Source organism: Sturnira hondurensis, unplaced genomic scaffold (assembly GCF_014824575.4).
Source record: "Sturnira hondurensis isolate 20B ecotype Veracruz unplaced genomic scaffold, ASM1482457v3 Scaffold0018728, whole genome shotgun sequence".
In the NCBI taxonomy this organism is placed as follows: domain Eukaryota; kingdom Metazoa; phylum Chordata; class Mammalia; order Chiroptera; family Phyllostomidae; genus Sturnira; species Sturnira hondurensis.
In genome coordinates, this window is record NW_028091359.1 from 15,210,706 (window position 1) to 15,352,005 (window position 141,300).

General features: G+C 53.4%; 2 protein-coding genes and 1 long non-coding RNA gene across 8 annotated transcripts in view; all 3 read right to left on the reverse strand.

The window, feature by feature from the left end:
* Positions 1 to 4,499: 4,499 nt before the first annotated feature.
* LOC119003455 (uncharacterized) lies at positions 4,500 to 8,279 on the reverse strand. The gene is made up of 3 exons (XR_005069967.1): positions 5,826 to 8,279; positions 5,613 to 5,684; positions 4,500 to 4,980 (listed from the first exon to the last, which is right to left on the reverse strand). It is a non-coding gene; the product is annotated as an uncharacterized LOC119003455 (long non-coding RNA).
* Positions 8,280 to 8,401: 122 nt separating this feature from the next.
* RAB11FIP4 (RAB11 family interacting protein 4) lies at positions 8,402 to 111,792 on the reverse strand. Of its 3 annotated transcripts, XM_037069807.1 has the most exons (15): positions 111,634 to 111,792; positions 82,204 to 82,291; positions 80,713 to 80,801; positions 22,912 to 23,141; positions 20,598 to 20,792; positions 19,951 to 20,085; positions 19,637 to 19,672; positions 18,493 to 18,592; positions 18,174 to 18,277; positions 16,981 to 17,121; positions 14,899 to 14,980; positions 14,246 to 14,383; positions 14,014 to 14,172; positions 12,686 to 12,829; positions 8,402 to 11,562 (listed from the first exon to the last, which is right to left on the reverse strand). In XM_037069807.1, exons 1-15 carry the CDS (start codon positions 111,790 to 111,792, stop codon positions 11,446 to 11,448), a joined length of 1,917 nt encoding a protein of 638 aa, XP_036925702.1. In that variant the 3' UTR covers positions 8,402 to 11,445. The 3 variants fall into 3 exon arrangements, with proteins under 3 accessions (XP_036925702.1, XP_036925703.1, XP_036925704.1); XM_037069808.1 differs by lacking the exons at positions 80,713 to 80,801; positions 82,204 to 82,291; positions 111,634 to 111,792 and adding an exon at positions 45,604 to 45,916; XM_037069809.1 differs by lacking the exons at positions 22,912 to 23,141; positions 80,713 to 80,801; positions 82,204 to 82,291; positions 111,634 to 111,792 and adding an exon at positions 45,604 to 45,870.
* A 9,014-nt stretch (positions 111,793 to 120,806) lies between these two features.
* Positions 120,807 to 141,300, reverse strand: part of NF1 (neurofibromin 1) — a 233,814-nt gene continuing 213,320 nt past the window's right edge. For all 4 annotated transcript variants that reach the window (XM_037069749.1, XM_037069751.1, XM_037069750.1 and 1 more), the window contains 8 exons: positions 139,065 to 139,187; positions 138,545 to 138,675; positions 138,266 to 138,366; positions 137,066 to 137,208; positions 136,666 to 136,712; positions 135,213 to 135,429; positions 123,935 to 124,051; positions 120,807 to 121,771 (listed from right to left, as the gene is read on the reverse strand). In XM_037069749.1, the coding sequence (XP_036925644.1) occupies positions 121,734 to 121,771; positions 123,935 to 124,051; positions 135,213 to 135,429; positions 136,666 to 136,712; positions 137,066 to 137,208; positions 138,266 to 138,366; positions 138,545 to 138,675; positions 139,065 to 139,187 (917 nt within the window). In that variant the 3' untranslated portion in view covers positions 120,807 to 121,733. The remainder of the gene's footprint in view (positions 121,772 to 123,934; positions 124,052 to 135,212; positions 135,430 to 136,665; positions 136,713 to 137,065; positions 137,209 to 138,265; positions 138,367 to 138,544; positions 138,676 to 139,064; positions 139,188 to 141,300) is intronic.

A 141,300-nucleotide genomic window follows, 5' to 3' on the forward strand; every position in this document is an offset into this window, starting at 1 on the left:
TGTAACCAACCAACTATCTTAAAACCTAGAGGCTTAAAACAAGAACTTACAGTTTTTCACGGCTCTCTGGGTTAACCTGTCAGTTCTGCTCCATCTGCTGTTGGTCAGGGCACTGGGAAGCCCGACATGGGCTCACTCACACGGCTGACACTAGCTTCAAGCCTCGACGGGGCAGTTGGCTTGGGAAGTCAGTTCTCCACGTGGCTCCTGGGCCTTCCCTGAAGGTGCATTTCAAGAGAAAGGAAGCAGAGCTTCCTTTGGGTCACTTAAGGTCAGAGGTGAGAAATCCCAGAATGTCACTTCTGCCACAGCTGATGTGTTTGTATCTAGTGATTGAAATGGTCAGGGGGCCAGCCAAACTCGAGGGGAGGGGAGGGGAAGTAAACGCCCCCTCCCCATAGGCAGCGGCCTGAACGTAGGGGAGAGTGAGTCAGGGGTAGCCACCTGTGGACACGCCCTCCCACAGCTGTGGCTCATTGACTGTGACTTCGAGTGTGGGCACCGACTGATGCTCAGCCCTGGGGCTGGACCCTACAGAGGATGAGGTGGGTCTCCTTTGTCTTCACCTCCCCCACTCAGAAGAACGGCTCCTCTTGAGGGCTCTCTAGTGGGACAGGTCTCCTTCCAGCCCTGACAGCCCCTGGAGTCAACATTCACAACACCACCATTCCATACCTGCAGGCTGAACACACAGAGGGGCCTGCCCAGATGCTGCCAGAGGCCAGCAGAGCTCGACGCTCGGTCTGGGCCAGCCTGCCGGACTGGATAAACTGGCAAAGCCGAGTGGGAGCAGAGGGGGCCAGCTGGGCCAGAACGCAGGGGTGAGGGTCCCACAGGCCATCCATCAAACAGGCCATAGAAAGTAGTCTCAGACTTTTTTTTAGCACCTTTGCTTTCTGGGTTTGGTCCTTCCAGAAGCACCCACATTTTTTTTTTAAAACTCAGAGGCCACACCAATGTCCAGGAGCTCAAAGTGAAAGCCAAGGCCAAACCAGGGATAGCAGGAGATGGGGGTGGGAGGGGGAACTTCCTGCAGCCCCAACCCAGCTGCCCGGTTAGTTCTAGGCAGGACTGGCTTGAAGCTGGCTCCAGACTTCCTGGGCCCTAGTGCCCATAACCTTGCCCCTTAGCTTAGAGCACTATTGACCCTGTAGGCTGCCTTAGAATGCAGCCCAGCCCACTAGGCTGACCAGCCTCGGAACCACCATCCTTCCCGGGCCTCTGCTCCTCATCATGCAAACAGGTGTAGGGTATGCACTTCCACACCATTGCTCCCTCTGAGCCCCCCGCCAGGTCGCTCTCCAGCCCCTCTGCCCCCAGAGAGCCGACCCGGGCTCCAGGGCTCAGCACACAGCTGCCTTCTCCCCAAAGCCTTCCAGGCCCTAGGAACCTCTCCACACCCTGAGCAACCCACTGCTTGAGTGAGTCAGCTGGGCCCTGCCCTGATTCTTCCCCACACCAGATGCCTGCACGTGAATCCTGGCTGACCTGTGGCTGGGTGGGTCGCCCATGGTGGCTGAGTGTCCTCATCTGGGAAATGGGGATGCTCCCACTACCCACCTCACCGATGTCGTGAGAATTAAATGATACCACACGTGGGAAGTGTGTAGAGCACTGTTGGGCCCACAGCGAGCCCTGAGTCTGTACACTAATGCTAATGTGAACTACCTCGTTGTGGCCTCGTGTGGGCCGAGTGGGGAGAGGCACTCAGACGTGGAGGCCTGCTGCCAGTTCCCACTGGCCTGGGGCTCAAAAATCAGAGCACAGATGTCCAGACAGACGGACTAGAAGGGAACCTGCCCAGACCCTCACTGATCACCTTCTGTTAACCAGCGAAAATCCCCTACAGACCACACACAGGTCCTGGATCCGACAAGGGCCAGTGTTGCTGCTCCTGCTGCCCCCGAGGCCTGAAAGGAGGAGCTGTAGAAAGAGCTCTTTCCACTCCAGGCTGCAGCCTAGTCACTTTCTGGAGTCATTTCTACTCAGTTGAGACAGACCCCCCCTGGAGGCTGTGAGATGCCTGGCTCCCCAGCCCAAGTGACCACCAAAGCCGAGTGATTCCAGCTCCTCATCTCACTCAGCAAAGAACAGCAACATCAAAGCAGCCTCACCCGAGTCCAGGCTGCCTCCGTCTCTCCCCTGGTCTCTCTGCAACCTGCCCGGGCCTCTGCTGCTCTCGGCAACTCCGCTCCGGGCTGGCGGCTCCCTGGCAGCAGTAGCTGTGCCCCGCTGTCTGTAAGGCCTTGCACCTTCTGCGCTGCTCCCGTGTCCTCCCCAACCCCCCTCACCTGGCTGCCTCCCTCCCCTCCCGAAGTCCTTAGTGGAGTCTAATTCCCCCTGATTCCTCAAACGGTTTCGGGAGTGATTATGCACGAGTGCTTCTCACCCCTGGCTACATGCTGGAACCACCCGGGGGACCTTGGGAAACACAAACACACAAACACCCAGGGTCCAGCCCCACCCCACCATCCGAATTCAAATCCTGGGCGGGTCCCCAGACACACAGGCACACCTCGTCTTATTGTGCTTCACCCGCTGTGCTCCCCAGGTCTTGTGTTTTTACAAACTGAAGGCATGACCCTCCACCACCAAAAGATGCCAGGGCACTTGACTTTGACACTGGCTTAATTGCCACAGTCTGGAATCGAGCCTGCAGTGGCTCCAAGGTGGTTTAAAAGCCCCCACGTGATTCAGATGGGCAGCCAGGATGGAGAATCGCCCACCCAGCATTCTAGAAGCTCCCTGTGTCGTGACTGTGGGGAGTGGGTCTGCTTTGCTCACGGGCACAAGCCCAGCACTTAGCCCTACACTGGGTGTCTTAGGTGCTGGTGAAACATCTGCTTCGTGGATGAAGGAGGCCCACCCTTAGCCCACCAGGCTCCGTGTGGCCTCACCAGTCTCACCTCCCAGCCGTGGTACTGAAGGGGCTGTGCTCTCTACGAGCCTCCCCCATGTGCGTTCCTCAATCCCACAGTCCTTCGGGGCTCTGCTCAGCACCCTTCCTCAGGGAAGCCGTCCCTGACCCCCAGCTGGCCTCCGTCCCCTTGCCCCCAGCTCCCAGTGCCCTCTGGACTTTTCCCTCCGCTCAGCCTCTTCCCCCAGGACAGACACTCTGTTACCCTTTCTGTACCAGTCCCAGCGCTGGGCACAGCTGGGCACACACAGTGCTGCTCAGCAGATTAAGTTAGCTGGTTGAGTGATTTCGTGCCCTTACACAGGGTCTGGCACAAATACCAGACCTTTTTTTATTGTAAAATCTCATATTACAAAAATCAGATGTGTGTAATTCTGTAACATAACAATATCATGCTCAAGCACATCACGTGACATTCTGGGTGAAATGTTCAAATTAAAACTATAAATTATTGCAGTCATATTATTACCCTACCAACCACATACAAGCAGGCCTGACTTCTGCTGGAGCCTGTATTTTTGACCCATGCAGGAGACTCTGACCCAGTCGCCAATGACTCTGAGTGTCCCTAAATTTGTGGGCCTGGTGAACTGGTGGGATCTGACGATAAAACCCTTTGCAGGACTGTGACCTCTGGGGGCCGTGAGGGTGCCACCTGCTACAGTCAGGGCATTTCTCCAAGGCTGGTGAGCAAGAGAACCCCCATGTAGGGGACACAACCTGTAAACACACAGCCATGTGTGTGTCACCCCTCTCCAGAGCAGTGACCTTGGATTGAGCTGTGCCCTACCACAAGCGATGTTGAAGTCCTGAGCCGCGGTGCCTTGCAGGTAACCTTATATGAAAATATGGTGTTTGCAGCCCTGGCTGGTGTAGCTCAGTGGATTGAGCACGGGCCTGTGAACCAGACAATCGTGGTTCGATTCCCAGTCAGGGCACATTCCTGGGTTGCAGGCCGGACCAGCAGGGGCCAGTTCCTAGCAGGGAATGCATAAGAAGCAACCATACATTGATGTTTCTCTTCCTCTCTCCTTCCCTTCCCCTCTAAAGATAAATAAAATATTTAAAAAAGAAAATATGGTGTTTGCAGATGTAGTCAAGATGAGGTTGTACTGAGTTAGGGTGGGTCCTGACCCAATGTCTGGTGTCCTTGTCACTAGGCGGAGCTGGGACATGGAGATGCACAGTGGGAAGATGGCCCTGTGAGGATGTGGCCCCAAACTACGTGCGAAACAGCAGGACAGAGAAAGGCTAGGGACAGGGTTTCCCCTCCGAGCCTCCAGAGCGAGCCCACCCTGCCGACACCTGCATCTCAGACTCCTGGCCTCCAGAACGGTGAGGAAATAAACTTCTGTTGTTTTAAGCCACCCAGTTTGTGGTGTGTTTCTATGACTGCCCTCAACAACTTAAATACAACAGAGGAGACGCTTTGAGGATAGACTTTTTGGGAAGAGGAGTCTTACCTCCCCAAACCCATATTCTGATTCTGCAAGCACTTCCCAGCCCCCCGCCTGGGGCCTGGGCACATGCTGTCCATTACTCCTCGTCACAGGTTCACGAAAGGAACTGGGGTTTAAGCAAAACTCAGAGAGGTGAGTGCCCTGCCCAGTCACACAGGCGGAAGTCAGGGAGCAGGGCTCCAAACCCGGGCCTCTGATTGGACACCTTGGGATCATTCCATGAACACAGAGATGGAAAATGGTTAACGGCTTGCTTATTGTAAAAGGTCAGCAAATTAGAAGTTAATACTGGGGTACTTCTGCAATGCCTGTCCCCACCCTGGTTCCCAGGACACCGTGGTGCTCCACATCCTTGGCTGAAGTCTGAGTTTACCTCCACGTTCAGTCCTTTTCAGGGCTCCAGGTCTCTGCATGCACCCCCAGCAGGCCGCAAGGGGGTACAGCTTCTGGAAACGCCAGCAGCTGCTTCTTGGGTGGCTGGGGCAGGGAAGGCAGAACCCATCTCGAAGAAAATAGTGGCAAGAAAGTAGGGAGTGTTTCTGAAACTGGGGTGCAAGGCAAGCACTCAGGAGCTGGAGGCACCTGACTGGCAAGAGAGGGCCCCTGCAGAGGGGTGGAAATAGGGTCTCCAGATTGAAAAAAAAAAGTGCTCGGTTAAATGCGAATTTCCGATATCCATGAGTAATTTTTTAGTATTGCATGGGACATACTTCAACTAAAAAAATTCATTTCTGAAATTAAAATTTAAGGAGTCTCCTGTATTTTTATTTGCAGAATCTGGCAACCCTGGTTGGAAAAGAGAGGAGGCACATTAGGGGTGTGGAAGGACCAAGGCCCAGGGGAACACACAACCCCCCAGTATGGAAGACGACTTCCCCCAGAGCCCGAGGTGAGGCTGTGTAAACCCAGTGAGTAGGAGCCTCCTGTTGCCCTGGCAGACCCATGGCCAAGGGGGAAGGGGCAAACAAGCAGGGGGCAGACACCGGGGGTCTGAGCCCCCGACCTGGAGCCACCCTGGCACTCTAGGGCATGGCAGGACCAGCACTGGCAGGTCAGTGTGCCACCAGGCTCGAGTGGAGGGCCTGGCCTGTGACCCAGGGGAGTCACGGTGGCTGGTGTAGAGGAAGATGGTGCTGGGACTTCATCAGAGGGACCAGAGTGAGTGGAGACCCCTGGGCGGCCCCAGCTGGGAAAGGGAGCATGGCTGTGGTGAGGACCAACTTTTCAAACCTCACCGCCTGGTGGCTGGAATGATGGTCTTGCAGGAGCTTCTGGGATCCACACCCGTCTCCTGGGGAGGGCCAAACCTGCAGGTGCACCCCCGCCCCCCCCACTGCTGGAGGATAGCACCAGCCGCCCTGGCATGCTGGGCGGGGCTGCCACTCCCCAGGCATGCTGGAAGGGCGCCACACCCCTCCCACCCTCCCATCCCCACCACAGAAGCTCACCATCAAGTCAGGCAAGAAAAGCAAACGGTTTATTTACACCTGGGTCTGTACATTAGCTCCCGGAAAAGCCCGCCTCTGAGAGCCAGCTCCTTTTTGGCTAGAAGCAGGCTGGAGGCAGAGGCCTCACCTGTGCCCCAAAGCCAACCTGCTTCCAGATGGAGGGTTCTAGGGCAAAAGACTCAGGTGGAGCCCCACAGCTAAAGCCATCCAACCAACCCTCAGACATGACACCTGAGACCACACACGCAGTCTGTTCCATCCGGTCCCTAGGAGACCCAGCCGGGGAAACAGGACAACCCGGACGAAAGGCGCCAGCAGGCCGCAGTGAGTCGGCAGCAGCGCACGGTCTGACGGCGACCGACTGCTGTCGGGGTTAATGGCACCCAGGTCTGAGCACCTTCAGCGGACGAGGAAGAGCTTGGCAGTTGTTAAGGGCAGACAGGGACAACAGCAAGGAGCCTCCTCCTCCTGCCTGTTGTCCGAAGCTGTCCTAGGTCCTGGATGGCAGCCGCTGGAAGCCAGGCCCAGTGCCAGCAGCCACACAGCTGGAGCTTCCTCCAGGGCCCTCGGGGGCTGCGGCAGCCCCGAGTCCCTGTGGGCTGAGGCCCGGGTGAGTGAGGTGCACACCGCCATCTGCACATGCGGACGCCAACACAGGGAGAGGTTTGCGGGAGAAGCTGCTTTACACATTGCCACCCCTTCCTGGTGTGCAGGCTGCTGAACTCGCGGCAGGCTGGACGGGGGACTACGTGGGTCCCCAGGCTTATGACCAGAATGAAAAATCCTGTACAAAGTGACCGCGTATGCATGGCTGAGTGAGCGAAGGAGCAGAGGAGCCTGACCCTGCGGGCGAGCAGACCCTCCCTGGCGGAGGCACGTGGACACAGAGTGGAACACTATGTACACATTTACAGGGCTTGGGAAGGGCCAGGGCCAACCAGAGGATGTAGAAAAGGGGGCAGTGGTAACGCGGAAATCCTGCACAGCGGTGACAGGGAGCAAAAAGGCACAAGGACAATGACCCCAAACCATGCAGACGAAACACAGCCTGCGCAGCACAGCAGGACAGGGCGCCCGGCAGGAGGCGCAGGCTGCTGGAACAACAGCACGCAGACTCTGCGGGGGCGGTGGGGGGGGTGGCCAAGGCACCACCACCAGCCCCTCTGGTGGCTCGGGGCAGACACCCCTCTGTTACAGTCACAATGGAAACAGAAGCACGAGGTTGGAGCATCAGAATCATGTGGCGTCACGCTTCGCCAGGGTTCACGCTTTCAGGAGCAAACCTTTCCAGAAAGCTGTCCACTTTTCCAGGTGGGCAGCGGCGTGGCCGAAGAGCCTCTGAGTTGTCCTGCCGAGCAGGGTGGGCCGGCCTCTCCTGCCCCTTGCCCCTTCTCACACCCTCAGACAGAACAGGAGGGCAGGACCTGGAGGTCCGTAGGGTCAGTGAAGGGAAAGGACTTGCTCAAAGTGACTGGGGAGGGCGTGGCCCCCGAGCTTGAGGTCCTTCAGCAGGGAGCCTCAGTCTCCCCAGCCCAAACCAGAGTCCTATGGGGCTGTTCCCAGCCCACAGGAGGTAGGGCTGGGGGGGAAGCAGCACCGAGTGGCCCCTCTCCTCTATCTAAAACCAGTCCCCACCCTTTAAAAGAGACGCTGAAGATGTGCCAGGAGAGCAAAGTCATTTCCTCGGCATGGTGGCGTCCATAGCGTCCTCTGTTCCAATCACACCTAAGATTAGCTTTTAGGTTTACATTTGCTAGTATATCAAACACACATACCCACAGAGCACAAAAAGAGGGCTAATTTCTCCCTGATCCACAGGCCCACTCGCCCCTGCAGGGCCCTGTCCTTTACAAAGTCCCTTGTGGCAACAAAAGAGCCTGCACCACACCCTCCTGACTACCAGGCCCCCTTGGGCTGGGGATTGGACTCACCAGGGTAGCAGCCCCGGAGCCTCTGGGCTGTGGGGCCGGGTGCTGGTTTGGCTGGGAACAGGGAAGGAGCTGGGGCAGCCTTCACCTACCCTGGTGAAAACCGACTTGAGGCAGAGTCCGCAGTCAGTGGCCTCTGCAGCTCAGCTGGGGGAGGAGGTGACTGCTATTTCTGAGGCTGCTGGTCAGCTCCCTACCCTGCTCTGCTCCACTCCCACACCCCAGCATGTGCCACCCACTGACTGCGTGGGCACCAGGCAGACCTGCCCACTCGGAGCTGCTAACCCCTGGGCCGCTGCCAAGCGCTGGATCCACCAGCTCCTGAAGGCATCTGGCTTCCCATCCTGGGGGCAAGGGATGTGCTAACCTCTCACCATCTGACTTCCCAGCAGGAAAAGCCACTGATGCCCCAGCGGCTTTTGGCCAGCACCTGAGTTAACAAGCCCAGCAGCCACTCCTATCCATTTTCTCCACCTCTGGCCAGCACACAACCCTCTCTCTCTGCCAGGCCCCCAGCCCATGTTAGCATCACGAGGGGAACTCTTTAAACATGTGGATGCCTGGGCCACACCTACACCAATTAAATCCCAACCTGGCGGAGGTAGGCGGGGGGGGGGGGGGGGGGGGGGGGGGGGGAGGGGNGGGGGGGAGGGGTCAGGGGTCAGCCCAGTCAGCAGAATTTTTTTAAACCTCCCCAGGTGGCTCCAATGCATGAGCAGAGCTGAGAACCACTGTTTCAGGTCCAAGTGCTTTGGAAAGTTCTTGAGCTTTGTGTTTTTAATAGGTCAGAAATCAAGTCAAGCTAAAGGAATTTCCCTCTTACAACCTGCAAAGACTCTAACACATTTAAAGTATGATACCTTGTCTAACGTTGGCCAATTCAAAGTTTAAAAAACTTTTTTTTAATAGAACTGTGTATCTTACACTTTCCCACAGAACAGGGGCCACCTAATCCAGAAAAGTCTTCCTTTTCTATTAGATACTGTCCGTAGAACTAGCTTGCAGGTTCAGCGAATTGTGTTTGGTTTTGACTTGAACCCGAGGACGGCCCAGTGTCTGCACAGGGTGAGTCTGCCATGGGAGCCTCCCCCCGCAACACATCTATACTTCAGACAAGGTGGTGCCAGCCCGCCCTTACATAGATTTGACAAAAACAAAAATCAAAACCCGCACAGGACCCCCAGTTAAATTATAACAAATTACAGCCACCTGGGGAATCCTGGGACCATTCTGATGCCTGGGCTGCACCCACACCAATGGAATTAGAACCTCTGGGGGTTTGACCCAGGTACCAGGATTTCAAAATCCTCTCCACTTCAAATACGTGCCAAGTACCGCACAGAATATACTCCTACGAAAAATTAGTCGTCATTAACCTGAAATTCAAATTTACCTGGACATCCTGCATGCTAGCTGACAGCCCTGGTGCTGAGAGAGAGGAGCGGAACCCTCACCCTGAGACCCGGAGAGGGAGGAGGCAACACGGGAGGAGGGCGGGTCTGCCCCTGCCCCCAGAGGGAGTCCAGCTGCGACACCAGCCCAGGGGCGGGAGCCCAGGGAGCCTGGGGCCGTCTGCCCTCCTCAGCTAGCTCTCAAGCGCAGAAGAGCGTTTTTTAAAAGTGTGATTTTAAAAAGCCAATTGGACAGACTAAGTTTTATACGAGGTATTCTGGCCGAAGTCAGAAGAGTGGGTTTAACTTTGGGTGTGTGTTCCTGGAATTCAGTCCCCTGTAGAGACCCGAAGCCCCACACCAGGTCCCGAGGGGCCTTTCAGAGGAGGGCACTTCCTCGGAGCTTGCGTGGTGCTGCAGAACCCTGCTGCTGCCGCTGCCAGCTCCTTCTGCCCCTCCCCACGGCAGAAACCCTTCCCACGGTGTGACAGCCTTCCTGGGAATCCCACACCAAGGCAGCTAAAGAGCATGTGAAGTTTTACACATGAAATACTCGTCTCTGGGGCAAGCCCCTAGCAGACCTGCAGCCACCTGGCTGGCCTCTCTGCAGGACTCCTTCCCAAGTGAAACCCGTAGCAACGCCCTCAGGCCTTGGTTCTCCTCTTCTTCCCCTTAAATTGTGGCCGCGCTTTCCTATCAGCAAATTCTCAGGGGACCCATTCCTTAAGTCTTCCTTCCACTGTCACTTCTCAGACCCTCGGGGGAGCCCGAGGGGACCAGTGTCATTGGGGTTGAGAAGCCCACAGAGGACTGACCCCTGCCCTGGCCCCGAACCCCCGGGTCGAGCCAGTGTACCCCACTGCTTGCGGCATAAAAACAAATCCCGTGCACAAACCTGCAAGGAACCACAAAGTCCAAAAAAAGCACAAGTGGACTGGAGTGAAGGAAGGCTGGTCGTGGCCACAGTCCTGCCACTGTGAGCAGGGACACTCACGAGTCCCCAGGTGCCCTCTGCACCCGCCACTGCCCTGTCCTCTTCGCATAGTCCCCTCTGTCCCCTGCCCAGCACGCCCAGACTTTCCCCTCTGCACCAGAAGTGCTAACGAAAGCAACCTGCAGGGGAGGAAAATAAGGAGCATCCCTGTGCACGTCTATCTGGATTAAGGAAAGGAATCGGCCCTATACAACTGAGAAACACTGGGAGAACTCAAAGGAAAGTACCGTACCTACTCCCAGCTGCCTGGAATGAAAAACCGCACCAACAATCCAGAGTGTGAATTCTCACACGTGCCACGAGGATGAAAGACTAAGGTTTCCCTGAACCTCCCCAGCTGACCCCCAGGAGCCCAGCCCAGCCTGGAGCCCTGGCTCTGAGCACCCAGACCCGAGGCCCATGTCACCAGGCTGCGCAGAGAGCAGGGACTGGTGGGCCAGGCCCACCCCCAGCCTGGGGTCCACCCTGGCCTCTTTCAAAATGTAGCCAGGGGAAGGACACTGGTGGGCAGGTGAGCAACACCCCTGACCCTCAGCCTCCTTCCCCTTCCTTTTAATCCCTTCACCTTACAGTATTTCCTATTTTCTTATAAACAAAACAGAAACAGGAAGGGAGAGGTAGATAAGCAGGGATGGGCAAGAGTGCGGGTCCTCTAAAAATGCCCAGACCTCCCGGAGTGCAGGCCGCTCCTCCCAAGCCTGGATCCCCGGGACACAGCGTGCTCAGGCTCACAGGGGCTGCCTGCCCGGGACGGGCTGCTGAGGCCCCCCTTCCTGTTCCTCCTGCACCCCCCTTCCTCCTCCTGAGTTCAAGCACCTGGACTTCACAGGTGGCCAAAGAGGTTAGCGAGGACACAGCTGCTGGGCATTTGAACTGGAAAAGATGACAATTTTGCTCCTACTCCCGGGGGAATGAGGCGGCAGAGAAGAGCCCATCTGAATAGCATATTTCTGAATCCTCACCCCCAGAGGTAGAATCATGTTATCCAGTATCTGAAACACAAGCTTCCAGTTCTTGTTATTAGTGACCCCTGATTGCAGACCTTGTCCCCTGAACCTCCAGGACCTTCTGCCCCTGCAGAAGGACCAAAAAGTGCACAAACAGCTGACTGCACCGATGTCACCCCCAGCCATAGCCCCAGTGTGCACGGCCCCCCACATCCACACCAGGACACATTACATCGTGGCCAGACAGACATTTACAGTGGGTGCATGAGGCCCAGCTGGGGCCGCAGCCACAGGCGGGGTCTGCCCTTTGGTCCTGGGGTCCTGGGGTCCTGAGGCCGTTCTGTAGCCAGCGCCTCCATCTCAGTGTTTGATCTCGAGGATGGAGGGGTTGTGGTCCAGGATGGCCAGGATGATCTTGTCCATGTACTGTCGCAGCCGGAAGTTGATCTCCTCCTGCTCCTTGAGGGCTTCCATGAGCTGGTGGAGGCAGGACAGACAGTCAGAGGCCAGACTGGGCGGGGGCCCAGCTGCCTGGGCTCACAGTGAGCTGGTGCCAAAAGTCAGGGCTCAGGAGACCCCGTGCAAGGAAGCCCCAAGGCCAACCTCAGCACTCAGATGCCAGGCGGCCAGTCTAAAGCCTGGCTCAGCTCACACCTGAGGTGATGAACTACGCAGATGCCCAGCCCCACCCCCAGAGGTTCTGATTTAACTGACCTGTGGAGGGGCTGGAGGGGTAAGGTTTTGGTAAAAGCTGAGAATGGTGGCCAAAGGCATTTATAACCAAGACTGACACCCCAAGTCCCAGGGCCCTAAGACTGTAGGGCTGCTTCCTCGGCCTGGAGTGGCCCCCTGATCGCTGCTGGTCCTGCCGTCACCCCCCGCTCCAGGTCAACTCCTGACCAGTCCTTCAGAATGTCACTGAAATCCCGTATCTGTCCCTGGCTCACCTGGGAGCTTCTGGAGGCCAGGGGTCAGCTTAGTTAGCTCTGTGTCCCAGGCACAGGGTTAGAGGTTCAGTGACGACATTAGATTTGTGTTAAAATGTAACCAGAGTATTCTGGAGGCCTGAACGTTTACAGCCATACACACGTCGGGCAGAGAGAGGGAGCTTTGGTGCTGGAAGCCTGGGTCCCTCTGTCTGCACAGGCTCAGAGACCCTGTGCCCCAGTCTTCCAGTCTGTCTAGACAGCCTCCCAGCCGTGAGAAGATTAAGTGAAGACACACCACCAGCAGGTGCCCCCTCTGGTGGCTGGGAGGAGGGGAGTCCCAGACTCCCCTGGAAGCCATATAACGGAACCAGCCGGCCTCCTCAGCACAGGGTGGGCGGAGCCGGGAGGCAAACTCCACCCTGCTCCCAGGCCCGGGCTCCTCCCACCACGTGCGGGGGCGGGGGGGGGGGCCTGGAGAGTTGATTTAACTCCCCCCACAGCTCCGCCCTGTCACGCAGGGCAGTTGCAGGTGGGGACTCTGAGGGGCCAGGCCCCGGCCTGCTTTTCTTGCTCCGGCAGCCTGGGGCCCCACGTCGTGGCAGGTGGGGGTGGGGCAGAATCAGAGGAGGGCCAGGCCCCAAAGCGAGAGCAACAGTGCATGGCCACATTACCTCATCGCGCGAGGCTGTGTCTATTTCCGCAGCCAGAGACTGGGCTTTGGTCTGGGTGGCAAAGAGGTTCTTTGCTTCGTAGAGGCTGAGGCTCAAGATCTGCCCATTCAAGTCATCATTCTGATCCCGCAGCTTGTGGTTCTCCTGTGGGCAGGCCAAAGCACCATCAGCTACCAGAAGCACCCGGAACCCACTGGAACCCACTTGTCTGCATCCACTGTCCCCTGACTCCCACCAGGACCCTCCCCTCAGGTGTGTGTCACGTCAGGACGCCCACAGATGATGTGGATTCTGCCAGGCTTGGGGCAGGGAAGGGCTGGGTCCTGGGAGGTCACGGGGTTCTTGGAAGCCACAGCCCTGCTCAGAGGAGCCAAGTTTCCGGGCAGGAGTGTGGTTTCTGGCTACCTTCCTCCCCGAGGTGGGTGAGCCAGAGTGGATCCCCTGAGGCCCTGCATAAGGACACTGCCCACCCAGGGGCTCCTCCAACAACAGCCCTCAGTGAGAAAATGTGGTGCCCTGGGATCTCCAGGCTGGCAGGCCGGCTCATCTCCTTGGCTCCTCCTGCAGCAGGGCTCAGGGATCCTGCTGTGGCAGCTCTTTCCAGGTGCATGCGCACTCCCAGCAGGCGGCCCTTGGTGCCCTGCCCAGACCCCCCCCCCCCCCTTTACCAGCCCCATGCTCCAGCCTTTGCCTAAAGGCTCCTAACAGCTCACACCTGGGCCCTCGGGCGCCCCCTTGTGGATGAGGAGAAGAGCAGTGTTTCAGGATGGCTGTGGGAGGGTGAACACCAGCATCTCTGCCTTGGAGGAGCCAGTTCAGGGGTATAATCCACACAGCAGTCTCCTGCCCCCAGGGCAAGGCTAAATGTGGGGCTTCAGCAACCATCACTCCTTCACTTGGTTACGGCCCCTCCTGACCCCACTTCCCCCATCCACCTGACTGGTCTCCAATGTCAGGACGTGCTCCCAGGAACCATTTGAAATGGAACCTTGGGCTCAGACTGTGGAGAGATCCCAACACAGGGAGGCACCGATTTTAGGCTTGGTGGAGTCTCCTTCTCCACCCCATGTGCCCAGGACAGAAGAGTGGGCTGCTTCTTTTCATGGATGCCGAGGAAAGACCTGGAAATTTCCATCAGCCACAGCCTAGAGGTAAGCCCCATGCCTGGGCTGGGAGAGGCAGGAAGCAGCCCTGACAACCATGCTGTCAGCTGGAGCAGACAGCAGTGTGTGGGGGGGACAGTGCTACAGCTCTCAGGCCCCTCACAGGAGACCCACCCATGGGGGCTTGGACACCTGATCAAGCCAGACAGAGGCTCCAGGGCGCACCTGCTTGAGTCGCTTGATCTCATGCTCCAGCTCCACCTCTCGGGCCCTGGCATTGAACTCGCCTAGGCCCGAGGATGAGCTGCGGCCCCTGCCTGGTCGCTCGCAGTCCAGCTTGTACATCTGCAGATGCTCCAGCTCCTTCCGCAAGTCCTCGATGAGCTGCAAGGGAGAGAGGCCGGTTGGCAGGAGCAGGGGCACAGGAGGGACCCTGTAGCCCTGGGCCTGGACCCACCTCCTGCGTCGCCTCCCGTTCCTTTTGGAACTCAATACGGTTCTGCCGCAGCTTATCCATCATGCGCTTGTACAGGTCCATCTCATCCTTGAGCCGCAGGCTCGTGTCCTCCAGCCGGTCAGACATGCGCTGCCGTTCCTGGAGCCCAGGGGGACTGAGTCAGCGGGGGTGGGGAGGCAGGGGAGGGCCACCAGAGGGGCTCCCTGTGCCCCAGGGCTTCCCTGAGGGTCTGTCAGCCGCTCAAAAAATGGGTAGCCAGACCAGCCCTCCAGACAGAGCCCTCCGAGTCACAGCTTAAAGAAACGTCCAGGTCCCCTAGGATTCTAGAAACACAGCTAGAACAATCTGAGGCCCCTGGAGTCCTTCAACAAAGCCAGATGAGACTTGGCTAGAAGGTGGCGGCCCAAACAGAAGCTAACCTTTTTTTCTTTGTTATTATTTCCCCCATTACATAAGGAAATATCTCACTGCAGAAAATTTGGAAAATCAGAAATCTAGAAAGACAAAGTATTATTTGTATTTTGTTGCCTTCTGTTCCTAGGGCAATTTTTTAGAATTTCAGAAACTAGAAACAGGCCTCTGACGGCTGATGCTGCCCACGTGTGGACCCGGGTCAAGGCCCGAGCCCGAGACTCGCCCGGCCTGGCGCGCACCTCGTCCAGCTTCTCCGTCTGTGACTTGAGCCGAGTCACTGTTGTTCCGAGGTCTGTATTTTCCTCTTCCAATTGCTGCACCCTGCGGAAAGCAGAAGGACAAAGAGTCAGAAATGGAGATGATCTTACAGTTGGACAACCTGTGGCGATGCCCTGCTCCCTGGAGGAGGCAAGATACCAGAAAGCAAGAGAGAAAATATGAATAATTCCAAATAATACAATATAGCCTTGAGCTTCCTGTCATCCAAGGCAAAATGGTAGAGACATTGAATTGCCATTCTTATTTTGCTTGATAAAAGGACACACTCGTGCGTGAACAAGAGCACAGATTCTCTTTGAGCGCATCCTTACGGCCTGAAACAAGAGACCGGGCATGTTTGCCTCCTACGAGGAGACAGTCTCCTCGTGGTTGTCTGTGACGGGCCGTCATGCTGCAGCCTGCGATCTGAAGGCAAGGTGTGTGTTTTCCTTTCTCCCCCAGCACCTCGCCCAGGGCTCCGCCCTCCGAGCCTCCCTACAGCTGCCTCTGACACCCAAGGGACTTGATTCCAATAGTCAAAATCCTGTACGTTACCATCCCCCAGGGACTGTCCTACTAGGAGCCCTTGAAAGGGCAGCCCAGGTGCCCAGGTAGGTTTTAAATGTCCTGAGGACAGGGGCAGGTGAGCTGTGGTGTCAGTGGCACCCGAACTGTGCAGGGTCATTTCGGACACTAATTCCCGCGGAGCATTCCTTCCTCTTCCCATCGCCGCCACAGCCCTCTGGGCTCCTGAGGAGAGGCCCCCAGAGAGGAATTCAGATGTGCACTCGGACGAGGCCACCTCACAGGGGGCGTGCGATGGAGGAGGGTGTGAGGAACAAAGCACATCGAGTGACTCCGGCGGGGGGAGCGGGTACTGTCTGCATATTTTATGTGAACAGTGCCCTCTGGAGTTGTGCAAAGGGCATGGGTTAGGAGACAGTTCCCACGAGGGCTCGCTTTCTGTTCTCTGGCCCACACTCCCTGTCTCCTCCACCACCTGTTCCCAGACACCTCTCTCAGGCCAGCCAACCGGGCCAGCTGTCAGAACAGAGAACAGTGACGCTTACTGAGGTTTCAGCCTTCAGAAACAGATGCAAACAGCAGTGTCTAGAACATGAGCGAAAGTTTACATGAGCCCCTGGTCGACAGTGGTGGGTTTCGGGCACAGAGGAGTTAGGAGGGCTCCTCACTGAGCACAGAGGGGCACCAAGTGCCCCGTTCCCTTTGGCTCTGGGTGACCTCTGCAGGCAGGGGAGGCCCTGCTCCAGCCATGGAGTGCAGGCTGGGAGCCCACCTCCCACCCTCCCTCCACCCTGGGGTGGACCCAGCTCAGATGCTGGGGCCTGATCAGGGCTGAGGAGTGTGGGGGTAGCTGTCTTCTCTGCCCGGGGCCCCAGTGGCCTCCCAGCCCGGCTCAGTGCTGAAGGCAGCCTTGGGATGTCACTGCAGCCCTTACCTGTTGGCGGCGCTCTGATGGGCATCAGCTCACCACCCTCACCGTCACTTCGGGGACACTGAGGCCAGCGAAGTGGCACAGTATGTTCACAATACTATGCTCACGAGGGAGGCCAACAGAGAACCCCAGGCCGACACCCCCTCCCTGCCTGCCTCAGTTCCAGCGTCTGTACCAAAGGCCCAGGAGCGCTGAATGCCCGCTTTCCCCCTCACCTCGGTCCTCAGGGCCCAGGGTCAGGAGAGAACCTGACAGCAGGGGGAGCTCCAAGCCTGGACACCGGGCCCAGCCCAGGAACCAGGGCAACACCACTGGTTTTGGGGGGTGTTTACCCATTCTATTGTTGACAGACAAGTACGTTGTTTCCGGTTTTATTTGAAATGAACAATGCTACTGCGGACATTCTTTTACACGCTTCCTGAAGAGCACGCCCACGTGTTCGGGTATCCAAAGTAGAACTGTTGGGGCACAAGGGCTTTGCCTCCGGCTCGGTTTCCCGCCCGTAAAACAGGGACGGCAGCAGCTGCCCAACAGGCTGTCCCAGGACCGTGCGGGTAAGCCAGAGACGAGGCCCGCAGAGAGGCCCCAGTCTGGGCGCCAGGCCCACCTGGTGTGCAGCAGCTCGATCTCGGTGCCCTTCTCCCTCTCCAGCTTGCTGTAGGCCTCACGGTGCCGGCGTGCCTCCTCCTCCAGGGCCTGCTCAGCCGTGGTCTCCTGGTCCTTCACCATCTCCTCCAGCTCGTGCACCCTGAGGAGACAGATGTGGACCCCAGTCCAGGGCAAGCTCTCGTGGCCTGAGTGCTCTCACCCCAACCCAGGCTGTGGCCGTGGGGAGCCCTGGTCACGAACTCCTGTACTGTGGGAGGTGGCCTGGGGGACAGCAGCTTTGCTGACAGATGAGTAAGGGACACCAAGGCACCCAAGGAGAGGTGTGTCAGCCATGTGTGGCACGGAGGGGCAGGCCTGGCAGCGGGTCCAGGGGGAGCAAGGCTGTGCCTGAGGAGACAGGACTCCCGGGGCCGGCACAGGGAGGGATGACAGGCGGAGCCACAGCTGAATGAAACGGCCCTCAGGTCTCACCTCCTCTTTCTGCTCTCTCCCTTCCTAGTCTGTACCTCCTTAGTGAACAATTCAACTTTGGGGCAGCTGACTCTGGCCAGTGGCCCTGAGCATGACCTGGGAGAGGACCCTCTGTGAATGTTATAACCCTGCTACTGGTGGCCCAGGCAGTACCTCGGTCTGGGGCGTGTTTCCCTGGCAACAGCCCCTCCCTGAGGCTGACCTTCCGCAGGGCGGCAAGTCTCAGGCTGTTGGCGAGTCTCAGGCTGTCGCAAGAGGACAACCACAATGCTACATGCACTAATGCGTTATAGGCGGCACTGGGGGGCCATGTTCGGTGGGTCTCCATTGGGAGGAGGGCGCAGCAATGCTGGGACTTTTTCCACCGGCAGCAGGTGGGGGACCCCACTGACACCCACCTCTCCCTCTGCAGAGCTTGTCCCCAGGAAGGAAGGTCAGGACAAGGAGACAGGAGAGTGGGTCCCAGCTCCTGCCTCAGGCATGCTCTGGGGCTGCAGACCTAGGGGGTCAGGTGCCCACCTGTCTCCCTGTCCTCACAGACCTGCCCTGGGCGCCCTGCGTGGGCAGCTCCAGGCAGCAAGGGGCTGATGCACCACAGATGCTCAGACCTGCACACGCAGGTTACCTCCCCTGGCTTCTCTTGGGGCCTTGGCAACGGGGATAACCCTCTGTCCCCACAGTCACAGCCAACACCCCAAAGCCAGGGCAATGGCCCCTGACCTGTGCACCAGCTGGGTGTTCTCCTGCTTCAGCTTGCTCTTCAGGTCCCCATTGGTCAGGCTGTCGTTCTCCAGTTCTGTCACCTTTTTCTCCAGGAAGCTCACCTACAATACGGGGGGGGAGAGGTGAGGTGGGTAAGACCTTTGAGTCTCCAGGACTGAGAACCTAGAAGCCGTGGGACCCATGGGCAGGCCCTCCCACTGGCTGTGGAGAGCAGTCATGTCTGGTGGGAATGAGGATGGGGGCAGGGATCTTGGAGTGCTCCCTGCCACCCCCAGGGGGCATGCACACGGCCGTGCCTCCTGCACGCAGGGCCCACCTTCTCAGTGATGTCATTGTCACAGGAGTCGATGCTGTCCCGGAACAGGTCCTCGGTGCTGCCATTGCTGCTGCTGAAGTTGCTGCTGTGCATAAGCTGCCTGCGGGGCGGAGGGCGGCTCGTCAGAGGCAGAGGCCCCGTGGGGACTGCGGTCTGGACTCCGGCCATGGCCTGGCGAGCGCCCAGAGCCCCCTATAGGGAGGTTGCCTCACCAGCGGGGAGAAGAGTTGCCTGACCTCTGAACTCGTAAGATCCTCCAGCTCAGAGGACAGCAGACAGGCTGCGACACCCCTCAGAGCCCCTGGCAGACGTGGCCAGTCCGTCGCAGCTCTTCCCTGCTGCTTCAGAACCCTCTGCACGCAGGTGTTCTAGCCAGTGGCTACCAAGCAACTGAGCTGGTGGACAAGCCCCCCACCCCTTCCAGCTGAAAGACTGCCCGGTGGAGACAGCCTGGCTCCACAGTCCCAGCCGGCGGTCTGGGCCCCTGGGGGCCACCCTGTAAGTAGGACTCAGTCCTCCTGCTATATCTCTGGGGACCCCGGGGTGGGCAAAGGGCGGCAGACCCACCCAGACTGAACTGGGCAGTGGGTTGGTGGGTGCTGGTGCTTGGTGGCAGTTCCCAGAGCCCCAAGAGCAGATCTCGGGCCTGCTTGTAGGAGAACCACAGCAGGATCTGGGCAGTGCCTGGGAGGCAGCTCCACAGGATTTAATGAGGAGCAAGGCCGCCAAGCCCCTACCCCTGTCAGCAGGAAGCCCAGGGTCTCTTCTGGTGCCACTGCCAGCTCCAGGACCCAGGCAGGGCACCGAGACTGGAGAGGTGGGCTCTGTCCCCAGGGCCCCCGGTATGCCTGCCTGGGCTGAGGCAGCTGAGGGTTTGGAGACACTGACTGCTGCCAGAAGTGACAAGGGGTGGGGACGGAGAGGAGGCTGGCCCTTCTTTCTCAGACGTGCGTCTCCTCTGGTGCTCTGCCTGCCCTGCCCCAGCACACCTCGCTCCCCTTGGCTCACTGAGCCGCCCACGGGGCACAGGGGCGCCACCTGGGTCTGAGCTGCTGGCATGGAGCTGGCCGCCTGGCAGCAGGAGCAGTTAAAGGGGACAGCAGTCAACCCGTCTTCCCTGGTGGAGGCGGGGGGTGCTGCTTACCGTCCGAAGGCCGTGCTGGAGATCTTTCGGTTGGGGCTAAAAGAAAGAGACAGATGGGAGAAATAGTCATTGAGCAGCGACACTCCAGGCTACTCCTTACTCTGCCCTGGCTGCAAGATGCCCAAGTGCAGTTCCCAGAGCCTCTTTCTGGCCCACCAAAGGGATGCTACCCTGACTGTCCTGTCACAGAAACACGCAGGCCCCGAGAGTCAACTCTATTCTGAGCATGCCCTCACCTGCCAAGACAGCCCAGGGCCCCCTGCCGGCTGCTTGGGGGCTGGCCGCCCGCCCCCATGCCGTGCTGCGGTCCTCACCTGTTGGCCTTCAGGTTTTTCAGTCGGGCTTCCAAGTCATTCAGCAGGTTGATTTTCTTGCAGCATTGAGAGCAGTAAACGTCCAGCAATTCGCTGTTGTACGTGTGCCGCATTTTCCTAGGTGTCTGCCCCGCACTGGTTCAGGACAGAAGACAGCCCTGCTTTACTGCCGTCCAGGCCAGGACCAACCCCACACCACCAAGCACACTTTACTGGATCCCCTGACACCTAAGGGACCTTGTGTGTGTGGTTGGGGGTGGGGCATGGAAGGACCGCACCAGACCTCCCCGCCTCCAAAACTCCCAAAGAGAAGAAGCCAACGAGTTATACCCATTTTGCAGACAAGGGAACTGAGAGCTAGTGTCAGAGTGAGTAATGACTCAGGTGTGCCCCACCTGGAAGAACCCTTCAACACCGAGTTTCTAGAAAGCAAGATGACAAAGACCCCCGCTACGGCCTGCAGCCTCCCAGGTTGGTTCATTCTCTTTCTTCCCCAAGATGGGAGGAGAGGGGAGGAATTCCAGACCCCCAGACCCCGGGAGCAGGGGTAGCTCAGGGCCCTGCCCACTAAACCTCCCAGAGATGAGGCTGGGTTGGTTCTGCCACTTTTCCTGGACCCCAAACGCCATCCCAGGCTAAACGGCCACCTGGAAGACACTGAAGACCCCAGGTCCGAGTAGACGTTGGTCCTGGTCTCGTCGTCGGGGCAGGGGCTGCTGGGGGCACAGTCCACGTCATCCCCCTCCCCGTAGTCTTCAAACTGCTCCTCGTTGCTGAGGAGTGAGGTGGTGGAGTGTGTGGACAGGTCTGACGTCGTCGTGGATGGAGTGTGGCCCAGGGACCTAGTGTTGGAGAAGGGTCCCCATTAGTGAGGCCGCTGCCCGGGGTGCGGGGCCTACCGGTCCTGCCAGGAGGTCCGCTGGCACCGCCGACGACACCTGGTGAGGTCTGTGCCAATGGCCCAGTAAGCACACTTTCGAGACCTTGTCCTATGGGACATGTCACCCCAGAAACTGTCTCTGCCCACGAGACCTTCAAGCCACTGCTGCCTTAGAGCAGGGAACATTATGTGTGACCTGGTGGCTCACCTGTAGCTCCCTTAAATGACGCTGGTTAAATCATTACATTATGAGCTATCAAATCACTATTGAAAAGTTTATAAAAATATTGGCAATAATGGGAAAAATTAATATTAGTATTAAAGCTGGACATAAAATTCTAGATAAAGGAAGACTGAGCAAGAAGATAAAAATCTACACAGGTAAGGGGAAAGTGGGAAATAAAAATGTTTGCATGTAGCAGAGCTTGGCTTCAATGGTGGTGCTATGAGCAAAGTTGGTCATTTATCTCCCCTCCGTTCTCACTTTCCCAACTTTTTCAAGTTCTGGTTCACTGACTTGTACTTCTTTAATGACGAAATGAAGTTTTAAAATAAATAACAAGGAGCTACTAGGTGAGATGCTTCTTCCAGTTTATAGAGGGGATTTCTAGTCCAAAAAAGCCTGACCCCATAAACACAGGTCGGAGACCCCATGCCTCTCACAGCTGAGCCAGGCGGGGCCCGTGCTGGGATCGGAGCTGGCTGAGCCCAGCCTGGAACCTGAGAACAGAGAGAGCACAACTCGTCACCTGGCAAGACATACCTTCCTGTTAGTCACCGTGCAGCAATTCCTGGCTATCGTTACCCGTACGTTAGGGTTTCTCCAGCCTCCTAGGCCTCCACACTCGGAGACTAGAAGCAAGTGTGTGATGTGTTAAGCCAGTGATTCTCAAACTGGGCCCCTGAGGAACCCCAGGTTCTACCTAAGAATCACAGGTTAATGTCATGGTGCTAAAAATCAAGTCTCCAAGTGCTTCCACCCAACTGCATTAACTTTCTACCTGCCCTCAGGTTCCTTAGCACCTCGGCTTACGAGCTCCTTTCCCCTATAAATTTCCCTGAAACACTCGGGACCTGCTGCCAGCTGCCTCCTGGTGGCTGATGGCCCCAGGAATCAATGGGAACAATCGAGTGGCAAACGATTAGCCAAAAGGCCAACAGGTCTGTAGTTGGCGACCACCCGTCCTTGGCTTGGCGGGCGGGCCTCTCCCGGGCAGCGTGTGGACAACCCACTCCCCAGGGCCCAGGGAGAGTCCCCAGAGCCCCCGAATTTGAGCGCTCCTGTGCTGAGAGAATGTATTAGGTTGAACCATACGAAATTGCCTTTTTGGAAAGGTTGAAAATGATTAACAACGGACAGTTTCATGAGGTTCAGTCAATATGGGAACCCCTCCCCTGCCTCTCCAAATCTCGGGGTCATGACCTTCTCCCGATCCGTGGGATGCCGGCTCCCAGCTATGGCGGCCGCCTCAGCCGCGACAGCGGCTGCCGGCTGCCTCCCACAATCACTGTCTCCTCCCTCCAGAGATGCAGTGAGGGCTGGCAGCGGGGGCTCCCTCCGCTGACACCGACTGAAAGACAACCCCGCCCCACTGGGAAGTCACCAGGTCCTAATATTGTTTTTAAATAACATCTCTGATTATGAGAACATATAAGCAATAAATAAAATAGAGAATATACGGCACAGTAGATGTGAGGTAATTAAAACGATCAATCCCACCACCCTGAAAAAACTGCTAATTTTCTGGAGTTATTTCCCTGCGCAGATATATATATTTATTTATTTTAAACAAAACTAAAGCCATATCTCATTATATTTGTAACCTGCCTTTTAAACACTAACTGAGATCATATGCCCTACATCACTAGGTAGTCACTAAAGCCTGACTTTGCACAGCTGCCTAAAATCCCAGAACCGGCCCTGTTGGTAAGCCTTCAGGTTGCTCAGAACCTCTGGCTGTCGTGAACACCCGTGAAACTAATGCCCGAGATGCAGACCCCGAGTGCATCTCCTGCCCACCCCCGGGCACCCCTGCCTCTGGGCCCGGGCCCCTGTGGAGGCCCCCATGGCTGCAACTCACTTGTCCTCTGGCAGGAAGAGGCCCCCGAGACCCCCGTCCTTCTCCTCAGCAGGACTCCCGACCGACCCCTCCAGGCTCTGGGTGCTCTCCATGGGGCTGTCCATGTCTAACTCCGGGGGTCCCTCGGGTGGGGCCAGTGTCATGGCCTCCTCCTCATCCTCAGGAAAGAAGCCGGGCTCCCTGGGGAGGATCTCACCGCCAGCAAAGGTGGGGCCTGGCACCTCGCTGCCCTGGAAAGACAGAGGGACACAGAGTGAGTGACGTTGCCTCCCTAGGGCTCAGCGTTCATTATCACATAGCAAGGACACTGACAGGGACATGTTACTAATGACGAAGCCAAGGCGCCCCACCTGGGGCAGGGACCCTGAGACCCCAGGTAGGAGGACGCCTGCCAGGTGACTCGTCTTGGGGCCTGTCACACTGCCCACCCCATGGGAGCCCAGTGAGGAGTCACAGCCCCCTGGGGACAGCCACCCACAGAGAAGGGCCACAATCGGGACACCCATATGGTTCAGGGCACCCGGGCAGCTCATCAGGGTCCCCATCAGAGTCCACAGAGGAGGCCAAATATCTTGGGAGAAGGCTTCCTGGTGATGGAGTTCAGGGTACAGCCACAACGAGTGGCCGCCGAGACAAGGCCCTGTCCTAGCAGGGCTGGAGGCACCATGGCACCGGGATGTGGGCGCAGTGTGACACAGACCCACCGTCCATGACGCAGGGCACGTCCAGTAGCTTCTCAGAACCTCGACTATACACTGGGAACGGCAGTGAAATCTTACAGGACCTCAATGACCGCATCCCAGCCACAGCCCCGCAGGGCTGCAAGAAGGCCAGGTCTCTCAGTTCTGAGCTTCGGGCCGGTCCCTAGGGCCTAGCACACTGCCCGGCACTGAACCTTGTGTTAAAATCACCTGAACCTGTTCCCAAGCTTCTTTAGTGGGCTCCTTGGCTGGGCCCCCCACTAAAGTGCTTCCTCCAGCCCCTCAACTGCAAGAAGGGTAATGAGGGCTGTGAATAGCCTCCAAGCGTCTCAGACAAGATCAGGGTCAGGGACCTGTGAGAAAGGAGGTCAGTGACAGGCCTGGCTGTGCCTGCCCAGATGTGAGCAGCTGTGGTGAGCAGGCAGCCCCCTCGGGCTCTGTCCCCACCAAGACAAGCTGGGCTAAGAGGAGATGGTAATTAATGAGCTTGGCTCCTGCTGGTGCTGTGGCTACAGCCGTGCACCAGATGGACCAATAAAGCCGGCATCAGGCAGTCAGGCCCCCCGACTGGAGGCAGAGGGGCTGTGTAATTAACATCGCCCCTAGTGTTCACAGGGCCCTTTCCACCTACGGGTCACTGATCCAGTCCCTCGCTGCTCCCAACTTTATTCCTCTTGTTCCCTGAGCCAACGCTTCAACTGCAAGTCCAAAGCCGCATCCCAGGAGAAACAAAGGGAAACTGACACTCACTGAGCAGCCACCTCGTTCTGGAGGCCATGCTGAGAGTGGACATTTTATCCCTTTGGGCTTTGTGACAACTCTTCAGGACAGCGATTCTGATCCGTTTTACTAATGGGGACATCAAGGCCCAGTCATCTGCCAAAAGTCCTCCAGCCTGCCTCAGGAGTCCCATCTGCCTCCAGCCACATGCTTGGTTCTGGTCATCACTGACGCAGCCCACCCTCACGAATTCTCCATGCTCCTGGTGACGATGAGGACAGCGTACGTCACAAGGACACACTACCAACTGTGAAGCCCAGGCACCCCCCCTCAATGCTGCCACTCCCATGTGCTGCCCGATTCCTATGCCCAGAGGAAACCCCCCGAGCTAGCACGTGGGCACCCAAAGAGAAAGCAGGCAGGAGGGAGACAGCCCCCAGAGGACAGCCAGGGTCCCTGGATGGGCAGCGTGTGCTCTGCTCCCAGACCCACCGCAGGGAGGCTGGCACCGCCAGGAAGCCCGGCTCTGCGGCTCACGGGACCACCAGCACTGTGCAAACAGGCGTGCTTTCCAGTTCTCGCAACCCTGGGCACTGGTCCCCTCTCCCCCCACAGAGTAGCAGAGGGGACCTGCCTGGGCCACATGGGGACTGGTGGCAGGGCTGGGACTGGACTATGAGTCACCGGCACCCACTCTCCACACAGCGGTGGCCTATCCTGCTCCATGAGGCAGGAAGGGCACCGAGAGAGACTGGCGCCCGTGAATGAGTGTCCCAGTTTCTGCCGGGCACTCTGCCTGGAGATACCCAGCTCAGAGCATGCAGGTGGGGACCAAAGGCCCCCTCCCACCTGACATCCCACAGCTATGAACCCAACCTGTGGCAACTTGCCCAAGGTCCCAACCAGGGTGGCTTGGAGTGGCTTGCCTCAGCCACAGGTGGGACAGTAGAAAGGATCGGACACCCCAAAGAAGTCCCTCTCTCCCAACAAGACGGCCACCTCCTGAGGGGCATTTTCACCCTCTAACTGAGCAGGGTCTACGTGTGCCTGGCCCTGCACACTTGACAAAGCATCCTGTCTGTCTGTCTGTCTGTCCCCCACAAACTCCCCCATTCACCTGTCACACCAGCCCAGGGAGAGCTCGGGGAGGTGCTTAGAGCAGAGATTAAGAGTTCACTGTCTGCATCTGACACGTGGGCAGATGAGGCTGGAGTGGCTGGGGGGGTGCTGCCCTGGAATGTCCCAGCCACAGAGACCAAAAGCCAGGCCCCACCCACCACAGCCCAGCCCCTCACCCACCCGTGTGTGTGTGTGTGTGTGTGTGTTTCTCTCTCATCAAGTCAGCCTTTTCTCTTAAAGTCAGCTGCTCCCTATATTGACACCTCTTTAGTCAACGCACATTTCTTGTAGCTTCCTCTGCAACTCAAATAATACAAAGACAGCTATGAGAAAACGAACTGCCCCTCAGTTAGTCCAGGACCGCAGCACTTTGGCATTTGTCCTAAACAGAAGCATCCCTGCGGCCCAGCCCCCCTGCCCTGGGGCCCTCTCGGGAAGGGCCTGGGTGCCGTGCTGGGCCTTCGAGGGGTGCTGCTGGGTTGGGGACAGCCTGCTCCAATGCCAGCACCTCAGGCAGGGGGAGGCAAAGCAGGGGCGGCTGCGGGAGGGGCTGGAAGGCAGCTTCTGAGGCTCACCCCAGGCCGCTACTCGCTGGCTGGGAGAACCCAAAGTCACACCAGAAACACTTCTAAGCCTGTTTCTTTCTTTTATGTTTTGTAGATAAAGTTACAGAAGGAAAGGAAGAACTCATCACAATAAAAATATTGTTCTCACAGTGTTTCTGGGAGGACTGGGGAGGTGCCCAGTCTCCTGAGAGCTGCGTTACCCTCCAGCCAGACCGCCAGGGCAGGTGGGGCCCAGCATGAAGCCTCCAGGTCACATGTGCTTCCAGGAACCAGGAGGTCTTGGGGGTGGGGCCGGAGAATGTGTAGGAACTAAAGATTAATCCAACTTGAGGTGGTGAGGCAAATTCTACTGAAGTTGCAAGATTCCAACAAGTTCCCGGACAAACCCAACGCTGATTCCAGGCAGAGGGAGCCTGGGCTGCGGCAGCCCCTGAGATGGGGAGGAGTCAACCCCATGAGAGTAGAGGCACGGGCACCTCGTGGTCGCCGGCCTTTCTTCGGTGAGAACCTTGAGGCCCAGAGAGCCATCCATGCCTCCAGGCCACCAGGCCTGCGTCAGACCTGCTCCACAGCGGTGTGCTCCCGGAGTGGGAGGGGACGTCCGGGGCGGGTCCCAGACCTGAGACTTGCTCTGGACAGGTGGTAGGACCAGGGAGTGCAGAGTGGGTTTTCACGGAAAGGGTGTGTCTCTTTTGGGAGGAGGGGTTTAGGGAAGAGACAGTGTCCTCAGCAGGCAGCACCGGGAGGCACCTGTGGGTGGCCCCTATTCCTAGCACTCTCCCTGGGACCACAGCCAGCCCTGGGCATTGAGCCCCCTGTTCCCGAGGGTATAGGACCAGCCACTGTGGGCCACAAAGGTGTGGATGACGTATGTCCAGACCAGTCCAGACCATTCCTCCCGCCCACTGAGGGACCCCAAAAGTAAAGGAGGTGAAGAAGACGCAGACCCCTGCAGGTCCCAGGACACCCTTGTGAATGCGGCTCAGTGAGGACAGGACTCTGGAGCCCAGCAGACTGGCATCCCGCCCTGGCTGGCCTAGCCACTCACAAACGGTGTGACCCTGGGCAAGAGACCCGTGAGCCCCTGACTCCTTACCTACAGAATGAGGACAGTCACCTGAACCTGAGGCTGCTGTCAGGGCCACAAACGATCCTCTTCACAAGCACCAGAGACTCAGCAGCTAGGGGGACGTTAAACCCTGCCTGACCTGAATGTGTTAGGGGCTGCGTGTTGTGTGGACCAAGCTGTCCCAGCCGGTCAGTCAGCAAGGTCTTAGTTAGATAGGAGGTCAGGAGGTATGCCCACCTCAAAAGGCCGGGCCTGGGAAATTATCCAAGACTCCGGGTTTCTGGAGAGTTCTGGGGCCCAAGGTTGGGGAAACAGGCAGCTCTGGCAGGGGAGGTCGTCACCACCAGCATCCCTCTGCGTCCCTACCCTGGGCTGATGGAGCTGGCACTGGCTGGAGATGGGCACCTAGAGGCACACAGCCTGCCTGTGGGTCCCCTCTCTAGTCTCAAGAGCAGTGTTCACCAGCCAGCAGGCCCCAAAGTCGTCCTTTCTTCCATAGGAAGTTGGCACGGGCTGAGTTCAATGGCTGGTGAAAGGCCAAGTACCAATTCCCAGGGGGACCATCCAAGCCTCGGCGTGGCCCACAATGCCCCACTGTCTGTGCTCTCAGCCGAGGGACCCAGGCTGGACGCTGTCCTTTGGTGCGCCCCTCGCCCACCTGGCCCCAGCAGAACCCCACCCCAGGTCGTGCACACCGTTACTCCGAGTTTTCCTGGAAGCTAACGGGGGGGCGGGGCGGGGGGGGGGCAGTGACTCCAGGGGCCCCATTTCCACATTCCCTGGGGGAGGGGAGACCCTACAGGGTAACCACAGGATTTCTACATCTTCCCCCCACCCCAGTCATCACTGCAGGGGGCACACAGCAGGTGCCCAGCCAGCGCTTGCGGAACGAAGCCGTGCTGCAGAAGGCTGAACTGGGAAGAGCCTGCCATGGCAGCCCTGGGACCGGGCTCCTGTCCTCGCCAGGTCGCTGGCTGGCTTGTGACCTTGGGCAAGCTGCTCACTTCTGAGCCTCATCTAAAAACAGCGATAGAGGTACCTACCGGGCAGACTTCCATCGAGAATCTAGAACAGTGCCTTACATCGTACAGATTCTAGAAACATGGTAAAAAGAGAGGGGCAGAACGGTGTTAGAAGCAAGCTCAGGAGGTGCACGGGCTGGGTTCAAATCCCGGTTCCACCACATACAAGCTCTGCAATCTTAGGTTTCCTGAACTTCCCAGTGCCTCAGTTTTCCCATCTACGAAATAGAGTTAACCATTATTAGGACTAAATGAGTTGGTCCATCTTCTTAGCACACTCAGAAAGTGCTCAATAAATCTGAGCTATTGCTGTCTTCCCCGTTTTGAGAGAAGACAACCAGGGGTGCCTCCTGGCCTAATGGCCACCCTACAGCCTCTGGGCCCATCCCCCCAACCAGGTGGCACACTGGCAGAGGTCCTGGAAGCCACACTCTCCCAAGCTGCAAGGCCTGCCCTCCAAACATGCTAGGTGCCCCTTTTCTCCCCACCAGGACCTTTTCCTGCCCACTCTTTTGGGAGGTCTCTGCACGTTAATTGCACCCTTTAATAAGTGTTAGGACGATACGATGCTTGGGCAAGGGAGCTGGAGGCTCTGAAGCTCATCCACCCCCAGCCCTGGCAACAGCTCCGCTCCCTGAGCGGTAACTCAGAGCCAAAGCACAGCTCTGTGGGGACACGGCTGGGTAAAAATAGCCCGGGCGGTACATCCCAGCTTCCCTCGCAGCCAGGCACCAGCAGGCACACGTGGAGTCCCACTGCAGGGAAGGTACGGGGGTGATAAACACAAAGTAAGCCTCGTGGGTGGCGAAGGGAACCAGCCTGCTGCCTGGGTGAGGCGGGGCAGGCCTGGGGGCTGGGCGGGGGACGACATCCCTCATCATACTCCCAGCCAGGGAAACAGCCCAGGAACAGTGACCAGCCTGGTCAGGGTCTCACTGGGTCTCTCCCAGGGGGAGCAGGAGAAGCAGTGTGAGGAACTACCCTGTGGGTGCCGACGTCCCCGGGGGCCCCAGGTAGGAGACGGGGTTACCTGGGCTGGAACCCTCCACACGCCACTGTGGCTCGGCCTCTCTGGTCATGCAAAGATAGTGGCCACAAAGGTCAGTCAGCCCACCAGGCTGTGCCCGACTCCTGTCTGCGGCTGCCACCCTGCCCTGAAGCCGGGCCATGCCCTGTGGGGGCGGGGGGATGGGGGTGAGCAGGTGCTCATCAGCGGCTGATAAGAGATCCTGATTCAACAGGGTCGTCTAGGCGCCAGCCAAGGGGCGAGGGTGGGGAAAAGGGGGTATTTAAGCATCCACACGGGCAGACTGGTGCCGCAGGTGTGCCTTCTGAGTCAGAGTAACCTTGGCTTGGACACAAGGGCAGGGGCAAACATGGGAGTGCCAGGTTAGCAAGCCTTCTGAGTTTATCACACGTCTCGGCCAGCCGTGGGAACTGGCCTTGTGCCGGGAGAGCAAAGCATGGTGGCCCAGGCTTCCTGCTCTGGTGGGGAGGCTGAGGTCAGGAAGGTGGGAGACTGTCATGTTCCCAGGCCCGGGGGCCAGATCAGAGAGTGGCCAACCTCCTGCCTAGCGGGGGTAGCAGCCCAGGCGATTCAGGCTCTCCCCTCTGGCCGAGGGCTCCCAGGTCCATCTCCCAAACCCTTCCCCCAGGGAAAGTACCACCAGCAGCCCACAGCCACCCCTCAACGGGGCTCGCCACCCTGCCCCAACATGCCCCAGGAGCAGATCTCTGTGTGGGTGTCCACTGCCACACTGTTCTTCTGTCACAACGCAGACCCGCAGACTGCAGGAGTGGGGACTACAGTGATAACTGGTGTTTCCTCAGAAGCTCCTCAGTCTCCAGAGGGGGAAATACTAAGAGTGTTTGATACAACATCACCCCATTTTTAAACAAGGGGGGCTGAGGCTCTCCAGCAGACCTGGTCAGCCCTGGACCTGGCCCCCACTGGCTGTGGAGCCTAGGCTGGCACTGAGCAGGAGAGAGAGGGAGCCCCCATTCCACTGGCACAGGGCAAGGGCGGAGGGGAGCTGCACACCCCACCACAACGGAAGGGGTGTGGAAGCCCACGCCGCCTTTCCCTCAGTGCTTTAATGGCAGCTCCCGACTGTCTCTCTCCCGATCTCACGCCCTCCCCGAACACACAAGCTATGGACAAGGAAGGCGCTGTCACAGGAGGGCAAGGAAAGGCGGGGGCACGGTGCAGCTCCCAGAAAACTCAGACCTGAGGGACATCAGAGGGCCCCCTGGCAGCTAAACTAAGAACAGAGAGGGTCAAAGACCCTGACAGGCGGCAGAGCAGAGGGACTGGAGGTGTTCAGGGATCTAATGTGTCCCCTCAGGGTGCTGGGAGCAGGGCCTGACGCAGGTGGGCAGAGGTGCTCTGTCTGGCTGCCCCGCTGCCCAGCCCACCCGTAGGCTGTGGGGCCCGGCTTACTGGCACCAGAGTGAGACACCACTCAGCGTCCACTCAGACCCTCTGACCAGCTGCCCGCACCCAAGTTCACCCACTGCCCTTCCAATCAGGGCGCACTTCCCAGGAGCCTGCTGACGACCGGCAGAGAAGGGCCGGCCGAGAAGGGCCAGCCAAGCCCGCTGCCAGAGCGCACTCCTCACCGTCAGTGCGTCAGCTGGCGTTTCGGCTCCACGTGTCCATCAGGGGACAACCTGTGCGCATGAGGGACAGAGTTCCAGGGGTGCGGGGAGAGAGGACAGGATCTGGTTTTCAAGCCCATTAGGCAACAGCCCTGATCCAGGACCCCTCTGGGGACACCCCCCACGGTGGGGTCGCCTGCATGGCCAGGAAACACACGACCCTCCACCCCCACCTGGCCACTTCCATTCCAGTGACGTGTCTGAGTAACATGTCAAAACTTAGTGGTTAAAAAATAAAAATGTATCACTGAAAACCTAGTGGAGAAAAAAGAGAATAAAAAGTGCTTAGGTCACCCAAAAGGATACAGGATGAAAGGAAGAGAACAGGAGCAGAGATGAGATTGGGACAGATAAAAGCGCCTGGCCATTCTGTACCTCGGCAAATGAAGACGGAGTAAACTGCCCCATTAAAAGACAGGCGTGGTCGGACGCGAGAACGAGAACCACCACACGCCTCTTACAAGAGCCACATTTTCAGCAAAGGGCACAGACAGGTGGAAATGAAAGAATGACAAAAGGTAAACCCAACCAAAAGCAGGAGGGACTCTTCCTAACAAAGTTCACTTTAAGATAAGAGACAGAGGACTGTCAAGAAAGGATAAAAATTAATTTAACAAGAAATGACACTTGTGAATGTTTAGATATCAAATAACATCATCTCAAAATATATGAAGCAAAAATTCAAGCTAACAGTTAAATTTTAATTCAACTTTTGAAGATTTTAATTCCCCTCTCTCAGTGACTGATGGAGCAAGCAAACAAGAGAATCGGGAGACAGGAGACCTGAACCACACACACTGGACCCGACGCAAAGGGAACCCTACACTCAGCAAACACTACATTCAACAGGCATTAGAGCAACGGTTGATGGGGAAGCGGACACTCACTCACACAGAACCAAAGGGCTGCCCTGCGGACTCGTGCGGAGCCCCAACCCACCACCCTGCCCCCAGCTCTGCCGCGGAGCCCATGGCTTTCATGCAGTTTCCAGACCTAACACCCCCGACTGGGAACCGCCAGACGTCAGCCTACTAACCCGATACAACATGGTGAACATAACATCATCACCTACTGTGTCGTCTTAACAATACTTAATTCTCACCCAGCCTTAGGCTCTCACTTCTACTGAACAGAAAACAGGAGTGAGAACAAGTCATACATCACCACGGGGGAAAAACTCAGACAAAGTTTGTGTGATTCTCTACAAGACACTTGTCTGGTCTTTCCAAAAAGAGAACGCCATAAAAAGGCGGCAGAACTTCAACAAGCACCAGAATCAGGTGGGGCGGGGGTTGTTAAAGCTCAGATCCAACCAGTTTCTGATCCAGTAGGTCTGGGGGGAGGTCTGAAAACCTCTTTGGTGCATTTCTTCAGGCTGAAATACACTTTTTTAAAGAGCATTTCTAACAAATTCTCAGGTGGCCCTGGTGCTGCCGGCCCCAGGACCGCATGTGAAACCGCTGTTCTAGATGGGTCATGAGAGTAAAAACTGCACGTCATCCTTGATGAGACCCCAGGTCAAACACACGGGCAAACCACCCCCTGGCTGCAAAAGACCTTCCAGACACAAGNCTACAAGACATTTGTCTGGTCTTTCCAAAAAGAGAACACCATAAAAAGGCGGCAGAACTTCAACAAGCACCAGAATCAGGTGGGGCGGGGGTTGTTAAAGCTCAGATCCAACCAGTTTCTGATCCAGTAGGTCTGGGGGAGGTCTGAAAACCTCTTTGGTGCATTTCTTCAGGCTGAAATACACTTTTTTAAAGAGCATTTCTAACAAATTCTCAGGTGGCCCTGGTGCTGCCGGCCCCAGGACCGCATGTGAAACCACTGTTCTAGATGGGTCATGAGAGTAAAAACTGCACGTCATCCTTGATGAGACCCCAGGTCAAACACACGGGCAAACCACCCCCTGGCTGCAAAAGACCTTCCAGACACAAGCAGGGAACCTGGAAGATGGATATGGTGACATTTGGGAATTACACTTGATTTTGTTACGCGTGTTAGTGGTACACAGTTATGAAGGAGAAAGGTCCTTCGTTTTGATAATGTCTTGCCTAATTCTCTTCCAAGTGGCTCAGAAACAAGAAGTTATACACAGAAATAAAGCAAATATGGCCACAGAGCTGGAGAGCACCGAAAACACGCCAACCTTTAACGGGGCGCTTCCCCCTCGACCAGCCCGAGTGGCCCGTCTTGGTGGCAGGGGCTGGTCTGGGTGAAACACTGGGGTTCTCCTGGGTGGCTGATGGAGTCGTGGCTATTGCAGGGGCCGCACGCTGGGCCCTGGGGCCGCGGACTCTGGGAGGGCTGCTGAGACCCACTGTGGAGCACTGCTTGGGGAAAGCCTTGGTGGGTTCCACAGGTTGGTGGCCCGGACCCACCCCCAGTGGCTTTTCATAATCGGGTCTTATGGGTCTTTTTTTTTTCAAGTATAAGTAAATCTGTTGGACCTAAAACATGACAGTTGCCCCAAACTTGCTAAATTGGTTAAGAAAAAGTATAAGATCCCCAACAAGTTTAACTCCACTTGAAAGCAACACGAAGAAGCAAGGCTGCCCTTATAGAACGTGGTGTGAGGGGAGAGTCCGCAGCAGCAGCAGCAGCGGCAGCAGCAGGACTGGGAGGCCAGCAAGGCCGCTGAGGGTGGGTGATGAACCTCGGAAGGGAGAGCTGCGTGACGAGTGGTCCAGGCCACAGATGCTCAGTGCTAGCCCATCCGGATGCGGGGACGCGTGGCTCAAGCTGTGAGCATGGTCATCTCTGGGAAGTGAACCTCAAGTCATAACATTACTGGAAACTTTTCCAAATACAGCATTTGGCTGGAGCCATCCCCAGTGGGCCCCTCACCAAGGGGGGGCCTTTGCCCAAAGGGGAGCTGCCTCCCCTCACTCGGGATGAGTGAGGGCTCTGCTCCCCGGGCTCTGCTCCCCCTCCTCGGCTGGCAGGTCCTGAGAAGCTCCAGGCTCCCACACATGCATTTGCTGAAGTCCCAATCTCCAGTGCCTGCGAATATGGTCATATTTGAAGACAGGGTCTTTAAAGAAGTAATTAAATTAAAATGAAATCATTGATTAGGGTGGCCCCTAATCCAAGTATGGCCAGCAAGAAGATTAGAGGACAAACACAGACACACACACACGGAAGACACCGTGAGGACACAGAGAGAGGACGGCCATTTGCACGCCAAGGACAGAAGCCGCAGAAGAAACCAAGCCTGCTGATGCCTTCATCTCAGATGTTAGGCCCCAGAACGGTGAACAAAATTAATTTCAGCAGTTTAAGGCGCCCGGCTGTGGCCTTTGCTGCGGCAGCCCTAGAGAGTAAATACACTGTCCTTCTCCTCTTCCGAGAAGCCTGCACGAAAACCCTCAACTCGGGCGGAATTTTTCACCCCCTTCCCACCCTGACAATACAGTCAATTCCTCAAGGCCAACCCAATTCAACCTCCAGAGAAACTACCGGGTCTCCAGAACCTCATCAAGAGACTTGAGGTTTCTGTTTGTTTTGGTCTCTCCTCAAAAGAAATCCTGACTTCTCTTTCAGGATCATTTTCAGCTACTGCTACTTCTAAAAACACTCTTATTTTGCTGGAACTGGAGCTTGATGAATCTATGATTTTTAGAATGATGTTCGTAAACACTACTTATATATGAATCTCAGTAAATTACTTCCACTTCTTGTGTTCCCTCAATAATGTAGGTGCATTTCACTTTTAAGGAAGTGTGGGTACAGTTCAGCTGGGGACATTTAAAATGGCAAAGGGAGTTCTAGTTCGCCCGGAACTTTATTTAGTGCAGCTGTAACACCAACGTAAAAGTTGTTTTACCGAAACGGCGCTCGGTTTACAAGAGAACAGACCAGAAGCTGGCCCTGGCACCACAGGCTCCACCACAGAGCCGGGCCCTGGTCAGGCCACCTCTGCGGCCGCAGCACTCGGTAATTGAGCAAGATATTACCGGTTTCTCTGTGCCAGGCAGTATTTCTGGCTACTTGAAATTCAGAGCAGATTTCTTCCCTCTGTTGTGGTCACTTTGGGAAGGAGGGCCTTCACCACTCCTGGGACACGTGGGCACCCCGCTCGGCCAGGATGCCAGCCTCCCTCTGACATGGCCAGAACTGAAGCCCCTCTCCCCTCCTGGAGGCTGTCCTTCCCGGGTCTGCGACAGTGAGTGAGGGGCCGGGCAGACACTGTATCTGAATTTGGCTAAGTGACCCAGCTCGAGGGAAAACCTCCAGGGGAGGTGGTCCCAGGGTCGGCTTCTGCCCCCCCAAAACCAAAGCCCTTGACGGGGGTGACCGCCCCAACAAAGCCCTGGGTCCTAGATCTGAGTGCCCCAGTGAACCGACCTCCTGAACAAAGGACTCCCAGAGGCCCCTGGAGCAGCCCACTCCCCTCCCCCAACCAGAGCCAACAGTCCTTCGTTTCAAACACGGACTTTGGAGACAAACTGGTGGGGATTATGAAAACAGAACTTAAATTGCTTCCACATCTGGAAACCAAACCCAGCAGCCAGCCCCAGGAATTCCAGGCATGTCAGCCAACCAATGCTGCAGGTCAGGGAGCGTTTCCTGTGCGCTGAGTTCCCTGTATCCACCTACCCAGACCCACACACAAGGCCTCTGTCTACATCAGCGGCGCGGTGGAGCCGCACCTGAGGGAAGGGAAAGCAGGGCACCACCCGGGGCACCGGCCACGTGGCCGACATCTGCTACGTGCTTCCCTGGGTGGTCTGGCTTTCCGCCCCTGAACCCTGGCAGGTAAGTGCTGTCTCCCCCTGACAGACAGGGATGTGGTGTCTGGCGTTTAACCCATTGTCCCCTTAAGTGATGCTGGCTTTTCTCTCTACACCCCTCTGTCTTCACACAAAAAGGCAGAGCCACGTGAACCTAAGTCATGAACCCCTGACTTCCATCACCCCACCTAAATTCTCCAAGAAAGATTCTCCAACTACCTGCTGGGCAGGGGCAGCTCCCACCACCAGGTGTGGGGCAACTCAAGTGTCAAAAGCCAGCTGACAGGCTGCGCGTGGAAGGGGGTGCGCAGCAGGGCTCTCCTGGCCCCTGCCATCTCCTGACAGCTCTCAGGGTTACAAATCACGGCGGCTAAAGACGCCGCTGTTGGTAGTGAGGGCTTCGGCACGCACTGGTCAGCGGCCTGCAGGGGTGCGTGGGGCTCTGAGGGTCACCACCACATGAGAGGGGCTCAGAGGGAAGGCTCAGGCCAGCTCACCTGAGTCTAGCTGTCCTCAGGGGGTTGGGTGGCATTCCTTCTTTGGGGCACTTCCCAGGGAGTGGCCGCTCTCTGCTTCAGGGCAGGCACACCTGAACAGAGCGACCCCGCCAGACGGCCTAAAGCCAGGGCAAGTCCCTACCCCACCCCTCCTTTGCCAAAGAAACCCTCAGGTCTTGGAAGACTGAGTGCAGTGTTCACCTGATGCTCACAGCTGAGGCTCCACGTGACCCCCACTGCTGGGGCAGACACTGGGGGGATCAAGAGGGCCAACGACAGAGCGGGGTGACCCTCCACCCCACCCCACCCCACCGCACAGAGCTCCCCTCCCTCAGCCCTGCATCTGTAATCTGCAAGCACCTCCCACCAGCTCCAAGCCCTAGCAGTGCTCCTAGCAGGTTCTGTTCGGGTGTCCCTTCTTGTCCTTCAGCCTTTGCCAGGCCCAGCTACCCAGGCTGTGTGTTCCAGGGGCCCCTGCCTTGCACCAGGGCTGGCCAGAGCCCAGCTGGCCAGAGCTCAGCTTCAGGGCCACAGACTGAAGGGCCGGCAGACTGAACCGGCTCAGGTCCTTCCCAGGCTCTCCCGCAGTGGGGACAGGTGAGGGAACGCCAGGTGTGACCACAGCCCTAGTCTGGGGCTCCGGCCAGAGGAGGCCCCCAGGAAGTCTAAGGATACTGAGGGTCCATGCAGACCCCCTCGGAGAGCCTGTGGGCTCCCCACTGGCCTCAGAACCGGGCCTGGCTCTTCAGATCAGCAACACAGCCCTGTCCGGTCAGACTCAGCCTCAGGACAAGATACCGCCACCCCCACGCCCCCCCCAAAGCCGCGGTCCAACTCTACTGCCACCCCCAAGCCTTGGTACATGCGCTCCTCATGCCTGAAACACAGCCCCCACTTTGCCACAAACACCTGGCCCTAAACAAGCCCCAGATGGATACCCCACACCCCACCACCACCCCTGCCCCCAGCCTAGAGCTCCCTGGGCCTGACCACTATCCCTGAGCACTCTCCCCCCAGTGGGCCTTTCTCTGCTCCTGTGACTCTCCCCGGATGGAAGGAGAGGAGGCGCACNCCCAGGAAGTCTAAGGATACTGAGGGTCCATGCAGACCCCCTCGGAGAGCCTGCGGGCTCCCCACTGGCCTCAGAACCAGGCCTGGCTCTTCAGATCAGCAACACAGCCCTGTCCGGTCAGACTCAGCCTCAGGACAAGATACCGCCCCCCCCACGCCCCCCCCAAAGCCGCGGTCCAACTCTACTGCCACCCCCAAGCCTTGGTACGTGCGCTCCTCATGCCTGAAACACAGCCCCCACTTTGCCACAAACACCTGGCCCTAAACAAGCCCCAGATGGATACCCCACACCCCACCACCACCCCTGCCCCCAGCCCAGAGCTCCCTGGGCCTGACCACTATCCCTGGGCACTCTCCCCCCAGTGGGCCTTTCTCTGCTCCTGTGACTCTCCCCGGACGGAAGGAGAGGAGGCGCACACCAGGCTGGGTGGGGCCTTACCCTCAGCCCCACCCGCTTATGTACCATTTTAAGGAGAAGAATTACCTGCCGGGGAAACCTTCCCTTCCAGCCTTGGTACAGCAGACCGGTGGTTATCTCTGTCCCCAGCCAGGAGCCGTGTGGTAGCCTTGCCTCCTGGGGGTCCCAGAGGAGCCACAGCGCCAGCCTACATGAGCTCCCCGTAAGCAAAGCCTGCCCCACCCACAGCCCTGTTTCTCAGTGCTGGCTTAACTCGCTGCACGCCCCGGTGCACGGCGAGGAGTGAGGTCCATCCTGTACCGGAGACCAAACACCGCCTCCTCAAGGAGGGGCTGCGGACCCTGGGCCCCGTGCACAAACCTCAGGAAGCTGGGCTACTGGCCTACATCAGGATCTGAAGAGGGAGAGGAGCAGAGAAGAGACCTCTGAGGAAAACACGGTTTAAGACCACAGGCAGCACCTTCAGCTAGACATCCCCCCGTGGCTGTCTCCAGGGCCTCACACCTGACCCGCCACTCCCCCAGCGCTGCTCTGACCTTAGGGAGCAGCCCACCTCGTCAGTCACCCTCACAGGTCCCCAGGTACTGACCACTGGGCCCCTCCCCACCCCTGCAGCCCAGCCATCCCGCTCACACAGGTCCCCGTGCCGTTCCCTGCTCAGAACTCCTCCATCTGTCTATTTGGAGCAACACTGTTGGCTGTGGCTCCCAGAGCCCTTGGCTCCTAGCTGAAGAAGTACAAGTTTAGGTAGTCTTAAATCATCTGAGAAAGACCAGGAAAAAAATACATTTATTAAGCAGCTATCATGAGCCAGAGATTTTGTTCATCAGTCACTCCTCAGAGGAGAAAACTGGGGTTCAGGGAGATTAGTAAGGTCACAGAGCTGGCAGGGCGGGGATCTGAGCAAGGTCTGGTTTTAAGGCAAGGAGGGCACCGGGAATACTAAAGACTCCTGGCGACGGCAGTGACTGGCACCCAGCCCTGGGGCAGTCTCTCGGGGGAACAGGATTTAGCAAGGCTGATGGCACCAGAACTTGGACTTGAGCTGAAGGCTGCAGGGACCACAGAACACCAGACCACTGACCACCATCAGCTGAGGCTTCTGGGGCCTGTGCCACCCTGGCCACGGGGCACAGCCCCCACCCCTTTCCCACCACAAGGAGCTTCAAAGGGGCTGCATGTGGGAAGATTTTACAGAAAGAGAGAGGAGAGAGGTTTGAAAGAAAATTGCTAAAAGGAAACACATGTGAAAATGAAAATTCAGGCACAATGGGAGTAGGAGAGAAGGAAGAAAAAGATGATGTTCAAGGATTATAAACTGAGTCAGAAAGCCCTGGCACACAGCATCAGTTTCTCTCCTCTATATTGGGAAGGCCAGCGGCCCACTCCCTGCCATCATTTCCCCTGAAACTCATAGAATGGGGCAGCGCGACCTTAGATGATACCAGGAAGAGAGAAACAGGGAAAGATGCCTTGTACATAATTATGATGACTATGGACATGGCCCATATTCGGTGGAAGAAGAAACGGAGGCTCAGAGAGGCTGCTTGGTGTTCCCAAGGTCACACAGCTGGGGAGCTGTAAAGCTGGACTCTGATCCCCGGTCTGCTCACTGTTCAGGCTCATTCCCTTGGACATTACAGTGCACTTTCATAAAGCCAACCACCACTACAAGGTGGCTCTGCTCCCTTCCTTGAAGAAACTGGGAAAATTATGAAAGTTCTCCAGAGGTTACCTGGATTTTGTGTTTCACTAAATCCAAGATGTCTTTGATGTTAAAATGCACTGTTATTTCGAGTACCCCAAGAAAGAAAAGGTGCCGTCAATTAAATTATAACACACCAACACATTCAAATTTGAGATGTTAAAATGTGAAGAAAAAGTGTCTTAGAATCTACAAAATACCTAGTGCGTGTAAGTGAGGGGTGGGGATCCAGTCCCTGCCCCTTAGACAGCGTGTGTGCACCGCAGGGTGGATGACAACTCCATGCATGTGTGTGCGCACACACACAGATGCCTTGCTGCTGGGAGACCTCCCTTTGCTAGCACCTGAAGCAACGCGGTCTCGCAGGTCATCACACAGCAACGTGCTGGCCAGACCTGCCTTGTCAACGAGAACCCTGCATTGCCAGGAGACCATCAATGCAAGGTTCCTTGGGCAGAGGCTGCCTGACCACCACCCTCCACCAAGATGAAGCTGGGTGAGCCGCACACCTCTGAGACACCCAGCTGGATACACAGCAGGATTGCTCCTTGGAAAACTACCCAGCGTGCCGGGCTAGCTGCACAGCTTGCACCTTTCTGTCTGGCTCCCCTCCATGTCTCCTGGGGCCCGCAGCCAGCCCGAGCCGCAGTGCTTTAATAAGGCAGATGCTGTGGGCTGGCAGGCAGGCAGCTCTGCCCCACGCTGGCTTTCCAGCTGGGCGCAGGTGGACGGACAGGCGGGCCCTAGCTGCAGGTGTAGGGCAGGTGGGCAGGGAGCAGCCCTCGTCTCCTTGGTAGACTGGCCACGGCCTGGCAGAGCAGGTAGCCTCTGGGAGGAAGGAGTAGGTGCAGCCCTAGCCCAAGCCCCAGGGAGATGGCTGTCACCCCGGAGCATGCTTTGCATCTCATTCAGACTGCCACGCGGGCACCAGTCAAATCACCCGACCCCCCAGTCTGTAGCTGTAGGGTTGGTTTATTTAAAAACACAAAGGCTGGGGAGGTGGAGCTTGCGCCTCCTATAACCGTCCCAGGTAGTGGGGGTTTTGCCCTGCCACCTTCCCGTTTCAGTGTTGACATACTCCCTGCGAGAAACTCTGTTCGGTGCTAAGGTTATTTGTCACAAGACTCAAACCAGCAGCAGCTTGTAGGAACTAAACTAACTGCTCACTCCTATGCCAGGCACTGTTCTGAGTGCTTTTCATACATTTATATATTTGATCCACAAAACAACCTTGTGAGGGAAATGCTAGTAGCACCCTGCTCATTTCACAGATAGGAAATCGAGGCACAGAGACGTTACATAATTTGCCTAAGCTTCCACAACCAGCAACTGGCTGAGCCAGGATTTGAACCCAGATGCGGGACCGCCAGAGTCCAGGCTCTTGGACACTACGCTATCCTGCCTCCAGCTACCTCACCACCCATCACCTGCCAACCGAGCAAGTGTCGAACCCGCTCTGGCAACTCAGATCATGTGGCTCATTTTCTCTCTACCATCGCCCTATGACGTGGGTCGTATTACCAACCCCATTCCATGGAAGGGCAAGCTGAGGCTCAGAAAGGTGAGGCAGCTGCCCAAAGGCGATGACTAGATCCGGATCCTAGATCCAGACCCGTGCATTTTCTGACTGTATTTTCTTCTACCATCACAGGCACTGAGCGTGAGATGAAGGCACCAGCGTGTTGAGGTAGGCGTTCCTCCCGGGAAAACCAGCAATCAGGAAGGACAAGCCTGCTCCTTCTCTCTCCTGTCCTGAGGGGGAGACGGAGTCTGGCGGTGAATAGCAGACCCCAGGCCCACCACAGACAGCACAGGCCGCTTGAAGCGTGGCTTCCCTTTCTACGTGTGACAGGCTTGCAGAGCGCACAGAGTGGGGTGACCAAAATGACTCAGGAATAAGAGTTCCCGCCCACGCTCCTACACTCGAGTTCTGTTTAGGTCTTCCTCTTTCTGATCCCTTAAAAAAGAAACGTTCCCATGAGCAGAGCCACAGATACTAACAGTAACAGCTACAGAGTTTTTGTTTTCATTTGAATCATGTTTACATTGTAAGGAAAGAACCCACTTTTCTGGGACAATGAAGCATGTTGAATCCATTAAAAAATATGCCCAACAGGCAGAAAACGTCCCATTTCTTGACGGACGTCAAGACGTGGGGTTCCTAGTACCAGCCTGCTAGACAGAGCTGGGGCTGGAGGTCACCTGGACTCCACAGCTCTGGACCACACACTGCCTCTGGGACCTCCGTGCGACACTGAGGAGGAACACAGTTCCTGTTGCCTACTTTCGCCTTCCTCTACACACCCACACCCTGGGGGCCTAGGCAGGACAGATGCTCCTAAGAGACCGGGGCCCCGAGGGAGTGAAAAGAGGGCCTGGGCACCCAGAGGCTCAGGAAGATCAGGAGCTCAAGGAGGCGATGAGGAAACAGAGCCCTAGGGGAGGCTGGCTGGAGCCTGACAAGCCCAGACTGCCGGCTACTCTGTGAGCCTCAGGTGCTGAAGGTGCCCAGCCCTGATGGCGCTGACTGGTGGGGACGGGAGACCGCCCCGACTCTGCCAGCTTAGTGTGCATCAGCTGGGTGGGGTTGCGGGTATTGATTTGTGTGGTAGAAATAACGGTCTGCGCAGTCTGGCAAGAACTATTTCCACACTCATGTGGGCAAGCTTATCTGATACGGCTCTGGGCTAAGGGCGGCAGCCATGACCACACACAGACACCTCTCTCAAGAAATGCCTTAATGCCCAAATGCCTCAGCAGCTATGGCTTGAACTGGACAGAGCAATGAAATGCATTGTGTGCCGATGGATTTCTAGAATCAACTGCACTGTCCCCCTGGGATGCTGGGCTGTGGCCTGGCTGCATTGGGCGGCCGCCTAATTTCTATCTGCTTCCCTCTGAAACCACAGCGGTGTCCCGGCAGTTCCATGGACACGTCTCACCGGCCGCAGTCCCACCTGAGGGACACTGCTACTGCTCTGCCTCTTCAGTCAAGACGTCACCTCCCCAAGGAGGACTTCCCTGCCCACTCCATTTAAAAACGACGCCCTGAACAGCGCTCCCCGGCTGCCCTGCCATCCCCCACACTGCAGGTTCTACCTGTGAGCCCGCCCCTCTCCTGGCCGTCGTGGGAGCTCCCTGGAGGCAGGGACTGCGGCCTGCTGTTCACTGAAGACCCTCCAGTGCCCAGCATGGAATCAAGCACAAATCAGAGGCTCAGATATTTGCTGAATAAAGAAATCGCTGTGCCGGGCATGTGATGGGCAAACAGAAATGGGGAAGGGTCTGTGCCCTGGACTGCTATCTGGTGCAGGACACCACCAGCCCAGCAGGCGTGTAACTCCTGAAGTGATCAAACAGGCGTGTGCCTAAAGAGACTTCAACGAGGGTGCCACCTCCAGCTGTTTATATATTCTACAGAGTTAAAATTTTCTTCGGCACAACCTGAGAGTGCTCTGTTTACTGAAGGCTCTACCATAGAGAATAGCATAGAAATGTACAAGTTACTGAAACTTTAAACTTAATTCGCAGGCACTACAAAAGAGAACACCTTAATTTTTCTATTCTTCAAGGTCAAAACCAAGTCTCATCTTTCTCTCTCTACGCCCCCCCCCCAAAAAATGGGGTGTTCTAAAAGACAGATGAAATGCCAATGCTTTTATAAAGACAAGTCAATCCTCTGCAAAGAAAGAGCTTAAGACGCCCATTGATCCTCAGCCTTTTAATAGTTTAAGCAGACCACAGCCCTCCCCTTCTGTTGGGTTGGCCAAGAAGTCTGTCACATTTTTTTCTGTACGATGGCTCTAGGAGCATTAGGTTGCCTGTAACGTCATTCGAAATGATTTTGTTAGACTGTATTGTGACAGCTGTCACGTCAGCGTGTGTTTTAAAAAACCTTATTCAAAATTGGTGAACTTTTGTGCAGCCATTTTAATATTGAAGATGGAAGAAAACACACAATGTTTCAGCATATTATGCATTATTATTTTGAGAAAGGTAAAAACACAACTGAAACACACAAAAAAATTTGTGCAGTGTTCGGAGAAGGTGCTGTGACTGATCAAACATGTCAAAAGTGGTTTGTGACCTTTCATGCCGGAGATTTCTCACTGGATGATGCTCCACGGTCAGGGAGACCGGTTGAAGTTGACAGGGATCAAACCGAGACATTAACTGAGAACAATTAATGTTATACCATGCAGGAGATAGCCAACATACTCAAAATATCCAGAGGAATAACGTTATTGGTAAAAATGAAAAACATGCCTTTTATTTTATGGTAAAAAACTAAATGACTTTTTGGCCGGCACAATATAAAGTGAAGTGAAATTGCGAAGCCCCTCAAAGCAGGACCAATTGTGCAGTGTCTCCTGGCAAAACAGCCACTTGGGTAGGAGGGGGGGCCAGTGCGCTTTAGGGAAGGGCACAGATGCACCGAAGAGAGGGCAAGTGGAAGGGAGAGCTGGGGAGGGGCAGTGGAATATCCACCAGTTCTCAAGCTGCAGCCCACGGCCTCCTCAGGGCAGGCTACTCCAGGTCCCCTATTTTCTTCTCCCTTTTCTTCCTTCAATCAACTAAAAGTCATTTCCATAAATAGACTCCAGGTAGTCTCTCCTACTGCTCTTCCTTGGGACAAAGGTCACACCTGCCAGCCTGCTCACCTGGCCTGGCTGGTTTAGTCTGTCCCCTAGACACACTCTTATCTTTCATGTTGGCCTTAGTCATCCACCCTACACCCCCACCGAAGCCCAGGGTCCCCAAAATTACAAAGCTTTCCCCCCAGTAGGCACTTGCCCAAGCTATGCTACCTACTACTCAAGTCTCAGGTTCTTCACTGGCTTCCCTCCTTCCCCCAGGCCATACTCAGGGGGCCTCCTGGGGATCTCAGGAGACAACTCAAAGTCACCTACCAGCTCAGAGAAGTCAGGCAGGGACCAATTTGACCCAAGTTTTCAGTCTCCCAACTGCCTGCAAACATCTCAAGGGCAGGGAAACAGCTGTGTGTAGCAGCCCCTGGACACATAACTAGCATTTCATGAGTGCCAGCTTAGTGGTTTAAGGTTTGGACCCAGTCTGTCTGGGTAAGCTGGTGCTGGGCAGGTGGCAAGACCCCAGTCAATGGCAGTGACTCACAGGACTCCTTCCTTCTAGACTGAGTTAGATGGTTACAGGGAGGAGAGAAGACAGAGACGCCTACTGCAGAGGTCTGAGAGGGTTACACAACTGGTAACCTTCCTCCCTTTGAGATTCCTTTTTCCATAACCTGGCATCACTATAACCACGTTTCACCAGGGGAAGGACCTGGGGATGCCCCAGAGGCTGTGCCAGCCCCACCCCCTTCCCAGGAGGCCAAGCGATGAGCAGCTGCCTCCAGGAAGGGTGGACAGAGATGTGGTGGATGACCAGAAACCAGAAACCAGCCCACTGGTTCGCTACGCCAGGACGTAGGCTGAGTTAAGGAAGGTGACCTAGAAATAAGTCAGTTACAGAACATTGACATGTCCCTCAGGGCCGAGTAATGTGTCACACATCTAGCCATCTGTGGAAGAGCAGGGCTGGGGAAATGGAGAAGGAGGTACACTGGTGGGTGTGCAGGGATGAAAAGGAAAAAAAGTCCAGGGCTGAATAGGGACCAGGTACCCACAGCACAGACACGGTTGTCCAGAGGCTGCTCTGCCAAGACCCTTGTCGCCCGCAGAGAAGCCGCTGTGACAGCTACAGCCGGGACAGACCCGCTGGTTCTTGGGGAGCGAGGGGGTAGGAGTCGCACACACCTCCGGTCTCCACAGCATCTCGGCTGGGAAGGGACAGGACCCTGTCCCCATACCCCTAACTGGGCTGGCCCTCACTCTTGCCCGGCAGAGCCCCTCGGAGAGGTGAGCTGGGCGCTGGGAAACAGGCTTGGTGCAGCTTCGAAGAACTGCAGAAAAACTTCACTCACGCATAGACCGCTTCGGGATTCGGCAGGGGCAAGCGCGGAGCTGCAGCAACACCCGGCTCGGAGGAGCAGGCGCGCTGGGAGCGGAGGGAAGACGAGTGGGTCCCAAAGTAGGTGTCCGGACAAACTAGCCCCCTTCGCAGGCAACTACATCCCCCTAGATCAACTTTTTGAAACTGCGCCTAAGAGAGAGGCGGTCACCTCTTTCCGTGCCCTGGAGCTAGTCCTGCCCACCCTCGAACCTGAGTGCAGGCAGAGGGCCCAGAGTGGGCAGCGGTTTCTCCTCCGCCGTGGCCTAGCGAGCCAGGGTGCAGGTAACCCGACCTCCCCGGCCAAGGCCGAGAGGGCGGACACTCCCGGGACAGGAACTGGAGCCCGTGCTCCGGGAACCTCCCTGGCCCAGGGGCTGCGGGCCGAGCCAGGTGCGAGTCCCCGGAGCCCCGCGAGCCCGAGCCCTTCGGCCGCCGCTTACCTGGCTCCCGGGGGCCGGCGGGGTGCGCATCCCCGGTCTGGCCGCGGGTCGGTTCGCTGCAGAGGGGCGAGAAGCGGGCGGACGCGGGTCAGCGGAGTGGGAAGGGACGAGGCGGGCAGCGCGGAGAGAGCAGGAACAGCTCGCACCGCGCCGCAACAGCTCGCACCGCGCCGCGGCAGTTCGCTCCCGTTCAGCCCCAGTTGAAGGCGCCGGCCCCGCCCCCACCCGCGCCGGTTGCCGGGAGACCCGCGTGGGCCGAAGGGTTCTTTGTATCAAAGCCGCCGCGACATCACAAGGCGCCCCGGAGCGGCAATCGAAGGGGCGGGGCTTGCGAGCAGGGGCGGGGCCTAAAGAGGAGGAAACAGCCCAGGAACATCAGGCACGGGGGCGGGCCCAGGTAGCCCCGCCCCCTAAGGTACAGGCAGGTGGCTGGGGCAGCACTGACCAATGGCGTCACGGCAGCCAGGCCAGGCTCAAGGGCCATCCCTCCCTGGAGGCGCTTCAGCCCGTGGAGCTCGCCCCGGCCCTCTGGAACCGGCGCTGTGAGGTTAAGGCTGCCCAGGTTTGGGCTGCCCCGGCCTTTGGTTTGAGGAAGAAGGCATTTGTAAACACGCGCCTGCCTGGCGGGCTCTGTGGCCGCTGTTGTTCATTCTAGTTTACTCTCATTGTGGTCACCGCACAGCGGTGATTTCCAAGCTCACGTTTGCGTGAACAAAGACCTAGCAACCTCTATCCCCGACTTCCACCACCACTACCACCAGCAGCCTGAGTTTGGTGGCTCCTAAATTGATTTTTATCCTAAATCCCACCCACAACCTTCCCAGTTGTTTTCTTAGCACGGTTGTCCCACCTGTAGCCCAGGATGGCTAAGAATGCGGCCCATTGCGAAATCGTAAATTTACTTAAAACTTTTCTTTTGCTCGTCAGTTTTCATTACTGTTTGTTCATTTGATGTGTGGCCCAAGACAACTCTTCTTTTTCCAGTGTGACCCAGAGACTCCAAAAAGTCAGACGCTCTTGGATAGAGTCAAAGTTGTCTTTATATCCAGCCCAGAAATACAAAGAACCAAGAGGCAACAAGAACTAAAACAAAAAGGGAAGGGCCCCTCCTGTTGAATTATATAGTAAATACATTACTTTATGTTGAAAAAGCGCCTCCCCTCATAACTCTTCACTATGCTCTGGATTAAAAGAAGGCAAAGATGCAAGCAGCAAATATTACAAACATGGTTTCCCTTTGACTTGTTGCATTGTGTAACTTGCAACGGGGGAGGAGCAGACTTATCTTCCTATTTTCTGGCCCAGACAGACATGAAGCCACCTTCCCCTTTGCTGAGTTCTCACTGACCAACCAGGTAGCACTTTGCTATGGTCAAGGCCTGTCGCCAGCTGGATGCTGTCAGCAGCACCGACACACACACACACACACACACACACACACACACACAGCTTTTCAACTTTTCTGGCCCCTTCTTTCTGGCTCTTTGCTGTCAAATTTATTCTCCCCAATATCTCTGCAAATACATTCCCAGTCACCCCTTTATTTATGGGGGCCTGCCTCTGAGGCAAAGCATCCCACTGGGGCTCTCTAAAAAGATCCACGTTAGCCAGAGACAGAGCTCCTGGCAAGGGCTCCAGTGAGGGGGGGCTGGAGTGGGTGGGGTTGAGGTGGAAATTCTGCCCCCACTGCTGTGCCCTGCAGTTCAGAGATCCCTGTATGGAGGCCACAGACTCCTTGTGTCCACCCACATAGTCCTAACATGCAGGAATGCCACAGTGTATCATAAAGAGCACTGGCTTTGGACTCAGACAGACCTGAATTTGAATTCTATTTGCCATCTGTGAGTCCTGGGACAAGTTATGTAACCTCTCTGAGACTCAGTGTCTTCATCTGCAAAATGGGAATGGCAGCGTCTGCCACGTCGGTTGCGCACCCTGGCACAGTGGGCGCACTTCATTTCAGGCACTCTTCAAAGGTGTGGGGTACAGGAATGGGCCCATGTACCCTGGGCCTGCTCTATATGCCTTCCTAGCTCCACCCTGAGACCTTAGCGCAGCCCCCTCTGTGAAGTTCAGGGGTGTGCCGGAGTCCAGAGGTTTTATCTGGGTTTCTCTGCTTCCCTTCTGAGTCTCATGTTGCCCCTAAGGACTACAGGGCTCCAGGAGGCAGGTCACGTGACAGAATCACCCAGAACTGGAGAAGAGTGGCAGAAACCCAAGGTCAGAATTGCTTCTCCTGGTACTGGTCCAACAAAAGTCAAGGGAGACAGCCAGCCTGGTCAGGTCCCCTCCCCGCCGCCACCGGGGATGGCCTGACTGACACTTAAGAGCTCTACAGAGCAGGGTGCGAGTGGTCCCTCTCTATTTTTCTCAAAAGTGGTGGGGCGGGGAGTGTCTCCCGGTGTTTGCTGTGAAAAGCAGCATGACAGAGAGGAAGGTCACAAGATGCCAGCACAAACGCTTCTGAGTCCAAAGCCTGCCCAGCTCTCCAATTCGTAGTGGAGAAGTCATCTACTGCTTCAGAGCCTCGGTCTCCACCCCGACAAAATGGAAATAACACCTTTCCTCTTGCAGTTGTGAGGTTTAAATGAAGTGAGAAAACACGTGTCTAGCACAATGCCTCCCATGCTGCAGGCACTCAATAACTAGAAGCTCCTAGCTGTTGTCAGCAGCATGAATGAGCCCTAGTCTGGCTCAGTGATTAGGTGCATGAGCTCCGGAGCCAAACCCAAGGGTGCTACCTCGGCTTCAGCCCCTGTAGCTGGATGACCCTAGGCAAGTTCAATTCCCAGTATCTCCATTTTCTCATCTGTAAACTGGAGATAATAGTAGTATGTATTTAAGGGTCATTGTGAGGATAGAAGTAATCAGGACTCATAATAAAACAGGACCTGGCACATAACAGGTGCTCAATAAACAGTAGCCATTATCAATTACAATATGGCAGGAACCTGGGAAGAGCTGAGGTGAGGATTAGCCCCTGAAGCAGCTTGTGGCAGAATTTAGGACTCTGGCTTTGAGGAGGAGCCCTGACATCTTTCACAGGATCCAGAGAAGCAGTGATCATTTCTTTTTGGGGGGCTAGGGGTCGGGGGAGGCTGTGTCTGAAAAGGAATGTGGGAACTGAGGGCTCCAGCCTAAGCCAGGGCTCCCAAAGGACTCAGTGTCCTCTATTCAAGTGGGGACGAGAAGAAAGAACTGTAGCCCTGCCTCCTGAGCACCGCCATGAGCCTGGGGGCAAATGGACCCCTGAGTTAGCTACCCTGATCCCTTGGGATGGATGTGTTTCGGATGTCATAGAATCCAGCCATTTTAACCTACAAAGAGTTTCTGGGTAAATAGCTAATGAACTCTTCCCCATTTTATAGGGGGAAAGACAGAGATCAGAGAGGGCTGGGAATTTGTCCAAAGCCACACAATGAGATATATCAGACAGGCTGGGATTGAAACTCAGGCTCCTGACTACAGTGCAGGCCCCGCCCCTTTCCACTCTGACTGGGATGCTTTACTGATGGGGTAAGACAGGCGGGGCTTGGGGAGTGGCGGGGCATGGACTCCTTCACAGTGCGCACCCAGTGCTGTGAGTCCCCGGGGGCGGGGGGTGGGGGGGTGGGGGGGGTCTGCCTTGCCTGTTCAGGAGGAAGAGCCATCTCATTAAAAACAGAAACTCCCTCCCAGGAAAGGATCCAAGAATAATTTTCAGAGGGCAAGTCATGCTGATTGATTTTCTTAATGTCACAAAACTGACTCTGCCATTGTTGATATGGGCACACTCCCATGATGTGGAAATGCCAAAGCCAGGGAGAAGCAGATAGAATGTTGACCAGCAGGAGTTACTATTGTCTAGAAACTGATGGGGGCGGAAAACACACAGTCATTTGGGAGATCCAGGTGAGGGAGAAGAACAGAAAATTCTCTCTGTACCAGAGCTACCTACCTATGTCTATTTTCCTTCTGCTGACACCATGCAGGAGTCAGCTCAGCATCAGCTGGCTGGGGCCATATGAAAGGTGGGCTAAGCACATATGACATCATTATAAAGAAAAAGAGCTCTCTGGTCATGACTAAAGCATTAACATTAGCCAAGCAACCGACGCCAACCAAGATTAATTAGCCAACTGAACAAACAGAAAACAGCTGCACAAATAACAACAGTACTAAAAAAAAAAAAGGCATTAGGTCCAGTGGTTCTCAAACAGGGTTCCTCAGGGTTCTGTGGGAACCCTGCAAAAGAAAGGAGACGCCCCCGGTGAGCAATAGCTCCACTTCTGTCCGCTTTACATGTAGACTTCATGTGAACAAAGTATTTACATATGATTTCAGGTGAACAAAGGGCTCTGTGGCTTGCAAGGTATTTCAGATCATTGGTCTGGTATGACCATTCCTTCCCAAACAGGGCAGTGAGCCTCGGAGGTGGGGAATGGCCTTCCCTTCCCACAGGTGCAGAGTCAGTTACTGGCAGGACCAGGGTTGGGGCCGAGCCTCAGGACTCTGTCTAGGGCTGGCCAAGATGGGCTTCAGTCCTCAACCAGGATTGGCAACGTCGGTCAAACCCTGTCACACTGAACATCATTTCTGTCTGGCCACAGTGTCACCAGCGACTGCTCTGTGTGTGGGAAAGCCTTCTACACAGCCGGCTCAGCTTTGCCACAAACACTGTCTTCCCACCTTGCTTGTCGAGGGCCCTGGACTCCACAGTCGGGAAGTGTCAGCCCTGGACGTAGCCTCGGCTTTCTACCGCAGAGGACAGCTCCAGCCTCTGATGCCTTACGCAGTGGCTTCGGAAAGGGAAACAGGCACTAATGAAACAGGTGGGGCCCAGGGACTGAAGAGGCCTCTTGACCCTGAGAGGAAGTAGCTCCCAGGCTCCCACTTAGGAAAAGTCGGTGGGATGCCTGAATCCCAGAGCCCTTCCACTCCAGTGGGGGCTTGTCCAAGGGCCCTGCACTGGGCGGGGAAGAGAAAGGCACCTGGGACCACTCCTTCCTCTGGAAGCCGTGAGCTGGATGGCATGTTGCTAAGATCCCTTCCTGTTCTACAACCCCAGGCTAGCTCGGGAACAGACCCTGGACCTGGGTATGCATCCTGAGAAAGGAAACCCCTTTCCATTGGCAAACGCCTCGGTGTCGGTGAGTATCCTTTGGCCGGGGTGCCATCAGCAGTCTGCCCCTGGGGCTGGGCTCCCTCACAGCGTCTGGCTGGACACTGCGCAGACGGGTGGAACCAGGTCTTACTGACTCTGGCCCCAGACGAGTGTTTGGTGAGGCTGAGTTCTATTTTTGTCAGCCTGCACACACAATGGAGTTTCTTACTCATGCACACCCAACGAGAGGGAAAATGGTGAGAAAATGTATGTTTCCTCTGACTCATTCACCCATCTACGGGGTGGGGGTGGCAGCAAGGAGGGACTCCAACGGCTCTTTTGACCTGAACTGGTGAAGACAAAGAAGAAAACTCCTCTTTCCTCTACTCTCCATAAAGTCAGGAGACTGCAAAACCAGGAGAGCACACACCGCCCTCCTCTCCACGCTCCCTACCTCCTCCCAGACCAGGCAGCCTGGGTCTCGGACTTCTAGGAGTGGAAGGTAAAGCAGTGGTTCCCACAATGCACTGCATGACCGACTCACCCCGGGAAACTGAAACAAGTCAGTGCCTGGGTCGCGGACCCCACGGCTACTGAATCCAAACGTCTAGGGTGGGAGCCACGTGCTCGCTGTGTTTGAAATCCCCAGGTGATTCCCACGCAACCAGTTGTGGTCACAGCTTTGCTGAAGGCTTGCTCACTACAGGGGGAGGTAGAGCAAGCACAGATGGAGGCATCATTTGTTCATTCATTCATTCATTCATTCACATAGAAAGATCATTTCACGGACATTTGATGAAGATCGTTTGTGTGCCAGACCCTGTTTAAGGTGCCACAGATATGGCTGTGACAATGGGTTCTCACAGAGCTTACATTCTGGTGGGGAAGTCAGATGACGAACAAATAAATGAACAAATGATATATAGGATGCCTGCTCTGAAGAACACCAAACCAGCGTAGGTGACAGAGAAACTTTGGGGGCAGAGGGTTACTTTCACCCCAGATTTAATTATTGTTTTTAAAGACTTTATTTACTTATTTTTAGACAGAGAGGAAGGGAGAGAGAGAGGAGAGAAACATCAATGTGTGGCTGCCTCTCATGTGCCCCCTACTAGGGACCTGGCCCACAACCCAGGCATGTGCCCTGACTGGGAATTGAACCAGTGACCCTTGAGGGTGGTACTCAGTCCACTAAGCCACACCAGCCAGGGCCTCAGCCCAGATTTAGACACTGATTTTCGCCCCAGGAAAGAGTGGCTGTGCCCCTCCTTGTTGCATTGGACTTTATCCTACTTTCTGGCTAAAACAGCTTCCACCTGACAATCCTCGAGGTTCCACCTCCCGCCTGTCCCAGGGCCCTCCTCAGATTTCTTCAGGGGAGGGGCCTGGCATGCTTGGTACACATTGCTCTCTACTCCTCTTCCTCCCCTCTGTCAGCAATAACATTTGACCCAGGGCCTGGGCAAGGTACATGACCCATCAAGGACAATTCACGTATAACTCACAGATGGATTTTAGGCTTGTGAGGTGCATGAGAGGTCATGTGCAACAGTGGAGAGAACCCCAAACTCAGGGTCAGAAGACCTGGACTTGAGGTCTGGCTGGGCCACTTACTGGCACAGGGCCAGTCACGTCACCTCGCCAAGCCTCAGTCTCCTCTTCAGTCAAATGGAAAAGGTCTGACAGACTCTATGAGACAGGGATCAGCACTAAATGAGGAGGAATTTTGGAAAGTGTCTTGCAAATAAGAGAACTTTTTAGACATTGTCATCACCTAGGCCTATACAGACATGAAATCACAATGCCTGAAAGCTGGAAAAGATCCCACTTTACACCCAAGAAACTGAGGCCTGGAGAGAAGACATGACTTACCCGCAGTCCCAAAGCTTGTTGATGGCAGAGGACCCACCTGACCCCAGAGGGGGGAGCGGTTGGGAGTAGACTGGGGGTGCTATTTTAGTATCACACATTTTTTAAATTTTTAAAAACTGATTTCAGAGAGAGAGAAACATTGATTTGTTGTTCCACTTATTCACACATTCATTGGTTGTTTCTTGTATGTGCCCTGACCAGGAACTGAACCCGCAACCCTGTGTATCAGGACGACCTCTAACCAACTGAGCTACACAGCTAGAGCCACTGTCAAACAATTTATCTCCTCTGTCCACTAAATGAACTCCTATTCATTCTTCAAAACCCCACTCAGGTGTGACCTACCAGGTAAAGCCTTCCCCCACAGCACCCCTGAACTCCTAGGGCTGTGCAGTCAGCAGGTGTACACACGTGTGTGCTGGGTGTGCAAACTTACCAGTGAGACCCTGCACTTGAGATGCTGAGGTCCAAATGCTGCCCCCACAGCCCTAACAGCTACATCCTCAAGCTGTGCTTTCTATCCATCTACATTGGGTCAGAGAGGGTGGTGGGGTCCCATACCCACCTCTGTTAACTTCAAGCCCAGGCTGCTTCTTCAACCCCACAGCCTGGCGGTTGGGCTGTGCTCACTGCCGGGTCACCCCATGCCCTGCCCAGAGCTGCTCTGGAAGGCAGCCTGCCTGCCCCCTGCCCACAGGGGCTCTCCAGGAGGGTGTGGTCCATGAGGGCTTGTAAGCACTCCCCCAACTCAGTCACTGCCCACTCCTCCAGTCCTGGGAGGTCTCCCTGTATCCTGGTTCTCAGCCTATAAATAGGACTTAGGAGAAGGTCACTCCAGGGTGGTGGTCATTAGTCTCAGGAATTTACCCTCTTCCTGAGAAGAGCATAATTTTTAACAAGGAAGGTAGTGAATGATGACAACTTTACACCTTATTTCAGACCAGAAGGACATAAAGGGCTTGTAATTCGACTTCAAAAGCAAACACAGTCCCCCTACAATTGTGTCCTTCCTAAATTATCTTAGTGACACTGGAATTTAAAAACACCCAAAACCAGTGGCAAATAGGCCATAGGCCACCCCATCCAGGAAAGCAGTAGGTTCGTGGGCTCTGAGAAGGCAGTGAGCGGGGTCCGGGGAGACAGTGGTTGGCCCCAGAGGACCCCGGGCCCCACCCAGGGTGGGTCAGTCTGCCCATGTGTAAACAGGCAGCCACAGCAGCAGAAGGGAGGAGCTCATCTGGAGCCTGGAGCCAGCCTCCGGTCTCAGCTCACACATACCTCCTTTGTGGCTCCCCTCCCAGGGCAGGGCTCGGGGAAGGGAAACCGAAGGCGCCTGGCCCCAGAACACTGAGCCTGTGTTCCTCCCACTTCGGGAAAACCACAAACCCGTGAGGCTCTGCGGCCACAGCCCAGGAGGACTGAAGGGGCTGCTGTGTTCAGGTACACCCTGGAGAGGCCCCAAGTCCAGAGGAGGCTGGTGCGGGGGGAGGGCAGGGCTGCTCTCAGGGGGCCCTGAAAAAGAAACCTTTCTTCCAGGCCAGGCCCCCAGCCGTCCCACTAGACCAGAAGGCCACATTCATGGGAGTGAAGTGCCCCCCGGGCCTGGCCAGCCCAGGTTCAGGCCCAGCTCTGCCACTCACCTCCCGCAGCTTGCGTGGAACAGAGTCAGTTCCCGTCTGTGCAAACCCTGATCCGTCAACACTGAACACCTGCTCCTAGGGGTTAGGGCTCTGCAAGCCTGTGATCATAATTTTCAATCAATGTTTAATCTTGCTTTCTGTATGTTGGCTTAAAGATACCTTATTTAATATACATTGTGGGTTCGTTAACATCGAACTCAGCCGACAGCCCCATCACTGAGGCCCACACAGGTTCATGTCACACATTTCCTCCATACGGCCCATCACTTGGCAGCACGAGGCAGCACTTCGGTACCACACTTGGGGTCACTGAAAACAGCAAAAGCACCAACAAAAACCCTAAAAGCAGAAACGAGATGGAGTAACATCCTGCTCGACCTTGGCGGGCTGACCCCCACGGTCCCCGCCCTGACCACGTCCGTTCGCAGAGGATCGTGAAAACGCTGCCCGTGTTGACGGTGTGGCACGCGGGAGGGAGGACAAATTTTAGCGAGTAGGCTCATCAGCAAATACAGGATTGGCTGAAAACGAGGACCCACTATGTCTGTGTTAGAGGGCGTTTGTGGGGAAGAGCTTGTTGAATGAAATAAATGATGCAAGAAAAGTACGTGGCACAGCAGCAGCTCAATGCGTGTGTTCACTGCTTCTTCTGTCACAGGCTGAACGTCTTCCCACCCTTGCCGTTCCCTCTGTTGAAAGGTCTTTCCTCACGCCTTTTCCACCTGGGGAAGCTCAGGGCCCAGGGGCTGGAGTTTGCCGGGGGCTGGTTTGAATCACACCTCTTCCTCCTCCCAGTGGGGAGGCCTCCAGCTGAGCTGGCTCTCCTGTCTCCTCCTCTCCTCTCCAGCTCTGCTTCCCTACTGCTCCCCGCAGCTGGACTGTGTGTCATCGAAGTGACCAGAACAGACCCGCCCGCTGTCCCCTCCACCAGGTGGCATGCCCCGCTGTGCAGGAGCCTCACCTGCTTTGCCTCTGCCACAGGGCACGGTTCACAGATCGACCCTCCCACTCAAGCAGGTGAACCCCCACCGCTCAGGTTTTCCGATCCTGCACCTGCCCACCCCGCCCGCCCCACCCGCCCCACCCGCCCCACCATGCCACTTCCTGCATCCTCAGTTTCTTCTTCTCCGTTAGTTCATCTCCTTACCAGATTATGCCCTGGCTTTAAAGATCCCTCCCGAAATCCCATGGTGGTGGGGGGGGATGAGTGAACGAACTGGAGAGTGGGGGTCCCCATCCTATCTGGACTCCCATGGTGGCACTGGACCCAGAGAGTGTCTCCTGGAGACGCTTGCTTAGCTTGGCTTCTAGGACTCCGCCCTCCCACTTTCCTCCCACCTCCCCAAGAGGGACTTCTCGGTCACTGGTGCTGGCTCCCGAGCCCTTCCTCCGCTCTGACTGTTGCCACACTGTGTGCTTCTGTCCTGGATGACTCCCCTGACCTCCAGATGCAGTACCGGCCGCCCCGAGGAAGATTACAGATGAGTGGCTTAGGGACCCAGGGCAGGAGGAAGGCAGGAGGGACACGGGGAGAGGAACTGTGGTGCAGCATCGCCAGGCCTCCCACAGGTGCTCTGGAGCCAGGATGGCCCCTCAGAGTTGTCCCAAAAAGAGACAAGGAGGCGAAATCCTGTGTCCCCACGTGGAGCAGTCACGGGACAAGGCTGCACCCAGGAAGGGTCTGCAATCTCAGGCCAGGCAGACGCCTGGCCCCTGGGGAGGGTCAGCAGCCAAATTTCCCTCCAAATTTTCGACCTTGTTCCGTCCCCACCCCCCAGCTCCGCCAATGGCACCGACATACACCCAGGTGCTCAGGGGAGAATGTGCACTGTCCGTGACGAGTCTCCCTCCTCCACCCCATGAAGGCTAGTCCTGTCCACTCCAGCAGAGCCCCCTCCCTCTTCCACCTGCCTGTCGCCATCCTTGACCAAGCGGCCACCATCTCCACCCCAGGTGAATGCACAGCCACCTAACCTGTCGCCCTGATTCTCTCTCACTCACACACACACACACACACACACTCTCACTCTACGGCTTTCTCCCAAACCCCAAGCAGGCCTTGTCACTTCCCAGCTGAAAACCTTCCCCTGGCCTCATGATCCCCAAAAAAAGCCTGGATCTCCCGCCCGTGCTCCCAGACACTTGCACCCAGATCCTCCCTCCATCCCCACGCTCCATCCCTTCCCGGCCACATGGCCTCCTTGCCATCCCTCAAACCACACACCTTCCCACCTCAGAGCCTTTACACTTTCCCACCTCTTGCCGGATGCCCCCACACTCCCCCGGCCCCCACTGGCAATCTCGAATTCACCCTGCTTTATTCCCTTCTGAGCCCTTCCCTCTGTTCCTGTTCACTTTACTGACTCATCTTCCTGCCCATGGGCTGCCTTCTCCCCTTGGAGCAGTTCCCCCAGGGAAAGGACCTCGTGGGCAGCAGGCAGTGGGACCTATGGTGCTCCATACTTCATGCTGACCCAGTACGTGGCGGAGACTCCGGTGACCTGGGACTGGTCCTGGGTGGGGTGAGGACTAGGGGTGTAGAGCAGTGGGCACTTTTATGGTGATCACCACGACTCAGCTTTCAGGGGCCAGCTCCTGAGTTCCCCCCCTACCGACCCAGGGCACAGTCAGCTCTCCCTCGCCAGGTTCCGGGAAGCCAAGGACAGCTGGAACATTCCATACCAGCACTGCACAGTGGTCCTTCATGTGTCTGTCTCCCCTGTGGCCTGGGCTCCTCCAGGTGGACCAGGATGCATCTCCACCCTCCCTGTCCCGGCCCCAGGGTGGCGTGCTCAGCCAAGGCCGGGAGCCCTGACCTCAGGTGAACACTTTCCTGCTTCACATCTCAGCATCTGAGAGCTGGAGCCAAGGCCACTCAGCACCAGGCTGGGCTACCTGCCTCGGGATACAAGTCCGGGCCCAGCCTGCAGGGCTCACGGCCAGCTTAGCCCCAGGCCAGGGGCTTGCCAGCTGGACAGGCACCGAGTGGTGACTTTCACCATCATGTCTGCCACTGAGCACCTGGGTAACTGCCTCTGTCACTACCAGACCATCACCCAGTGCCTCCAGCCCTGCTCATCGGCCTGTAGGTTCCCTTCGAGTCCTGCCCAGGGCAGTCCTGGGGACACGACGACCTCCCTCCTCTCCGAAAGGCCTGGCTCTGAGTCTGGGCTCCACCACTTCGCTGTTTAACAGCCGAGCCTCCGTTCTGTTAACTGTGGAACCGGGATAATAGCAGCATCTCTCCCATGAGTGTCTCCCGTCGGGGAGGGCTGACGGGAGTAAGGCCTCTAGAGGGGACGGTTCTCGTGACCTCAGCGGAACATTGCCACCACCCTGGGCACTTTTTAAAAACTCCCCTCTCCCACGAACATGCTTTCTTCACACGATTTTGAAATAACTGCTTCGGCTTTTAACAAGGGCTAAAAGAAATGGGGAAAGTGTCTGTATTCAAACACAGTAAAACTGACTTATAAAATAAAACTTCTATAGAAAACTCATCTACCATGTGGCCAACTCTCTCCTCTATAATGACCCTCCCTGTGAACTCCTGTCAAGTTCAGGGATAAGTACCCTAGTTAGTTCATTGACCTCCCTGAGCCTCAGTGTTCACATCTGTGAAATGGGGATAGAAGTGCCTACCACATGAGACTTATAAGGACCACCCCAAACAGGTTTCAAGCATCTAGCGGGGGGGGGGGGCATGTAGCAGGAGCTGAAGAAGTGCTAGCCCCCACCAGACCCCTCCCCAGCCCCTCTGCGGTGTGCCTACTTCCCCCTGCTGGGTCACGAAAGCTCTGCATTACCCACTCTCCCTCCTGCCAGGCCTGTCCAGAAGCTTGGGGGTAAGCTTATTCCCCTGCAGAAGTTCTCTGGGCACAATAGCTGGGCTCCTGCGGCCTGGGCACTGGGTCTGTGCTGCCACAGTCTCAGTGCAGGTGCCTGAGGACGAGGAGGGCTGTCCACACCTGGGGGGCTGCTCCTGGGCCCTGATGCCCCAGGGAGCGTCACAACCATTTTAGTGGTAGGCAGTGTGACCTCTGAGCAGGTCATGAGGTCCAAGGAGCCTGCAAGGGAGTCCCTGCCTGTGTGTCAGCACCTGGTGCAGTGGCAAGGGCTTTATGGTGACGGGTGGAGGGTCAGTCCCAGCCCTTCCATTCAGTTTGTAAGTCAGCTCAGCATGACCACTTCCCCACCCAAGTCTCCACGCTCCTCATGAGAACTGTCAAGAGGACCGAATGAGACAACACCTGCTGAGCTTTTAGTGGGGCCTGGTAATCACTGTGCATGCCCTGGTGCCAGGCTGCCTGTAGATAGCCGTGGAGAAACCATAAGTGAAGCAGAAATTGGAATAATAAGAATACTTTCCTTTTTTAATGTCTCAGGAGACGCCTTTCTTTATATCCCAAGTCAAAATTATTTCCCCCGGGGGGGCCCCTGGCTTTCTCATGCCATCACCAATACATTTGGAATTGCCTGTTTATGTGATGGGCTGGTGGCCTGGTAACCCACCCCAGACTGAGAGCCCTGGGAGGAACTGTGGGACCCCAGCTCAGCGCCTGGCGCGGGGGAGCACTAACTCCTGGCGAGCGAGTGAATGAACAACGCAAGGGCCCAGCCTCCGCCGGCACCGTGCCTGGTACTGCCTGTGCAGCGTGTAGTGTGCATGGCAGCCCTGAGAGGGGACCGGGAGGGCGTCAACACCTGTTGAGGGCCCACCCCGGGCCAGGCCCTGCTCTGGGAGCTCAGCGGTCCTGCCAGGTAGATGTGCACACGTCCGGATTCTCTGCGCAGCTAATGAAGCTTACATTCTAGGGCCCTCACGTGCACCGTGTGCTCACGTGGTCACGAGTTTTGTAAACTTGCAAAAGACCCTTTACCCCACATATAACGCCACACATTGTAAGAGCTTTGGGTCCCACAACCTCTGGTCTCACTGGAGTTTGTACCCACTCTCGCATTTCACAGATAGGAAAGCTGAGGCTCAAAGAGCTTCAGTAACCTGCCAAAGCCCTTCCTACTCTGCTACAGGCCTCTCAAGTCTAAGGACGGACCGTAGTGACATGAGTCTACCTGAGGGCAGCTTTGCAGTTGTAGGTTTTGAGCTGAAGGAGGGAGGGAGGGAAAGAGAAACTCTGAAAAGAAGGGTCCCAAGTCCAGAGCCCAGAGCCCCGAGTCCCAGCTATTTGGCATCAGAATCCTGGTTAACCTGCCATCTCCTCCCCCACTCCCACCCCCACCCCCTCCGTGACCCATATCTGCTGTTTGCCTTTCTAGCTCCTGAAAGCACCAAGTATTAGCTGCAGTGAGCCAGCCCAGCTCACCCCAAATAAACCTGCTCTCTGTCCCCTTCTTCTTCCTGGGCACCGCCCCCCCCCCAACAGGGCCCAGCCTGTCTCTAATACCAGGCTAGGGCGAACAAGAGCTGGCACACTCTGCCCTCGAGGGCAGCCCTCCCTCGCTGTTTTGCAAAGGGTCAGTTTCAGCTGCCCCGGCATTCAGTTACCTTCATTTGAATGGGCCCCGAGAGCTGTCCGGGCACTGACCACTCGGGCAGATTCTATCACAGCGGGGAAGAAAGAGGAGAAAAAGCGTGGTGGTAATGGAGCTGCCTTTCCCCTGGCCACGGAGAGGAAGAAGAGGGGTGGGTGGCCCGAGGAGGCGGGGGCAGTGCCTGCCAGGCCCTGGGCCAGGCCCTCTGTAGGCTCCAGTGGCCTTGCTCTGTTCCTTAGGCCTCAGAGCCCATTTTGATGGTGAGCATCAGCCAGAGGCTCGGCCAAGTCCCCCAGTTCCATCAGAACTGGTCTGAGAGAGAATTCAGTGGGAGAGAGAAAGACTGCGGGTGGGGGTGGGGAAGGGGGAGGGTTGCAAAGAAACAGCTTTCTGAATTCCAGAAAACTCCCGGCAGAGGTAGGGTTTGAGGACACCTGGCCTTACAGCCCTTCCCCAGACAAGGAAGTGTCCTTGTTGACACAGGACCCAGAGAGCCATTGTTTGAAAAGATGCTCTTAGACCACGATGCTTGCATTTGCCCTGGCTGGTGTGGCTCAGTGGATTGAGCACTGGCCTAGGAACCAAAGGGTCGCCAGTTCAATTCCCAGTCAGGGCACATGCCTGGGTTGCAGGACAGGTCCCCAGTAGGGGATGCATGATAGGCTACCACACACTGATGTTTCTCTCTCTTTCTCTTTCTCCCCCCCTTCCCCTCTGTCTAAAAATAAACAAATAAAAAAGTTTGTTGTTTTTTTTAAAATCAGGCTTTTAAGACTGATGGAGGATGGTAAGGTCCCTAGCAGGCCCTGTCTCTGTTAGGGGCTTTTGGGGGCTGACGGAAGCTGAGCTGCAGTGACACTCTGCGGCCACCTGGTTTCCAGAGCCCACCTCCCTGGCTAACAGAACTGGGAAAGCTTCCTAAACCTGCCAGAGTGCAGGAGGAAGTGGTGGGGGAGGGGAGGGGCGGGCAGTCTTTCCAGCCCCCCCCCCCCCCCCCCACCCCGTCATCCACCAGCTGGGCCCCAGGAGGGGGAAGGCTGCCGTCACCCAGGCAGGGATTGTGTGATGTGACAAGGACAGAAGTCCCAACCTACTCTGCTACTTACTGGCTGCGTGACCCTGGAAGGTCTTGTAACCTCTCTCACCATAACTTTCTCAGCCTGTGAAATGGGCCTAACAGCAGCAAACATTTTTGCCTCACCATGTACTCGTTACTAACCTAAGCACTTTTTCACACGGACTCGTCCAGTCCTCACAACACCTCGGGAGGAAGGCGTCCCCACACTCATCCTCCAGGTCCGAACAAAGGCGAGGACGGGTGAAGAACCTCGCAGAGGACACACCACGCACGAGAAGTGCCGAGTGTGAGGTTGGGCCCCAGGTCGCCTGGGTCCAGGGGGCACGTGCTTGTCCGTGACAGGACATCTCCCCTGCCCCCTTCATTGGGGACCCACTGTTGTCAGGTGTGCCAGATAAGTGACGCTTTAAATGAAAGCAGATCCGGCAGGGACTGGATCCCCGAGGGGTGAATTCTGATGCAGGAGAGGGGAGGAGGGGCCCAGGGCACAGGCCTGGGGTTTTGGGGCCACTGGGCTGAGTCCGCAGCAGAGATTCCAGGACTGGTCACGATCTAGTAAGGACACACACCCCAGGTCCACCCCAGAGGCTGAGTTGGTCACCGGGGCCCAGGGGTCTGCATGGTCACATGGACCTGACCAGCTGTGGGGTGAGGATTCTGGGCCCCGCCCCCAATGCCTTCCTGACTGCAGCAGTCATGAGGGGCAGGAGAAAGAGCCAGAGCAAGCCGGTTCCCTCGGCCCCAACCTGCCCTTGGGGAAGTCCTTGACCCTCTGCGACACCGTTTCCCATCTGTAAGGTGAAAGTGCTGCACTGGACAGGCTCCGTGGGCCCCAGCTGAGGATATCCAAACCCAGCCTCCTGCCCGATTCTCTGCTCTCTGTAACGGGGCAACGGAGCTGCTGCTTCCCGGTGATCCTGGGCTCCCCGAGGGGGGAGTAAAACCAGAATAGCCGTGACAGTAACAACTGCTCTGTCTGACAGTAACAACTCCCCTCAGAGGGAAAGGGCCACCAGCTGTGGCCAGCACAGTCAATCTGTGCTGCTTGGTCAGCCCAGGAAGGCTAGGGAGTCCCCGCAGTGACAGGCAGGTTTCCTCACAGTCACCAAACACACACATGGAAGGACACTGAGCCTGTGCGTCTGGCCCAGGAGAGAGGTACGTGCTGGCTGCCTCTGGCTGAGGAGGTTCAAGGGGTTCCTGCTGCAGGGGCCCTCGGTGCCTGGGCCCACTGAGAAGCCCAGGCCTCCTGCGTCCAGGCTTCATGATGCTGGATACCCCTAGCAGCCCCAACTCTGATCCACTGCCCACCCGCGCCAGGCCCTGCTCGGGACTGTATCACCTCCTGTATCTAACTCAGTCCGCACACTGACCAGAAGCAGGAGAGAGCTGTTGTACCCAGTTTACAGATAAGGAACTGAGGCCCGGAGAGGCTGCAGGTCCGTGGGCTGCTGCACGGCTGACAGCGGAGAGGCTGGGGCTCAGACCCAGCCTGCCTGGAGTGCCTGGCTCTCCGCCAACGGCGCGGCCTCCCAGCCGGTGTTCACCACAGAACGGGAGGCAGCGCAGTGGTTACAATGTGTTAACACTCCCAGCTTGGGTGGATTCATCTTTACTGGCTTCTGGCCCGTGTGCAGCATCCTAGGCCCGCAGCCAGCAAACAGACCAGAAGAGGCAGACTGATCGACACCCGCCAGGGTGTTGATTTGAGGACCAGGCCCGGGCGTAGGTCCACGAAGGAGGAGTTTCAAGGGGATGGTGTGGAGGGAGTGACTCCAAGAGCCTGGAAGTTGTTGTCCAGAAACTAAGTCCTGGATCAGGCTTTGCAACCAGCCAGTGGGACGTTGCCTTGTTGCCCCTGTGCCTCTCTGGGGCACGTCCAAGGCCTCAAACGCCTCCCTGCACATTTCCAAGTGGATACACCTGATCCATGTCTGCCCTCCTGTGCGCCAGCACTGAGACAGGGCAGTGATTCCCAAGCCCCTCTGCCGTCAAAGGCACCCGGCGGCTTTTACAACTCTCCGTGTCCAGGCCGAGCGTCAGGCCAATTAAATCTGGACCTGGCCGTGCAATCCAGGCACCAGGGTTGCTGAAGTTCACGGGGTGATGCTAACATGCCCCCAGGAGGAGACCCAGGGACCTGCAAGAGTGTGGCCCAGGCTTTAATGAGCGTGTGAATGAGACACCCGGGTCTTGTTCAAATGCAGGTCCGGACTCAGCAGATCTGGTCCGGCGTCAGACGCTGCAGTTCTAACAAGCTCCCGGGTGGCAGCCCCGGTCCTCGGTCTGGACAGGGAGGGCTGAGTCCATGGGTAACGGCAGTTCCCACAGGTGCTCTCCAGGGGCAGAAGGTGCCTGTTCCCTGGCCAAGTCCCGTCACCCTCCCTGACCGTCCCCAGGGCTGTGAGCCCGCTAAACTCTGAGGAGTCCTGTACCACTTATTTTTGCTTGACTACTGGCTTACAGCTGGACTCAGGAACCTCGTGGTGGTCCTTCCCATGTACTTTAGGGGCCAGCCGAGGGTTTGTGGGGGGCAGAGACGTGAACAGGATGGAGGTGTGATCTGAGTCACAGGCCAGGCCCGGGCCGGGCTTCTGTGTGGGGAGGGGCTCTTCTGCCTCACCTGTGTGCCGGCTCCTCTCCGACAAACGGTATGAAGGTGTTTATCAGCCCGGTGGGGCTGTGGAGCATGGGGGGCATGGGGGCAGTGTGCAGGGGTGCAGGGGAGGTGGGCGTCCATGGATGATGGGGTCCATGGGTGAGGGTCCATGGGAAACAGGGGGTGTGTGGGTGTGGGGAGGGGGCCATGGATGAAAGGGCTACAGGTGGGGAGCGGTGGGTGGCAGGGGCTGGGCACCTGACCGAGCCAGGGTTTACAGACATGTTGTTCTTTACTGGTCGTATGTGACGACTCCTGTAAAGTGATTACAAAAAACAAAGGTTTTGTTTCTGTGCAAAAAAATAAGCCACCTGCTACACGAGCCATGGAAGGCAAGAGAAAATGAAGAGGTCCAAGAAATAATGGTTCTTTACCGGAAAATAGAAGCAAGCTGGTAATGGTGACAAGTGCCAACATTTCCAGCCCAGTCTCCTGGTCAGTTTCCGACTCATCGTGGTGGACGCCCCGGGCTGCTACTTTCTGGCCCTGGATTGTCAGGAGCCTGAGCAGGGCACCAGGGTCATGCCTGTTTTGCAGACAGGACATGGGGTTTGGGGAGGTGATGCCACCTGCCTGGAGTTTCGCCAGGCAGGGGCAGAGCCTCGGTTCAGGCCCAGGGCTCTCGCACTCCAACTGAAGTTGCGCCACCTCCCCCCAAGGCTGGCAGGCAGACCAGGGCCTGAGTTAAGCCCTTTTTGTAAAACAATGGTGCCCCTCCCCCCTTTGTAAACCACAGAGAGTCCCATGAAGCCAAGACACCGAACATAAGTCTCTAATGTGCTTACTTCTCCACCAGACCCGAAGGCTGGTTTTCCAGTGGGCCCCAAGCCAGCAGTAGCCAGCTAGGCTGTCCGGGCCCAGCCTGGGCCTACGCCCGCAAAGGCGGCGGACTGGCCCTCCTGCCCAGGGCTGCCTCCCCCTGAGAAGGGCACCTGAGAGGGCTGCATGGGTCGGGGAGGTGGGAAAGAGCACTGTGGCCGCCACCAACTTCCCATCCCCTCTGTGTCCTCCTGTCCTGAGTCTGCTCTGCCGCTGGCACCACACAGGCCCTGGGAACTCCAAAAGGGTGCAGCAGAGAGACAACATCCACCCAACCTCCCCCCCACTGCTCTGCATAGAGAACAACAGAGAGGCCCACGGGGACACAGAGACCCGCCCCCCACCCCCAACCCCCCACTCCTCGCCCCGGCAGGCAGAAGTGTCTCAGGGAGGGGTTGGTGTGGAAGGAGGAGGCTGCTGGTCAGGGGAGAGGGCAGGGAAGCACTCTGGGGTGGCAGCGAAATGGTCCCCAAAATGACCAGTGCTGCAGATGGCGCGGATGGGAGGTCTAGGAGAGAGAACCTAGGCAAAGGCGGAGAACTAGGAAGGGCAGGCCATGCTGGGGGGATCCTGGGCGAACCAGTGACGCGTGGGAGAAGCCACAGAAGGGTTCTGGTCAAGTGACAAAGCGAATATTTCATGAGCATCCACCAAGACCAGACACGTGCCAGACCCCGAGGGACGGAGAGGAATAAGGGGCGGCCTCTGGCCTCCTGTGGCTCAGCATCTAGTGATGAAGAAAACTGCAACCTGACGGGCATTTTACCCTCATTTTGCAAATACGGTTGTTGGCCCCAAAGAGGTCACATGAGTTGCCCCAGACCACAGAGCCCAGGCACCTCGGGGCAGGACCCTCTCGGGGCCCCCGCACAGCTGGGGCTCTTGCCGACTGCCTTGGCATCAGGCTGGGGGAGGACAGGAGACACGGCCCACAGGAGGGCCGCCAGGGCCACCCCCCGGTGGCAGACTGGACAGGAAGTCAACAGAGAGGTGTCACAAAAGTCAGACAACAGCGATAGGGCCTGTCATGCTCAGCTGCATAGGCCCTGCCCCACGCCACTCCCAGAGGTGCCGCTGCGACAGACTCTGATACAGTAAGAAGGGCCCCCCTGAAGGTGGAGCACAGTGACCCCCGGCTGCTCGACAAAGACACCGGACCCACACACGACCGTGTACGTGCCACACCTTTGGTCCTTGTGTAACAGCCGTTGACCAAACCCCACACTTATCACATGGCTGCACTGCTTCCTCTGGGGCAAGAGGGGCAGCCAGGCCTCAGACTTGTTTCACGAGGCACCCGGAGCTGCCCGGAGAGCCGGTGAGGGCCTGGTGTCTGGAACAGAGGTGCCGATGCGAGCAAAGGGGGCCGGCACGCCGCCTCCACCTCCCGCCTGGGTCCCAGAGGTGCACAGGCTCGCAGAGGTCCTGCAGCTGAGAAGCTGGCTCATCTGTCCTTGATGCATTTCCCAGACTCCCTTGCAGAGGACCCGCTTTCTGAGGAACACCTTTTAACCACCCGCACAGCCCCTCACAGCGGGCTCTGTGCCACCTGCCTCTTCTACTCGACCTATGGCATTGGTTTTAGGGCCCTCTGTGTCCAGGGCGTGGTGATGGGGGAACTCAAGAGTGGGAAAACTTCAGTTTAATGTGACAGTTAATAAGCCTAGTAGTTAATGCCTGTGAAAAGCTATCATTTCAGCGACTGAAGGTCCGGCCCGCCCTGACCCCAGGGGACCACGGTGATTGACCTTTGTGCTCCAGGAGCAACTGTGAGCAGCCACAGTGGCATCTGAGCCACTCCAAACAGACACAGACTGACGCCCAGGACACAGATAAGGGAACACACCCAGGACCCAGGACCCAGGACCCGGATGAAGAAAATCACGTGTCAGCAGATGAAAGGACGTCAGGGAAACTGCCGATGGCAGCTGTCATCTGATCAACCTCTCTCCTGAATTCCAAAGCCCTTGTATCCCTTGAATTCCAAACCCCTTACCTACACTTTTCTTCTCCTTATAAAAAGGGTTGGTTTAAAATGGAATTTAAGATGGTCTGTTAGGGTACAAACCCGCCGTCTTCTCAGATCGCTGACCATTTGAATCAAGAGCCCATAGAGATTCAATCCCTGCCTCTGCTTGTGGGGTCGGGTAGGTGACAGGCAGCATGAATGCCGGCTCTTCCGGTTTCGGCTGCCCGTGTCCAGGGCTACAACAGCTGGCAGGAATGGGCCGGTGGCGGGCTCCCGCTCCCTGGTCCAGGGCTCACTGGCTCCTGAAACACTTAGTTTCGTTCCTTCAGGTAAAGATTGTCCTCCGGCAACACAGGTGCTCTGATAAGCCGTCTTTGAAGCAATGCAAACCCTCAGGGTGAGTGAGTCCTCTGGTCCTTTCTCCCAGGCTGCGGGGCAAAGGGCGTGAGGAGAGGCCTGGGAACCTGAAGAGCCTCACCCAGAGCAGACGCAGGTAGTTGGCTATCTGAGGTATCTGGCATCAGGTGCAGATTAAAACCCTGGCTCTGTACTCTGCAGTCCTGAGACCGTGGGTAAGTGACTTAATTGCTGACTGAGCCTCAGCCCCTTCATCAGTAAAATGGGTCTAATAGTACCTCCCCTCGGGGTTCGTCTAAGGAGACAGGATGGGGGGGGGCGGGACTGATCACAGAGCTGACAAGTGAAGTCCCTGGGCATGGCTGACATTCCATCTGACGCCACCCGGCCCTGTGTCTGGCTCCTGCTGAGACCCAGGTCCAACTGGAAGGCCTCCTCGGCTGAGACTGGAGGTATCGGCAGGCCAGAGAGAGACAGGGCGGAGAGAGAAAAGGGAAAGACAGGGGAGGGAGAGAGGGGCAAAGACCAAGTAAACAGGAACAGGGATGGAGTCAGAGACATAGATGAAGAGAGACTGGGTCAGAAAGAGACACAGAAAGCAGAGAGAGAGACAGAGAGGGGGCAGGGGCGAAGAAAAAGAGAAAGTGACGAGTGGAGAGAGAGGGTCCAAGCAGCAGGAGAGGTGTGGTCAGTCACCTGGCTGAGCTTCGGGAGGTCAGTCCCCACAAATGGGCAGAAAGGGGTCCTGCCCTGCCCACTCCCAGCCCCAGGGCTGCAGCCCCTTGCTCCCTCTGGGTCTGCCCTCAGCCCTGGGAGACTGAAGGGCGGCCCCTCCTCTGCCTTCCCACCCTCTCGTCCAGCCTGTCCCAACCCGATGAACAGACTGGGGTGGGAGCAGGAACCAGTTGTGCTGCCTGGAGTGGGACACCCTCTGGGGAGGGGCGGGGTAGAAGGGCCCCTCAGAGAAGGGGTTGGGGGGCAGGCTGGGAGCTGGGAACCCTCCTAGAAAAGGGAGAGTTAGAAGCCTCTGAAGGATGGGGCAAGGGTCACAGCCAAGAGCCAAGGCCCCTCAGGGAGGGGTGGGAGACAAGCTTGTTGTTCCTGGACCTCCCAGGAAGGCGAGCTCCTGAGTCCAAGAAGGCCCTCATTTAGCCAGTCAACAAACACTGAGGAGCACTCCCTCGGGCCCAGGGCTGCACAGGGCAGACGACTGATGAGGCTGCTCCCTGCCCTGGAGGAGGGCGCAGTCTGGGGAGGGATACCCGGGAACGGCTTCCCGCCCTGCAGATTCCCACTTCCCTGAACTGCTGCCCTGTCATCCGCCGGACAACACGCTCAGTCCGCACGCTTTGACCAAGCTGTCCTCCTCCCCTCAGGTCCGTGAGCCTGAGCCAGCGTTCAGCCCCTCCTTAGCAGCCCCCTGAGCTCGGGCTGGCCTGGGGGGAAGTGTTCTCTGACTTCTTCCCGGGACCACCCCACCCTGTCGGCCCACTTCCCCACACCAGCTGGAGCCTGGTCTGGTTTGGGGTTTCCCCGTAAAGAAACCCCCTTTTGCCCGGCCCTTGAGAAGCATGAAGACCTTCCATCAGAGCTTTCTTCTTCTTCTGGGCCCCCCTCCTACTTCGACAGCTCCTTCCCTTCCCTGGAATAACCTTTCAAATAGCCCCTCCTTACTATCCAAACTCGGCTTTGTTATTGTTGTTGACACCTGTGAAGTTTTTACAGTGAGACATTCACAATTGAACTGATAAAATTAAAGAAAAAAAAACAACCCAATACAGAAAAAGAAGGTAAAAAATTAAATCGAAAGTTTTTTTTTAACAATATCATTGCAGATCTTTCTCTGGTGTTTTTTTTTTAAGATTTTATTTATTTATCTTTAGAGAGGAAAGGAAGGAGAGAAGGAGAGAAATATAAATGTATGGTTGCTTCTTGTGAGTCCCCTGCTGGGAACTGGCCTGCAACCCAGGCATGTGCCCTGACTGGGAATAGAACCGCGATCGTGTGGTTCGAAGGCCCCCGCTCAATCCACTGAGCTACACCAGCCAGGGCTAAATTGAAAGTTTTTGATGCTGGCACTAAGTTTTCTCATTACCAAGACAAGAAAGAGTGGCTATGCCATACTTCTTATCTGATGAGAAAAGGATACAAATTCACCTAGAAGAACCTTTTTGGGGTGCAAAAATCCTAAAAATAATGGAATGGAATGGATCTGTACTGTACAACTGTACAAGAGGGTGACAAATCGAATAAGATTTCAAGTAGCAATTTTAAGAAAGTTAAAATGTTCTGCCCTGGCCAGGTAGCTCAGTCAATTAGAGAGCCATCCCGATTCACCAAGATTGTGGGTTCGATCCCTGGTCAGGGCACATACAAGAAGAAACCAATGAATGCATAAATAAGTAGAACAAGAAAGTGATGTTTCTCTCTCTGTGTCTGCCCACTCCACCCCCGGCTGCAATTAATTAAAAAAAGAAAGTTGAAATATTCAGTTTAGGGTGGCCTTACGCTGAAGCAAGGAAATAAAATGTAGGTCCATGAAGCGGGTTTGCGAGAAGGTAAAACAAAACAGTGCTTTCTGACTCGGAACTCGAGAGCCGGGATGGAAAATCTGAGGCAGTGATGGTTAGCCAGTCCTCGGGACGACCTTCTCCTGTATGGATCAGACCGTCTGGGTTTCTGCCTGGAAGTCAGGGCTGAGGGGCACCCGGCCAACGCGCTCTGGCCTAGGCCCCGGCCCATCCATGCATCTCGGGAGGCCCTTCGGCCTGGGTTAAAGACCCCCTGGAGGGCAGCAAGGATGTTCCAAGCCGCACAGCACAGGAAGAAGACCAGGCGGGGTCTGGTAAAGGCAGATGCTCCTAAATGGATTCTAGACGTAAAGTCACAGCATCAGAGTTGAGAAGAGGCTCAGCCTCCCGGCCCCTGTCTTCCAAAGAGCCCCCCTCTCTGTCCATCTGGATGAGGCAGAAACTTGGCCGGTGCTCCTCCTGCCCACGAGGCTGTGCCCGTGCGTGACCAGAGGCCTTCGGGGATGGACAGCTGGCCCGGGCCCCACAGAGAGCTCCACCTTGAGGATCAGACGTTATGCTGCGTCTTCTGTTTGTTTCAGCTGTTTTTTTCTGGCCCTCGCCAGGAATGTAGCAATGATGGGGGTGGGGGGCGAGCTTTTTATCTCTAATAAAACATTTAAGCATCCTCCCAGAGGCTCAGCAGGTGTGCTATGTCCTCAGACCCTCCCTCCCTGGGAGGCAGGTGTGCCCAGGGGCTGAGTTCCCTAGCGGTGAGGGAGCAGCAGGTGGGTTGAAGGATGTAGGTGTGAAAGGAGGCCTGAGACCCAGGCATTGCTTCTCAGCACCTCGTCAGCAACCCTGGGGCAGAAGGTATTCATTCAGTCTGCTTGATATGTCTCACAGTCTATGCACTATGACTTAAGAGATTCCAGCATTTTCTAGGCACTGTACTGGGTGCTTTCTATGCCTTCTCATTTTTTATTTTTACAATAACCCTGAGAGGAAGACACCAGTTACAATATCCATTTAGCAAGGGAAGGAAGTGAGGCCTGGAGGGTTAAGTAATTTGCAAAAGATGGTCACACTAGTAAGTGAAAGAGTTGGGATTCGAACCCAGGCCCCTCAGACCCCAAAGCTCCTGCTCTTTCCAGGCTTAAATTATAACCCTTTGCCTCCAGAGCCGGTCAGGCGGTGTACATGCACCTACTCCCTAAACCAAAGCTTGGAAACCCCTCAGCCTCTGGGTTTGGGTGGCAATGCCAGTTCCCAGCCAGGCCAGCTGTGCCATCCTACACTGAGGGTGGGGGCAGGGGCACCTGGCCTGACTTTGAAGGCAGACACAACATCCCCAAGGAGTCAGCCTTGCGGAAAGGAGCGAGTGCGGAGCGAAAACAGCACAGACAGAAGTGAGCGGCTGAGAGTTCCTGGCTGAGAATCTGTGCTGTCTGTCACAGAAGCAGAAATGTGGAGACAGAAATCTAGCAGGCCTCACCACATGGGGAGGTGACAGCCACTGTGAGAAACAACACTTGCTGGTGGGGAGGGGGAGGAGGCCACGAAGAGAGCCTCAAGCTCTTCCCACACCTTCCAGTGGCTGGTGGCATTTATGGGCAGGGTTGGGGGCAGGACTCACAGTCACTGAAAGCTCTGCTAGAGTGGTCCCTGACCCGCAGGGTCCCCGCTCCACCCCCTCGCCCCGTGAGCCTGCGGGAAACACAGAATCAGGCTGGCCCTAGACCTACTGAGTGGGTCTGCAGCTGCTAGCTCCGAAGGGATTCACACACACATACACACATACACACACACACACACAGAGGCAAGCATGAGAGCCCAGGTGCAGGGTCAGAGCCATGGCCCCCTCCCTTCCCGCTCCTTCCTATGCCCCCGGAATCACTGGGCAGAGCATGATTCTCAGTCTTTGGGGGGAGGCCCCCCAACTGCCCCCAGGTAGGAGAAGACCTGCCCATCACTCCCTGGCGGAGTTGGTCTTCCACCACTGACTGAATGCCACCCACTCGGGCAACAATAAATAGGTCCTCACGGTATCCCCGTGCCAGGCACTGTGCGGGGTGCAGAGGGCACAGCCGTGAAAGAGGCAGGCAAAGCCCTTGGTCCATGGAGCTTACAGTCCAGTGCGGGGACAGACACGACGAGCCGGTTAAGGCTGCACAGGCTCTGAAGGAAATGAGCGAGGTGCGATGACGGTGATGGGGGTGGGGTACGGAGGGATGCCTTGAGATGGGTGGTCAGGGAAGGCTTCTCTGAGGAGGTCATGTTTGTGCTGAAACTTGAAGGATTCGAGGGCAGGTGTGCAAAAATTTGAGAGGATGATGTGGCCACGGCTATGGAGTGAGGACTCACGTGTCCTGGTGTGGTTCCCAAGTGCCAGGGTTGACCACACGGTGCTCAGACGCCTGCACAGCCCACAGCATGTTCTCGGAGCCAGTGAGGACAGAGGCCTGCTGCCTCTTCCCCGTCCTGGGGACAGGTGCCAAGGAGTGGACCCGCTGCCCCACACAGACAAGCCCTTCCGCCCCGTGGTGAGCCCGCATCTCCTTCACACCCTGTGTGCTGGCGGCTCTGCAGCTCTGAAACCGCCGCCTGAGGAGGGCACCATGGGAGGAGAGGGGAAGCGAACACAGAACCCCCTCCTGGCTCTCTCCTCCCCGCACCATTTTAATTCGCATTTAAACTGTACTACCCCAAAGGGCTAGACAATCCATGAGGGCAAATCCAAACTGAGGGGCATTCTCTGGAACAGCTGACTTTAATTAATAATGTTCATGTTTTTAAGGGAGCAAAAAAAAAAGAAAGGCTGAGACACGATGATTAAATGCAACGTGTGACCCTGGACTGGGTCCGAGATCAAAAAGAAAAGCTACAAAAATAATGGAAAACTTACATATGCAGCTTACATGAGATAATATATTGAGTCAAAGTTAAATTTCCCGCAAATGGTAACTGCGTTGCGGATACAGAGGAGGGCAGCCCTGCTCTTGGGAGTGGTCAAATATTTATTTCAGAAGAGAGTGTCATAAAGTTTGCAGCTAACTTTCAAATGGGCCAGCAAAAAGAAAGAAAGAAAGGAGGGAAGGAGGAAAGAGTAAAAGAAAGTAGGTGTGTATAAATACACACATGCAGAGAAGGCAAATTAACGACATGCTAACGCTTGGTGGACCTAGGGAACCATACACATGGGCACTCACTAAATTTCTCCTACAACTTTCCTGGGAGTTGAAATAAATGAAAGGTTGGAGGAAAAGTAAATCTGCTGGATCTTTGTTAAACCAATGTGACCTCCTCTCCATTCCTGCACCTTCTTCGGTGGCCCCTGAGCTCCCAGTGGGGGCAGGTGAGGCGGTCCCTAATCCGGAGATTCCCGTTTGGGCTCCGGCACACGGGGCACCCCCAGCCCTGCTAACCCGAGTCCCTGTGGGGCTGCGCAGGGCCTCTCTCAGGAGAAGCAAAGCCATGGCTCACTGGGCTGCGGGAACGCTCCCTCCCCATGAGCGAGCAGCCAGGCGGCCAGGTTCTGTAGGGACGGGCACCTCAGGCCAGGCCCTGCAATCCCAAACCACGCACCACTCCCCTGAGGATGCCTGCTGGGGCCCTGTGAGCAGGGCCAGACGCCGGCCGCCTTCCACGTACAAGAACTCCCCACCTGAGCCTCTGCATTCTGCCCTCAGGAAAACAAGGATGGATGCGAACTGGCCAGAATCTGGGACACTGTGAGAGTCAGGGCTTCACAGAACCACCCGAGGACCTCTGAAGAATGCTGACACCTGGGTCCCACCTCTGGAGGCTCTGGGTTCATGGGTCTGAGGGACAGCCTGGGCATCCAGATGCTTACAAGCTTCCAGGTGACTCTCGTAAGCAGCAGAGATTGCGAGCTCCTGGTTTCGGGGCTGAGTTTTCAGCTCTGGCTGTGCATTAGAACAACTCGGGGAGCTTTTCAAAACAGATGAGTGGACCCCTCCCCAGACTAAGTTAGCATCTCTGGAAGGTGGGACCTGGGTATTGGTATGTCTTAAAGCTCCCTGTATCATCCCAGGTGCAGCTGGGGTTGGGGCCGCTAGTGCAGACTGTTGTTTCTGAGAACACCTGTCCTGATGCGGTTTGGGTGCATGTTTTCCCACAGTCATCTGTGGCAGAGTCTACTTAATTCATTACGGAGGCAACCAGCAAGCTGGGACAGCTGCTTCACGGGAGACCGGGAGAGATGAAAGTACGTGGAGCCAGTGGAAGGAAGAACGGTGGAGTAAGATCCCAAAGTTACATACAAAACTGGTTGACATCCTACAGGGTAATGAACAACGAACCTTTTCCCTTCTACTCCACTTTAAAAAGATGGGCTAGAAGTGGTTCCTCTCTAAAATCTATGGAAGTTCTAACTCAGGGAAGCTAAATTCTCCAGACTCGTGTGACCTTGAGCATGAGGGGTGGAGCGAGAGGCCGTTGGGGAAGTTGGCTTTCGGGCTTTGGCGTTCACGGGCTGGCTCAGCCCAGCCGGCAGGGATGGGTAGATGGTTAGATTCAGGGTCCCGGGCAGACAGACCAGGGTTCAGGAACAAACAAAAGGGGACTGAACATCTGCTCTGTTTCTGCTTGGCCACTTTTACTTTAATCAGGGCTACGACGCTGGAGGGTGTTTTTATTCTTCCAGAAACCCTGAGGCTTGGAGTAAAGAAATTGTCTTTCTTTTCCAGGAGGGGGTTCTGGAACACAGAAAAAGTACTGGGGCCAGATATAGGCAGAGCAGATCAAATAAGGCCCTCCCGGAGTGCTAAAACCCGCCCCCCACACCCCCCCCACCCCAGCCAGGCGCCCACATCTCCCCAGCCCAGCTGAATTAGGGCCCTGTTAGTCAGAAGAAGTATTTTTAGAATTTAAAAGTACCCTTGTCACACGTGGTTTTAGAAAGGATTGCTTTGGGATTCACAAAATTAAGAGGGGGGAGGGGGGTGGACTCGGGCCCCCAGGCCAGTTCTAGAGAGAAGCACAGGGTGGATTTTAAAAAAATGTCTGGCAAGACTGGGGTTTGACAAAAGCTCCTTTGGAATGTGAGCAGAAGAGCCAGTTCGGGCTCAGGCTGAAGTCTGTTCGGGTCCTAGCAAACCCCATTTGTTTTGCCACTGGGGGGCCACCGCATCAGAATAACCTTACGAAGAGCTTCTGGCTCCTGTGAGGTGAGGTCAGTGGGAGGGAGGTTGGGGGAGGGGGGGCTGATGAGAAAAAAACAAGAACTGGATCCCTCTACATGTCAAGGTTTCACTTTACACGTCAAGGGTCATGTCACGGGTCAAAGCTTTAAACATAAAGACTGAACTTAAAAAAATCACAAGAAAAGAGAATTGTTTCACAACCTTGGATGGGAAAGCCTTTCTTGACCCAAGACGTGATGGAGAGGAGTTATGAGCTGGCAATAAAACCATTTTTAATTTGCTGTCATAAACAAAGTTAAAAATAAATGACAAGCTGAAAAAAATATGTGTAATGGATGTCAAAAAAGTTAATATTTCTAGTTCCGATAAATCAATGAAAATGAATGCACCCAGAAAAGCCAGGAGGAAGAACATGGACAGGCAGTTCATGAAGAAAGAACTCCTCATGACCAATAAATGCACTTTAAGGAGTTCAATCATATTATAATTCCAAAGAGCAATTTTAATTTTGGCCTCTCAGATTAGAAAGATTTGAGAAATCAGTAGCACCCATTATCAAAAGGGTACCCGGATTCTGACAAGATCCTGTCAGGAGATAAGCAGAAAGCTCTTCAGGATGGGAATCTGGCAGATGTGTTAGAAATGTTAAGATGTGCATGTTTTGGATAAGATGGTTTCCACCTATCAGAATTTATCCCGGGGGGTGGAAAACTTGTCCTGTAAAAGGCACATAGAGAATATCGAATATCTTAGGCTTTGTGGGCCAGGAAGCCCTGTGGCAGCCGCTCAGCTCTGCCACCTGCAGGACGGGTGCAGCCACAGTTGATGGGTGAGCGAAGGGACGTGGCTGTGCTCAAATAAAACTTTATTTACAAAAATGGGCTGCTGGGTTCAGCCCATGAAACTGCAATTCACCAATCTCTGACTTAATATAAAGCAATGATTTGCTGCTGTGGGGAACGAGTTAGCTACAAGAATCATTATCACACTGTTTTGTAATAACCAACATTAGGTCAAAAAATAAATATGCCCAACATTGAGGCACTGGTAAATAAATTTGTCTTCATGTGATGAAATATGACCTAGCTATTTAAATTTATGCAGAAAAAATGATAGAGCTACTTTCTTAGGTAGATTAAGTGAGTTGGAAAATTGCATATAAATGAACTACTGGAACTAGTAAGGGGGTTAGTGAGGTTATCATGACAAGATCAATTCCAAAAATGAAAATTTGTCCTGGATATGCAGCCATAAGCAATTAGGAATATCATGGCAAAAAAATCCTGCACTTAACAGCAACAGAAAGTCTAAAAAAAGAGAGTCACCCTACGAAGAAATGTGCGGGACCTTTCTGATGCCCAGCCAGGAGCCTCAGTGGGCTGGGCATCGTCCCGCATACGAGAACCAATTAATGAGTGTGGAAAGAAGGGGAACAACAAATAGATACACTTCTCTCTCTCTCAAATCAATAATAAAAAATAGTCTGTTAAAAATATACATGCAGAACCTGTTTGAGAAAATCATAAGACTTTCCTGAAGGGCATAAATGAAGGCCAGAATAAATGGAGAGATACACTGTGTTCCTGGGTGAGAGAACTCAATATTACATTATATTTTAAAAATTGCCCTTCAGCAGATGTACAAATTTCAAACAAAATCTCTAGCAGGATTTTCAGTTGAATTTCACCAAAAAGGACTATTCTGGAAGAGAAAATATGTAAGAATAACAAAAAGGACATTTAAATAAAAAACAGTGAGAAAAGCTTTCTCTATCAGATACCAAACTAGAAGGCAAGAGTAACTGAAACTGTGGTTTAGAGTCAGAAGTAGGTAGACAAACAGATCAATATAAGAGACCAGAGTGCAGAAAGAGACGCACATTTCTAAGGAGAGTTAGCACACAAATAAGGGGTAACATTTCAGATGGCTGGGGAAAGAGGGGCTATTCCATAGCAGGAACTTGAACGGCTGGCAACATGTGGAAAACAATAATGCCAGCTCATCACCAAAACAAAAAAATATGCTCCAGGTGGATCGAAGAGCCCAACATAAACACTTTTTATCTAAAAGTATTTGATATTATATATATATATGAATAAGCGTACAGCCTTGAGGTAGAGAAGGCATAAAATAATACACAAAATGTACATGGCATAAAAAGATTGATAATAATTGCTTCAGAATTTTAAAATGTTGTGCAATAAAAGACACCAAAACCACGATTAAAAAATAAGCAAAATGCATAAAGAATGAAATTTTTTTTCTTATAAATCAATAAGAAAATGACAGCCTTGGGACCAGTGGGTCAGTTGGTTGGAGCATTGTCCCACACACCAAAAAGTTGCAGGTTCAATCCCCAGTCAGAGCACATACAGGAAGCAACTGATAAGATGTTTCCCATATCATTGTTTCTCTCTCTCTCTCTGTCTCTTCTTATTTCTCCAAAATCAATAAAAATATCCTTAGGTGATGATTAAAAAACAAACAAAAACACCTAATGGAAAATGGGCGAAGACTATGAATAGGCGATTCCCAGAAGCACTTCAAAGGGCCCGAGGACACGGGAGACATTTACTTCACTAGTAAACTGCAGCACAAGTGGAAGTGAGAATGAGTTTCCCCATCAGAACGGTGAGCAGAAGGGAGGGGGGACACGGGAGGGAGACACGTAGGCAGATGAAGAACTTCCAGGGTTGGTGAAGGGGTGAGGAAATGGGCACTCACATAAACTATCGGATGATATAAATTGGTTCCATCTTTTTGGAAGAAAATATTGGCCACATCTGTTAAAATAATATTTAAAAAATAAAATCCGCATACCCTCAACACAAGTCCACATCCAGACTTCTACTTCGGAAACGCTCTGCGGAGCATGGGTGAGGGTGCTCACTACGGGCGCTCTGCTTGGTGTGAGGAGGGAAGCTCAGCTTGAGCCCTGCCCTCATGGGGTGAAATGGCGTCACTGCACAGGGGCCAAGGAGCCAACCTGGAGGGTGAAGCCAAGGCAGTGATAGAGGGCACAGGGCCCCGTGGAAGCTCAGGCTGGAGGGCAGGCTGGGGCAGAGGGAACCAGGGGAGGCTTCCTGGAGGGGGAGGTGCCTATGTAAATCTTAAATGATGACCAGAAGTTAGCCCAAAAAGAGTGGGTGGAGGACAACCGAGGAGAAAGACAACTTGTTCAAAGTTTCAGAGGCAAGAGAGAATACGCCTTTCCAAAAAATGAGAAGCAGCCCTGGCCAGTGTGACTCAGTTGGTTGGGTGTCATCCTGTAAACCAAAAGGTCGCAGGTTTGATTCCAGATCAGGGCACATGCCTAGGTGGCAGGTTTGTCCCAGGTCAGCATGTGTACAAGAGGCAACCAACTGATGTTTCTCTCCCTTTCTCTCTCCTTCCCTTCTCTTCTCTCTAAAATCCATAAGCATGTCCTCAGGTGAAGATTCAACAAAACAAAACAAAACAAACAAGAAACAGATGGGTGTTACCAACTCCAGGGTGCTGTGCTATAAGAAATGGGTAGGAGCTGATGATGGACTTTATCCCATTGGCGATGAGGGGCCAAAGAATGGGAGTGGGTGGGAGGTTGCAGGCGGGGGGTGGGGGGGGGCTGACACTATCCGAGCCCCTCCTTCGGAAGATCCTGAGGCAACTGTGGAACCAGGGTCTGGGGAGAGAAAGGCTGGGGAGGTGATGAAGACAGCCAGTAGGTGGCAGTGGGGAGAGAGGACAGGGCCAGCTGGATGTGGGGGACTCAGGATGACATTCTGGCTTGGGGACTAGATGGATGATGACACCATTTGCTGACGTGGTGGGTACACAGGAGGAGCGGGTGGCTTGATGCCCTGTTCATTTTACGGGGTTCCCTATTAATCACCCACACAGGAGCATGACCCAGGGCACAGGGTCCTACAGCACCGGTGGGTGGGGGTCCCTCTCACTGCCCCCTTGCCTTTGAAGTTTGTGGTGGGCTCTCCACACTCACCCATGCCCTCGCCCCACAGATACCCCTACATCACAGGGACTAGGGCGGCGCAAAAGGAAGGGCCAGCCTCAAGAGGGACTCTCGGGGCGTTTCCTGAAATGTAAGCCTCAGGACACCCACCCATGGACTCCAGGGACACCCACCCATGGACACCAGGGACACCCAGCATCCCCTCTGACCAAACCCAAATCCCCTGCATTGAAAAACCTTCCCAACAGTTGGGTTTACCAAGCCCTTAGAGACGCGTTTAGTGCCAGGGCGCCAGGGGATCTGAGGACACAGGCAGGAGGGTGCCACACAGTAAGTTCCAGGACTGGTACGGCACAGGTGCCACCTGAGTAGATGGACTCGCATCAGCTGGCAGTCTGGACGGCAGACAGAGCACCCCTGCTGTGTGGCCCAGTGCTGGGGTCGCGGGGGCTGGGGCCGGGGTGAGTGGGGCGGGGTGCCCTCAGGATGCCAGGTTTGCCGGTGTTTACTGCCAGCCAACGCCGAAGCATTTCACTGTTTCAACTAGGACCCCCATCCCCTGGTAAGTGACTCCAGAGACCTCCTGTCCCACCCTGAGGACAGGAGGGGCTGGGGATACACTGCCATGGTCCCACCACATGTCATCCTTGCACAGTCACTCCACACATTTTCGTCCCCTAGTGGCACCGGGGAAGCTGAAGCAGTGATCTCAGCAGTCTTAAGCTGACCCCTAGGGGACAGCTGGGACACAGCAGGGCACAGTGGGGACTTCGGACCTGTCCCAGGCTGGCCCCTCTGCTCCCCACACCCGAGGAGCTGTGGTCTCCCCACTCCTGGCCTTTGGCCAAATGGAGCCCAGAGCCAAACATCACAGGCCTCTGAGGCACGAAGGGGATTCACTCAGGTCACCGGGCCTGGGGCCTCCGGGCCTTTGGGGTCCATCGCCACAGCACCCACTGGACCAGCAGCCTGACCTCTAAGCTGTGCCCCCTCATTTCCCTGCCAGCACACAGGAGCCCCAGGGTGAGGAACAGGGCCCAGGCCAACTGCGCTGCCCTACTGGGTGCTCACGGACATGGCCGCCACTGTGTCTGGCAAGCTACCGCCATCTTGCTGGGCTCTGGCCACCCGTGAGGGCCAGACCTACACGGAGGGCAGAAAAGGGTTCACCCAGGAGGACCTTCTACCTAAAGAAACGAAGGACCATTCACATGCAAAGTCTCCGTTCGGAGAGCTTCCGGCTGGTGGGCACACTGCCAAGGGGGGAGGCGGTGCGCAGGGAGGAGGCCTGGGATCTCTGCCCCAAACTGCCCCACCCCTGCCCATGCCTGACCCCTCACAAATCCACTCCTAGGTTCTGTCCTTTATAACAAAGCAATAGCAACAACAAGGAAAGGAGTGAAGAAATAAAATGGAGTCACTACAGTCAAGCGGCTAAATTACGAAAATCCAGTGGACTGAGACACGAGGAAACGATTCCATTCTTGTCTGAACCAGCCTGGGCACAGCAACCTGCACCAATGCCTGGGTGTACCTCAGGCCTCCCAGACCACCCTCCGATGACCCCCCGGTCTAAGGACTAAAGGAAGAGTGTTCACGTATCCAGACCACCCGACACACCGTATCTAGCCCCTGGTCAAGTGCAGTACTGCCATCTCGGACCAAGCCAGAGGCCAAGAATGCAGGACTAACTCTTTTCAAGAATGCAATTTTTACTATAAGAATGCTCAGCTTTTTTTTTTTTTCGGAACACTTCTGGGTATTGCCTGGTAGTATTTCCAGTGTGCAAACCCTCAAGACCCTTGAAAAAATCTTTATCATTTATTTCTAGCCAAAGCCTCCTGACTCTTTCAGAGCTCATTTGACAGCGAATACCACGTTCTCCTGAGTTCTACGAGAGGTTCCAGTGAACCCAGGAGGGTCACGGGAACCCTGCATCTGTGGTCAGCCAGCAGAGGTGCGGGTAGGCAGGGACCCCATCTGTGGCTGCCCCATGGGGCAGTCTCATGGGACTGTGTTCTTGACCCTGGGTCCACACTAACTCTGGGTAGTTAGCGTTAGCATCAAATTGAATTGCTGGACAGGCAGCGGCGTCTGAGAATTAACTGGTGGTAACTGTTTGGGGGAAAAAACATAAAGGGACCTGTTGGCACAGGAGGGTCATGGCACAGGAGAAAAGAAAAAACTGTCCTACCTGCTATTAACTGCGAGTTTGTCACTTCCCTCCCCAGGCTGTTTCTGCTCGGCATCACAGAGGGACAGCGAGGTGCTCCGTGAGGACCCCCAGCCACCCCCAGCCCCTGCATTCTCTGCTGTGGCTTCCCAACGGGCTTCACCGCTATGGCTCCAAAAACTATTTCTCAACCTTGAAGCCAAAGGGTCCTCCAAGGAGGCCCTGGGACCCCCAGACACCAAAAAGTCGAAGCCAAGGCAAGAAGACCAAGAGGGGCAAGGCGGTCTGCACGAGGCGCCGCCAGCCCTCCTGTGCGAGGCGGGGCCTGGGGCCCACTCTTACCTGCTCCGCGCAGTCTGGGATTTCGGAGGCGCAGGGCAGCGTCCCTACACTCTCCATGGACAGCACGTCCTTCAGCAGCTCCTCACACCCTGCACACAGACAGACAGACAGTGGAAGGTCAGAGCCTTAGCCTGGCTTGGCAGCTTTGCTTCAGGGCTGCAGGGAGGCAGACAGCCTGAGTTTCCAGGAGACCAGGCGACCACTCAAAGACAGAGGTGGACACTCAGGCTGTGGGGAGGACAGTCCAGGGCTCTGCGGAGGGAGCTGAGCTAGGTCCTTACCCTCTGATGGGCTTTCGGGAGCACACAGAGAGGAGACTCTCACATGCAGAGGGCAGGCTGGGAGCAATGGGAATCAAGGAGGCCTTCCTGGAGGAAGCTGTGTCAGTGAATACCCCTGCCAGGCTCACAGGGCCTCCAAATACACACATTACCCTGAGGCTGAGGCCCTCTGCAGCCCTGCAAAGTCCAGACATCTCAGAGAGGGGCACCCTCAGGACGGCCCCACCTCCTGCTGACTCAGTTACGCAGAAGACCTCCCTTTTCAGTCCCTGAGAAAATGTCCCCAGATCATATCGGTCAAACCTGCAAAGTGCCTACCACAGGCACAGGCACAGGACAGGTGCAGTTAGCAGCGGGCCCACAGGGTCAAATGCCTCTCAGAGCCCTTCCCTGGGAGCCTGCGGTCGCAGTCCCCTCGCATCCCTGCTCACTTCCCTCTGCCTCTCACTTCTGGGCAGTACCGCCTGCTTCCTTCCACCCTCCCAGAACTTGGTGTTACCCCAGCTGAGGGGTTCACCCTGCTGTGATCCTCACATACAAGGCTTCCTTCCCAGGCAACAGGAAAGGAAACTTCTCTCACAGCCGAGGGACAGCCAGTCCACCTGCTGGCCACGTCAGCTACTTTCACTCGGCAGCAGTGAGATGTAAGAGTTGTCACATTCTGAGACCCTGTTTCTGGGGTCTCTCACAACTGGCTTTTGGTTTGGAGCAAAAAAGAGGGATTTTTATGTTGCCGCATTAAAGGGAAGGGGGAGGAAAAATGAGGGAGTTTAGGGGAAGTGGAAACGAATGAAGGAAACTTAGGAGGGACGGAGGGAGATGGGGTGACCAGCTCTGTCCGGCTTTGCCCAGAAACCCCATGTGCTGGGGAATTCCTCAGGAGTTCGGTCACCCAGGAGAGAAGAGGAAAAACAGGGGGTCCCTCCCTTGAGCAGGCAGACAATGCGAGGGGCCGAAATGACTGGTCGGCCAGTCCAGGCATGCCCGGCTCCGGGTGCCGGCCTCCATGGGACAGGTTCACAGACACCCACAGCCCCTCCATGGTTAGGGCCCCAAGACCCCTCCCCTCGGCCCTCATGGAGAGCCAGGGGAAGAACCCATTTCTAAAACCACCGTGGGCTCCTCGGACCCTCCTTGGGAGGAGTCTGCGTTGAAGTCAGCTGGACAGGGTCCTGAGAGCCCCCGCACCCTCTCTCCCAGGACATGTCACCTTTCATGGCGAACACTCCCCGGCAAAAGTCCTTGAAGTTGATTCTGCCCAGGTCGTTGGGATCCAAATATTTCACAAGTTTTTCCACCTGTGGGAAGGAAGAAATGACAGGTGTGAGCCACCCCCAAAGAGTCCCCAGAGGGGTCGTGGAACAGGGGTGAGGCTGGCGGGCTGGCCAGGAGCCCAAGATGAAGGGAGAGCATAGGAGTGGGCCAAGGGACTGCCAGGGGTCCCCTACCAGCCCTCTCCCCACCGCAACCTGGGGTCGGCGCCAGCCCCAGAGAGCGCCGGGGCCCCTGCTCAGTCTCCTGGAGTGACAGAGAGCATGAGGGAGGAAAAGCAGCACAGGCAGGCAGCGGTGCTCGGCCTGTGGTTTGTTGGGTTGTTGGGTTGTTGGGTTGTTGGGGAAGGGGGGGGCGGCTTGTCTCCAAGTCTCTCCCACAGACACTGGCGCACAGAAAGCAATCACTCTGACTTTTCAACCTCATGGTTTCTTTCGTGCAGAAATCACGTAAATGCACTGCAGAAGCTCTAGAAAAGAGAATAAATCAAAAACCCTGCCATTTCCCATTTATCTGTTCCACACACAGTTTTAACCACTTAAACATTTTATTTTGTAGCCCCAAGAAACCCTTGGTCAAATTCCCCTTTGTCTACAAGCTAGAAGTAATCACGTCAGCATCACTGGGCCTGCTCCCTCGCACCCACACCCAGTCCCCACCCAGAGACGGTGTCCCAACGCTGCCTCCCTTCCCACATTAGCCCAGGAACCCCACCTGGCCCCATCTCCTTCTCCCTCCCTGACTAAGCAGATCCCTAATCCACCTACCCCCTTCCACAGTCAGTCCCTGCAGTTCATTCACCACTCTAGCTGGACTCTGTCCTCTACTGAGAGTCTTCTAGTGACTGTCCACTCCATGTAGGATACAAGCCAACTCTGTCACACGGCCTACAAGGTCCAATCGAGTCTGGCCCCTCCAGCCTTACCTCCTCCCACTCTTTCTGTCACTCCCTGCCTGCATCCCCGCCAAACTGGCCTCCACAAGCAAACCAAAGTCTTTTCTGCCTCAAGACCTTTGCACATGCTGTTCTGTGAATTTCAAATGCTTGTCCTCCCCACTGATCACCTGACAACATCTATTCACCCTTCAGTCTCCATTTGTACCTTTATTAAATGTGCATCAGTCCTGGCTGATGTGGCTCAGTGGACTGAGTGCTGGCCGAGAACCAAAGGGTCGCTGGTTTGATTCCCAGTCAGGGCGCATGTCTGGATTGTGGGCCAGGTTCTCAGTTGGGGGTGTGTGAGAGAAGCAACCACACATTGATGTTTCTCTTTCTTTCTTTCTCCTTCCCTTCCCTTCTGTCTTAAAAATAAATAAAATCTTTAAAAAAATAAATGTTTTTCCCCCAAACAATCCTTCCTGACCACTTTCACCTAATTAGCCCTATCCTGCTATTATCCAAACATGTACTGGGTTTGGATATCCAAAAAGTTCCTATGGTTTTTTCCATAAAATAAAACAAAACATTTTTAATTTTCACCAATAACTTTATTGATTTGGATATTTTGAGTATGTTGGCTATCTCCTGTTATTGGATTCTAGTGGGTAGAGGCCAGGGGTGATGCTAAACATCTTCCAGTGCATAAAACAGGCCCTGCAGCAAAGAATTATTTGGCCAAAATGTCAACAGTTCAAAGAAATTTAGCAAACCACTTCTGACACATTCAATCAGTCACAGTGCCTTCTCCATACACTGCACAAATCTTTTTTTGTGTTTCAGTTGTGTTTTTACCTTTCTTGAAATAATACACCAAAAACGTTGCGTATCGTCTTCCATCTTCAATGTTAAAATGACTGCACAAAAATTCACCAATTTTGATAGTTCTTTTTAAATGCACACTGATAGGACCACTGTCACAATACAATCTAACAAAGTTGTTCTGAGTGAAGTTAACACCAACTAAACACTACTGAGCGATCATACAGGAAAAACTAAATGAACTTTTTGGCCAACCCAATAGTACCCTATCCTTTCCTTTCAAGTTACATGTTGCAATGTATAATTATATGTTTACATGATGGTTTGTTTATTTATTTCTCTCTAGAAAATAAGTTCCTTGAAGGCAAGGATCACATGTGTTTTATTTTATTTTTTAAGATTTTAATTATTCATTTTTAGAAAAAGGGGGAGGGAGGGAGAGAAACATCAATGTGTGGTTTCCTCTCACATTCCCCCCACTGGGAACCTGGCCCACAACCCAGGCGTGTGCCCTGACTGGGAATTCAACCCGCGACCCTTTGGTTGTTCAAAGGCTGGCGCTCAGTCCACTGAGCTGCACTAGCCAGAGCCAGAAGCCTACTTCTAAATCAACATGTGCCTTAGTGGCAGCCCCTCCACAGCACACACAAAAGCATTCATTCATTCCTGCATTCATTCACTCAGTCATTCAGTGAGCAACGACTGGGTACCTCCTACCTGCTGGGCACTATGCAGGGGCTGCGGGCTAACCACATGCCTGGCCACAGGGACACAAACAGTCCTGTTTACACAAACACACACACACACTTGTTGTCAGGCACTGACTGCCCCCTGCCCCCACCATAGCTGCCACCAGTACCTAGAGCCCAGCCAGGCAGGAGGTGCTCTCTCCGGGGCTCTCCTCGGGCCGGGTAGCAGGTGATGGACATAACAGCACTTGGGGAATGGCCGTACACGGCACGTGGGAGAGGGACTCCTGTCACTGCTGTTCTCGTTAGCATCGCTGTGGCAGACACCCTCCGGTCTGCACCCCACCACATGCTCTGTGGACATCCACCCACTCGGAAGGATGGTGCTTCCTGCATGCGCACAGGATACGGTCAGCCGAACAGCCGCAGCAGGGGGCTGAAGCCCAGGGCACTGCTGGCGGCCTGGCACCATGGGGATGTGCCCAGTGCGGGTGAGAAGATGGTCAGGGAACAAAGAGAAACCTTACACACACATCTTTCCTCCCTCCCTGAGTTTGATGGCTCAACGCTTGTACCTCTGTGCCCGCTGATCCTGCTTGTGCAATTGAGTGTGAGTGTGGGGGGAGTCGTGACCCCCTGAACCAGGGCCCTCAGGGAAGGCCAGAGGAACTCCGGTGAAGGAGAAGGTGGCTTCTCCCAGCCCCCGCCCCGCCCCACTGAGCCTCCCTAGCATGGCAGCTGCCCCTGCCCCCCAGCCAAGGCAGCCCCTGACTCTGCCAGGCAACGGCATGGCTCCTGAGAACATCCATGGCCAGGCTCCTCCCCACCCCAGGGCCGGGAGGGCCCACTCCCCACCCCAGCTCTGTCCTGCCTCCTCTCCTCCTGTCTTCCCAGCACCAGCATTGAAGAAAGTGTATGAATTCGGGGATGAGCTGGGCACCCAGGACCCCCAAGCCACCTGGCACTCATCCCTACACTCCTCCCCGAAGTCGAAGGCTACGCATTAACAATCTCTGATGCAAGTCAAGTGCTGAATAGCTGATGGGGAGCCCCGACCTCACATCTTCCTGGGAGGCAGCAGGCTGAGGATTAGGGTCTGAAACCCATGGAGTCCGTTACTCACTGGGGCTGGAGACACTGGTAAGGCCAGGCTGTTTGTCCCCATGAGCCAGCCTGAGGTGCGGGGTGTTTGGTGATGGCAGATACAGGGGTCCTGAGGGCCCCTGCCAGTCCCAGCACAGCCTGAGCCGTGGCCCAAGCGACTCCCACAGGGGGCTCCACAGGGCGGTAGGGGCACCCGAGTCAACGGCTGTACAGCCCTTTAGAAGACAGGCGACATCGCTGTGAAATTATAACAATAAACGCCAATAATATCAATAAATACCATAACTGTAATCGCGATGATTGTTTAAATACACAGTAGCGGGTTTATCCAGGGAAGCACTAATACTCCTTGCTGGGGTTTCAGAGGGCTTGCCACCGGCCACAGCGCGGCGCTGAACTCTGGCGGTAGTTGGTCTCCCCGAAGCCTCCCAGCAACCTTAAAAGTAGCAGCTACTATGGGAGTCCCCGTTTTACATGTGAGGAGACTGAGGCTCGGGAGGATAGACATTCGGAGAGTTGCCGCTACGGTAACTCCGCCCCCGGGCCGAACTCCAGCCCTCCGGCAGGGGCAGGCTCTCACCTAAGCGCACAGACCGGCGTCGTTTCAAGTCCTGTCCCCTGGGTATGGAAGGAGCTTCACCTCTGTGGCCGGAACCCCTCACCCTAATCTTCAAGAGCCTCGACCTTCTTGGACGCGAAATAACCTTTTGCCAGGGCACCCAGACCCTCATTTTACAAACAGGGAGTCTGAATCCCAGGAGGGGAGGGCGAGCTCAAGGTCGCAGGCAAGCTCAAATGACCACCGGCATGCGGTCTTCGGGTGAACAGGGGCCCCAGGTGCTGGAAGACCACCTGGGGGCGCACGCGCCCCCGCCACTCTGTCCTCCCCACCCCCGCCCCGCCCGGGCCACACTTTGCTCCCACGCCGGGAACCACACGCACACGGGGCCTGGTGGGGACGGGAGCAGCTGCTGTCGAGAGGCACACACAGCTGGGCCGTGGGGCAGGCTGCCAGACAAACCGGTTGTTTCCCTGGCAGTAAAATATTGATCTTTCCTTTTTGGGGCCACCTAATTACCAGGCTTCCCCTTCTATTTCTGTTGCCTTTCTCTTCAGGCAGATTCTTCCCTCCCTCATTCCCCCGGGGTCACATCTCTTTCAGCTTGGCCAGACGATGTTCCTCGCTCCGTTGCTGCTGCTCTCTCTTGATCACCCGCCAGAGATCCAGCCACCCACGCCTCCCTAATTTTGAGATCTCCAAGCCAGATGGACTCAGACAAGCCATTTGCCTCCCTGAGGTCTCAGCTGCCTCATCTGAGCAAGGGCCATAAGCTGGCTCCGTCTATAGGTGAAGTGCTTAATAAATGGTAGCCCTTAAGATATTATTAATTAAGCAAGTACTTTGCACCTCTTCCTGTGTGCCAGGTCTGTTCTAAGCACTCTGTGCTTATGAATTCATTGAATCCTCCCCAGCACCTCAGAATAGGTACTATTTTTATGCCCATTGTATAGGCGAAGAAATTGAGGCTCAGAAAAGCTAAGTTCTTCAGGATTGAAGTCTCACAGCCAGTAAGGGGCAAGTCGGGATCTGAACTCAGGCAGCCTGGCTCCAGAATTTATGCTCTTCACCAAGAAGTATTATTACTTCTACTGATATCATTATAGTCACAAGTCTGGGCTTGCTCTGACCAGAAAACAAATTCATTTGTATCCTGCTCTCTTTTCACCTAGAAAACCTAGCATGGTTTTCTACAGAGAACCTTTGCTTAATCACTTCAATACAGAGCATCCTCACTTAACGTCATCAATAGGTTCTGCAATTTTGAGTGAAATGATGGCAACGAACCCGCAGGCTGACTGATACAAACAAGGGTTAAGTTCGTATGGCATCTCACCGTTGTAACGAAATGACATTGAATGAAACTACATTTTCCGTGCAAGGATCTGCTACATTGGAAGGAGAAAGTATAATTTCAAAGGTACTGTTCAAGTAGGGGTCTCCCATTAGCATCCCAAACGCAGCTTGTAGACAGCTGAGCTTTTAAAATCAGATGCCAAAATCAAAAACCAAGGAAGGCTTCCGGTTTAGGGTGAGGTGAGGTCAGTATCCCACACACGCCCCTTCCACTAACTACAAGTAGAAAGTGTGGACAGAATGCGTAGAGCAACTTTATAGGACCATGAAAAGTAAATAGGAGCGGAAAAATTGGGAGGAAATGAAAACTTAAAGTAAATAAACATGAAAAACCAAGCAAAAAAAATCTTGAAGTAAGAGGAATATAGTGGCAGTAAGCATTCCGATTTGTTTTGTCCTTGCACATTTCCCACCCTAGGCTCAGGTCGCCCAAATCCCACAACCATGCGGCAGGAGTAAGCAGAAAAAGCTCCCAAAGTAACTGTTTTTGATATGAAGCCAGGGGGAGGGGGCCCTTTTGGGACAGAGAGACCGGAAGAAATGCAGGTTTCCTTTTGCTTTCATGGTCTCCCCGCCCTGCCCCAAGGCAAAGCCCCGCCCCTTCCCCCACCCTCCTGAAGCTGGGTGGCTGCAGCAGCCGGGCAGCCAGGTGGGCACCTGAAACTCTGCGAGAGGAAACTCTCTGTGGAAAGAGAAACTAGGAAAAACGGTCCCTGAGGACAAAGCGTGTGGAAAAATTCCTGAACTGCACCACTCATTTCGCTCTCTTTCCTCTTACTGCTCCATCCTGCAGGTAAGCCAGTCGTGGGGCATGTGAAACAGGATAGAAAAGCCCGGCCTCAGGTTTCTAACCACAGGACCAGGAACAGCGCCCCTGGGAGTTGGAGGGGGCGGCACAGGGGGGTCCCAGAGAAGGGTGAGTTCAGGAGCAGGGTCCCATACAGTTGTGTGTGAAGCCCTGGGCTCCCTGCTAAGCTGCACATACACGGGAGCAGCCCCAACAGCACACCGAAGGCTTCCGGAACTGAACTACAGCGCGGACAGCGAGCAGACCGGCCCCTGGAGAGTGCACCCTCGAGTGGACGGACCCCAGAGCACTTCAAGGGCTGTGAAAACTGACCGGCACTGGAACTCAGAGGGCAGGCTGGGGTCAGAGGCGTCAACCTGGCCGGGTTGATTTAACGGTTAAACAAACACACAAGGAACGAAACATTGATATTCTTCAGAGGATTTTAACAGGACCCAGAGTCTCCGAATGTAATATTCAAAATGTCCAGGGCGTGATCCAAAGTTACCTGACATACAAAGAAACAGGAAAAGCTCAGCGATGCACTAGGGGAAAGGCAACTGATAAACCTCAAGCCGGAGAGGAGCCAGCTGTGGACCAAGACTCTGAGGCGGTTATCACGCCCACGCCCGTGAAGTAAGGCTGAACACTCTTGACACAAATGGACATATAGAAATTCTTGGGGGGTGGGGAGGGAAGCTACAAAAAAAAAGAGAACTGATTGGAAATTTTAGGAAGGAAAAGCATACAAAAGAACTGAAATAAAAATTCACTGGATAGACTCTCTAACAGAATGGAGATGACAAAAAAACAAAACAAACAAACAAAAAACCAACAGCCGTAAACTTGAAGACAGAACAATAGAAAAATAGACATGATCTAATCTGCACAAGGAAATGCACCAAGGCCTAAGAGGAACATTACATAAAAGGGTCAGCACACTAAGGAGACACACCCGTGGTAAATCTGCACATGCCCCAAACAGCAGAACCTCAACATGCGAAGCAAAAACTAACAGAACTGGAAGGAGAAACAGACAAACCGACTGTTACAGCTGGAGACGCCGACACTGCCTTCCAGCAATCAGCAGAACTCGTCAGATGGAAAACCGTCGAGGACATGAAAAGTCGGAATGCTACCATTCACCATTCCGCCTGATTGCCACAGACGCACCCTGTAGTAGTGGGGCAAACACTCTGTTTCAGGCGCACAGGAGGCATTCACCAAGATAGGTCGTACTGAATCCTGGGGCCAGTAAGCAAAGCTGCGCAACTCAGAAGAAGCTGAGATGATACAAACTATGTGCTCTGACCATAAGGCGATGAAACTAAAACCAGTAACAAAAAGATATCTGAAAAATTCCCAAATACTTGGAAAGGACATATCACATGTCTGAAGTCATCCATAGGTCAAAGACATCTCGAAGGAAATTAGAAATATTTGAAATTAAATGACAATAACAATACAGCATAAACTTCAAACCCAAAGAAAGAAGGGAAGAAATAACAAAGAGCAGAAATTTTAAAATGGATTTTCCTTATACGTGGATTCTAACGAACAAAATAAACTAGCAAACCAGATAGAAACAGATTCCTAGAGAGAGAACAGACTGACAGCTGTCAGAGGGAAGGTGGTGGTGGGAGCTGGTCGAAAAAAATTAAGGGATTAAGCAAAAAAAACCCCAAAAGCCCCAACCCATAGACATGGACAACGGCGTGGTGATTACCAGAGGGAAAGGGGGGTGAGGGAGGTAGAAGAGGGTAGAGGGGCCATAAATGGTGATGGAAGGAGACTGGACTTGGAGCCAGGATCTCTGGAGGGATGGGGTCAAGGTTCCCTGAGACGCCCTGAGGCAGGCCAGGAAGTGTTTTCAGGACCCCCCCCCACTGTAGTTCTGGGGGAGCTGCTCAGCCCCATGCTGTCCCTGCCCCAGACCATCAAAGTCGTGCCCCACGTGCACAGACCCTCCAAGTGCTCCTGGGGGGGAGCCCCTAAAGGAGTGGGGCGGCTGCCGGAGCTGAGAGTTCTGCTCAGGGCACCAGTCTGAGGGACATCAGCGGGGACACTGGGGCATGGACATGGAGCAAGGCATCGTGGGTCAAGGACTAGCTGACAGGCTTCTACTGAAGGGGATGGTGAGGAAGAGCTCAGCAGGCAGCAGGAGAGAGCACGCGCGCGGGGAGGGGGGAGGTGTCCCTGCTGAGGGGAGTGGTGGTCTGAGGTGGCTGGAGGCAGGGCCAGGAGGGCCCATAGAAAAGGGCAGTGTCATCGAGCTGTGAGGGGTGGTGAACAGGGTCTGAAGAAGGGTGGGTAGCTGTGCTGAGATGGCCACACTCTTTCCTCAAGGCCTGGGTGGCAGAACTTAGTAACAGAACATAACAGTCGCCGGCTGTAGCTCACAAAGGGAGCAGTTCCTAGGAGCCAGGATCCTGGTGAGCACGTACTTCACAGGTCCCTCCTCCCCGTCCTCCCAGTGGGCCTGGGACAGAGCCAGTCATGGCTGGTCACCCAGAGGCCAGGGCCTCACCTTAGCAGGTAAGGCTGGTGTTCAAACAGCCCCACAGGCTCCCAGCTCTGTGGGCCCCTCTCCTACCACCCCAGGGGGCTCCTGCTCCCACCCCAGGAGCCTCCAATCTGCTTCTCCACCCTCCTTCCCAGGCAGCTGGCTGCCTGACACACAATGAGGCCCCTGGTCTGGAGCCCCCAGTCCAGGCACAAAGGGCACAGAGGGACAGGGGGAGGCAGCCAGTGGCCTCCCCAGGGGTTGTGGGAGGGGAAGAAAGAACAGAGGAGGGGAGTGAGGCTAGAGCTTCAGCAAGCCCAGCTGGAGACAAGGGCTCCAGGGTGGGTCCTGCCGGACCCTGTACCCTGGGCCCAGGCCCACCCCCCACCCTGCAGAGGGCTGTCCTCGGGAATCAGATTCTCCCCGAGCGGTGAGTAGAAAGCACCCCGAGGAGTCACAAAGCCATGGGGCTCAGAGTCAGCCTCACAATTTACGGGGCCTGGTGCAAAATGGAAACGCCGGGCCCTTGTTCCAAAGTAACTCAGAATTTCAAGAGGGGGACCAGAGCATCGACCCCGTGTGACTGCACAGGTCACAGGCCAACAAAAGTGGCTCCACCTGGGCCACAGTACTTATTACTCTCAGGCCACCTCAAGCGAGTCACGTGGCCCATCTGGGCCCCAGCTTGCATGTCCGTGACACATCCTGGCCAGCTCACAAAAGGACTGTGAGGGCAGTGAGACTGTGGCTGAGTCAGGGATGTCACAGAATGCAGAGTGCCATGGAAGTGTCTCGTGCAATGGCACATAAAGAGGGACGCGAGGGTGAGCCTCCACCTGGGCAGGAGCGGCAGCGGGCGGTGGGTCAGCGGGGAGGCTGCAGGGCTGTCCTGACTTGTGGGCACCAAGCCCCTTTGCGATCTCAGGGATGCTGGGCTTCTGTGTCCTTGGTCTAGTCCCAGGCCACCAATGACCTTACTGAGTGGTCTTAGGGCCTCAGTTTCCCAACTGGAAAATGAGGGTGTTGGGTGACATTAATGTTGAAGGTGGGCATGGGGTCAGGGGAGGAAGAGAAGAAAACCAGAGCAGAGAAATAGATGGAGGTGCAGGGCTGGGGTCAAAGGTCTCCATCCAGTTCGGCTTGGGGACCCTGAAGGATGATCCTGGGGCGTCACTCAACCTCTCTGACCCTTTTAGGTCCCCTCTTCTTTAAAGTCAAGAAGTAATGACAAAGCCTGAAGCTCCAGGTGGCACACACACATCCGGCTGGTCAAGGCAAAGCTGCCCCTGCCCCTCTTCCCTCCTTTGGGCAGCAGCGATGGGGCTGAGATGCCCACCTCCGGTTTGACCAGGTGCCTTTGGGCACGAGTCCTGATTGGACCAAGCCAGTCAGGTGGGTTCATACCACTTGCCAGTGACTGGTTTAGGCAAAAGCACATTATCCATTTCTGACCAATGAGACATGAGGAAACACCTACAAGAGGCCTCTAGAAGAGTTTCTCTTTGGTAATGGGGGTGGGCGGGGGGAGGCCGTCCGCAGGAAGTGTTCCCGCCTTTCTTGCCCTCCTGGAAAGTGGACACCACCCTAGGCCCACATGAGGACGTGGAGGGCGGGGGCGGGATGAGGTCTGTGAGCCCCCGAAGGAACCAGCCCTGGAGCCACCCTCCCTTGAGCCTGCGGGTTGTAAGATGTTTCCCTTGGCATTTGAGTCATTTTGCACTGTGTCCTGGTTCTCAGGCCAGGGGGCCACTGCCTCGTGGAGGACCCCTCCTCAGGGAGGGCAGGGGCGTGCCGGGATTGCAGGGAGGGTGGCTTCCTGAGCACACTCGCTCGGTGCACAGTGGGGAGAAGACACGCAGCTGGGTCCTTTGTGTCCCAGTGTCACCAAGCGGCCCCGCATTCACGGCCTGCGCTGCTGCTGACCAGAACCCCTGCGCTACCCACGAGGGCTCTGTGTGGAGTCTGAACAGGAATGAAGGGGACAGACGCCTGGGTGGTCTGAGGTGGACTGGCCTGGGCGTCTGTCTGTCCATCTGCCCATGCCTTCAGGAACTGTTTCCTCAGCCCCTCAGCCAGACTCTGCCCTGTAGGGAGCCAGTTCCAGCGAAGCTCCCAGGGAAGGGACAGATGTCCTGCCCTATTTTTGAGTAAAGTAAAAATAGCTTAGAGAGCAGCGTAAATGCGTGTATGTGACTGTTAATAGTGCCACATGCCCAGAGGCAGCATCCTGTCCCTCCCAGGCTCTGGAAGTAGACAGAGCTGGGATTGAATCCCACCTCCTCCATTTACCAGCTGTGTGACCAAGAGTGACTGACTCACCCTCTCTGATCAATGTCTACCTCACGGAACGTTAGGATATAAAGAGAAAGATTTTAGGGCAGCCTGGCACCCAGCACAGAGCAAATTCTGGATTAATGAGTACTTTCTCTCTCTCTCTTTTTCAAATAGGCCGCGCACACTGGGAAGCTAGCGATGGAGCTGTTGACAACACAGGCTCTCTGTGTGCTGGGGTGGCCAGTCCTTTTTACCTCTTCCTACATTGGTTAACTGGTTGGGTTTCAAACAAGTATTGGGTCATTTTTATGTTTTTATTTTTTAAAAGATTGTATTCACTTATTTTCAGAAAGAGGGGAAGGGAAGGAGAAAGAGAGGACCCTGCCTGGATTTGGAAGCAGGGGTCCAAGAGGGAGTTCAGCTAATCTGTACATGCTCTTGGGACTCTGGGGTGCCCTCGCCAGAAGGAAGGGTGGGGGTGGGCCCCAGGACAGGTGGGCTGGCCCTTTCTCAGGTGGGTGCTGAAGCCAAAGCTGTCCTGCCCCTGGGGAGGTTTCCTGGCCGTGGGGGCAGGAAGCTCACCTTGCAAGGGGAGAGGCACCTGTCCTGGGACATTGCTTTTGGGGCAGGCACGGTGTGCAAAGCACCGTGGGAGGAAGCTTCCACACTGTGCCTCCACCACTGGCTCTGGCCCTCAGTTGGAGTCTGTGACTTTCAGAGTGGTCTGCAGGGTGCCAGTCACTGGGGGCTTCAGTGGGCCTGGGGCCCATCACTGATGCCCAGTGGGACTGTGTGTGTGTCCAAGGGCGGTGCCGGTCTGTGGGAGCTGCGAGCACAGCTCTCCCCTACCCCGCCAGTGCTCCTTCCCAGCAGCGGCCCCTGGGCCCTGCCTCTCCCAGCCTCTCTCATCCGTCCCGCCCTCCCATCCTCCAAACTGGCCCAGCTCTGGGCCTAATCACCCCCCTAACCCCCAGGACTCAGCGCCCGGCCTCCCTCCCCCACACACTGACACCCCAGCTAAACTCAAACAAAAATGCCTTCCCGCCAGCCCCGTTACCCCAAAATGGACGTCACCAGAGCATCTCAGGCTTCCAGTGAATTGAATTTAGCTGCTTGAAACAAGGCAAACGACGGTGGCTCCAGCCAGCATTTCATTCAACATTGCTGCCATCGACAGGGTGGAAGGTGGCGAATGGAAAACACTCCGAGTTCTGGGAACCCCGCTAAGGCATTCCTGAGCTGGGGAGAAGGGAAAAGCAGCCTCACCACTCTGGCCATGAGACAAAGCCCACCCTGGCTGAGCCTCAGCCTTCTGGCCTGTGAAATGGAGCTGGCAATACAGTCCCTTCCCGCTATTCCCAGGGGACCGACCAGAGGAGACTGTGGATCTGAGAGCTCTCTGCAAAAAATAAAGTGCAGGCGGCCCACTCGCCCATCCCCCATGCCAGGCAGCTAGCTCCTGGGGTGCAGCTCCCAGTACCGCCTGCACCCACCTGGGCAGGGGACATATCTCGCGGGGGGGGGGGGGTCTCCCTGGTCCTCCGGAGCCAGGCAGCGTAGGGAGTGGAGGGGAAGCCGGCCAGCCCTCCCTGAGCCTGGACTGAGCGGTGGGGAATGATGACGGCGAGAGGCTTTCTTGTGCCTGCTTCCTCTCCTTGGAAAGAAGCCCTCCACGCCCAGTGCCGGCCACAGGCACAGCACCCCGGGAGAAAATTCCTCGGGGCCCATGGTAGGTGGGAAGAGGGTCCTGTCGTTCTTTTCGGGGAGCTCTTTACACAGGCAAATTCCTTCTCCAGCCAGCACAGCCGCGGAAACGCAGAGGCAAGAGCCCGCCCACATGATTTACACCCCCATTTACAAGTCACACCTCCCCCTGCAGAAAGTGGATGAGGGGCCACGGGTGGGAGGAGGAGGAGGACCCGTGTAAGAGGGTCCCTGGCACCAGAGGAGCGAAGGCCGTGGCACCTCACTCACCCTCGTGCCAGCCCCTGCAGGGAGGGTTCCTGGCTCCGTTCTCTCAGCCAGGACACCAGGGCCCTGGCGAGTCTGGGACTTGGAGGGGGACTCCCTGCCGCACCCCCAGGAGGGCAGCCAGAGAGGTGTGAGCCTTTGTGGCTTCCAGGCAGAGGGGCAGGGAGATTCCAGCCCGTCCGGTCTGCAGAGCCTGGCAGCCAGCGTGGACCCTGGAACCTGCAGTTCCGAAGGCCTGCCCCCAGAGAACTGGTGATGAGACCTGGGACGGGAATCCCAGTTGAGTTGCGGGTGGCCTCAAACGGGCAGGGACAGTGGGCTGGTCCTGCTCTGGGCTTTGAGCCTGGCACACACCCTCTGAGGCTGGCAAGAGGGTGGTTAGGAGGCTGCGGGGGTGGCAGAGAAATATTCCAGCAGCAGCTGCACTGAAAACAGAGGGCTTGGCCATCGCCCCCTCCAGGCTGACTCAGCCTACAGGAGTCACCACTCTGGGGGTGTGATGGGTCCCGTCAGCCCCCTCGCTGGGCTGAGAGCTCCTTGGAGTAACCGCGGTGACGACGATGATGATGCCCACAGAACAGTACCCAGTACATGATGAGCAGTCCTCTGAGCCAGGCATCGCCTCAGAGCTTTATCTGCATTAACCCACCTGTGCTTCACAAGCCTATGAAGTATATAGTGTCTATTACTCCCTCTGCTTTACAGACGAGGAAGCTGAGGCCCAGAGAAATTAAGGACCCGGTAGGAAGCGATGGGGCCAGAACAGAAACTTCAAGGCCTCTTTTCTACCATGCAACACCCCCTTTCCTATTCACTCCTGCATCTGCAAGTGGCAGACACAGTGCCTGTCACAGAGCAGGTGCTCATGCACTCCTCTGTCGCCATCATCAGCAACCCGGGGCCACAGGTGTGGCAGGGACGTGAGCGCAGTCTATAACCAGTGCCATGCTTCGCCTTGGAGGTGTTTCTGGAGCTACCGAGAGTGCAGAAAAATAACTCCCCGGTGTAAAGGACTTAGGACACACCAGGCGCCATGCAGGTGGTGGCCCCGTTCCTTCATCCCACACTCACCATACCCCTGTGAGGACAGCAATGTCACATTCCCGTTTCCCAAATGAGGCTCAAAGACATAAAGAGGCTGATCCCAGGCCAATTGGCAAGTTGGAAAGCTGGGAGTGGACCTATGACCTATGCAGCCCTAGAACCTGAGTCCTTGACCACAAAGCCCCGGTGCCCCCCAAACCTTCATCTGAGTGGCCTGGAGAGGCAGGGAGGAACTGGCTTACAAACCACGATTTCAGGGCAGAGCTCTGGAGGAATGGGGGCTCTGGGGGTCTGGGACGATCCCCTTGCACCTCATTTATTCACTCAGGCATTCAGGTGACATTCACTGTGCCTCTGTGTGCACCACACCCTGGGCCCCGTGCGGGGGGCACAGCAGTGCGTGAAGCCAGCCCCTGTCCTCACCGCCTGTTTGCTGGGACAGCCAGAGAAACCAACACCCCTCCCAGCACCTCAGGGGCATGCGGGGGTCCTCCTGGGGCTAAGAGACCAATTGTCCCACCTCGGTCCTCTCTGCCCAACACCAGGTGGCCCCTCCTTTGGTAAAGTCACCCTGACTTTCCTTTGGGGACTGACCTCCCCACTCCAGGTAGTGGGGGTGCCCAGCCTCTGGGGACAGCACCTGAGCAGGCCTGGCCAATAGGATCGTGCCCCTCCCAGCATAATTTCTTGTATCAACTGGGAAGACAGTGAACACCATTAAAATATCGAACAGCCCTGGGTGGTGTAGCTCAGTGGATTGAGCGTGGACCTGTGAACCAAACAACCACAGTTCGATTCCCAGTCAGGGCACATGCCTGGGTTGCAGGCCAGTTCCCAGCAGGGGACACATGAGAGGCAACCATACATTGATGTTTCTCTCCCTCTCTCCTTCCCTTTCCCTCTAAAGATAAATAAATAAAATCTTTAAAAAAATAAAATAAAATAAAGTATTGAACAAATGTTGGGGAGATATTTGGTACAATTCACCACCGGGTCTTGAATAAAACTTGAACTAAAGAAGAATGGAACAGGGAGGGGATAGTTTTACTAACATGCTAAAGATTATAATTCTAAACCCAAGTTTGGTACCAACATTACACTAATGGTAGTAGGCAAGTCACTCCATCTAGAAAATAATAAGAAAAAAATGACAGGGCCCTTGTCTGCCAGCCCCACCCAGCCCTACGCCTACTGGTTCGATCAACTAGCTCAAGATCAGAGCCAAGGGCCGGGAACAACCTCAGCCCACCAGTGGCTCCGGCTGCTGGAGACCGTATCTGTGGTCGTCAGCACTCAGAGAGGTTCAGCCTGTCCATCCCCCGGCGGCACAGCTCCTGCCTCTGGAGACTGGAGCCTCTCCCCTCCCCACCCCCCATCCACAGCTGAGACACCGGACTGCCTCCAGCCAGGCCATTCTCTCTCCATGAGACCATGTCCTGTAGTGCCACCAGCCTCAGCCTCTCCAGGACTCGCCACTGTCTGAGAGATCACCCAGGGCAACTGCCCCCAGGCACCTACCCCAGCCTGTTTCCCTCACCTTGCGCCTGGGCCACGTCACCAGTGTCCCAGCCTCACTCCCAGGCCCTGCTAAGTTACAGCGATGTTTCCGCTGCCACCCCCCGCCACCGCTGTGCCAACTAATTCTGCAGATGCTGGTGAGTCTCATCTCAGAAGGAAAAGTAATTAGACTCATAAATACAGGAAAGGAAGACAAATAAAATGATACTTTTTGAAGAAGACATGACTGCTCACTTTGAAAATCCAAAGACATTCGATTCCCAGTCAGGGCACATGCCTGGGTTGCAGGCCAGTTCCTGGCAGGGGACACACGGTACATTGTGTGTTTCCGGCAGAGGCAACCATACACTGATATTTCTCTCCCTCCTTCCCTTCCCCTCTAAAAATAAATAAATAAAATTAAAAAAAAAAAGAAAATCCAAAGACACCACCCAGAAATTGCTACATGTAATAAATGAGCTCACACCGGTGGTGAGACACAAGATAAATTTACAGAAATCAGCTGCATCTCTGTAAGCCATTGACATGCAGCTGAAAGAAAAAAACCAATGGAAGAAAGTACTTCATCCTTGGTGGTAAGAAAACACATTAAATATTAAACATTAATGTAGCCTACTTGTAAGACATTTATTGTTAATGTTAATATTTTGCTTCTAATAGAACTAAGTATATAATAAAAAGCAATACTCCCTAATTTAATAAGCTTAATGCAATATAATTAAAGACCGTGAAAATGTGTTACATACTCAAAAATCCATAAATGGTGAAGAACATCAGAAAGTTTTTTAAAAAGGTAATTGTGGTTAGTTTGTCTTAATTTTAAAATACATTACTCCAAGTAACAATGATTAAAATTGTATAATGTTGCCTTAAAAACAAAACAAAAAAATCCTTGCGCATCAAAAGAAATAGTGGTGGAAATGGATTATAACACACTGAAAATAATCTATGGGTCCATCGTGATGCTCAGAAAAGGGGTGAAGGAAAGCCCCTCAAAGAGCAACAATCTAGCTCTAGAAAAAAACGACAGAAAAATTACCATCTTGCAGCCGCCCGTGTAAGATGTGCAGCGCCTGCTGCAGCCAGGGGCATCGCAGGCACTGAAACCCCTGCTCGAGATGCCGCTGGAGATACAGGTGTTTGCACTGTCTCGGGTACCACCTCGCACGGGACTTACTCATTGTAAAGCGTATAAAGAAGGAAAAGTACCATCGTACTGAAGAACTCAAGCAGACACAACCTTAACCAACTAATCAAACTCAGCATCACCAAGGAAGAGACAAAAGTGACGTCATGTGGCTCCGTGGGTGCCGCCCGGAGAAGCGCCAAAGCCTCGAGGGGACAGTCAGACATGGAGGGTGTGGGACTGCCTACTGGCAACTGGCCCAGACTCGGAAGAAAGTGTCCATGTTATGGGCGTGAAAAAAATCAGAGATTATTTTAATCCCCGGAAGACAAAACTGGTGTATAACCAACCAGACGCAATAGGCGACCCCTATTTGGATTCTGGATCCAAACAAGGAGAGAGGACGGACATTCTGAGGACAGCTGGGGAAATCCGTGGGCTGACTCGGAGAGGGTGTCACGAATTACTATTAAATCCCAGGTGTGACGGTGGCCCTCACTAAAGCCGGAGACCGCCCTTGGTCTTGCACTCTGCAGGGTTCACAGGGGCAACGTCAAGACGCCTTCACCTGACCTAAAATGCTCCAGTGAAATAAAGCGACACAACGGGAAATGGACAATGGTGGATGATCGAGTGGAAAGAAAATCGGACGAGGGAAAACGGACAGTCCAGGCAGAGAGCATCTGGGTGTTCATCCTGTTCTGCTTCTAACGTTTCTGTTTGAACGTTTTCAAAATAAAGAGTATGAGAAAAAAACTGGTGCAATTCAGTTCTAGTTCAGAAACAAATTCGAATTCTTAGTAGAACTGAATGTCGGATGAACCTCATAATGAACTCCGAACGGGTAAAACAAATATTTTACAACAGTGAGTTATAAACAAAACAGCCGATTTACTCTTGTTAGAGATAGGGAGGTAAGTTCCTGAGCACTGAAATATGGCAAATATAAGGCCATATTTGAAATAAGGTCCATATTTGAAATAAGGCCCATATCGTATACGTGAACACAGTACTTAGATGTAGGAAAACTTTTGAGTAATAAATGTAATCACCTATTTTTATTTTTTTTTAATTTTTTATTTACTTATCTTTAGAGGGGAAGGAGAGAGGGAGAGAAACATCAATGTATGGTTGCCTTTCGTGCGTCCCCTGCTGGGAGTTGGCCTGCAGGGAACTGGACTACAACCCAGGCATGTGCCCGGACTGGGAATCGAACCGCGATCCTCTGGTTCACAGGCCCGCGCTCAATCCACTGAGCTACACCAGCCAGGGCCATAATCACCTATTTTTAAAAAGCAGCAGAGCAAGATAAAATGACAAAATAAATAAAAAGAGAAAAAGAACTGATTTAAAAATATACAGATCGAAGCTAAATTCCCCGCTGGTAATTGCTCAGAAGAGACGGATGCAGCAGTTAATGCAGAGGATAGCAAGAATAAACAGCAATGTAATGTAAAAAAAAGCAAAGTCCCATTAGCAATTGAAAATGAAAATGTAAACAAGTTGAAATTTAAAATAATGCTCAGTGTTGACAGGGAAGCAGGGAGTCACCAGGAAACGGGCACCCTCAAACCTAGTGGGGTCTGCTGCAGGACAAGGCGGTTGGAGACCGTGGGGGGAGGGGAGGAGCCAGAGGGAGAAACAAAGGAATCACTGGCTGGGAGGGGTGGCCAGGCAAGTGGGCAGGCAGGCTCCCGAGTCCACCACTTCACGTCCAGGAAGCAGGAGCAGGTGTCTCCTGGGTCAGGAGTTTTAAAAAGTCCACACCAAAGGCCACTCAGTCCTCCCGCTGGCAGCCGGGCTAGGGACAGAGCCCAGGCAGGCTGGGCCTGGGACGGTCCAGCCCAGCATGGAGTGCTGGCGCAGGTGGGGGGTGGGGGGTCTGGGGCTCATGCCCACACACCCATCCACTCTCCCTTTGGGCCTGCCCTGCCCGCACCGGCTCAGGCTGCTGGGAGGCAGGGGTTGACCAACCAGCCAGGTGCCCACAGGCGGGCCGGGCTCAGGGGCCCTGCTGGGCAGACAGAACACTGTGGAGTCACTACGAGTGGCTGGCGGGAGGGTCAGTGCTGGGAGGGGGTTTCAGCAGGGAGGGGACAAGGCTCTGTCTGGGATCCAGAAACAGGAAACATGAGGAGGAAAGGGGCCAAAACGGCTCTGAGGCACTGGTCACAAGCACGCTGGTCACCGCCAAGAGCAGGACAGGGTTTTAAAGTGTACAAGTACTACTGTTTAGCACTAGTTACCTCTTATCCTATAAAGTTGTTTGACTTTATAAATCAACAGCATCTGGACCTCTCTGTTTGAGCAGCTGCCCTAGGGAAGACAGGACTCCTGAGCATGTGCGCAGGTCTGTGCACAGTCCTGGGCGCCGGGCGGGTGTGTGGGAGTCCGCGAGCCAGCACCTGGGCCTAGTCACCTACGTGGGGTCACAGCAGGTTCACGAGACCATGCCCCTCCTGTTCATCCCCGTATCTCGGACCCTCCCCTCTCCTCGACCAAGGACTCGGGCAGCAGCCTCCCACCTCAGCCTGTAAGTACTTCCAGGTGCGTGTGTCTAAAATGCCACAGAGCCATGTCACCCCTCTGCTTCAACCTTCGGGTGATGCGCAGCCTGCCCACTCCCCCTGCCCTGCCTCCTCAGGTCTCTCTGGCACAGCTGTCCTTCCCTTCGTGGTCAGCTTCCCACATCCTGGGCAGAGTGGGAGCTGTCTTCACACTCCGGCCCCCTGGACAGGCCTGCAGCTCTACCCTGATCACAGGTGTTAACCCGGGGGCTACCTTAGAAGCCCCTCTGCACCGTGACACGCTCCCTCAGGGGAGGGATCCGATCCCACTCGGCCGTGCGTCCTCTCGCACGGAACTGACACAGAGCAGGTGCTCAGAAGGATCCGTAAAAGACAGAAAATGGATGGCTCTCCCAGAAAACCAGGGGTTAGCGCTAAATGGTCATTACAGGCTTAGCACACATGGCTAATATTATCCTCACTTGGCAGACGAGGAGGCTGAGGCCCAGGGTCACACAGCTTGGAGACGGCAGAGCTAGGTCTCACACCAGCGCACCTGATGCCAGGGCCTGGGCTCCCCACCATGTCTCTTCGGCACAGACAGGACATTAAAGCCAGCCTGGCCTGACCTGAGATGCTGGAGGGAGATGCTGGGACTGGGAGAGAGAAGGGGTCAAGGTCAGCGGGGGCCACAGGGCCACCGAGGCTGGGAGGAGCCTGCATCTTGAGCCAATAAGATGGAGAAGCCTGGAGAAAGTATACAGGGTGCAGCCAGAGGGTCCAGCCTGAGAGTCCAGCCCCAGCCCCTGCCCTACAAGCCTCCAGGACTGCGGGGTCTCGGGAAGGAAGCTGGCGCAGCCAGGGAGCAGGCCTCCCAGGGCTCTTTAAACACACTTTGAACAGGCAGCGATGGTGATGCGTAATTCAGGGGGCTGTGGTAGGCGGCCTCTCTGCTCTCAAACCTCAGCTCCTACAGCACCCATCTGCCTTCCATCTTCCCGGGGGGCACAGTGCCCGACTCACCCCCCACCCCCCATCCATTACAACCTACTTCTATTAAGGACCCTGCCAGGCACCACTCCCACCTCGGACCCAGGCAGCCCCAGATTGAGAAAACCAGAGGAAGCCTCAGATCTGAGGTTTCTCCAAGAGTCATATTTCTGAAACTCCGATCTGATCAATTTCCCACTCTCCTGACCCTTGAACAACCTGGGACCCCCAACTGCAGGCAGCTTAGGAGGCAGCTTAGGAGGCAGCTTAGGAGACAGACAGACCTGGATTCCTGCCCAAGCTGCTCCACTGACCAGGGGACCCTGGATGGCTCACTTGGCCACTTGCTTGGGTTCTCAGGGTAGCTGCGAGGATGAAAGGGAGTATGAGAGGAAGGCGGTCGGCACAAATCATCCCCTGCTCCCCGCAGTCCACAGAAAGTCGAGAGTGGCTGAGGGAGACACAGGCCATCGAGCAAGGAGGCCCGTCCCGGTCGAGCAGAAGGGGTCAGGGTGCAGGGGAGGGTGGAAAGCAGCAGGGCACCTGCACGGTCATGGAGAAGGTGGGTGGGGGCCGGGATGCCAACAGGCACCATGCTCGGTCTTTGCAAAATTTCCGCAATCCTCACACAGTCCCCCAGGTGGGGCGATGGCCCCCATTTTACAGATAAGGAAACTGAGCCCCATCCATCACGATGAGCACCTTTTACACCACCTGGGCTCATTTCCTCCTGGAAGGCCTCAGCCCTCCCCACACCAAAGTGGGAAGTGGCGATCACTAACACAGCAAACTCCAGTGAGGCCAGGTATGTGCTGGGCCCCGCTGCCCATGCAGAACTCACCGGAGCCAGCCACACTGTTCCTGCTCCTAAGTCCTCCATGCGGTTACTGTCTGGCTCCAGCCCTGGCCTGAGCTCTCTCACCTTCCTGCCTGCACCACATAGAGCCAGTCCCCATCCCTGCATCTGCACTTTGGCCTTGCACGTGGCAGATGGTTAGTGAATGCTGGGTGGGGGGTGGACAGGTGGGTAAGCTGGAGAGGCTGATGAAAGGGTGGGTAAGTGAACCGGAGAAGAAATGAGTGAGTGGGTAATGATGGATAAGGGGATGGGCTGGTGAACAGGTTGACTGGTGGATGGACAGGCCGGTGGATAGATGGCTGGGTGGATGGATGAACAGGCAGGTATTTGAGTGGAGAGAGTGATGAGTGGATACTTAGACGGATAAGAGGATGCGTAAGTGGATGCATTGCTGAATGGGCAGGTCGGTGGTTGGATGGAGAGGGAAGAGTGAGCAGCAGATGAGTGTTCTAGGGGAGAGACCTCAGCTCACCGTATGAAGGAGAATTCAGCCAGAGCCTTGTCCAGACGGAACGGCCTTGTTTTGGCAGTGAGTCCCACCTCTTGGCAGGGCTCTTCTGGAGCAACACACACACTGAATGGACCTCTGATCCCCTTTTCGTTTTTGTTTTGGGGTAAATCAGCCCCCTGTCTACCTGTCCAGGTAGTGGCTTTCCACTAGGGTCTCCTTGGGAACAGTGCCCACTATAAGCTCTCATACAATCATAAATGCTTTGGGAGGAAGTTGGCGATCTTCTCCGAGGTTTGTGCCACGGCCCGTGAGATGTGAGTCAGACTAAAGCTCTTAGGTTGAAAGGGAACTTACAAGCCCTTAAAGCCCTGCAGTGTGGGCTACGGCTATCAGGAGGCCCACTCCCCTCTTGGATCACTGGTATACAGTTTCTGGATCCTGCAACGGGGTGCTTTGCTCCCTTTGTCCCCAAAAGCATGCAGCTATGGACAACAGATCCCCAGGCAGTGACCCCAAGGGTGGCAGTTTGCAAGGAGGGAGGGGCCTCCAAGGATTCGAAGATGCTGGGAGAGGGGCAGAGAGGGAAAGACAGAAGGACAGAAGGGCACAAAGAGTCTGACTCCAATAGGGGGGTGGCTCCGACCGGCACACCCTGGAGCGGGCTAGCAGCATGTTGGCGGCGTGTTCAAGCAACTAATTATGGCTCTAGCCGGTCCTTACTCTGTGCAGCAAGGATGCAGGCTCTCGGACTGAGAGGCTGGGGAGATGGACAGTCAGCATCCCNCAGTTTGCAAGGAGGGAGGGGCCTCCAAGGATTCAAAGATGCTGGGAGGGGGGCAGAGAGGGAAAGACAGAAGGACAGAAGGGCACAAAGAGTCTGACTCCAATAGGGGGGTGGCTCCGACCGGCACACCCTGGAGCGGGCTAGCAGCATGTTGGCGGCGTGTTCAAGCAACTAATTATGGCTCTAGCCGGTCCTTACTCTGTGCAGCAAGGATGCAGGCTCTCGGACTGAGAGGCTGGGGAGATGGACAGTCAGCATCCCAGACAGAGGAGAGGCAGGCAGGCATCTTGAGACAACATCCACCCTGGGAGACAAGACGTCCCAAGCCAGCCCAGATGAGTCCCTTAAAAAACCCAAGCCTGTTTTTTTTTTAAGTGGGCTGAATCACACTTTAGGTTCTGCGTTTTCCCCACATGCAAACCGCCCTGTTGTGGGTGGCGAGACCTAAGGTCGGGGGTAGAAGAAAGTGGAGAAAGAGCCAAGGGTCTGCCAGGAGGAGCAGGGCTGCGGGCGTTCTTTGGACACAACTGTCCACGGTTGGCGCCACATCCCCCCTGGACGCCAGGTGCACCTCAGGTGTCACAGGCCGCATGAAACGCCCGGCTCCTCGTGCAGACCTCCTCCTGCCTCCAAATTCCCCCTCCTCTCACACCCCACTTCCAAAGGTCTGTGTTAGCCAAGTCTGCCACTCGCCCCCTGCTGCTCCCCTGCTCCTGCCCCCAGCACCTCTCACCAGGTGAAGTGACAGCCACAGCCTCGCTGCTGCTCCCCTGCCTCCCTGCCCGTCCCCCCCACCCCACGCTCTCTCCCCACCTTCAAGGTTTGCTGCGCCTCAGACTCCCAGGCCCCTCCTGCCTCTGCCTGGATCAACCCCCCTCAGACCTGCCAGCTGCAGCCTCACCTCATTCCAGGCTCCGCCTAGACATCCGTCCACGACAGAAGAGGCCGTCCACGGTCATTCTGAGGTCAAAAACCTGCCCTGAAATTTTGTACTTTATGTTTCTTCCTAGGACCTAACATCATCTGGTATAATTTTGATTCCTTCGCCTGTCTCTCTCCCGGCTCTGCCGCCTCAGCCGTCAGCCCCAGGGCAAGCACTCCTCCCCCGCCCTGCTTCCACTCCCCTCCCCACCCATCTCCTTTCTCCTGCTTTGCTCCTCTGGTTCTCTTCCTGGATCTGGGGAAGGTTCCTGAGCCTCAGAGACAGGCTCGGGTCTGAAGGCCACTCTGCCCACCCAGCCTGGTGACCCTGACCCTCTAGCATCCACCTGGGAAAGGGTGAGCACCCCACACCAAAGGGGCTCAGCTGCAGCTCTGAGATTCTCCACCTGCTGGACCCCACCCGAGGGTGTCTTGCTATTTGACACCTGAGGCAGACCACACCTACAGACCACACCTACTCCCACCCAGCCCACCCCCACTAGGAGCTCGCTCCTTCTCTAGAACCCAGGATCTCAGGAACCAAGCTGTAACTCAGGCATATTTTGTCACGTGGATTCCAGCTGCACCAGGAGTGTCTGACAGGACAGACAGACTCTTCCGGCTTTCTATGCACGCCCCTCCTCCCGGTGCCGCCAAACCAGAGGCTGGAGGGTGCTGGCGTCCCATCTGGGGCCTGCCCAGCCCTGCCCATGCCCACAGCTTGGGGCCTCGTGCTCGCTCCCTACTCCTGAGGGACCAAAGCCTCCGTCCCCACTTCAGAGTGACCTCCAACCTCAGGGTCACAGGGCGACCCCTAGGTCTCTCTTACCCAAACACAGTTCTTTTTTTTTCTTTAAAGATTTTATTTATTTGTCTTTAGAGAGGAAGGAAAGGAGAGAAGGAGAGAAATATCAATGTATGGTTGCTTCTTGTGAATCCCCTGCTGGGAACTGGCCTGCAACCCAGGCATGTGGCCTGACTGGGAATCGAACCGCAATCATGTTGTTCGCAGTCCCGTGCTCAATCCACTGAGCTACACCAGCCAGGCCCTTTTTTCTTTTTTGAATAACCCTGGCCTTTGGAGAGATCAGGCCTGTGGTCTCTGTCAATAATTTCTTGAATCAAAACGTGATCCTTGGCCCTATTTCTACTGAACTTCCTCTTGTTGACTTCACTCCACTGTAACGGACTCGGGAGCCCGTGTCAAGTCCTGCTGCTGTCCCTCCCGCTCACTGCACTGCCTTCCCGTGGCAGCTGCTAGTGCTTTCTGCCCGAATTCGAGAGGCCGGTTACCACCACGGCGGGCAGGACCACGGACAGGGCCTCGGAGGGGCGGGCCCACTCACCCTGTACTGTTGACTGAGACAGGCAGGACAGTTTGCATCCCTGCTCACCTCACACAGAATTCACACGTCATGCATCACAGACCAGGATCGCCAAAATGCTATGTCCTGGGCAGTTTCTGTTTCGTTTAAAAACCAGGTGGAGCCCGCGGTTTCCCAGCTCATGAGTTAGTGGTCCAGGGTAGATGACTACTGTCTGTTAGACACAGGGTTCAGGGAAGCTAATTATCCACTTTAACCAACTGTCCCCCACAACCAGGGATGCTAAAATCAAATGCTTTGCAAAAATCGGAGTAGACTAAGTTTCAATGTATAAAATAAATATTCATGAGGCCATACTGATGTAAATAAATGATTCATTGAGTGCATAAATGCTGGGAAACTCTGCTGTTTCAGAAGAAATTTAAAAAACTTATGTAGATGCTTCCTTATGGTGGAGGTGGAGCCTAAGCCCCCCTCCCCCACCCCCGCCCAGTTTCCCACCCGTAAGTGTCAGAAGTGATGGTGGCCGCCTGCTGGAGACCAAGCGTGGAAGTGGGGGAGGGGCAGCTTCATGGCTGGGAAGCCTCAGGAGCACTGCCTTAGCCCCGGGGGCCAAGGTCAACAGCAGTAATAAGTCAGGCAGATATGACAACGTGATGACAATGGCACTTTACCTGTACAATCTCCCCCCAAACCATCACCCCAGTGAGTCATGAGAAGAGCATCAGACGAGTCCCAGCAACCGAGGGGCGCCCTGCCCGACACCTGACCGGCACTCGGCAGGCGCGTCAAGGCCACAAAGCCGTGGAGGAGAGTCTGAGGAGCTCCTGCTGGGAGTAGAGCCTGGGCGGACAGGGCAGCTACATGTGCTGGGTGGCATCCTGTGGGGTCCTGGGACAAGCAGTGGACACCAGTGGACACCAGTGAACACTAAGGGAGTTGGGGTACAGTGTGGACTTCAGTCGATACTAATGCTATTAGCTGGTCTCTGATATCTCCCTAATTTATTGGCTTAGGAATCCTAGCAGCAAAGAGAGGACAAGGAAATTTGACGTAGGCATAAGGCATGTGTGAGACACAAGCCTGGTCTTTTAAAGAAACTAAAACTGGTGGGCTGGGGTGCCCCGTCCCAGCCCCGAAGCCCCTGACACAGTGGGAGCAGGAGCGTGTGGCAGGTACATGAAGGGACGGCCCGGCGCCCTGCACCCGTGTGGACAGGCGAGTGCCTAGCCCAGCCTCTGCGCAGAGCGGGCACACTGTCCGAATCGCTGCCGCTGCTGTTACTATTATTTCCTGAACACCTGCAAGCGTCTTTGAGAGGCTCTTCTGAGCTGGGGGATTCCTGGGGCTGGAGGTCAAGACCTGGGACCAGCCTGTGTGTCCTCAGCCCACCCTCCGAGTCCAGCCTGGTCTGCCAGCCCCTCCCTCCAGCAGGTTTGGGCCGTGTTTCCAGTTACATGACCTCCCTTCCCCAGTTTGAGGCCCACCCCCCTTGCTGGAGAGATGGGAACAGAAGTAGTTGAGTGATGTCTCTACCGTCCATTAACACAGCGCCATCGCCCCTGAGCTGTGGGCTTGTCCTTCCTGCTGGGACTAGGGGTCCACACTCCAACACCACCACGAAGCGGGTGTCAGTTATCTGGGGGAGGTGAAGCCACTGTAGCTGACCTGGGACTGGGCTATAATTTTCCCCTTTTTTAAAGCTGCCCCTGGGTGTGGCCAGAAGCACAGGAGAAGCAATAAAGGCCCCAGCTGGGCCCCTGTAGTCCCCATGTCCCCTCTGGGTGAGCTCTGCCATGAGAGAGAGGCTGGTGCCACCTGGCTTCGTCCTGGGGTCTGAGCTGGCACAGGGGTTGGGGTGCTGGGTTGGGCTGAGTGACCAGCAGCCAGTTCCGGGGCTGGGGCCACCTCTGAGACTCCTGGGCTGTCAGGGGTGGGGTGACCCTGAACCAAAGCTGGGTTCTGTTCAGCAGGAGGGGGACTGGGTGCTGAGGAGGAAGGAAGATGTCCCTGCATTTGCAGCTGCAGCTTGGGGAGTGGGGAAGGGACAGGAGGAGGGGCTGGAGGGGGCGGCAGGACCGCATCCGGAAAGGCCGGACGCTCCCCGTGGGCTGTGAGGAGAGCCAGGCCACGAGATCAAGTGTGTGGTGGACCCGGAGGGGACTGTGACTTGTGGTCAGAGAGGAAAAGGGCCCAGAGAGGAAAAGGTCACAGGCTGGGGCACAGAATTGACGGGTCCAGCAGGCCTGCAGAGCCCCAGCAAGTCATTCCTGGATTGTAGAATTGAAGGCTTTTGGAGGGGGAACAGGCCCCTTCTAGGTGTCCTAATGGGGACCTGGTACAGATGACAGCTGGCACAACAGAAGGAAGGCCCAGGTCCTGGGTGCCTCGCAGGGCTGAGCGGGGTGCCTGGGCCCTGTGCGTGGGGAGCAGGGCAGGAGTGGGCCTGAAGAGACCTTCCATTTTCTGTGTTTCTGCCCACCGGGCACAGGGGTCGACCCTAGGGGTCGCCACACCTGCACACTGTTGCACGGTTCTGGAAGGAGAACTGGTTTCAACAAAACAGCAAAAATGGACATTTGGGGGGCCAAATAAGAAATCTGAATAAGCTCTGCATATTAAATGAGATGAGAATTTACTGAAGCAGAAAAATGCTAATCATTTGCTGGGGGAAAATCAGGCTACAAAGCAGTATGCACAGCATGATCTCACGTTCTAGAGAAAATCTACAGATAAGCACAGAAACCGCCCTGGGAGCTGGTGACCACGGCGTTGCGGCGGGACCCCCGGGAGATGGGAATTTTCGCCCCCCCCAGATTTCCCATTTTCTTCAGTGATTATAAACGGCTTCTGCAAGGTACAAGAGCGTGCTTTCACTAGAGAGAAATCACAGACCCTCCTGCAGGATGGAGGGGTCCTGGCTTGGCAGAGGTTTCTAAGGGAGATCTCTGGGGGCTTTGGTGACCAGGAACTGGATCTGAGCAGGAAGTGGGGTGCACCACTCAGACGGCGGCCCCCACCTGTGCCACTTGCGCGTGTGTGTGCAGGCCGGGGCTGAGTGGGGCCTCCTGGCCCAGCCCCTCCCTGTTAATACCGGGAAGACTGAGTCTCATTTAGTGAATGGCAGCTCCCTGGCCCCTGCTGGGTTACACGGGAATGTCTTGGGGCTTCAGGGACAGGGGTATTTGGCCTGGAGAAGGGAAGATGGGCGAAAAGGGGTGAGCGGGGCAGGAGCGCTGTTTTCAAACAAGTCTGCCACAAAGAAGAGAGACCCGCGTGAGTCCCTGTGCAGATCCTCCATGGCTAAGGGACGAGCGGGTTTGGCTCCACAGCGCACGAGGGAGAAGGTTCTGACAGGAGGAGCTGTCCAGCTCAGGAATAAGGTGGTGGGGTGCGGGGGGCTCAGGGCTGAGCCTGCTGGAAAGCCCTTCCTACCACGGAGCCTCTGGAGCTCCGGGTTCCAGCCAGAGCCAGCGTCCTGAGAGCCGGAGCTGGCTCTGCTCCGTGCCAGGGGCTGTGGGAGAAGGGACGCTGTGGCTGCAGGAGGCGCCCTGAGCAAAGCTGGGAGGAGCAGGGGGTGGACTACCTACCATCTGCAGAGCTGCCAGAGTGATCATCCTGAGGTGGGCCACCTGAGTTCTCAACCTTGATACCTGCCTCAGCCTCTTCCACCTCCTGCTCCCAGGGCCTCCCAGGCCCAGGCCACGCCCTGGTGCCAGGGAGAGACGATGATCTACTATTCCCCACTTGCAGGTGACAGGGACGCAGGGGCCCAATCTAGCCACACCCTGGTTTCTCCGTTTTGAAATGCTAGGCCTGAGCTGCCCCAGGAACAGAACACCAGCCAGCGCTCCTTTTGAGGCCCGAGGCTCCCCTGCTCCCCATGCCCAGCCTGAGGCCTTTAGGTGACCTCAGAAACTCACTCTTCAGGGCCTCTGTCCCTAGATCACTTCGGAGTACACAGTAGCACCAGGGTGGGGCTGTTCACCTGCCAGGGGGTCCTTGCCATCCCCCGGACACAGTCACCAGTCCCTGTGCCCACAACATGAGAAGACACTGACATGGGCACTTACTGATGTCCCTCTGCTCACCCCACCAGGAGCAACCGCCCTCAGATGTCAGCCCCGGTAACAACACAACTCCTGCTTTCCCCGAGACAGACGAAGGCCCACCCCAGGAAACACGCTCAGCTGCCGCTCCCCAAGGCTGGCTCTGGCAGGCCTGCCGCAGCCAACACAACCAGCTGCCAGCCAAGCTTGCCCATGGGAGTCTGAGTGGGGGGGTGTCACCAAGCAGGCGTAAGTGCCCAGAATCCTGGGTGGCCACAAGCAGACACCTCCTTCTGTGTTCTAGGCAGGGGGTGCAGTCAAGGAGCCAGGCTGCAGAGCTCCCCTGGTTGTCCTCTCCACCGCCGGGCTAGGCCCAGCCAGGCGCACACCTCCCGCCGTGACCTGGAATTCCGCGCACACAGACCTCTGCGTCTTAGTCACCACAGGGTGGGAAGGGGCGGGGGTCCAGAGGCCGAGTTCTGACAGCTCCTTCCCCCAAACATCGAGTGGGTTGCAGACGGGTCAGAGGGACCGGCACGGGGTCACGAAAGATGGGCAGAGAGACCACCCTGGGCGTGACGCGAGACGCTCGCAACACCGGCGCTAATGGTGGAAAGCGAGGGTCCGACAGGGCGGGGGAGCTCGCTGTCCTCAGCTCCGGCGCGGGGCTGGAGGTGGCCCCGGCGGGGGTCCTCCGGGGGGTGAAGCCACCGCCTCGGGCCGGAGGAAGGCAGGGAAGCTGGGGGAGGGGCGGGGGAGGGGTTCGGAGGCGGGTGGGAAAGGAAAGCGGGGTGCGGGGGAGTCGCGGAGGCTCAGGGCGTGGGTCGCAGGCGCCCGGCGTGGTCCCCTTACCTCCTCGCCCTGGCCGAAGCGCAGGCCGAGCGCCGCGACCCGCTCCACGCGCAGGAAGCCGTCGGGGTCGCGGCCGCACACCTCGAACACCTGGCGCAGGCGGCGCACGGAGCGCAGCAGAGCCGCGGGGGCGCCCGCCCAGCCCGCGCCGCCCGCCATCCGGCTCGGCGCGCAGTTAGCCCGAGTCCCGCGCCGCCCGCCGCGCCCGCCGCCGCCCGCCCCGCGCCNAAAAGGAGCCGCGCTGCTCCGAGTGGGGCCGCCACGCGGGCCGGCTGACCCCTCGCGCCCCGAGCCGCCGCCGCACCTGCTGACTCAGTTTCCCCCAGCGAACCGAACTCCTCTCCTCCCCTGGAAAACGCGGGGGTGGGGATGTGACAAGTGTCCGGGAACTCGGAGCTGCCCGGAGGCCCCGCCCCTCCCCTGAAGAATGCAGTTACCAGGCCTGAGCCACGGACCACCCCCGCCGGAGTCCAACAGCCCCTCATCCGTCCTCAGTCTCCCTCCCCACGGCCAACCCATCCCGCACCCTTTGTGGGTACAGAGCACTCACTATGCCCTAGGCGCTGCATACGGTAGCGTGTTCGACTGTTACAGCCGCCTCCAAGGGAGCTGAGGCCCAGAGAGGTCGAACTACGTACCCTAGGCCACACAGCATGCGAGGGGCAGGGTCAGATTCCTGTCCAGGCTAGATCCGGATGGATCGAGATGTCCTCTTCACCTTCTCTGTGCTGTCTTGGAAAGAACAGTCTCCGGGCCTAGGAACACACAGTCCTCCCTCACAGCACTCTGGGGCCAGCTCTGGGCTGCGGAAGGGTGCAGAGAGGAGGAGCAGATACCCGGGGGGCAGAGGAGGCAAGAGAGAAAACCAGGGGCAGGCAGGAAAAGGGGAAGGCTGGGCTTGCCTGTCGCAGGGCCCAGGGACACCCAACACCTCTTAGGGAGGTTCCCCCTCTTCCCTGGGGTCCCACCCTCACCCCTTCCTGGATGCCCAGTCTCAGAGCCCAGGACAGAATCTCGGCCCTAAAAAGTGGCAGCAGTCTCCAGGCCTAGACCTTAGCCTCTTCCTGGGAGTGCTCAGCTGAGGCTTTGCTGCAGCTGCCCCTGGTGAGGACACTCAGCCTGCCTGGGGCCCCTGCAGGACTTGGCCTGGCTCTCTTCTCCTCCCTCTACCTCGTTGCTGGTCAGCATGTCAGACCCTGTGGCACCAGTTACCCCCAACCCCAAAACAGGCTTCCACTGAGCCCACCCCCACTTATGCTTTTCAGCTCAGTTCAGAGGTTTCCTCCTCCAGGAAGCCTTCCTTGATGGCAGCCCATCTTGCCAATTAATCTGAATTCTAGTCCCTTCCTCCAGATACCTATCAAGTTTTATAATTCTCTGGTGGGCTGCGCATCTCCCCAGCCATGCTGGGAAGCCCTCCGGGGCATGCTGTGTATTGATCACCTCATGTCCCCTGATCCCCAGCCAACAAAGGGTCCAGAGGAAGCTCCCGCCTCATCATCTTCAGGAGCCAAGGGCAGTGCAGGGAATCCCAGACAGGGATTCCAGGGTGGGCTGAGGCCCGGTTTTGTACACGGGTTGTGTGGCCACCCTTCTGGGCCTCACCGTCCACCTCTGTGGTCTCCTGTTCAAGCCTAAATATATCCAATGCAGCCGCCACCCTGTGGCTTCTCCATCAGAGTACCAGGTTTTGTCCAGGCCCCAGCTTTAGGGATGAACTTGGCCTTTAGTTGCCCTTTCCCCCTTGACACTTCAGTTCCTACAGGAGGGCCTTCTGGGAAGAGAGATTGGTGAGTCTGAGGACAAGCAGGCCAGCAGAGGCCTAGGGCAGGGGTGGGGTGGGGTGCTGCTGGGGGTCCAGTCTGCCAGCTGGTGGGAGTTGGGGCCACTGCCTGCCCAGGGACCCTCATATTCATTCCTGCCCATGTTGCCACCACCCCAGAGGCTCAACCCAGCAAGGAGATGGGCAGGAGCTGGGGCTACCATATTGTGAGCTGAGGAACTGGCTCTCAAATCTCCAAAAATGGGACCCCACTGAGTCTGGAGACCCCACCGCACCCCTCCCCCACCTCAGTGGGCAGAGGTGGGTGCCTCCAATGTGAGCATGAACAAATGCTGGGTGAGCCTACCCTGACATCCACACCAGACTTGTGTTCTCCCCAAAGACAGGCTCACATCAAATTCAAAAGTCCCTTCCTCAGGAAAGGCCTGCCTTGCCCCTGGCTGTCTTGCCAGGTTCCACTCTGCATTTTGTCTCTGCTGAGTGATGGTTTGATGGCTGCCTATCTCCCCATGGGACATGGGCTGGGGCCTGGTTCTGTCACTCACCACTGTGCCGTGGGGGCCAGGGGGGCTTATGTAGCACAGGCACTCTCTCCTGGGTGTCACCTTTTTGTTGAGTGCCTGGGAGTCGGAGAAAGAGCAGCCACAGACCCTGTCCTCGCTGAGCTGACAGCTGGGCAGCCATGACACCATGTGGTCTGTGCTGAGGGCCCAGGCTCCGGGAGCCCAGGGAGCCTGCCTGGTGCTTACAAGGACCCTTTGAGATGGTGCGACTTCCGAGGTTCCTGGGTGGTGAGAGGTGGACCTGGGGCCAGGTCCCTCGGGCTCCCAACCCCTTTTTCTGAGATCTCGAAGTGTGGCCCCAGCTTCTGCTGGGCTGGGGACCCTGGGGTGGAGCGGGTGGCTTCCAGGAGGCAGGAGGCCCCTGGAGGGGAGAGGTGAGCAAGAAGCCCAGGAGCTCCCCTCTTCTCCTCTTCCTCTGGGTGATCTCCAACAGCTGCAGCCGCCTCGGTAGCATCTCGGGGGAACGCACATGGAGGGAGCAGCCAGGGTCCTGCTCACTCTCTAGGGAGAGACCTGACTTTGGTCAGGCCGACCCCTGGCTGAGGATCCATCTGCTGGGTTAGGTGTTTCTGTTCCCTGTCCATCCTCCCTGATGTCTGGGAGCCTCCCATCTCCCTCCAGCCTCCTGCTTGGGGCACCTTCCCACTCCTGCCCCCCCCATCCCACTTCCTCTGGCCAACTCCTGTCCTTCCAGATTTGGTGGAAGTGACACCTCCTGCAGGAAGCCTTCCCTGACTGCAATCTCTTGACTGCCTCTCCCTTTTGCTCCCATAGCGTTCTGTGCAGGGAGGCGACAAGCACCGACTGTGGAGCCACCCTACAGACGGGGGGAAGGCTGGTGTGAGGGCCAGGTGAGTAGATACATGCAAGTGTTGGGACAGTGCCACAGGCCCTAAGTCCCAGCTGTTGTGACTCTCCTGACACCTCTGCCCCCTGCTATGTAACAAGAGCATCTGGGACGTGGGTATGAAAGGTCACACAGTGACCAGAAGGTCCCAGACAGCAGGGACAGCTCTGTCATTTTTCCTTTGAATGTCTAGTTCCCAGCTCCTAGCATGATGCCCAGTACACACAGTCAAGGTCTCTGAAGGGATGGATTAAGGAAGGAACGGGCACCTGCGGCAAGGTGGGCTGATAGACGGCCCCCCAGAAGGTGCCCACGTCCCCATCCACGGGGCCTGAAAATGTCACTTTATCGGATAAGGAGTCTTTGCAATCGTGGCGAAGTCCAGGAGCCAGAGATGAGATTAGCTTGGGCGAGCTGAGTGGGCCCTACGTGCCGTCACACGAACCCTCACAGGGGCAAGTGGAGGCCGATTTGACACAGAGGAGGCGGCAACATGGCCCCAGGGGCAGAGGTCAGACAGACGGAGGCAGCCTCCAAAGCTGGGAGAGGCGTGGGAAGGAATCTCTCCGGGAGCCTCTGGAGGGGATGCCGCCCTGCAGACTCCTTGGTTTTAGCCTCCCAGCCCCTAGACTGTGAGGGGACGTTTGCTGTTTTAAGCCAGCAAGTGCGTGGTAGTTTGTTACAGCAGCCCCAGGAAGCCAGTATCTATGGGACACATAGTACGTGGAGGTTATGCAAGGTTATTGGGAGTCAGGACCAAGTCCTGGCTGGTGTGGCCCAGGGGATTGAGCACCAGCCTGTGAACCAAAAACTGCGGGTTTGGTTCCAAGTCAGGGCACATGCCTGGGTTGCAGGTCAGGTCCCCTGTTGGGGGTGTGAGAGGCAATACACTGATGTTTCTCTCCCTCTTTTCCCCCCTCCCTTTCCCCTCTCTAAAAATAAGTAAATAAAGTCTTTAAAAAAAGAGTCAGGCTTTCAAACCCCAAGGTCTGTGGCCCACGTAGCCCTATGACTCTGGAACATGAATGTCTCTGGGCCTCAGTTCCCTGTCTGTAAAGGGGAGACAGCAGTTCCTGCCTTGCAGAGGTCCTGCAGGGTTTCCATAAGCGAATGACTGTGACGTGCCCTAGGACGAGCCCGGCGCGTGTGGCTCTCACTGTGGCCGCAGGAAGAGGTTGAGAGCGGGCCTGAACAGGGGACTGATTTCCATTTATGGGCCGTGACATCGGCAGCCGTGTTGTCTGGAACTGGGCGGGATTCACACTTTCTTCCTGCTCATGACCTGCTGTTTGTTTTTTGTTGTTGTTTTTAGCCATGAATAATTATCATTCCGGAGAGGAAGATGTTGGTGTGAACCCACTTGCCTTCTCAGCCGCCCTGAAACACACACCCTCGGACGCCAGAGCTTGCAGGCAGATGCAGCCCGTGCCACTGGGGGTGCCCGGGCCCCGGGTGGGGCTGCGCCGTGTCCAGGGTAAGCAGGGCGCCTTGAGACCTTGGCCTTCCTCGCTGGGAGGGGTGCCTGGGAATCCAGAGGTTTCGCTCACCGCAGGTGCCCACCCAGAACCTTTTCTGACCCTCGGAAAGGAGCAGGACGAACTGATGGCTAACGTTCCTTTTCGGATTCCGAGGAGAATGCCGACACGTTACTTAGGCTGGCCAGCCGGGCTCCAGGTCCTTTCATCAGATGCAGAAATGGCTCCTAAAGGTGGCTTTTGGCCAGGGCACCAGCATTTACCTCCGGGTTCCTTAGGTCTCACCTGCCTGAAGTCCCCTCAGACCGGGCCTTCCCGTGCTGCCAGCCTTCTCTGCTGCCCCCTGCTGCCGTAAAGAAAAACTGCGTCTTCAGCACAGGCAGTAAGCAGGCAGGCCCTTGGCACTCAGATCCCTGCTCAGCCCTCTGCTCCGTAAGTCGCAGCAGAACAGTAACGCGGCCTGCCACACTCTGTGACACACTTACTGAGCACTTACTGTCTCCCAGGGGTTGTGTATGGCATGGTCCTCGGTCCCAAGACAATGACTGCACATGGAATTGATGGATGAAATGCCCGGCTTTTTTCACACACAGTTTCCTCTGCCTGGAATGTCCTCTCTTCTTTCTCGCACCCCCCTCATAGCCATTCTTCAAATGCCACCTTCTCCAAGAAGCCTTCCTGAGTGAGCTGCCTTCGCCTTATGCTCTTCTAGAACTCCACAGGACTCTCCTGGAGTATTTTCATGATGCTTAGTGACACCTTCCCTATCTGCTGCTCCTTCCCTTGGACAAATAACGTGTCATCTCTGTGCCTCATATTTCTTACTTTAACACAGAGGTAATTATAGCACCACCGCGTGGGGCTGCTGGGGACAGCAGAGCTAAGGTGTGGCAAGCCCTCAGCTCAGTGGCTGGCAGGCAGTGGGCCTCAGTGAGGGGGAGCCAGCGGTGAGAGGCCAGAGGAGGGGTCTCCCCTGCGGAAGGAGAAAGTGGAGGTGCAGCTGCCAAGGGCCCAAGGTCTTCGTTTCAGCTCACCCAAGGGTCGCCCAGGCATATGGGCCTCAAATGGTAAGATCTGTTTTAAAAAGGTGAGTGTGCGCACACAAGACTCCGAGTGAACCCCGCCCTGATGGGAATGTCAGCTCCCTTCTCGGTCTGGGACGACCCCGTGGCACTGAGGTCCAAGGAGCAGAGATAAGGAGGCTCTGGCGTCTCAGCTTTATGGTCACTTATTCTCTCAGCCAGACTCCTACATACAGAATTTCTGGGTGGATGGTGTGGACGTTCCGAAGGCTAGTGACCCGGAAAGAAGAGGCCAGGTGTACCAGTGAGCCCTCTTGACTGGCACCAAGTCTTAAATAAATCTTTGTTAATCTGAAAGATGAAAATGGTATTTTACTGTTTGTGTTTGTATATTTTTTGTGTACTAATGAGTGTGACGACCTTCCCCGTCAGGTAGTAATTAGCAATTGGCTCAGTAGCTCCTTTCTGTAGGGTTTATGTCCTTTACTTAGTTTTTTTTTCTGCTTGGGTCTTTTCTTAAAGTTGATTTTTATGAACTCTTTGTAATGAGAGCAATTTCCCTGTTTGTTGACCTTTAAATTCTAGGTGCATTATATTTTTGGACATGGGGCATTTTAATCTGTTAAGGTAGTCAGCGTGTCATCGGGAGGATTCCGTCCACTGCTTTAGGTGAACAAGTCCTTCCCCATTATGGGAGACAATGTTCTTGGCCAACATTTCCAGCCCTCCTCCTCCCAGGCAGCAGAGGATAGCTCTTACTGGCTCTTGTGATTTTGTGCAGCTCTGTGACAAGTTCTGGTAGACGCAACAGGAGCGATCGAACATCTGGCCTCAGGCCTTCAATGGTTAGTGTCAGGCCCTCCAGTCCAGTAGCCACTGGCCACAAGTAACTACTTACATGTAGTTCAAATTTACTTAAAACCACACTCTAAGTGTCCCAGAGCCCCATGCGGCTGCAGCGACGATACTGGACAGCACTGTCCCGACCCTGCCCTTCTGCACAACAGTCAGTCCCTCTGGGGGCCTGACAGCAGAACTGTTGTGGCTTTTAAATCACTAAAATTTGAAGGTCATTGGTGCTTTTATAAAAACCATAGCATAATCTGGACTTTTTTGCCTGTTTTATACTACTCACCCAGTCTAATTACCTTTATCACAATTTTATGAAATATTAAAACATTTCTATGTTGCAATCGTAAGAGGAGTTTCCAACTAGGCTCCTAATTGTTTTTTCTTTCTTAGCTCTTTCTTGTTTATTCCATAAAGTGAACCCTTGGATCGTTTAGTCGGGACATGCAGTTGCCCAGCAGGAATCTTGACAGGAAGTGGGATTTCACTTGGGAAGAACCAGCTCTACCAGATTCAGCTTCCGCACGCAGAGCTGCAGTCTGCCTCCATTCACTCGGCTTACGTGCCCGTCTGCCGACAGGCACTGTGGGGACAGACTCGGCAGCACCAGCAGGAAAATCAAGACAACATGGGGACTTTCAAATTAACCCCTTTTTAAAGAACTGTACTCTCACACTGGCTGGTGTGGCTCAGTGGGTTGAGCGTGGGCCTGCAAACCAAAGGATTGAGGTTCAATTCCCAGTCAGGGCACACACATGGGTTGCGGGCCAGTTCCCAGCAGGGGATGCACAGGAGGCAACCATACATTGATATTTCTCTCCCTCTCTCTTTCCCTTCCTCTCTAAAAGATAAATAAAATCTTTAAAAAAAAACTTTTAAAGAACTGTACTCTATCTAGTGACTCCTTCCCTTCCCTACTCTTGTGGGGTTGAAACGGCCTTTTAAATACATCTTGCTTTTCTAAATGCACAAGGTGACAAAATACATCCCAGAAATCTTAGTGATACATGAAAACTCAGAGTCTGGATGAGAGTTTTCTATAGGTCTTTATAGACATCACCTCCAACTAGTGAGGGGTTTGCACAGGTTGCTACTGTGAATGGGGCCTTTCCTCTGTTGACCCAATTTATAGAGTCCCCGATAACACAGCCTTGTCATTCAGCAGCCAGGCACCGAGCACCTTGAATGGGGCATGGCGCCTGTATCTGGAGGCCCAGGATATGGCCGGGAAGACGCTGACTGTCACAACACTGCAATGAGCAGCTCTCGGGCCAGGTCGTCCCCTGCCTCAGTGACCTCCTGATACAATCCGGATTCCACAACCCTACTTTCAACAGCTCTACAGGTGGACATATCTCCCCCAGGCAAAGTTGTGGGCCATCTTCCAAGACCCAAATCCTCAGCCACCAATCCTGCCAGTCACTCTGCAACCGTCCAAGGACCCAGCCCACAGCTTGGGACACTGGGGTCATTGGCTATGTGGCTGTTTTCCTCACTGAACTGTGAGCTCACACAGGGGGGAAGCCAGGCTTCTTCCTTTTTTTTTTTGCTTCTGCAATGCCTGGCGTGGGCCTTGGTGCAATAATAACCACTGAAGGTTTCTTTGAGCAAGTCAGTCAGCTGACACGACACCTGGCAACATTCCCTTCCCTTAAACGTTTAAGTTGGGCTCCCTGAACTTCTGACCAGGAAAGGGCTGCATTAAGACTCCAGTGTGACTTCCCTATTTTACATTGAGGAAGTGGCCCCCATGGGGGGCATTCTGAATCCTGTAATCCCACAGACTTAATCCCCTTTACCAAGAGAAGTCTGACTCTCAGCATGCAGTGAAGGCTGAGGAAGCACACCGCAGTGTGGCCTTTAGGGGCTGCAGGCGCCCCTTGGAGGCCGAGCCGGTTCGGCCCCAGGCCACCACGGACCTGGCACAGACACGCTGAGTTTGACCATTTCTTCAGGTCTTCACTCCTGATGAAGGCTCCCCATGTCACAGAAAAGTTGCATCAAATACATTTTTTTTCCTCTTTTGCTAATGTCAGTTCAATTTTCAGATCCAGTCCGGAGCCCTAAGAGGCTAAAGGAAAACTTTTTCTTCCCGTACATATGACACCAAAATTACGTATGTCACCTTTAGTTGAGAGAGGTCCTAGAAATAGAAACCCATACAGGGTGGGAGGGTGGGCGAGGGTGGGGAGAGCCCGTCACCCTTAGAAGAAAGGAAATGGCCCCAATGTTTCAAAGGATCAACAGGAGTGGGGGAAGTGAGAACACAGAGCTGATGTGTGTGAAGAAATTAAATGACTCCCCACATCTCAGAGCAGATTGAATTTACATTTTACTTAAAAAAGAGGAGCAGGGAGTACACACTCGGGGCAGGGGTGGGGCGGAGATGGCGATGATCTGGAATAAGTTTCTACAATTGCCCTACAGTGACAGGCTTTGTCTGTTGGGTGGTACTTCTCTGCTGGCATACAGCTGCTTACATATTCACAATGGACGAGGGAATGAACTGCCCAAGTTTAGGTTTGAGAGAAAGAAGAGGAAGTATTCATATACAATGTAAGTTTACAATACACAGCATTTTCTTTAAATGATGTAATGCAGTCGCGGGGGAAAAGTTAACAATACTAACACGAGAATAATCAAATTTTTGTTTGTTATCCATGTACAGCAACTAACTGCTTTACAAAAAAGCAAAATAATACAATATATCATCACATGTATTTACAGTGTAGTAAATATACTTTTCTGTCAAATTTTACACAAACTATGTACAGGTGAATATACTGCATTAGAAAACTGTCTGGCTGACACTGGAGTGAATTTCTTGTGAGTCCGCTGCATGACACCAAGTAAGACATGCCTCATCAGCCCAGGCGGTGAGGGGACAGTGTAAAAACAAAACCAAAAAACCCCCAAAATGAAATGGAAAACCCTAATGCCCACCAAGCAGGAAGGGCCACAGGCCTCCCCTGTGGGCCCCAGCGTCTCCCTTCTGTGGGGCAGGCACTGCTCGGGGGCTGGGCAGACAGGCACGGAGCGCCTGCCACTCTCCCCCTGAGCTACTGCACCACGTTCTCCACCCTGGCCAACGAGGGCAGGCCCCTGGGGCTGGAGTGGCGACAATGTAGGGACATCATGCACAACACGCATGTGAGGAGTTAATGTTTTCCTCTTTAAAAAGTCAGGGGGAAATAAACAACAACAACAAAAAGAACAAAAAGTCTGGGGAAACATCCACAAACCCAAAACACATGACCTACAATGTTCTTTATAAAACATCAGACTTTGCAAAATGGGCGACGTGCTCTGAACGTCAGAATTTCTCGTGCACATCACAGGTATGAGCCTAAAAAGGCATCTCCTTTTTCAGGGGAAGCATACTGGTGTGAGATTTGTCACTCATTTTAGTTGTTTGGAAAGCCAGATTTCCCTCAAAAGTCAGAAGCTCTTTAAACAAGGAAAAGTTTAAACTTGGTAAGTTTTCCAATTCCAGGATGCACTGGTCAAAAGCACTTCTGCAGTTCAGAGAAGGCTGTTCTGATTTGTGCAACGCTGACCATTTCATGAGGCGCTTCGAGTGAATTCCTTCCATTCACACACTGGAGGGAAATAATGAATACATTTAAGAAATATCATACCTTGGAAAACTTGTTTATGGAAAAATATTTTTAACAGCAAACCTTTGGAGTTTATCTATTTTGATGGGAGAAGCGAAACAGCATAACAATACCTGCTGTCATATGCACCAAACTGCCCCCAAGAGGAAAACCGGGGAACCCGAATGGCTGAAGGCTCACATCTGCTTCTGTCCCGGGAGCCAAGGCTGCGAGACCTTCCCCAGACGCACCGGGTATGCGAGGACCCGGGCCTGGACAGAGGCTCCATGCACTTGGCGTTGGGCTGTTAAGGACCCACATCTAAACTTAGTTCTAGTCTTAGCTTCTTTATGGTCTTAGTTGCTCTGTTATTATGAGCATTCTATTCTAATGCAGCCTCTATAATAGTTAAAAACAAAAGTTGAGCTGATTGCACCTGTCTTCAGTGTTTTCCAATAATTCTATGCCAAAATACCTACTAGTACTAAGGTATTTTTTCCTTTTATTTTGGCAAATGGTTCTTTTCCCAGGACTGTAAACAAATTAAAAAGATTAAATTCTTGTTATTTCTGAATATCAAAAGCAATTTTATTTACATGAACATAATTACATTGTTACTGTGTGGATAGATGTGCAATGTGTTATATTATTAAAATCAGAACACTTACATGTACCATTACTTATTGATTTAGCTGTGGAATTTAATTCACTGGAATCCCCTTATGAAACAGCACTACTGGAAACTGCCCCCTCCCGTGTTCCTCTCCCCTCCCGAAGCCATTACATTTTAAAATATGAAGGGAACTTGGAACTAGGGGTAATATCTTTTGGTAATAAATACGTTTTAGTCCTAAAGGATAACATCCCAGAGAAACCGGTCTGCATCACCATGGAAACCCCGGGCCACTGGGACCCACCCCACCGGGTGCAGCAGCAGCGCCCCTGGCGGTTCTCTGCCGTCACACCAGGCCGAGCGGTCTTTTCACAGTGATCAAACGCGATTCTGCCACACACAAGCCAAATGTTTGGCTAAAGAGATTCCTGATTCTTTTGGAGGCATGGGGGAGGAATACAAGACATTTAAACTATATTTTATCAAAGACATTATTGTTAATATACAGCATATATTCAGTTTCTGGGGAAATTATTAAACAAAATAAAAGCAACAGCTAATCAAAAAGTCACGTACCATTCCACTGTGCTATGGAGCTAATGCGAACATCTGTAAAAGTTACCTTGTAGGAACAATTTTCAACACTTTGTTCACTGGTTACCCTGCTCAGAATTATTTAGTAAAGAGGAGGAGGAGGAGAGGGGAAATGTATAATTACTATACTTAGTATAGTTTTGGCTTACAAAAGCAAAAAACAACAACTTTTAGCACATTTAAAGGTTAAAAGATAATCAGCTGGAAAAAAATAAACTAGTTCGAATGACTGAGTTTGGATCAGGCCTCAGAACCCTTCGCTTTAATCCAGTAATGTTAAGACATATGTGGTCACACTTATTTTTCTGTAATTATTGCCCATGCTGAAGGGTTAGTATTTCTTAAGACCCCACTACAAAACAGCAATCCCTCCAGTCCCGGAAGTACTGTGGCTTTAGGTGTGAAGTCACTGAGGCTTGGTCTCTATGGTTCCTTCAGTTTTGTAGGGTAAAAAAAAGTCCACAGCTAAAAGTCAGATTAAATATACTGGGGTTATCATAATGTTCCTCCCAGAAACTTCTACCTTGAAAAGTGTGTAATAAGGCTAACACTTTACTTTGCAGGATGAAGGGGAAACAGAAGGCAGAGCTCTGTGCGAATGGCCGTCACAGCTGGCCAGCAGGAGCAGTAAGAACCCATCCCCTCTCCCACTGGGATGTTCTCAGTTCAAGTGTCCTGACCTCCCACTTTCTTCGAAGTCATTCTGAACACTTGCTTAGACAGACACACCAAAAGGAGGAGGAAAGAAGTTAAAGAAAAAGCAGCATTAAATTTAGGCAATGCTTCCAAGAATGGGTCACCCGGCAACATGGCAGATGGACGGACGGGCTCTTTACAAACGTCAGGTGCAGCATCACAGCACGGTGGTGGCGGGGTCACTAGTGAAGAGCCCGCGGAAGTTAAGTCTCCTTGAAAAAGGAAAGAAAGAAGGCTTCACACGATCTTCTTAATGCTATTACGTTTGAAACTGCCAGTGCTCCTTTGCTTCTGCACTTGGCTTGCGGATCCATGGCGAGTCCGTCCACTATTACAGTGCCCGGTGGTTGGGGAGAGTTCGACGTTCTCCTTGTCAATTCCTGGGGAGAAGCAGAGCGGCCAGTTACTCCCTCTCAGGTGTTAAGCTCCAGGACTGGATCTCATGACTTGCATACAAGCCACAAGCTGGAGAATTGTTTCTGCATATTTCATTTTAATAGTTAACTGCTAGCATGTATACAAAAATTTGCCGCACAGAAAACCTCACATTTTGGTAAGCGAATTTTGCTCTCACAGCAGAAAAACAGCGTAAGGGGGGGAAAAACCCAACACAAGAAGTTGCTAGAGGCAGGCAGGCTTGAGCTGAATGGAAGGCTGGCAGCAGCCAGGGAAGACGAGAACTCCCTCCAAACCACACAGAAGCTTTTAGCAGAGGTCAGCTTCTAGCCACATATCTTCACTGGGATTTCTACACAGAATGTACATACTCTCTAGTTGCAGAAGATACTGAAATTCATCATTTCAAAAGAAAAGGCAGATGCTTTTTATTTTTTTAATCATAGTACTTGTCCTAAAGGACCTCAAATATTTACAGAGAAAATAACATACTATCACAAAGGTCACACTGTAGAATCTTTGCTTTGATCTTCTCTTTCCTACCATGGCAAGTGATCACATTCTTCGCCTTAACAGATGCCATTTGCTCCTCTCCAGAAGGAGATTAAGCCTCCAAACCCGGCCCCCGCAATGAACTCTACAAATAACCTAAGTCATGCCTTCATGACAGCAACCAGAAACAAAAATGACACACTGTTTTCCTCAGCTGAGCAAAGGTTACAACTCAGATGGGTCACAGAACGGGAGTCACCCCTGGGGAAGCGGTGACTGACGAAGGGCACGGGGGTGGCTCCTCCGGCTGCTGGTGACGTTCTGTTCCTTCATCTGCATGCTGGATTTTTAAGTGTGTTTACTTCTTTTAAAGATCATCAGATTGTAAACTTACGATCTTTGCACTTTCCTGTCTGTCCCACTTCAAGGAAACTTACCAAAATAATTACACTGATTATACCCACCTCTAGCAGAGCTACTGGTGGGAAAGCAAATAGCTGGAGAGCATGTTAGCAGCTTGTACCAAAGTGTAAAGTACCAATTGATATTTACTGATAGGAGATAACCATAATTCAGGAGTAGGGGGGAAAAGGCTGGGAAAACACTTGCCAAAATATGTTATTTCCAAATGGTGTTATTTCAGGCATTTTTTTACTTTTATCTATACTGTTTGAACTTTAAAATAAACATTAAATTTGAGAATGAAAAAATTTTCATTTTTGGATAATAGTGCTTCAGATCTACAATTTTATGTTCTAGGAAATGTACACAGACCCATCCATTCTTGGCTGGCTCACGAATAAGAAACAGATTTGCAAAGACTGCCTTCTAGGAGCCACACGGCCTCCACCAGAACTCAGCCCTGAACTCGAGTCGGAGCACAAGGCATTCGCAGGCAGGTGCAGGGCTGACCTACAGAGGCTCGGGGGCGGTCTGCTGTCCCGACCTTATCAAAGGAACCTGGGCCCATGTCAGTGATTATGAGTTACAAGTGTCAGCAACACTTCTCCAGGAGCCAAGCGTAATCTTTAAGTCTGTTCTATTCTGATCTAACCACATGTGCGAAAAGATGACGGAAGGAAACACACCACAGAAGTTCACAGAACTTTTCTCTGGGTGACAGGATTCGGGATGATTTTTCATTCCCTTCTGCACATATTAATTTGCATTTTCTCTAGAGCTATTTAAAAAAGAAACATCAAAACTGAAAGCAGGCTGCTTATCATCTCCTGAAAGGGCCTTGAATTTGTTAGTGTGGGCTCTTTTAATTGCCTTGTCTATCGCTATGGCTCGAATCTGACCCATTTATTCTCCCTTCTTGGGCCCTTCCTGGCGCATTCTGCTGTCTCCCGCCAGAACTGCTGTCGCCTTTCTCCTTCCCAATTTTCTGTGGCATTCAGGTTTACTACCTCCTGACTATACCATTCACAACTTGTACGTGTCCTATTTCCTCTACTAGAATAAAAGCACCAGAAGAGAAAAGATCATTTAAAAAGATTCATTCTTGTTTTGCTCTAAGACCTGGTTGATGTCATTTTGGTAACATTGTTTGAACTGAATGTTTCATATTAAAATGTAATGGCTGTAATCCATGGCCCAAAAGCATGCAACCCCTGATCTCCAGGGGTTAGTGCCATATTTTTAGTGAAAAAGACAATTTTATAAAAAAGCTTTCTCCATCAGGAGATCCTCTATCATGAGCTCATCAGTGCATTTCACCTTCCATTTCCTAAATTTGCATGTGACTCACAAGTGCTTTTCTGGGGTCATTTTAATAGGAAATAAGATTCTGGTAAAAGTAGGACTTTTAAAAGATAAGGGTGTGAAATGATTAGGAGATGGCCATTGGGAGAGACACAGCGTGGACCACCACTAGGGGAGCCTGTGGCCTTCTGCCAGCAACCTGCCGCCCCAGGCTCCTCTGAGTGGCCACCTCAGTGCAGCCTTGCCACTGCGAGACAGTGGCTCGTTCTGGGCGGACAGCAGTCATTACACTGCAAGGTGGCAATGCTTCTATCTGAGGACAAGGGCCTGCTCAATGACATTAAGAATTAAGATGATATATATTGTAGTTACAGCCCTTGCTGGGTAGCTGAGTTGGTTAGAGTATTGTCTTGATACACCAAAGTTGCAGGTTCGATCCCTGGTCATGGCACAAACAAGACTCAACCAATGAATGCATCAATGAGTGGAACAATAAATAGATCTCTTTCTCTCTCTAAAAATCAATCAATAAATATATTTTTTTAAATTGCAGTTACATAAATTCAGTCACTAGGGTGAAAGTGAATTCAAAGCAATACTAGGAATACTAGCAATACTAGCAATACTTCCCGATTTTCTGTGGCATTATTTATTTCATTTTCTGTTTTGTTAAGCAAATAACCTTCATATGGCTAAATATAAAAAATTAAAAGTCTTATTTACCTTTTGTTAAGTTTTAAGGGTAAAAAAAAACAAGCCACAAAATTTTACACATACCATGACCTCAACTCATAAAGAAAAGCAACTGGCAAGCGATGCACTGAAATGTTAACAGCGACTGTCTTACGAGTGGTGGCGTTATGCACGCTTTTCTTCGATTCTTCTACGAACATGTGTTCCTTTTAATTAAAAATGTTACAGAATCACTGACTTAGCCCTGTCACTCACAACGCAGAACTTCAGTGCTACGCTGAGGCCCTACTGCTTCTCTCTCATTCGATTTTCATGTTAATTCGGTTCTTGTTTTCGTGTTTTCTTCCTACTTGGGGACCCAACTCCACAAGCCACACACAGGTAAAGTGCATGGCTGTGATTCCAAATCCAACTCCACAGTAAAAAGGGTTTACATTAAGGATCGAAGCTGACATACAAATATTGGGGAGTCATTTTAAAGAAAACAATAAAATAAAACATGTATTCTACTTATTCCCAAATACAGCACCTTGAAAACGCTGAGTTGTGTGGAACAGAATGATGGTAGAATGATCAGAGTGTCAGATTATGGCATTTAGGATTCTAAGCAGCATTCCTACTTTGGAGAACCTGGGCAGCAGTCTTTCTCTTTACCCCCTAAAATCCAATCTAGACACCTCTCTAGAAGTTGGTGAAAGATCTGGTCTCAGCATTCTATAGGAAAACTTCTCAATGATCAGCCGGACCGCTCAAATGGAGACAGACCACCCCTCACTGGTATTTGCTCTACTTTAATCAGTGAGCGAACCTGGGGCTGTACTTCCCACCGAGGCTTTGCTGAGGCTTTGCATTCTGGTCTCTCATGGCCCTGTGTACTGGCTCTCCCTTCTGACCCTCAGTGGGCATAAAAGCAACAATCCACGAGGAGGCAGAAACCCAGGGGTCACCACCCAAAGGAAATAAAGGTAAAAATGCACGTGGTTCTGAGTTGCTAGTGTGAATCCCCCCGCAGAATGCTGTGCTCAAACATACAACCAGTTACGGACATGCAGGGCCGAGGGAGGTGGAGCCTCCCTACAGCGGTGTATTAACAAGCATGGAGCTTCAATGAATTGTGGTGGTTATAGATAAAGAGGAAATACTAAAAAGGCATTTCTGGACAAAATTCTGTGAATTGAGAAAATGGAAAAATAAGTATCAGATTACATTTCAGTTAAGTTGCATGTCTATTTCCTCTGCTGGAACAGAGTTCCTTGAAGGCAGGCATCAGGGTTTGTTTATTTTGACAACCAGGGATATAGATGCAGCCTGACAAATAATTAAAATAATTTTCTAAAATCCCTTTATTTTTTTAAAACACCAAAATGACTTCCCAAACTAGAATCTAATGTTTTCATGTCATAATAAAAAGGACTGGATCCCTTTCAGTTCTTGAGAAGCTGCAGAAAATGGGTTAGGTAACTTGTGAGAAGGTATAGAGCAAAAACGAAAGCCCAACAATAACCCAACCCCCCCACCGCCCGCACAGCAGTGCCAGCAGGTTACGACTCGGCACTGCCTGCTTTACCACATGTTCAATGGGCAAACCTGCTCAGAAAGTCTTATTACACGTGTGAGAATGCGGACGTGTCAGAAGACCCAGGTCTGAGTCTCGGTTGAATCACAACCCTTATCTGGCTCTGGTTTTCAAGTGGCCACTACAGTGTAGTAGGCATGCCTATTTCAAAGGGCCTTTAGAAGGATCAAAAATCTACGTGAAGTCTTTGGACGAAGATAACACAATGACTGTATAAATTAAGATTCCCCTAACACCTGAAATAAAAAAGACCGAGTGATGTACTGAAAGGAGTTTTGGAACAAAAACACAGAACTTGAATTTTATACTAGAATTTGTAAAACTACTGGAGCTAATGTAAATAAGCACAAAAACTAATAAAACAACTTCTTAGAGGAAGAAAAGGCAACTATAGCTTCTTATGCTCTAGTAAATACATTCATGAATATGTGGTAAATATGCATTTAGAAATATCTGTATTTTGGGCTAGAAATACAAAATAATAGCTATAATAATTTAAAAAACCAGTGGACTTACATCAATTGCTAACACTTCTTTCTCTATGAGGTCTGATCTTTCACATAATAGGCATAAAAGAGTAAAAGAAGAAAAGGCATCTTTTATAAAGTAAATGTGAGTGTATGGCATTTTTCCCTCTTAGTACTTAGAGCTAAGGACTACACTCCTTTTTCAAAACAACCTGGGTGACAGAGTGGATAGGCAGCTTCAATTTGTAAGGAAACACTGGGGTTAGTTTTATATTTGGGGAAAACTCTTCCTCAAACTACACAGCCTGCCTTCTCTGTTAACCCTCCCCAGGGTTTCTTGTTAACCTGCCCGTGTTAGTCCTGGGCTGGTACTGCATCTTCAGTGTTTGGGGGAGGTGGGGCAGCTCCTGATCCTCAGTCTCCTTGCCAAAGACAGGGTACAGGGTCCTGCAGAGTCAGTAAGCATCCAGACCTTAAAGCAGTGCCTTCCGAGTTCCTCAGGTGCTAAGCCAGACTGCGCTTTCAGGGATACTGCTGAATGAAGTCTCATGCTGTGTGCCCAAGACGAGAGCAAGGAAAGCAGTGTTTCGTGCAAAGATGATGAAAGTAAAGAGTACCTTGATGAGGAAACAGCTGCGTGAAAACTGCTGATTTAGAGAAAGGCAGAGAAGCTTCACAGACACAGAATGGAAGAAAAAACAAAAGTGAGTGATGCCTGTAAGATTTTTAAAAGCAGTGAAATACTATTAGGTACTGGATAATTATGTTTCCTGGTTTTCGAAAGGAATCTGGTTTTAATTATTGAACTTCGACCATTAATTTCCTAAATATTACACTCTGTAAAGAAATGGTAGAATTTACAATTTTATGGATAACTGTTTTCACCACCGTTATTACAATTAAGAATTTTAGTTTAAATCAAGAATTAAACTGAAAAACAAGAATAAAAATTGGCAGAAATTACATCAAGCAACTGTTCAGTTTACAATTATTTTTCTCCCTTACATATAGGGCAATAACAAAGAAAAAGATAAATCCAGGACACACCCAATAAAGGTCTGCGGATACCATAAGCAGTTCCCTAAAGATGTCTGAAATGACTGGAATGTTTTAAGCTGTCTCAAAGTAACTTTCTTCTACAAGTGAGACATTTAACCTTGGGAAACATATCAGGAGTGTTGCTAACTCAGAGCTAAGCCTGCAGGCCCATCTTTGAGACGTTTCTGGCTGAGCTCTAGACTGCCACAATGACACAAGCTGCGGTCGCTCTGCTGGTGGAGCAGCTTGCCCCCAGTCTGTAAAAAATGTGACCTCTGTGCGGTGCGACAGAGTGGAGCGCGGTGCACAAGGCATGCCTGCACATCCAGAGAAATGGTCCTGATGAGCTATCCCTGTGCACACGGCGGTCAGCGCTGCCGGCTTGGGGATGTGTGTAACTCCCAGCTGACCCACTTGGCTTTCCCAGGAGGGAGGCCTGCACCACAGAAGCAAGGGGAGTAGACAATGGATAGGCCTGGGCACAGCCCCAAAATAAAGAGAAAGAAGTGATTTAAAACAAAACTCAATTCAATGGGTCTTTACTAAAAAAAAAAAAAAAGTTCATTTACTAAGAGTAAAATAAGCCGATCAAAAAAAAATTAAAGATTTTTTCTAGTAAAAATATTTAAAATAGATTACAGACTTTAAAAAATTATAATATATACCTCTCATTTTTTAGGTAAAAAATATTATAAAATTGTTGCCATAATTATTACTTGATCCTTCCAAATACCCCTTTGAACTATCAAAACACTTTACAATACCAGGTACAACATGACGAGTACCACCAAACACCTCAAAATAGTTACTTGTGTGCACTTCACAGCTGTTACCGTTCTAAAGTCTGCTGACTGACTGAGGGCGGTGTCACGTCCTGTTGGCCCCTCATTCCCTGGCTCTAATGGAGTCTCTCCTGTGTAGTAAATGATGAATGTCTACAGCACTAATACCTGGAATTTTGGTTATCTCCTACAGAGTACTGTGGTATTGTTCTTGTACTTAAAAATCAAATAACTGTGTGAACAAGACGCTGTGATCAGACAGAAATAACTTCAGCTCCAAACTCAATACCGAGATCCAAAGGAAAAAACTGTCAAGTCTTTGGTGACCTCGGTCTTCCATCTTTCAATACCCCAGGGTGCCTCGTACACACCTACAAAATAGGTGTTTAAATGTTTATCAAATTAAATTACCGTGTGAAAAATATTCAGAGAACTTGGTAAATTAAAAATTAAACTTCACACTGGAAATGGAGCTATTTAATTTCTTTTTAATGAGTACTAAGTCCATACATTCCCATCTCGATTTCTGTTTCTGGTTCACTTGCTGTTACAGACGCAGGGACAATGCACTCACACTGGCTTCTAGAAAAGGCTTTCCTGCTCCTCATCTCAAAGGACCACTCCTGCCTTACGCAAAAGAAAGTCCCATCTATAGCATTTTTAGGTATACTGGGTTTATTTTCTAAGTTTTAACCTTGGTTCTTCAATTTGTGTCCATCCAGCTCAGCTACAGCGGTTCTAACAACAGATCACAAAGTCCAATCTGAAATATTTTTATGTATCATAGAGTAAACATGTCTTCTTTTCAGGCATAGGTCTTCTTTTACGTCATTCTTTTAGAGGCATCTGGGAAAATCTGAAGAGGCAAAGCTTCATGTCCATTCAGTTAAAAGGACCACACTTAACACAAATTTACAGGCACTAAATTCTGAATATTGTCCACTGGCTCCACTGAGGCCAAGTGCAATTTCTACCAGGGAGGGAGTCAGAAGACAGACATTTATGCACTTCCAAATACTGATTTATAAGACAGTCTTCTTTGTGGTAAGGGGAGAGACAAGAGGGCTATGATAATTCATCAAAAATAATGCATTTTCAGAGACAACTGCTTTATGTGAGTGACCATCACTTCCTCAAAAGCAGGTGACTGATGAATTACCACCCAAATTTTAATGTAAGTTAGGGTTAATGCTTGGGAGGTTGGGGTGGGATTTCATGAATTTCTTACCTAGCTGATGTGACCGCAGACAATGTTGGCAACCACAAGAAAACACAGCTTAGTGGCTGACCCCGCTAAGCATCACAGATCTAGAAAGCAGAATCCTCCACTGACATGGAAAGTTTGCAGCAAAAAGCTGAACTGTGTGCAGATCAGCAACTTTAGCTTTTTCACACAGGGCAACAGAGTATTCACTGGCTTCAAGTCAGTAGGCCAGGCATGGGGTGGTGTTGAGTAATGTGATTAACAAACCACACGGAGCTTTCTGAAACATTTCTGCTGGGACTTGGCTGAGGGGAGTGGAAATAGAAAAATATTCTGGTTTCTACACAGCTAAACAGCAAAGTTGAAATGCCGGACTGAGTTAGAATCTGGCTAAGATTCATTATTTCTTTTATCCCATTGGTATCAGCAAACTCAGCTCCATAAATTGAGGAGGTAAGGATACATGATTACATGGAGCTAAAGATATAAAGCAGTATACCTAATTACAAAGTATTAACTCTTGTAAGAGGTATTCCATGAGAGCAAATGACAAAAACGCAGTGATTTGATATCAAGATAAATCAGGATCCTTTCATGGAGATGATGAGCCCATAATTTAGAGATAAAAATGGGTTTTGTGGGAGAACAAAGTCACCATTGAAAAGATATACCTTTTCTCCAAAAACCTGTACGAAAATCACCTGGCAAACCAAAAGACACACAATTTACAATTTAGAGACTAGAAATGCTGAATACTGGGGTGCAGCAGGCTATTCAAACAGCCGTCTTCGGAGAACCACTGGAGGTGAAATAGCTGGTTTAGAATGTAACCAAAACCATACACGCTATTCTCCCATTTTTATAAACAATTCTAAACAACAGCTTGTAGAATAGGCTATTTAAAAAAAAAAAAGAAAAAAGCAAGTGACATGGCTCACGCCCCATCAATACAGAACATGAGCAGTTAATCCACCACCAGGGAGCCTCTGCTGGTGCGTTTGTTCTCGGCCTGATTATTTATTGTTTCCATTAGTGCGCAAAGACGGGCAGAAATCCCCCTGGCAAATAATCTGGGCAGAAAAAAAGAGTTAAATAAAAACCTAACTAGTCATTTTGACAGGTTTAACACCACTTTAGTAGCCAAAGAGGCAAAAAGTTTGCTCAAAATGAACAAACTTTAAAAACAAGAGAACCAATATAGGCAGTCTATGAATTTTCTCATTATTATCATTAGAAACAACAAATAACCTAGAAAACGGCTCTGCAGAAGAAAAGGAGTGGTGGCCTTAATGTACGGTGGATGGAAGTAATGAGACAGCAATGAACAGGCAAACAAAAGAAAAAAGAAAGGAAGGGCAGGAAGAAGACGATACACACATTGGAGCTGCAGAAAGCAATGAATGTGGTGGAGAGAACGCTAGCCTTGCTTCTAGATAAGAACTGTATGAGAAAGCAATTAATTTAGCTCTTCCAAAGCTCAGTCTCCCCACTGCACACAACATCATGAGCCTAGAATGAAATAACCCCCATGGTCCCCACAGATCCAAAATGCTGAGGTTTTGAAGCTGGGGAGCAGTGGTGAGGGAAATAACTGAGAGGCTGCAATATCTAGGAGAAAGTCGATTTTAAGTTTGGCCCTCGCTTTAGCAGCTGAAACACCACTCCCGAAGCAACAGCTCTGGCGTATCTGAGGGCAGTGCTCTCAGACCCTAGTGTGCCTAAGAGCCGCTGGGGCACTGATGGAACTACGGCGTCAACGGCTGGCTGGGACTCCAGCTGCTGCGTTTCTAACAAGCTCCCAAATGCTGCTGCTGCTGCAGGTCGAGGACCAACTTGGAGAAACACTGTCCTAGAGAGAAAGTGACAGAGGGCAAATGAACATGGTGATACGGGGGAGGGGAGCGCTGGCCAGCATTCTTATATCTCATGCCAGTAGTGGGCTGAGGGGGGAGGGGTTGCCGTACAGCCTGACAAGGCACAGGGAGAAGACTGGTGAATAAATGCTGGATCAATTAATTTGTTTCTTTTGCTGACCAAAGCTTAATAGGTAAATACAGCTATTTAATATAATGGTTTATAATATGAACTGGGTATTTGCCAAGTTCTTCAGAAGCTTCAGATTTATATATGTTTAAATGTTCATGCAAAAATGATAAAATCCTGGGGGATAAACCCCAGGATTCTATGTTTATGGGTCTTGAACAACTCAAAATAGTTATAATGCATCATTTGACTTTTAATAAGAAAATCCATGTTAACACTTAAAAGAACTATGCATAGTAACCTCCCTTACCGAATGAGGTGCTTTGTAAGTAAATTTTTCAAATAATAGAACTTTGAACACAAAACCTTTAAAAAAATCTTAGAAAGGTATCTTTCTGAATAGAAAATATGACCATAACAGAAGCCTTCCCTCCTTACCCACTGTCATCGTAACAAACAACAAACAATGGCATCGGTTCTAGAAGCAGGAGCACCTGCAGGGCCGACGGAGCTGCATGAAACCATCCCTCTGGCACTGAAGGAGCCTGGCCTGCAGGTGAGCCATTTCTGCCCTCTTGTTTACCTCAGCCCCCTGAGCTATTAGCTAGTATTTCTCAGTATAGCTACTTCTTAGCTGCATGTTGAACTGGTATACTTTTCCCACTTGGACCTAAGGGCAACTTCACAGTAAGGAGCCCTCACGGGCTTTAAGATGTTATTTCCTTGAGATGGCTTTCTTGTCTGGTTGTTTCTTTGCTCTAACTTTCCAGGGTGGCCTCTAGATGGCTGGGTTGTTACTGGCAGCAGAGAAGAGGGATACCACTATACTTCGTGTATTTTTGGATACAGCATGCTGTATCAGCAACACAGACACCCTTAGGGCAAGGTTAGTACATCCAGTAAGGGAATTATAATTCTAAACAACAAATAACCTTGGGTTGCTCTTCCTGCCCAAACTCAACTTATCAACCTTGAACACTATGGATGTGAACACTCTAAACATTTCACTGTCTTACGTATCGCTGTTTGAAAGCAGAAAGCTTTATAGAATAACAAAATTCCAGTCAGCTACAAGGAAAAGAAGAAATGTCAAGTAACCTCATGACAAAAATGAGCAAAAACTGCTTAAACTGATAATAAGGGAATTCCTAATGTTGGTATATTAATATTATTGTTCAGATGTACATAAAGATGACATTTACTGACCTGGGGAATGCTGGGAAGTTGCAAGTGAGGTCATGGAATTAGAAAGGTTAAGGTTAGCAGTAATACTAAGCTGGCTCTGCACTGCAGGAGGATAAGGAGATGTGGGTGTCAGGAGGGACTCCTCACTGGTTTCTTCATCAATTCCAGGCAAATACGTGTCAATCAAGGCATCAAGAAACTTAACAATAAGCTCAGCATAGTCTGGGATTTGTGTTTGCTGTAATGGAAAATAGGAAATTATTTTAGCTCCATTCTTTTTTTTAATCCCCTTTGAAGCCAAAAATGATTAATGCAATTTTCAGTTTGGGCTGAATTTATTACTTTCTCTTCCTCTGTTTTACAGATCATTTAAAAGGGGGGTGGGGGTAAAATTAGACTACCGTGGGGCCCACAGCTGGGAATTTTATTTGGCTTACACATTCAGACTCTAGATGAACTTGCCACTACCAAAGGCCATGCACAAAGGCCGGATTAACCCTGAGACAATACAGTGACCAGGAATGACGTCCAGTCCACTTTCCAACAGAGAAAATGGGCCCAGCACCACCGTTCTGGCTGTGATGGAGAGATCCGCTGTGAAGGGCTCAGGGTTGCTCACAATCAAACCACAAAAATTCCTGCATGATACACTCGTTTCTGTGACTTCGGGCCCATTTTTTAGTGACAACCTTCATATATCATGAGATATTCAGTGATAACTAAACAACATAAATTAAACTCCCAATTCTTAAAATGAGAACAAGATTTCTAATTCACACTGATTTAGCACCCTTGCACCTCTGACACTGCCCTAGGAACTGGCAGGGGGGTGGGGAGCGGGGGACGGGAGGGGGAAGAAACAGACCTCCTGCCTTCAAGGAACCTCAGTCAATTTTGAGATTTATAATTAAATACACATTATCTAGCACTATAACCACTAATGCCAATCGAAGAACAAACTGAACAGGAGCAAATGAGAATATAGTCAGAAAAGAATAATTCTAATCCAACGAGTTGGGAGGAAAAATACTTACGTGAGGTAGTTTTTCTTTTTTTTTTGCATTATGTAATTTTTTTAAAAATTGAGATTTAATTGATATATAACATTAATTTCAGGTCATGACATAGATTTTAACTCTAGGTATTGCTCCTTCCTAATTACAAGACACTTAAGTGTGTGCATCAGGCTCATCCAATATATGAGGGACAGAGGGCAGAAAAGTTTACAGAGGTTTACCATTCCGCTCTAAAAAGTCCAGCACAAATTGAACTGAGTGGTTTTCTGTAAAAATTAATACAGAAACATACTAAAGGTGCTGCCTTTTCGAATCACGTGGTGGAAATTTCTATAAAAATGATGGATGTGTTCACCGTGAATCATCATTCTGGGTTTAGTGTACTGTGTGCTCTTAAAGCAGGCACACTGATGGGAACAAAAACTTTCCTTTTGTCAAGTAAACAATTTTTTTCTTACCTTTGAAAAGGGTCCTGCAAACCGCCACAAGCCATTAAATCCAAAACCTGCAACAAATCAAATGTTATTCTTACAACAAGCATGAGACTCTTTTAATCTTAACAGAGCTAACCATACAGAAAACCACACCTACACCGAAAAAAAAAACAGTTTTAGAACGTGTCCAAGTACACCAAACTCACTTAACGTCAACTCAGTATAAAACCATATTTTAATTTTAAAAACAGTTGTCAACCAGTTATTTACTGACCATGAAATTAAAAGAGTCAGAAAAGAGCACACGAAGAGAGAAGCATAACCAAGAGGACCCCTTATAAAGAACCCTTTAGTCCATGTGTCCTGTAACGGTGCGCGTGTTAGCAAGTGCGTCGACCACCCCCCGTCCGAAATTTTTATTTACTTTGCAGGTAAGATGTCTGGTACTGTGGTGGGGACTCTTCATGGTACACCACACTCTGCACAATTCCATGAATTGGATTTAATAAATTTGGATCTTGGCACAACGACAATAAGGTGTTGATCTTAGAGTCCAACAAATTGTGCCTAAAAAATAAAAATCAACAGAGGAACATTTTAAAGAAAAATGAAATGAAACTATACACAGAAGAACATATATATTCCCCAGAACCATTCGATAAAGGTGAAGGGAGAGGAGTGCATTTTAATTGTTAGTACTTTCCCAAATTTTCTACAGTGAATCTGTGTGTCTGCTCTATTGCTACTGTTATTTTTAGCCTTCAGGGAAAATACAGTAAAAGCACCAACTTGTACTGTCATACGACCATGCTTAACCCCTGAAGACGGGGACTGTCTGCTCAAGACACGGCTGGCTCCCGTCGGCCACTCAGCATGCTTTAGGGTCATTTCTTCCTGCTGACTGTTGATAGGTACCCAGAAAGTTCAATTAAATTTAAATATTAACTTGTGCTTAATAAATGTCGAATTAGATGAAACAAGGCAAGCAAAGTTAGTTTGGAGGAGGTAGAATATATGATCCAATTCAAACTTAAGAGAAAATTGACTATTTCTAAGCAGGCTACCATCCATTAAAATAACCAAGAGCCAACTATTTAAAAATCTAAAAATTTTAAATGAGTTTTAACAAAAATAAAGAAATAATGATACCACATAGAAGACCTAAATCAGGAAAAGAATTTCCCCAGATTCTCTGAGAATACTTTGAGACCAGTAAGATTTTCACCCTTAAGAAAGAATAAAATTCATCTCCCAAAGAGGTCAATTTTGTTTTCACTTAGCTGTGGATAAATACAAAAACACTACAAAAAAGAAACCAAAACAGGCACGCTGATGTAAAGATGGAAATTTAATGGTTTGCTCCTAATGAGAAAATAAACAATGCTTATCATGATGAACCACTAAAGTCAACAGATTAATAAAATGCTTTTCCTAACATGTCTTATGCCAAAACTAGTCTCGGCCCCATTAAACCACTGTCTCTAAGCTAAAATCACCGTCACACTGTCTTACGTTCCCTTCTCCACAGCCAGTGAATGCAGCTGGATGGTGCTTTTCCTAAGCTTCTATAAAACATCTGACTTCAAGATAGACACAAAAATTAGACACGAAAGGAGATACTTACACAACAGGAAAAACTTTGGGGAAAACAACACTGGCTTCTGCTAAATATTCATACAGAATTCGCTGATCAAACTCGTCCGTGGTATATTTTACCAGGGTAGCCTGCCGAGATGAGAAAAAGTCAACAGAAAACATTTCATTTTGTGGCTGAACTGTTATTTGTTTTGAGAAGCAGAAGACAGCCTTCCTTTCACATTTTAATATTTAAGGATTTCCTAAGAGGAGATTGGGAACAAAAACTTGGGGGAAGAAAAAACCCTCAAAAAGCGAAAAACCTTACCAGAACAGTGAGAAGAAGTGCTTGGATCTTTGGATCGGTAAGCACCTCCTCATCCAAGAGAACATTCGACTCGGACACCGAGACTTTCCGTAAGTGCGGGTGCTGCTGTGCTGGGGAAACCCTCCGAGTTTCTGCAGTGGGATGTGGATCAACACCATCAGCTGCGATCATCGAAAATACACGCTAGACACACTTCACCTAATGTACTTGGACGTCACTTCTAAAATTCAATAGCTTTTTAGTTGACATTTAAAATATCAACATAAACATCATGCAGAATTACCACTCACCTATACTAAAGTTCTGACTGTTTACAATGCTACATATATGGTTACTTTTTACATTGATTGCAGGATAATGGTCTTTTTAAGAACTGTATAGCTTATCTTTTTAAAAAAATAAATGTCTCCATATCTCATCCTAAAGATTCTAAGAAACAGCAAGAAAGCAAACATGGCTTTAATGTACTTTTCCACTTGATTTGCAATGATCTAGATTAATTATTAACTTTGTTTCTCACCCATTTCATAATCAGTTTCTGCTACTCTCCTCATTTTGGGGGGTGTTGTGATCCCTGATTCCATTTCTTGCCTTTTAGGAGCCTTTGTGTCTGATATCAAGTGATCAAAACTTTTCCTTGTTCCTATAAACAAAAGTTACAGAATATGCAAGTTCATTAACCACAGTGTCTGTGATTAAGAATATTCTAAAAAGAAAATGTTTCGACACAAGTGTTTAAGTTTTCACTTAAGGACCCAAAGAAAGCTCACGCATATCCCTGAGGCAGGGTGGTTTTCCTTTATTCTGCATGTTCTCCAGGAATTTGGCCCCTTCGCTTTCTGTTTCAGGACATGATGTACCTACCTGGTCCAAATTAACCTGAGATCACATTCACTGCACTGGAGGTACACGGAACGCAGCAACAGTACTGCACTGGGTAGGAAATAAATAGGAGGCATGTACTGTTCGTCAGCAAAGCTATGCCTGAACAGCCTTTTTTCAATTTAAGAAATACTGCTAGTGCCAAGAATTAGATATTAATATGTGAAGAACTTCCAAAAGTAGGCAAATTCGAAGTTTGAAAACAAATCTGCATGCATGCCCAAATATTAAATCATGGATACCCTGCAAGATGCTTCAAAAATAGTAAATAGTACCACCACCCACTTGCCTTTGAGTTTCTCCAATCATGCATCACACTAATGTTAACTAGCTTTCCCTTATCAAATGCAGAAGTACTGGAACTGGATTACTGTACTCGGAAGGTGCACTCAGTCCTGCCCATTCCGCTCCAGAAATCCATCCCAAACCTGGTCCCTCTTTTCCATTCTCCCGCTGCTCTGCCTTAGCGCAGGCCTGCACTGTCCTTTTGTTTGGATTGCTGTATCAACCTCTGAACTGAAATGGCCCCCTTGCCAAAAATCTCTTCCTATTTCTCCACACTGAAGCCAAAACACTTTCCTAAAAAATAGATTTGGCAATGTCCCTTGTCCTACTTAAAGATCCCTGCTGAACACAATTAGGCTAAATCTCTTAACACGGCATACAGTCTCTCACAATTTAGTTACAATCCTTCTCTAGCCTCATTTTCTGCCCAATTGTTTTTTCTGACTTTTCTTTATTCGTATTATTCCTATTCTCTTGAATGCCTTCCTTTCTTGTCTTCTATCTACCTGGCAAGAGTGTATTAAAATCTTCAAGACCAGTTCAAATGTTACCTCCCTTCTACAGCTTTTCCTAATTTCCCCAGATCTTCAGGCTCCCTCCTCAAGACCTTCTACTTTTGTGGTCCCTGGGGATGCTGTTACCAGCTGAGTGCAAGTCTCAGCCACCAAACCGCGAGCTCTTCAGAGCCGAGGCTGTAACTTTTTCACTGAGCGTGTGGGTTGAGTGGAATCAATATTGCATTTTCTCCGAAATCAGTTTTCATTTACAATGTCCTTGGCACGAAATTCAAGAATTACAAAACCAAGTAACTAGGAAACTCCTAGAAGATTATTTATGGTCTGGTATAACAGAAAGGAGCTCAAAGAAAAGCTAATAGTCTTTATGTGACTAATTAACAGTAATTAACATTTGCAGTTTTAATTTCTTTTATGGTTTACTGGCAGGCTATTTCACACTTCATTTGTTCACTGATTTCCTTAAGAACATAGATTTTCCCCAATACCTAAAGATACTTAAAAATATACTTGCGTGGATAACTGAAACCCACTGAGACATCCTTAGTGTCGGTACTGAAATATGGACCCCAATGTATTTCAGTAATACCGAACACCGTAGCCAAAGTTGTGCAAGGGCCCCTCTGCGTTTCCTCTGTGGGGAGGTGGAATCCGTGAGCTCTTTATTGACGTTAGCTGCTGAAAAGGGAAAGGGGCTCACAGCATGTTACATGTACGTCTCACTGGCAAATGCTGATGTGAGTGAGCAATCTCAACTGTCGAGAACTTTATCTTCTTATAGTAAGTAAAAAAGACAGTAACTGAAAATCTTACCTTTTTGTCTTTTCAAGAAAGAATGGCAAATAAGTATTATTATAGCTTCATGCCATATTAATGTACTCTGTTCTCAGATGACAATTTTAGGAACTGCACTGTGAAAAGCCCTGCATGTGATGTGAGTGCAGCCAGACTCTTCCCTTCTTGTGAGTAGCTAATGTCTCTCCTACGCCCACTTCCCTGCTGCCTGGCAAGGGCAGAACAGAATAAGGGCAGCTAAAGAATTTAGTCTTAGAAGTAGAAAGAAAACTGTTTTAA

Bases quoted from the DNA above. Each gene is read 5' to 3' on its own strand.
- RAB11FIP4 (XM_037069807.1), bottom strand. From the start codon at position 111,792: ATGGCGGGCGGCGCGGGCTGGGCGGGCGCCCCCGCGGCTCTGCTGCGC. The intron at 20,793-22,911 runs GTGAGTTGCAGC...CTCCAACACTAG, and splicing joins CTCTTCCTGCCAGAGGACAA to GTCCCTGGGCCACACTCCAT. The intron at 18,278-18,492 runs GTGGGCCCTGCG...CCCGTATTGTAG, and splicing joins ACAATGACATCACTGAGAAG to GTGAGCTTCCTGGAGAAAAA.